General features: G+C 44.3%; 2 protein-coding genes and 1 pseudogene across 2 annotated transcripts; all 3 read left to right on the forward strand.

Annotated features, from left to right (window-relative positions):
• Positions 1–6,413: 6,413 nt before the first annotated feature.
• On the forward strand, positions 6,414–72,407 carry LOC142020377 (sodium/hydrogen exchanger 2-like). Its single transcript, XM_075008133.1, has 13 exons — positions 6,414–6,681; positions 8,790–9,253; positions 13,881–14,131; positions 19,481–19,698; positions 26,443–26,639; positions 40,337–40,426; positions 46,046–46,116; positions 49,489–49,653; positions 51,325–51,436; positions 52,990–53,124; positions 57,738–57,804; positions 65,098–65,230; positions 66,682–72,407. Exons 1-13 carry the CDS (start codon positions 6,414–6,416, stop codon positions 66,704–66,706), a joined length of 2,196 nt encoding a protein of 731 aa, XP_074864234.1. The 3' UTR covers positions 66,707–72,407.
• LOC142020241 (large ribosomal subunit protein eL31-like) lies at positions 37,609–37,987 on the forward strand (annotated as a pseudogene).
• A 10,603-nt stretch (positions 72,408–83,010) lies between the features above and the next one.
• On the forward strand, positions 83,011–117,817 carry LOC142020325 (transmembrane protein 182-like). Its single transcript, XM_075008065.1, has 5 exons — positions 83,011–83,241; positions 85,049–85,166; positions 91,804–91,902; positions 98,493–98,630; positions 114,620–117,817. Exons 1-5 carry the CDS (start codon positions 83,089–83,091, stop codon positions 114,847–114,849), a joined length of 738 nt encoding a protein of 245 aa, XP_074864166.1. The 5' UTR covers positions 83,011–83,088; the 3' UTR covers positions 114,850–117,817.
• The last annotated feature ends 26,362 nt before the right edge of the window (positions 117,818–144,179 follow it).

A 144,179-nucleotide genomic window follows, 5' to 3' on the forward strand; every position in this document is an offset into this window, starting at 1 on the left:
CTCCCTGAAGCTTTAAGACTGACTGGAGACAGGGAGCATAGAGCTGTGATTGCAGTGGGGAGAGTGTCTCCTGGGCCAGTTGGTCAGTGCCTGCCTCTGGGGGAGGGGCACAAGGCTGTCGACAACAGTGCCACGTTCTGTTGATTTACTGTGGACAGAACGCATTTGTAGTGTGGACACTCCATGAGTTTTGTCAACAAAACTCTCTAGTATAGATGTAGCTTATGCGTATAGGGAAAGAATATGACATCAGAAAAAGTGACAGCATCCAATAAATGTATGACCAAATGATACCCTCATTAACAAGTGGTTCAATATGTCAATACCCATGAAAACAAGAGGAATAAATATCTACACACTGCAGGTTTTAGAAAAACACAGTCTTCAACTTTACAGAGAAATGAATCCACAACAAAAGGTGATGAGTGAAAAGTTAAATTCTTGTGGGAATTGGTAGACTGATGTGCGTTGCACTTCAAAATAGAACAGTTCAAAAATAAGGATTCATCCTCTTAATGAAATGCTAAAGCAAATTCTAAGGCTCATGGGGGGGGCACTAAGAACATAGGCAAAATTAGGCCTTATGAGGAGCCTTTCATTATGTTTCCAGGTATGCTGGAAAAGTAAATCAGTGATTAGGGAGAGGACAGCAATGTAAAAAGTTAAGTGCATGTGTCAGTCTTCATGGGATCAGGGCCTAATTGCACACAGGAGCCCCATGGCTGTAGTTATTGGAGTGGGGCTTCATGTGGGCACAGAGCTCTGCTTGCTTGGAGTTCCCTGCAGGATCAGGGCCATGATCACAGAAAAGTAGAGGCAGCTGAGAATACAAGTGAAGCAAATTCATTCAATGTTCCAATGGCTATTGGCAAAAATGTTTCACATTCTTTCCTCAGATGTGATTATTTCCCACAGTACATTTTGTTTTATTCAGACAGGCAATTTTTTAGTGTTCAGTTTTGGTAATTCTTCATGTATAAGTTGTTCTGCAATCACATTTTCAATTTGTTCACACTCCTCCAGATTCTGGCGTTAAGATTTGCCCTGCTACAATCTTTTACTTTTAAGTAGCCATGACAAGCACATTTTAACATTATTTCCCTCTGATATTCCCTCCTCACCTTTCCTGTACCAAGAGCTATTTTTGTTTGTTGCAATTGATTTAATGGACATTGATTTGGCTGCTAAAACATTTTGCAGAAAGCAATATTGAGCTGTGCTCTGCAGCTTTCCCCTCTGCTGTGATGCAAAATTTTCTGTTTGCTTAGGATGAGCATGAGTGCAAGTGAACTTATAAAAATGATTCTTATATATTCTAGAAGTAGCAAAAATCAAAACTGATCCTTTTGTTTCAATTTCAATTACCCGAGTCACCAGAAACAGACCAAAGTCTTTCAAATTCACATTTTATAACCAAAAGCTTCTGCTTTATTACCCCTGAGGTCGAGTTTGCTTGTTCTTGGGAAATGCTCCCAGTTCTGCCACTGACTTAATGGGTGGCTTTTAGTGTCTCCTGCTGTTGTTTGTGTCTCAGTTTACTTCTGTGTAACAAGGGCAGAATGAAGAATTACCGAGGCTTGCTATGACAGTTAATGTTTGTGAACATAGAGATGGCACCATGGTAAAAAAAAAATGGTAAAAATGGCACCGTGGTGACTGCACTTTGCTACCGTTATGGTTGTCATAGACAAACCCTCAAATCAAGTGTGGCCCAGAGGAGATGAAAACTGTGGTGTTTCCCTCCAGGGTTTGTCCTCATATTGATCTGTCAGAGGGAGAAGGTGTTGTCCTGTCATAAGTGGCCAAATTTTGTCTTCCCCTCCCCCCATGCCTGGCTCAGTTGAGATCTATTTTGTGCTCGGTGGATGTGCCAAACTTGTGCCTCTCAAAGTGAAGTCCTGTGTCTGCCCTGACTCTCAGTTTCCTTGGGACCTTGGCTGTACTGCAGGATCTCCTGAGTCCTGTCCTAGGAAGATATTTACCCTGGATCCTGGGCTGCGTTAGGGGAGCTCTTAGCACATCTCAGCAGGAGGTGATGGAGAGGTGCAAAGGGGGCTTTTGACAACCTTTGTCTTGCCTTGATCCTAGGACTGATGAGTGGTAGGCTAGTCCCCTGGTGCAACTTAGACCAGTCTGAAGACTATGTTGCACTTACTGTCAATGGCCTGTAGCAATCTCCTTACTGGCTCTATCCTCTTACTCCCACCAACACTTACAGCCAGGATGAAGGTTGAGGCATAAGAACATAAGAAAGGCCATACTGGTCACACCAAAGGTCCATCTATCCCAGTATCCTGTCTTCTGACAGTGGCCAATGCCGGATGCCTCAGAGGGAGAGAACAGAACAGGGAATCATGAAGCAATTTCTCTCCTGACATCCATTTCCAGCCTCTGACAAGCAGAGGCTAGCGACACCATTCCTACCCATCTGAGCAAATATCCATTGGTGGACCTAACCTCCATGAATGTATCTAGTTCTTTTTGAACCCTGTTGAAGTCTTGGTCTTCACAACATTCTCTGGCAAGGAGTTCCACATGTTGGCTGTTTCTACACAGGCCACTTTCTCTGAAAGTGGCATGGTAATACACGGCCCGAGATATGCTAATGAGGCAAGGATGTAAATTCCCCGCGCCTCATTAGCATACGGTCACATGATTTGGAGTCCGGAAGACTGTTCTTCCGGACTCCAAAACGCCGTTTAGAAGCGCAGCCCCTGGGCGTCTTCCGGAAACAAGCCCTTCTTCCGGAGGCCCCTTCTCCCAAAAATTTTTGGGAAGAAGGGGCGTCTGGAAGAAGGACTTCCTTCCGGAAACTTCCCCGGGGCCGCGCTTCTACATGGCGTTTTGGAGTCTGGTAGAACAGTCTTCCGGACTCCAAATCACGTGACTGTATGCTAATGAGGTGCGGGGAATTTGCATCCATGCCTCATTAGCATATCTCGGGCCGTGTATTACTATGCCACTTTCGGAGAAAGTGGCATATGTAGAAACGGCCGTTGACTGTCCACTGAGTGAAGAAAAACTTCCTTTTGTTAGTTTTAAACCAGCTACTCATTAATTTCATTAGGTGACCCTTAGTTCTCATGTTAGGGGAACAAGTACATAACTTTTCCTTATTCACTTTTTCCACACCAATCATGATTTTACAGACCTCTATCACATCCCCTGTTAGTGTCCTCTTTTCTAAGGTGAAAAGTCCCAGTCTTTTTAATCTTTCTTCATAATGCACCAGTTCCAAACTCCTAATAATTTTTGTTGCCCTTTCCGAAAGACCAATAATGAGTGTGGTGTCACTGAGCCACCCAAGGATTCCCTATGCAGAACAAAACCTCTACGGGCTAGCTTAGGAATGTTTTACACTTGTACCATTGTGATGTCAAGTTCCAGTAAGGCTTTAAAGCCCTTTAGGTTAATGTGGGCTCTTAGCACCAAAGTTTTTAATGGCATGTGTTGTATTTGGGAAGGAACCCCAATCAAAAGAGACTGCAGACACCCCCAGCTGAGTTAGTGGGGTAATTAAGGGGGAACAAAGGGAGCCTCTGTTATTTTCTGAGCACAGAAATCAAAAGATGCAGATTTCTGGAGACATTTTTGGTTGGATTATTTTTGTTGTTGTTGTTGAAAACAACAAAGGTTCTGTCATCTAACAGGATTCCCATTCAGACAGGCACCCATCCCTTCCCAAAGAGGAGTGGCTGAAGGGGCAATCATCTGTCTAGGCATCACCATTTCCTTTTCCTGAGCCCTTACAGAGGGGTTTGGTAGATCTTGCTTCATACCTGGGAAGAAGGTGGGCAACGCATGAGAGAGTTGGCACTTACCCTTCCCAGATCTACAGGGAATCTGCTCAGAACTTCATGCATTCTGGGACATTAACTTTCCATGGCCTCTTCCCTGTGGAAGAACCTAACTTTGTTAGAAGGGGTCCAGGTGGCACTAGAGAGAGGGTTCATAGCTGATGCAGGTGGTCCTAGCCTTCTAGATATGGCAATCATCATATGTCCTGTTTTGGCAGGAACAGTACATTTTTTAAACTCTGTCCTGGATGTCTGGACTTTTTTTGGCTAAAATGAGCATTTGTCCATTTGGTTTTGACAACTGATGATCATCTGGCATGAGCCAATGCCACAAATGCCCAGTTTTCCAAAAAAAGGTGGGATGCACACCCACAGTGGGCATGGAGGAACATTCAGGGTGAGAGCGGTCAGGCGAGGCACTGGAGGACAAGGTGAGGCTTGGGACCTGAGTGGTCAGCCCCAGCTCCAGCCTGTGGGTTGTGCAGAGCGTGGGTGGTCAGCCCCAGGTGCAGGCAGTGTAAGGCTAGGTGGTCAGCCATAAGCCTAAGAGGTGCAGGGCTCAGGCGAGTTGCAACAGCAGATGACTAAGCCTGCTCTACATGGGTCAGTGTCCCATATTTACTATCCCCTCCTTCTAGAGTTATCCCAGAACCTGTGGATGCTTCAGGCAGAGCACCCTGTAATCAGAGTTGCTTTTTTCCAACACTGAACAAGGAAATTTATTAGTATGTTCTCGACTCTTCTGCCTCTTTGTTAGTTTTCACTGTAAAATTTCCACCTAAATCACTTCAGCCCCCTGCCACCAAACTTCCTGTTTAATATTTAAGGCAACAGTGCACAGATGCTTAATTCATGTTTGTTTCAAATGGTGAGAAGGTTTGTTCCTCACTCCAAGGAATGATTTTGGGGAAATGCATAACAGGAACCTAGTAGAATCCCCCACCCCCCACCCCCCGGATTCTCTCCTGTCATTTTTTTTCCCACACAAAGAGGAATATTTTGCCAAAACTCTTGAAATCTTAGTTTGCCCCGAAGTCAAGACGGTGTGTTCTTTAGCCAAGGTGAATAGTAACAGAGAGATAACCATGTTAGTGTATATTCTATCAAAACAAAAAGGCAGTCCAATAGCACTTTAAAGACTAACCAAAAATAAATAAATTATTTGGTTAATTTTTAAAGTGCTACTGGACTGCCTTTTTGTTTAGCCAAGGTGGAAATTCTTGTTAAGGGCACAGAATAAAAGCAGATAAACAATGTTCATTAGGGGAGGGGAAGGCTTTCAGAAGGAATCACTGCTTCCCAAGATTCCTGTTTACTATTCTGCCTTATGAACTAATGTCAGAAATTGGGATAGGGTCTGCTATTGACAGCCAAAGGGTACATACATATGGGATTTTGGTCTCCTGCCCAGTTCTCCATTACAGAAAGCATGGATCACCAATGTGTCATTAGCAGCTCAGGTTTGGTGTCCTTGGGGCATTGGAAGAAAAAGACGGGGCATCGATTAGTCCAGCAGCAGCCTGGGGACCCCCGATTTTAATTGGTTGCACTGTATGGGCTATATTGATCCCTGGTGAAGCATGCTGGCCTTTAGCGAAGTTAAACCATGGCAGAATTTGGCCTTCTGTGTTTCACCCTCCATATTATTAATGTGTCCGATACTGTGTCAAACAAATACACTGCTTCCCAAACTGGATGTGAGAGCAGCCCTTGAAGTCAGTGGATTCCAATCCCTGGTCCTTCCCAACTGTCTCACCATCGCTGCCGCAGAAGGAACTGTTCTGAAAAGAGATGGCCAAGTAATCATAATCCACTGAAGTTCAGGGATGGTAATTAATGACCTCTCTCTCTCCATTTTCTGTGTCCTCTGCCTCCCAGTGTCTTGCCTGAAGTATGAACACAGAAATAGCTCTCTCTCTTTTCTGCTCCAGACAGCAGGAGAAGGCAAAATAGTTATTGCTAAAATTTCTTACTGAGATGCCCTCCAGCTGCCTGCTTTGGTAAGTGATTGTATTGGCTGGTTGTAACTTTTTTTGGTAGATGCTCTGATTTGCATTTGGCTTACCAAAGGGAAGATGCACTGGGCAGTGATATGATCTAGTTCTCTTTGGAGGCTCTAGAACTGGGGGAGCTGGACCAGAAACCGGCTGCATGTGGCTGGTTTTTAACCCCCCTCCTCCTCTTCTGATGCCTTCACAGAAGGTGCTGGAGGATCCAGTTTTGTTGTTGCCTTAGGATCTGCGGTTTAGGGATGCAGAAGGAGCAGCTGGACTTGTTCTCCAGTTAAGCAGTGAAATGTAGGTGGTTAAGGCCACGAATATTAAGCATCCAGCTTTTATCCCCCCTGCTCCCATCCCTCTTAGAGTTTGTAAGGCATTCCTGGAAGCAAACACTACACCATGTAGCTGGGTGCGAGACTTTGCATTCGTGTGAACCCTGGCATTGGCTGTGCTGCTGCGTGACTCCTGCCTGTCCACCCACCCACTCCGGGAGCGCAGGCTGCACTCTGCTGGGTGCATTACGCAGGAACCACTTAGGCTCAGAGCAGCAGCAGCAGCAACCAGGAGCTGGGCAGTAGCCAGCTCCCACTTGCCAGGGCAGATGGCTCCAGGGCCAATGGAGCAGCAGAGGCTGGGATCAGTGTTTGCAGCAGGATGGATGCTGGAGCCCTGCCTGTCCTTGCTGCTGGGTGCTCCTGTGGTGTGTGCACTTCAGAGACTCCCACTTTTGCCCCCTGAGGACACTGGCCCAGTGAATGCCAGCCGGGAGTCTCAGGAAAATGGATCCTCCATGCGCACAGTGTTCTTCTCCCTGGATTATCAGCATGTGCAGCTCCCATTTGAAATAACGCTCTGGATCATGCTAGCTTCTCTCGCCAAAATAGGTAAGGAGCCAGGATTCTTCTGGGCAGCAGCAGCAGTATGGGGAGAGGGAAAGGGGCTTGGACAGGGGAGGGATACTCAGAAAATTAATTCGCTGCATTGGGCATGTGTTTTGCCAAACCCCAGCTAGGTTGGAGAGCCCTAACCTAAAACCCTCACCACTCCTAATTCTGTAAATTTTCCTTTGGGCAAAGTCTCTCTGGAGTGTCCCATCCTGCCCAGTGCCCGTATGCTGGGAAGGACTATCAACACATGCTCTTCCCAGTGGTTTCTTATAGGTTATCAATACTATTTTTCAAATCTTGGGCTAGATAAAAGAGAACTACTTCTTCCCTTTCTGGTACTGAGCTGCTCCAACTGAATACATATTGCCTTTCCAGCACCAGGCAGAGTTATGAATGGTGAGCAGATGCTGGATCAGGCCCATCATGAAGAATAATTTGGGTCTAAGGGTAATATAGTATCACAAGGGAAATGATAGATATAGACTATGAACTCCTCTCACCTTCCGATTGTTAGTACTGCAGAAGCCCCTTAACTTGAGGTAATGATGCAGAAATATGAAATAGCTGATGCTTATTTACACGATAGGGTCTTTGGAGTAGAAACAGTCTTGAAAGTTTGTACTGCGCCCAGTGCTAGTTGCCCAGTTCTGGTAATACCAACAAACAATACCAATAATGACAGATTGAGATTTTTTTTCTTGTTTTTACATTTCAGCTTGGTCTGTTTCAGTTTGTGTCTTGTCATAGCTTGGGTCGTAGGAATGTCTCTCTGAAGGGTAGGTCTTCACAGAGGAGCTGGATGAACTGCTTGGGTGGAGCTGGTAACCTTTCCACAAAGTTGTAGCTAACCATTTGGCAAGCTAATGATGAGCCAATATTCCAATGGCCTCCTTTGTAACCCATCAGAAGGCTTTCTCTGAGAAGAACATTCCTTAGAAACATGGAACATGATTTTTAAAACAAATGTTACCTGTTGCTCTCCACTTGTGTAGTGCTGAAGAAAGTGTGCTGTTCCATAGAATCACAGAAGATTAAGGTTGGAAGAATCCTCAGGAGGTCATCTAATTCAACCCCCTGCTCAGAGCAGACCAATCCCAATTTAATCATCCCAGCCAGGCCTTTGTCAAACCAGGACTTAAAAATCTGTCAGGATGGAGATTCCACTATGTCCCTGGGCAACCCCCTCCAGTGCTTCACCACTCTCCCAGGGAAATAGTTTTTTCTAATATCCAACCTAGATTTCCCCCAATGCACTTTGTGACCATTGCTTCTTGTTCTGTCATCTGCCACCACTGAGAACGCCATCCTTTTTGGAACGCCTCTTCAAGTAGTTGAAGGCTGTTGTCAAATTCCACCTTGTTCTGATCTTCTGCAGACTAAATAAGACCAGCTCCCTCAGCATCTCCTCACAAGTCTCCTAACCATTTTTGTATTTTGACTCTCTGTTGCCCTGAATTCCTTCAGATATGCTTATTTTAGGTAGATTATTTTCAGTGCCTTCTGTACTGTTGTCAAAAAACCTTTTGTTATGATGTATTGAGAAATATACCAATTGCAGTTATTAAAAATTTCCCGGCCCTTTTGGCAAAACTAGGGGCATGTCTGCCAAATTTCTGCTTGGATAAATGTGCTTCTCCTATCTGAATCTCCCCCCATATTTTGAATCCTAAAACTGTTCTTCAGCTTCCCTTTAAAAATGTTGTTTAGTGATGTGATGTGGTGAGTTTGGTGGGTATCACCTGAGGTGTTCCTGTGTTTCAATAGAGTCTGTACATCTTTAAAGCATTTTGGGATCCTCCTGGAGGAAAGATGTGATAGGGTGCTATTTATTGATTAACTTTGCATTTTATCAACATTTAAACTACTTAAATTCATTTGATGCTCACCTAAAGAATTCTCCTGATGTTAATTTTATGTCTGTTCAGCTGGAAACTTATTATTTCTGATAACCAGCATCAGTTCACGCCCCCCCCCCAATAACAGCTGCTAAAAATCACAATGTGGAGTGATTTCTCTTTTGTATAATAAAGAAGTCTGATGAAATCATGTTGTCAACATGTTGTGCTGATTCTGGATAATGATGTCATCTCTTTACCTTTCACCAGCATTTCATCTGTATAACAAGCTGCCGTCTGTTGTGCCTGAAAGCTGCTTATTGATATTTGTGGGGCTCATCATGGGAGGAATCATCTATGGCTTAAATGACAAGTCCCCACCAGTCATGGACAGTGACATCTTTTTCCTCTATTTACTGCCACCTATAGTCCTTGATGCAGGGTACTTCATGCCCAGCCGTCCCTTTTTTGAGAATATCGGGACTATTCTTCTATATGCGGTAGTGGGAACTATATGGAATGTGTTTGGGATTGGCTTCTCACTGTATGGGATATGCCAAGTGAAATCCTTTCACCTGCAGGATATATCGCTGCTCCATAATCTCTTGTTTAGCAGTCTGATTGCTGCTGTGGATCCCGTAGCAGTATTATCGGTGTTTGAAGAGATACATGTCAATGAAAAGCTTCACATTTTGGTTTTTGGAGAATCGCTCCTAAATGATGCTGTTACTGTTGTAAGTACTATCCCTTTTTTTTGGATTTAGCATACTGAGGAAGAATGGTCCAGTGAGTATTGCTAGCCTGGGACTCAACAGACTCGTGTTCAATTCTCTGTCCTGCCAAAGATTTCCTTTATGAATTTAGCAAGTCCCTTAGTCTATCTCTGTTCTTTAGTCGCCCAGCTGTATAATGGGGACAGTTAGCACTTCTGTACCTTATAGGGATATTGTGAAGCTGCAAGCAAGTGGTATAAATTTTTGTTTGTTTGTTTGTTTTTTAGTGTAGAAAGGGCCAGTGGAATGTGGCTCACTGATTTTTATAGAGAGCTCTCATGAATGGCTGTGCAAAACACCTACTGGATATGATCAGTTCTAAACTCATGTATAACTCTCATATCTACTGTCTTTTCTCTGCAATCTTCCATTTGAGCAAATATGTGCATGTGATGACACCAAGATATGAATACAAAAAGTGAATTTGCAGAGAAACCTAACAGATTTTGTTCAGAAATATCGTGATGTGGGAATTAGATTGGCAAAATGAGTGGGGTGAGGAATGGGAGGGGAGAGACAGAGAGAGGGAGGGAAGTGAAGCTTTCCAGCCAACAAACTCTATATTAAAATTTAAAACAAAAGTATCTTGTTCCTGCAATTATTAGCTACAAGAAAGTATGATACTGGTGCTGAGCTGCCTCAGCTCCCATGGAGCTCAGCAAGTCTCAGGGATCATTTATGCAGAATATCAGAATACATTATCGTAATAGTCACTCTAGCCTGAAAGCCTGGGGACCCATGAAGTGTTCTTTGGAGTCAGCTCAGCACTTTGCAGGGTCAGGGCCTGGAATTATTTAAAATGTTTTTATTGACACTTGCTGCATAGTCATAATAGAAACAGGCATGTTTTGAAAGGAAAATCTGTTAATATTGTATCTTCTTCGTCTTTCTACTGTGAACTAAACCCCAATCCTCTTACTAGTTGCTTTATTTTAAAATAACAAGAGTGACTTTTCTTTGTGTCCAGTCTCCTGAGCAGCAAAATTCAAGCATCAACTTATTTTATACAACAGTAAATTATTTTCCTTTCACTCTCACTGCAGAATCCTATTCTGCACTCATTTAGGGCCTGACCCAGAGCCCACTGACCTGATTGCAGAGGACTTTAGATAGCATTACTGTTAATGATAAGAATTTTAACTGGGATACGACTAGAAGGAAGGTAGGGAGCAGTAATGTGTGTTCAGATGCTTTGGTTTCAGATAAACACTATCAATGAGTCTGTATTTATAGCTCTTCATGAAGCAGCTAAGGTAGGAATTGACCTCTTCCTTGGTCATTTACATTAAAGAGAAGCGAGCTTCATAGCCTGACTGGAGCCATTAAATTCAGACATTGCGTCCCACAGGCGAATTCTCATTGCTCATTTGTTTCATAAACTTGATTGGCAAAACAGCTGTTTGTGGTGTTCTAGCTCTGCGGGTGGAGGAGGAGAGGTTTGGACGGAATGTGAATCAGGTGATTCACATGCTCCAAATGTGCTGGGAGGGGGTGGGGGGCTCAGATAAATGCAGGGCTTGGGTGTCCTGGAGTTCCAGAGGCATGTGGGGGTGGGGGGCAGGCAGAGGGGCCCTTGGGCTGCAGGTGGAACCCCAGTGGAACCTGCCCATGAAGATGTCCTTACAGAACATCCCCTCTGTACCATTCCATGGGGAGGGGCTTGTCTCTCTTGATGGGTCATGGGGAAAACCCGCTGTTCCCAGAGATCTGCAGCAGGTCTAGGGCAGCCCATGAGGAAACTGCTTGCCTTCCCACTTGGCCATGCTCCTGGCAGGCCCCCCATATCCTTTGAAGCCCCAAGAACCAAGCTTAGGCTTTGGCCACATTAGAGCATAAAGTCAATTTCAAGGTACTTCGCTAGATTTTATAACGTGACTGTCTTTGCTGCAAATATCACCAGGTTGATTGTAAGGGGCAAGAAGGTTGACTTTCTTGCCCTGCCCCTCCCTGGCAGTGTAATGCCAAGTTCAAATTTAAAAGGATGAACTAATGCTAGCGTGGAAACACTGTTATTTTAAATTGATTTTATTGGCCTCCGGAGGTATGCCACAATGCCCCAAATGTGTCCGTCGTGGCTGCTTTCACTTCCACTGCTCTCCAGGTGTGCAGGAAGTAGGTAACAGAAAGCCTGGGAATCTGAATTCATTTTCTTTCTGGCCAGCATGGCTAGCAAACGTCAGGAGCAATTGCATCTCACCATGAGTTCTCAGGGTCACAAAAAAGCCCCAGCGTGGAGCCATCAGGAGAGCCAGGATCTCATTTCTGTGTGGGTGGATGATTCTGTGCTGAGTAAACACCACGGACACTCAGTAATGCGGTGTGAAAATGAAGCTCCCCCCACACCACGTGGCTGCTAGGATGTGCAGGCCATGCTTCCAGACAGTGGTATGTCCTGTCCTGCATGGGGTTTCAGTGTTTGAGAGGGCTTCTCACCTGCACGGGATTTATCAGGGGAGGCTAAGAATCTTGTTTTCTGTGGTTCGCATTTTACAGGGCTGCCCCTCCCAAATCACCATGTGGCTGGCAGGGTAACCACCTCCACCCCACCATGTGACTGGTTGTGTAACCCCCTCCGCCCCACCATGTGGTTAGCCCCCACCCCCCTCGCCCACAAGGCTGCCTGGTTATGCGGACCATGCTTCCAGACAGCTCCATGACCTTGTCCTGTGTGGGGCTTCAGCGCTTCAGAGGGCTCATCCTTGTGGTTCCCTTGCAGGGCTAGCGCGAAATGCTAGTCACCAGGCTAAGCTGAAAAAGAGGAGATTCCTTACAGCATTTAACAATGGACTTTTACAGGACTGCCCCTCCCAAGCTGCCATGCAGCTGGAGGGTTAGTTCCAACCCCACCATACCATATGGTTGCTGGGCTGTGCAGACCATGCTTGCAGACAGCATCATGCCCTGTCCTGCACAGTGTTTCAGTGCTTGAGAGGGCTTTTTCCCTGCAGAGGATTTAGCAGGAGAGACGGAGAAACTTGTTTTGTGCGCTGTGCGTTTTATGGTGCAGCCCCCCTGCCCACACTATGCTGCCATGAAGTTATTACAGTTGTTAGCAGGCCCTGCTGGAACTGTGTTTCAGGACATCTGCCTCTGCCCTGTTCTGCAATGGGTATTTTCTAAAGAGCGCTGTCTTCTGTCTCTTTTTAAAAAGTAACCTCAACCCAGCAGGTTCTTTGGCTAAAGACAGTTCCTTATGCTCTCCCTGCAGGGCCATACTTTCTTCCCAAAGCATGTGGCTCAGGGAGTGATTTCCTGTGAAGGAATGGAGCTTATAGGCTCTCTCTCTTCCTTCCCTCTCCCACACAGGCAGTTGAGCTAGGGCCTCTTTACCAGAAATGTTAAGGGAATCCCTTAACTCTTTAGTGAGGCCAACCGGCAACAGTCTCAAGGGTTCATCTTTCCTCAACTTTTCTATCATCTAAAACTTCCTTAACTTTTCCTTCTCTTCTCTTTAGTCTTGGTTTCCTAATGAGTCTTGGTGCTTGAGCCACCACTACTTCTGGCGAGGTAATGGCGCCTTCTAGTACTCTAACCACTAGACATCAATATCCTTCTAACCGCTAGACACCAATGTCCTCTCAGATTCCATAATGAGTCTTGAAGTAACAGTGCTTGAACCATTACTACTTCTGATGGGCTCCTCGTCTCATGTTGGAGACATCAGTGTAATTGCTCCTTCCAGCACTTTAATCACTAGGCACCAATGCCCTCCCAGCACTGGGGAGAGAAGCCAGGAGTCCTGCTTACCAGACATCCCACCCTCTAACCTCCTAGACCCCACTCCCAGGGCAGGAAGAGAACACGTCATTGTATCTTCTTTCTTTGTGAAGATAGTGGTCCATGTGGTCACAACAGATGATTCTGTTGGTATCTACACTAGTCGCAAATGGCACTTGGGTATCATGGGCTTCACTAGAGAAGAGACTCTTGGTCCAGAAGTAGTGCGCTCTGAATTTATTTGAAGTAATGACAGTACTTGAGCCACTACTATGCTCTGAGCAGATTGGCACATCAGTAGCCAGCTCTGACAATGACAATCATCCAAGCATCCTGATGCAGGGGTAGGCTTTGGAAAAATGTCCGTTTGCTTTCAGTGCAGGAGGGATTGAGAGCAGCGCACTCTGGGATGATGACATCACACACCCAGAACCACTTGCAGAAACTTTTGGCACAGAAACCCAAAATGCAATGGGGCTACAGGAACTGTGTGATAGGTACCCACAATGCACTGCTGCTACAGTCGACCTCAGGCAATTTAGTGGGGATACACTAAGTCAACTTTGTGAGCAGGTGTGGACACTCAACTTAAACTTTATAAAATCGAGTTACAAAGTCGACTTTAACAAATTCATCTTTATTCCCAAATGTAAACATAGCACTAGGCCACTTAATCTTTTCTTGGAAATCTCTGGGGCCATATTCATAAGGAAAAACCCATTCGTAAAAGAATAGAGTGTCATTATCACAACACGAGGGAAGTATTTCATTGCCCTGGCAGAAGTGCCACAAATATTTAATAATCTCACCATTGCCTGCAGTCATCTCCAGCTAATGGTTTTTTTTGTCTTTCCTTTTATTTTTCTTCTAGGTGCTGTACAAGCTGCTTAGATCCTTTTGTGAAATGTCAACAATCAAAACTGTGGACGTATTCATAGGAATTGGGAAATTTTTTGTGGTTGGAATAGGAGGGGTATTGGTAGGCCTTTTATTCGGGATGACTGCGGCCTTTACCACACGCTTTACCAAGAATATCCGTGTAATTGAACCCCTCTTTGTCTTCCTGTACAGTTATCTCTCCTATCTCACTGCAGAAATGTTTCATCTCTCTGGTATTGTAGCGTAAGTACACACATGGGTATCCTTTTTCAAGTGATGCTTTTGGCTATATTCAGAAAAGAACCAGTCATGAATACATCAGCATTGCTTCATCTGAGATGTATGATACACATCTGTGTAAAGAGAAGAAAATAGAAAAGGCTTTGTCATAGTTTTGGGACATAACTATACTGCATGCGCTATACAGTTATGCATAAATGGTGATACACGTTCTTCCAGTGCGCACACATTTTCTGAGGATTTGAAAGACAGAACATGACCTTAACAGAGTTCCACAGAGCAGATGACGTCGGACTTTACGTGATTTAAAACATTAGAGGACTTAAGTTGAAACAATAAATTTCAGGGAGTAGAGATCAGAGCAACTTGTGTAATTTAAAAACTGGAAATCATAAATAGGCCTGATTGTTAGTGTTGGTCTAAATTCAGAAGTTTCATCAGTTCAGTGAGGCCTCCAAACATATGGATGTTTATTCAAGTTTGGGGTAATGTCTTTGGTCTGGAAAACTTGCCTGGCCAGTATGTGTGAGCCATCCAGTGCTTTGCCGTTTTGGTTGGGCCAGATCAGGCTTTCTACCAGCATTTTGTTGAATGTTTGAAAATTTGGATCCCAGTCAATACCAGGATGTGAAGAGGTACGCTGACTGGTTCACTGGATTCTTTGAACATTAGAAAAGTTTGGTTGTGACCCACATTTTGGGCAAGATTTGAATATATTCTGACTATCTCCAATGATTTGCTCATCCCTACTGATTAGCTTATCCAGGTCTATACCCTGCTTTTGCTTTCTGATGGTATGATTAGGAGGGTAGGATCACACATGGTGATTAGGGCAACTATGTGGTAGGTTGCACATTGCTTCTTTTAAAAAAAAAGCAGACGACTGCTCATCTTCCACCCTGTTGCGTACACTCCAGCATATGTAGTAACTGGCCAAGACCTAGGTGCACCGTTAGCCAGCAGCCCTTTGAATGATAGCAGTTGAATGCAAAATAGCCAGTCCCATAGCGCTCACTTGAGTGTTTGGTATCATGCTCTACTCTTGCTCCTGTGATCAGCTCAGTTCTCACCATCATCTTCTCCTAGCATGGCTCTGGTCTATCCAGGACAAGATTTAGCTTCTTGCATTTGAGCTTAATTTTCCTGTAGCAACTCAATCTGCAGGCATACTTTCACATATTATGCCACAAAACAGCATTCATCAGCAGCTGCCACACAATGGCATCATGATCGCTGGTTTCCCTTACGCTTATATTATGAAGTGGCAATGTGCGTGATGACACACACACACTGATCTTGAGGCAATCAAGAGCCAGATTTGTCTTTCTGTTAAATGGACGTAATTGCAGAATAACTCCACAAACCTCAGTGGAATTATACCTGATTTCAACGGCACAACTGAGAGTAAAATTTGGCTTGAGCTAGTGTGGTGCATATGAAGTCGGATGAGTGTGTCTCTAAGGGTGTTTCTCCATGGTGGGTGTTGTGCTACAAGGGTTTGATTTCTTAAGGGCACGCCCATGCTGTGCCCTAAGTGGTTTGTGTAGAGGAGTGGTGCTGAGCCTTTTTGGACTACTGGGCCCCTTTTTCAAGAGTGTGACTTGTGTTGTGTACCCCCAAGTTTCACTTCACTTAAAAAACTTACAAAGTCAGACATAAGAATTCCAAAGCGTCTCAGCGTGCTATTACTGAACAATTACTTGCTTTCTCATTTTTACCATAAGGTTATAAAATAAATGAGTTGGAATATAAATCTTGTACCTACATGTTGGTGTATAGTATACAGAGCGGTGTAAACAAATCACTATCTGTATGAAATTTTGGTGGGTATTGACTTTGCTAGGATTATTTATATAGCCTGTTATGAAACTAGGCATCTAGATGAGTTGAAATACCCTCCTATAAGACACCTGAGTACCCTCAGGGAACAAATACCCCAGGTGAAGTTCCACTGGCATAGATCCTGCTGGTTCCCTAGCCTGTCAAACAGCAGTACATTAAATCACACATAGGAGCCTGTAGGGGGCCTCGTCACTGATGCTTCTGTTGCTTTCCTTGACTGTCATCCTATTTTGCACTCATGAGTGTGACCCTGATCCCTCAGTGACCACCCTATGAAAAGCCCATTGTGCCAATGTGAAATCCTGCAGTAACTGGAATTCCCTTCATGGGTCAACCCAGGCAGGAGGTTTGGAGAGTACTTGAGTCGCAGTGCTGCCAGCGCTTGTCATCCTCACCAGTCTCTTAGTATTCAGTATTGGGGGTTTTTTTTAAGATGCAGCACCTGGAGCCTTAGGAGTACATGAAAATCTTAGTTACTATTGAAAAAAAAAATTGTTTCTGGCCCTCATGATTGCAGGCAGACCTTGAAAACGTGAACCCTAAAAGCATAAAAACCAGAAATCAAATAAAAGAACTCCAGGGTCCTTGTAGTAAAAAATCTCATGGTTTTTAAGACCATTTCTAGCAGCTTGAGTGCTTGGGCTGGCAGCACTGAGACTATCAGTGAGATAAATGTATCCAAGGGAGAAACATGTACATGTTGTTCAATTTCCAGCTGATCAGCCCAATGCAGGGGGCAATGAGGATGTCTTCTCTGGAAGCGGGGAAGGCATATGACCATACAGAAAGAGATGATCTTTTTCATAACTGAAAGTGAATGGGGAAGTGGTAACACTGAAAGGTCACAAGGCTGTTCAAGTGGAACATGGCATTTGTTGAACTATGCGTAGCTGCACTATGTTTCTGGAAATAGTAAAGGTTGATAGCCAAGAGTAATGCAAAATACTGATGTCTGAGCTATAGTTAAAATATATGTCTTCTTTAACAAAGACTTTTAAAAATCAGAAATTATTTTTGTTTAAATGTTGCAAAATCATTGCTGTACATTAGTTTTAGTATCAGTCCAACAAAGGATTCAAGAGACTAATTCCGATCAGGAAGGGAGACACCTTTCCTATACAAAAATCCTCTACAAGTTTCCAGAGGCAGCTAACTAGAGCCATCAAGGTTGCATAAGTACAGCCTTATCTAATAATTGAGAGATACTCATTTTTAATCGAAGAAGTTGACTTTAGCCTTTAAGAACATGATTAACTAAGGCCTCAATACTTCAATCTTGAATCAGACACCAAAATGCCCCCCGACATCAATGAAAATTGTGCCTGAGGAAGAAATGATTTAGTCTACAAAACTGAACCTAGAATTTCTAATGGACAAAGGGATCTTACCTTAGAACAAAAGAAGTTACAGATGGAAAAGACTGCATGAGGTCTCCAATCCATTGCCTTGGCAGGGGTGGCAATCTGTTCTCTTTGATCCTAACTTCGGAAACAGTCATCCAGTGCTGCCAGTCACAAAAGTAAAGCTAATACTTTCCTAAGGACTGTAAAGTGCCCCTCACTGTCAGGGATATTTGTGTTTTAGATGACTTCAGTAATGATAAGAGAAAAAAATAAAACATTAAACATCCACCGACTAGTTAAATATAGCGATATCTGGATGATCTGTTTTGAAACCAACAATTCATTAGTATAGGTTGAATCTCTCTAATCTGGAATCATCCTGTCCAGCCAACTCCACAATCTGGCATAAATTTAGTTAGCCAGACAACCACTTTTCATGGGTGTGGCAAAGTTTCTTGTGGTCCCATAAATTTTGTTTCCAGTCACTAGTCCTGGCTTTCAGTGGTCTGTGCTGTTATTTAGCTGTAATTTACCCCCTAAATGTCTTCTAAGAGCTCAGTAAGCAGTGGAAGTGTTGGTAACGTGCTGGAAAATACTGATGTCCTGTAGGCTGGAAAATTCTCTCACATGGCACCAGTCAGGTCCCGAGGGTGCCAGACGAGAGAGGTTCAACCTGTGTTGTGTATAAATAGGAATCTTCTATACTTTGCAGACTTTTGTTCTCTAGAATGGCCAATACAAAGCAATATTTCAGTATTGTTCAAAAAGTTATAGCTCCTGGGAAAGGGTAAGCTAAGGCTTTCTCTAGTATTGTGTGACGGAACAGTGAAATAAATATGCTGCATCATCACCGTGGAAGGAGCAGATGTTCAGTCTCAATGGTGTTTCTTTCTGTGGCAGTGTACTATGCCCATTCTGATGCCCATTTGCTGGTTTAAGGGGCCAGCTCCTCAGCTGTGGCCAAAGAATGTACAGCATAGTTCAGGAACACAATCTCACACTCCCATTGGCCGGAAGCTGGCCAATGGGAACTGCCTGGGCTGTGCTTGTGGCATAGGCAGTGTGCAAAAAACCCTTGCCCCCAGGGGCGTGCAGCCTTCAGAGAAGCACATGCCCCACACAGCCAGCCACTCTGATTAGCATGCAGGGGATGGGGGGGGCAGAGGGGATTTGGAAAGCAGGGAACCTAACTGTGGGTCCCACTGGGCTGCTGGTGAGGAACCACACAGGTCAGTGTCTCCCAGCCAGAGAGGCACCCCAACCCTCCCTCCCCAGAACTACTGCATCTCTGCATCCCAGATCACAACCCAAGCCCTCTGCACCCCCACTCCTGCATCCATACCCCCTCCCAGACCCAGCATCCCAATCCCCTGCCCCAGGTCACCACTCAAACTCCTCTCCTTCTCCTGCACCCCACCCCAGTACAGAATCCTCTCCAGCACCCTTCCTGGACCCTGACCCTAACCCCTGCTCCAGGTCACACCCTCCTTCACCCAAACTTCATCCAAGACCTCAAACCCCCTCCTGCACCCCAGTCCCCTACCCTAAATTCCTTCCTGTACCCAACCTTCACCCCTGACCACACACCTCCTTCATTAACAAGATGGAAAAGCACAGCTCTTAGCTGTTTATCAAATTCTTGGAGTGGCCACGCCCTCAAAATTATTGCCCACCCCTGTGCTAGCTCTTCTCAATGAAATATTTATAAGAATGTGTTAACACGGGCAAACCAATGCATTTTCCCCCAACCTCATTCTCAGACATAGGTGAAAACAACAGCCTGAGGCAACATCCAAAATGGAAAATTTCAGCCCAAATAGTTAAAATTTGGCAACATTATAAGGAGTGGAAAATAGGGTTGCATGATGAAAAGCACTGGATAACATTAACTATAGGTGTTCCCACCTGCCCACAGTAAAGGGAGTATCTTAGCATTTATTCATTAAGGGCTACATTTAAATACCCTTCTTCATACAGCATAGTCTCTTTCTGAACAAGTAGTCTCCCTGATTTTTAATGGAATTACTTGTGTGTCTCAGTGTACCCAGAATCTGATCGTAAACTAAGTCTCACATTGTCTTGGAAAGGCTGTGGTACAATTTTTACCTATCTAGCATATTCCTCCAGTCTATGTACTGTATCTAACTGGTTTATTTTCTTTCCTCAGAATTATTGCTTGTGCTATGGGCATGAAACGTTATGTGGAGGCGAATATCTCTCTAAAGTCTCACACTACAGTCAAATACTTTATGAAGATGTGGAGCAGTGTTAGCGATACCCTTATCTTCATCTTTCTTGGAGTCTCTACCATTGGAGACAACCATGAGTGGAGTTGGTCGTATATCTGCTTTACCGTCATTTTCTGTCTTATTTGGAGAGCACTAGGTAAGGTGAAAAAAATGCTGTTTCTTTGTGGGAATGAAGTGTACAGTCTCTGAATTTATTATGGATCTTGTTTAAGTGAAGGAGGAGTGACTTTTTGAAAAGAACTTGTTGCTTTACATTCAGAACATAACCTTTAATTCTAGTTGCTGGTTCTTCTAGCACTTCCACCATTTCTACCATGTTTCCAGCTCACTTTATCACATCCTTCAGTTGAAAATATGATTGACTTTCTGTGTTGGATGAGAGAAACTGGTTCCTGAGAAACTGTGGGGAGTTTGTTGGTTTTGGAGCTTATCATCCTAAGCATGAGTCCTATTGTCTCTTCTTAATGTGGTTGTTGGTCTCTGGGTGCAGATTGATTCAGATGAGTGCTTCAGGGTAGGCTTTGACTCCTGAGTACTTAGCTCCCCTAGAGTGTATTCAAAGGCAAATGCTGTCTCAGTGGAAAGCAGTAAGTTATGCATTGGCTTGCTTGCGTATGAATCATTGCACTGTAGCTGGGAAGGTGATGGACCAGATGTTATGTGTAAGCAGTTCTCTCTGCTGGCTGAGCTAATGAGCTGGATTATTAGCTGGAGGCGCAGAGGTCTGGGCTTGGTAGTGAAGTGTGAATCCCAGTGCACACCTATGTTGTTCACCACCAAATAAATTATTTTGTTAGTCTTTAAAGTGCTACATGACTGCTTTTGTGTTTTGATAGAACACAGACTGACATGGCTCTCTCTGTCACTGTGCAGCTGGGTGATCATTCGAGAGTCTTTAGACTCAACAGGTAGCCATCTCTTACATTAGATGTGGACTGGCAGTATATTAAAACCACAGCAATAACTGTGCCGAAAATCAGAGCAGATTCCTCCTGGCTGTTGTTCTTGCACTCACAGTGCTCAGGAACTGCTCCTTCCTCCTCCTCTGTGTCCCAAGGGTGGGGAAGATGGATGTACATTTTTCCATTCATTGGTGCACTGTGCAGCAGAGCTGGCCACCTATGCAGGAGGAGCAAGCTGTATCACAGCTGGCACACAGGGGCTCTGCGGGGAGCTCCTGGATCCCGTTCTGGTTCCCTGTGGAAGAATGTCTTTCACTGAGCTGGAAAAAAAAAACAAAAAACAAAAAACAAAACCAGCAGTCATGTAGCACTTTAAAGACTGACAAAATAATTTATTAGGTGATGAGCTTCTGTGGGACAGATCCACTTCTTCAGATTAACAACTTTACCAGAACAGACTCAATGTATAAAGCACAGAGGTCCAAAAATTGTTATCAAGGTTGGCAAATAGGGAGAGCAGAGGGACAGCGAGGAGGTGTGGGTTGGGGAAGTTAAGAGTTAGAGAACACATCAAAGTATGTAAAAGAGTCCTGATAATGGGTCAGGTAATTGCTGTCCCTGTTCAAACCACATGTTAATGTGTCAAATTTGAATATGAATGTTAGTTCTGAGCAATCCCTCTGTAAATGGTTGTTAAAATCCCTTTTCAATAGAACGGCAAACTTTCAGATCTGTCACAGACTGGCCCACTCCATTAAAGTGCTGGCTAATAGGTTTGTGTGTTTGACAGACCTGTTTTTTCCCATAGACAACCTTCCAACCTTCTGAGGATTCTCATTAGCAACCACAGGCTATACCACAAAAACACTAATCCTGGAACTTTTCCTTGCAACAAACCCCATTGCCACATATGTATTCTGGAGATACCATCACTGGACTTAGCCATGTTAATTACAGAATCATGGGGATGTTCTTCTTTTCCTCAACTAACATCATGTGCCATCATGTGCCAACAATGCCCACACACCATGTATATAGAAAACAAAGCAGCAGAAATGTAGCGCTTTAAAGACTAACAAAATGATTTATTCGGTGATGAGCTTTCGTGGGGCACACGCCCTTTATCAGATCAGTTTCATTTCCAGTACAGACTGACATTTATAAGTACAGAGGTTCAAAAAATAATTGCAATAAAAACTGACAAATCAAATAGGATTGAAGGGTGGGGGTTGGGAGGATGTTAATAGTCCTGTCTGAGATAATTAGGAGCACCAATGGAAGGGAAGCAGTCTTTGTAATGCATGAGGTAACTGAGGTCTCTGTTCATACCGCATGTTAATGTGTCGAATTTGAATATGTACTGTAACTCACACATCTCTCGCTCTCATTTGTTGTTAAAATCTTTTCGTTCCAGGACACAAATTCTCAGCTCTTTAATAGAATGGCCCACTCCACTGAAGTGTTCACTGACTGGCTTATGTGTATTGAGTTTCATGATGTCTGCTCTGTGTCCATATATTCCACGTATATACGACCGACTGCAAACACTCTTTGACAAAGAATGAATGGACATAGAACCGACATCAAAAGACTCCAAATACGCAAACCTGGCAGCCAGCACTTTAATGGAGTGGGCCGTTCTGTTAAAGATCTGAAAGTTTGTGTTCTACTGAAAAGGGACTTTAACAACTGTCTACAGAGGGAATGCTCAGAACTAACATTTATATTCAAATTTGACACATTAACATGTGGTTTGAACAGGGACAGCAATTACCTGACCCATTATAAGGACTCCTTTATATACTTTGACGTTTTATCTGACTCTTAACTTCCTTACCCCACACCTCCCCGCTGTCCCTCTGCTCTTCTGATTTGCCAACCTTGATAACGATTTTGGGACCTCTGTGCTTTATATTTGAGTCCGTTCTGGTAAGACTATGATCTGAAGAAGTGGGTCTGTCCCATGAAAGCTCATCACCTAATAAATTATTTTGTTAGTCCTTAAAGTGCTGCATGACTGCTTTTTTGTTTTAATAGAATACAGACTAACATGGCTATCACTCTGACACTATTGCAATGAGCTGGTATAGCTATGCACTACCCTTTTCTATGAGCTGTGCTCTCAGTTATGCCTAGAAATAGGAATCAGTGAATGGATCTGAACTTCACCACAGAACAACAGTAGAAGGCCAGTAGCATTGATAGGAGAAGTGAAAACTGGCAGGAAGCATCATTTCCAAAGTCATTTCCTCCATGTCACCAACGCCACAAAACACATGACTTGTGGGGTATGAGCCAGATATATTATAGGCCAGATTTCAGTGCCCGCTCACAGCACTGGCTTTGCATTTTGCTACTTTTGTTTTAGTCAGTAAAATCTCTGTCAAGCATGGTTTGGAATCACTCTTCTGTGGAGACAAATCTTGTTGTCCAGAAATACAGAGAAACACATTTCCGTTCAGTCCCCTGATCTAACTAAACTCTGTCAGCTTTATATTCCTACACTGGATTCCAGGGGCTGCCACATATCATCAGGGCTGCTCGTTTCTGGCCTCTCCCTGGAGCCTAGAGTGTCACACAAGAAGGGTTGATCTGGGCTTGTTCCTGGCCCAGAGTTTGGAAACTTTCTCAAAGACAAGATATAAACAAAAAATATGCAACTGTAGGGACGTACTATATAGGCTGGTATTGTGTTCCATTGTTCTATTATCTTTGCTTTTGTTTCTTTACCTACCTGGGCACAATGTTTTGAGTCTCTTACACAGGAGGGATTTTCCCTCTTGCTATTGGCTACTCTTTGCTCCAAAAAGCCCCTTGGCCTGCAATGGGAGAATTTCCACAGTGCAGTTATGGGAAACAGGGGTCTCCCCAGCCAGGTCTACACTAGGGGGCAATGTTGAACTGAGATATGCAACTTCAGCTACACGACTAGTGAGAGAAGCTCTCCTGTCGTCTCTCCTTATGCTTCTCATTCCGTTGGGGTACCGTAGTTGACGAGTTGATCAACGGTCAGTTTACCATGTCTTTACTCGACCTGCTAAATCAGTCCCCAGGGGACCGATTCCAGTGACGCCAGTCTTCCTGTCAGTGTCTATCAGGCCTTAGTGCCAGCATGTTGGAGTGCACACGACCGCAATTTTGAGCAGCTCTCTCTGACTGTAGCTCAGAGCAGCACCTAAGTAGTGCTGGGGTCTGTGGAAACCATCTTGTATAAGAAGCCATGCACGTACACAAGAGCCTGTACTTTCCCTGACCTGTTTGGGAACGGCAGGGAGGATGACCTCTATGGAATGCGTTAATGGGCTGTTTGGAGTTAAGGCTCCAGCCCCCCAGTACCTGTTTCTCTTTGCTGATAACGGTTTCTCTTGGAGAAGTGATTTACGATTCTCTAACTAATTGCCTCTGACACTGGGCTTGTTTGTGTAAGGGTATAAAATACTAGACTGAGCTGCATCAAACAGCCTTGCTGGACCTGGTTGTACTAGTGTCCAGTTTGGCTCATCTGTTGCCTTATTGAATTCAATAAAGCTGAATGTTCACCGCCTAAACAGAGAAGTCTTTTGCTTCAACAGGTCTGACCAGCTAAGAATGCTAATGATGTAAATGTGGTATAAAGCCTTAATGCAAAGATGTTTACAATGCTGCTGCCCCCCGGGCATTGCCTACACTACTTCCATGTGTGGGGCGGTCAGCCAGGCACTTTCACAACCACTTCAATTCATGCAGACACTTGTAAGAGAAATAACAGAGTAGAGTTCTGACAGCTAGAAAACAGCTGTGCAATGGAGAGGTTAGTTATTTAAATGCTCATGTTAAACAAGACCCTAGGGTAACTTGCTCACCCTGTCACTAGCTTATAAACCCACACCTGAGTCCTGGGTATGGGACCAAGGCCAAGTTCTGAGTGGGAGGGTAGAGGTAGGCAGAAAAATCCTTTCTTAACAACCTTGAAATTGAAAAATTATCTTAAATCCTGAAAAAGCTATGTCCTGGATATTTTCTGACTTTTACAGTACAGTACAAGGCAAAAACCAGACCATATTTAAGCAGGTGCAACATTCAAAGATATTTTCCAGTGTTGAAAATGGTCAGGAAAATGGGTGAAAGTAGTACAGTGTGTAAAAGGCATTGATTCAGCATTCAGGGAGCGTGACTCCCTCCTTCCCTGCCTCACAAGGAGTCTCTCACGTCTGTACAAAGGCGATGGGACAGGGTATTTGACCACTGTTTTGCACAGGTAGAAAGAAGCGCACAGTGGAGTGGGGAATCAGACCGTTTGATACTGAAATTTGATCCTGTAGCTTATAGCTACCATACAGTCTTTTTTCTCTTCTAAGAATGCTTTTATAACTCAGTTTTAAATTAAGGTACAGCGTTGTCAAAAGTACAGTACGTTTTGCTAAGAAAGGAGGCACCTAGATAAAATTTGTGAAAGTTGCTTCATAGGCTGTCTGTTTACAAACCACTGAAGCAACCAGAAATGCCTTTGTGGTTAAACTTGACCTGAAGTTTAATAGGCTCATCAAACAAAGTACTTACAAGGGATTAACAATACATGATGGCAGGATGTCCTTTATTGGCTATTAACATGACTAGATTTTCTGTTAATGACTGAAAGCCACAAATGCACCTAGAAGCACATTTATTGGTCAATTATATGCACCCTTGAGAGGTTTACCATGAGAAAATGGCTTTCTTTGTTTAAAATGTTTGTTTTCAGTGAAATGTGGGAAAAAACGTTCTGAATTATTTGGACTCCCTGTGTTTGAAAATCACTCCCAGCTGGAATGGCATTAACATAGCAATAACAATCATTTAAGCACCTAAGGAACTACTCTGGTATTCCAAAAAGAGGCAGCAAACCCCAGATTCTCTATTTGCTAATCACATCACTGTAGACGGTTTAATATTTTAAACAGAAAGAGCAAAGAAGAGAGGAAACAGAAAATCAGTCCTGCTATAATTAGATGCAATTCACATTGACATCAAAGAGCACTAACTGAGGAGCACCACAGTGGGGTTGTACCCCTCCCTCCAAATTCTGTGCTGGGGTCTGCTCACCAGAGCCCCAGATAGAACTCTTAACTGCAACACAGCCTGGGTGTGACAGAGAGAGAGCCATGTTAGTCTGTATTCTATCAAAACCTAAAAGCAGTCAAGTAGCACTTTAAAGATAAACAAAGGTGTGTGACACAGAATGAATTCAGAAGCTGGGACCAGCACAGGCTTTGCATCACTGAGTTTGTTTATAAATAAAGGCAGGATGATTAAGATAACGGAAAACTTGTCATTAAAGGTCGTTAGATGATTCCAAATCATTGTCAGGTACCCCAGTCAAAAGACAGGGAAAGAAAAGGTAGGAAAAATGGTAAGAATGGAGAGTGGTAAATAGGAAAGAGTGACTTTTAAAATATTTTAAGCTGTTATAAAATAAATATGTTAATACATTGTATTTTATTGTAATAATCTGTTATTAAATACTCAATGAACACTTATCACTTATTAACCTAATTTGTGTATTTGAGGAATAAATTGATGTTGGCTGTATACATAAACTAAAAGTCTGGGTTAACCTAATTCTCATACTGAAAAAAAACCTAATTTCAAGAATAGGTCTCAGTAACACACAAGGTTGATAGTATCCAACAAGGAAAATTATCAAACGACCAGGGTAATGTCTTTGTATATACAAGACCTACCAAAGTGTGACCATTCAACAGTATTTCCTGTCTCCTCCAAGTCAGATATAACTTGGATTTTTGGCTATTCTGGGACTGGTACCAGCCAGATAGAAACCTACTTTATCTGGCCAGTGGAGGAGTGTATATTACCAAATTCTTCCCAACCCTGTTACTACTGATGCATATTTTGTTCACCATGTAATAACCACTTCCTTGAAGCTGCTTCACACCATTGTGAATGCTGTGTAAGTTCTCTTCTTGCTTGATAATTTTCCATCTTCTTTCCCGCTTTACTAGGGGTTCTTGTATTGACTTTCTTCGTGAATAGATTACATGTGAACACTGTTACCGGCAAGGATCAATTTATTATAGCCTATGGGGGTCTTAGAGGTGCCATCTGTTTCTCTCTGGTTTTCTTGCTCCCTGACTTTCCGAGGAAGAAGCTCTTCATTGCAGCTACAACTGTAGTTATTCTCTTCACTGTGTTTGTACAGGTAAGAACCCTATCAGTACAGTAGTGTATGATTTTTCTTACTTCTATAACAAACCACACACCCCGTTCCTTTTTAGAATGCTTATGTCAGTCCAATTATTACACAGTGCATGGCAATACTTTTGTTTCAGATACATGGCTGATGCTGATCCTGGTCTCGAATTGGACATGAAGTTTTCAGGCCTTTTCTTGTATCAAACATACAGTTTGGGCTTAATGAAAGTCTCACATCCCTCTTGGGCTTTTCCCAGTTCTCTGCTTGTTGTACGGGACAAAGGCTCTCAGGACATTCTCCAGGGCTCCCTCTTGCTCCAGAGGCTCCTTCTCCCATTCCCCCGGCCTGCCGAGCTTCCTGCTTCTCTGTGCCAGAGAAAGTCCCAATCTGCCCTTTCTTAATCCTTCTGAGTATCACTGACCCATCACAGGTGCACTGGCCTCTTCCCCCTTCAAAGGCTAGTGCTGTCCTATGACTGGCATATTTGGATTTTCATTCTGTTATAAGATGGAAGTTTAGTTAAACCCTCGTGCTCGTGAGTTCTGTTCTCAGTACACCAGGAGGGTGAGGGCGAAAGGAAGCATTCTAAACCCACTTAGGACAAGATTTTAAAAAGTCACTATTGATTTTGAACATTTCAGTTTTTTGGCATGAGACAGCTTAAAAGGGCCTGATTTTGAGTGGCTGGTGCTAATTTTGAGAGGCTTGGTCCCTCCTGAAAACCAGGCCTCTTTATAATGAACGCAGCAACCGAGGCAATCAAAATCACGTCGCTGGAAAATCTTGGCTTTAATATGCAGATGTTAGCATTTTATGATGTTTCATTAAAAGAAGCCTCTGCACCTGTGATAGCTGTAAATTGCTGCATTGTTTTGCATTGAGAAAAGGATTGGGATGTGTAGCTAGTTATATAAGTAAGAAAAACCGTAAGCCAACAAAATAATGGTTCCTTACATCCCAGTTCGTGGAAAGAGTGGCTTTTAAGGAGTTTATTATTCCTCAAGAACAATACGACTGATTCTAGCTAAGGCAGGAACATTTTTGTGTATGCTAATACTGAAGGTGATTTGATTGTGGGGTGAGTTTATGACTTGTGTGCTTCCCTTTAAGCAACCGTGCACATTGAGCACATCTCCTGGCATTGAAGTGCCATCTAGTGGTTAAAATATTCCTGGTTCACCAAAGATGTTGGCCCTGATTCTTTGCAGTCCTGTGCCCTGTGCTGTCACTGTACTGCAACAGTACTGGCTCTTTGGCTGCAGCAAGGTTCCCATTGAAAGCCCAGATTTCATGCCTCCCTAAAATGCACTTGCCTAGTTAGTTCAGCTTGGAAATTGGTATGTCAGGTCAGGGCCCAAGGTGAGCGTGTAGTGCAAACAGAGCCATCCCATCCATGGGATGAACTGGGGGGGCCACCCACGGTCCCGCGCTTTTGGGGCCCCACGGCTTCTGCCCCAACCATCCTATGGATGGGAGGGATATGGGGGTTACCTGGGGCTGAGAGTTGGATGAGGGGGCAGCAGAGGTTTCCTCCTCTCCCCTCCAGGCAGGGGGCCTGCTCTGCGCCTCTTCTCCACAGTGGTGGGAAGCAGCGTGTCCCTCTGGCTCCCTCTGTCTGTAGAGAAGTGAGGTGCAGTGGGCTGGGAGGGCAGCCTGGTGCAGCAGGGCAGGGCAGGATGTTGCTGCTGCCCCTGCCACCCACATGGTGAATGGGGAGGGGGAAGAGGAGGTGATCCCTGCCTAACCCTTGTTCCCAAGAAAACCCTGGGCCCCGTTGCCTGGGGTAGGGGGTAGGGGTCGGAGAGGGGCGGAGCTGGGGAGGTGCAGGGTCTGTGGCCAGGGCGGCGGTGCCCTCTCTCGCCCCCCGATGGCCCTGTGTGCAAATTTGGGCTGTCTGGGTCAGGTGCTCCCAAGACAGAGGCGTCCCAAAGCGGCCCTGTTTTTAACGTACACGGTTAGGTTCTGTGTCACTGCATTCGGGAAGCACATGCTGCTTCCTGGAATGAATACAGCCTTGTCTGCCCACCGCCCCTTTTCTGTTGGCGCAGCTGCATGCGCAGAGCCACCCAGCAGATCCCAGGGCAGTTCTGCGGCCTGTCTCTGTAAGGCCAGCGTAAGGGGTGGCACCACTTAGCACAGATCCCCAGGGGCTTCTTGCATCCATGTGCACAAGATCCATACAGAGTCTCCAGCCTCGTGCCTGCCTTCCTTCCCCCACCCGTGACCCATCCTGTAGAGGTGTGAAGTCCTGTAGATGCAGGCCCTGACGCAGGAACTGCTGGGGGGTGTGTGTGCGTTTTAGTAAATGTGGACACCCCCGCCCCCCGGCCCTTCTTCTTCCACCCTCAGCTTCCCATCTGCACCCCCCTCCCCGCCAAGTTGGTCTGAAGATCGCTTACTCCCACTTCAGGCTAAGGACTTCGACTTCCCCCCCCGGCTCAGACTGATCCCAACCACCCTCCCCCTGCCTGAACACAGTACCCTGCTCAAACCGAACATACACCCCCTCAAGCCCAAAATCCCAAACACCCCACTCCCGCTTAGCCTGAAACCCCCCACCCTGCTCAACCTGAACATGCCCCCACCTTGCTTGGTCCAAGTTCCCCCCTCAACCCCAGTCAGCCCAAATGTTCTACCCCTCCCACTCAGCCCAGGTGGGGGAGGATTACCTGTGGCAGGGGACAGGCAGCTGTGGCAGGAGCAGCTGCAGGGGATCATCTCCCCTCAGACCTCCCACCCCACTGCACTCACCAAGTGGCGCTCCACTTAGGCTCCTGGCACGCCAAGTGCCCTTCTCCATGGGCAGCTGGGAGGTCTCCAGCCGCCCAGTAGGACCAGCAGGCCTGGAGGATGTGGCAGAGTGGCCCATGGTGAATGCAGGTGGGGAGGGGGGGTTGGGAGAGGCCCTGGGGAGGTGATTTTCTGTGGCTACTGGTGCCTCCTGCCCACCCTCTGCCCCAGGTGAACCCCAGCCAGGCTGGCTGAGGAAGGGGCAGGGGGCAGAGCGGGGAAGGGGGGCGGCCCATCGGGGTGTGTGTGAACGCACGCCTTGCATACAGGCCTGAGGTGCTCTGAAGCTACATACAGGTACAAAGTGGCTTCGTTGCTGATCCATGCCCAGTGGGAGTGAATTTCTGCTCATGCCCAGGCTGCATGCGAGCTGAAGATTCAGACTGGGATGTAGGGTTGCATTAATCTTTGGTGGGCCTAGTGGGGCAAACATATTTGTAGACTACCCTGGTGTAATATTTAGGGGGGTTCTGGGCACAGCTGAGAGAACCAACCTGGGCAAATTGCTTAGAACCAGACCACTCAGAGCCCAGGCTAGAGTCCCCTTCTCAATAAGGCGAACTCAGGTAGACACAGAAGTACCTCTGCTGCCCGTCTGGCTAGCCAGAAGCTACACAAGCAACCCACAGATTCTTCAGCTGCTCCTAATCCTAAACCACTAACTCTCCTTACTCTGGTGAGAGGTAATGACACCTATTTTACCAAATCCACACACATCTTCCCGGCCCCAAAAGGTTCAACCACATTCCCAGGTCACTAGCCAGGGCTAGCTGGAGCTGAGGAGCTGGCATTAAGGGCTGGGGCAGAGAGAAGTCAGCAGACAGGGCCCTGTCACTGCTCTGCTGTGTAGGAAACTGTGGGATCTAGCTGGCAGCATCCCAGCTCACGCATGGCCACCATAGAGAGCAGGGATCTCCTCCCCCACTGTCCTGCTCCCTAACAATGTGCCGGGGGGGCAACAGCCACATGCATAGTCTGGCTACTGGGGTGACATATAGCAGATGAGGAGAGATGCTGTGGGGTCTCCACTCTTGCTTGGCTCTGGTTGCTTGCTTGCTCTGGGGCTGTCAGCAGAGCATGGGCAGCCCTGCCCACCTGGGAACTACCACCTCCTGGCACGTTGTTTGTGCAGGCCGGTCTTCCATGCCATTTCGGCAGCAGCCTCTGGCCTGAAATTGGTGCCCCCGACACCTGCCAGTGAACCCAGCAGCGTCAATGCTCCTCTCCCACAGGTGAGCAGGAAGCTTGGGAGCACAACATGTCCAGCCAGTGCCAGTGCCTGCTGTGGAGAGGAAATATTTCCTTGCTGGGAGGTGGCAACTGCCAATTCTTCCTCGAGTGTCCCTCGAGTGGCAGTGCAGCAGCGCATGTGGCAGAGGTTGAGCCTCCGATTACTAAACAGACGGCCCGTGCATTCAGAGTGGCGGCCAGGCAAGCGCCGGAACCGGCGGCACCGCTGCAAGCGGCACAGACCCCCGCGGCACCAACGGTGCAGGGCCACCAGGCACGTAGCCTGCAGGCACCGGAGGAGACCACCCGCGCGACACCGCAGATGAGTGTGCCGAGCGTGGCGCTGACAGCGGGGCCGAGATCCCCGGCACAGGGAGGGGCGGAGCCAGCCCCGCAGGGGAGGGGAAAGGCAGCAGCGAAAACCCAGCACCGCAGCCCTTCTCTGGACAGGGCTGCAGGGCTGCTGTCAACAAGTCCTCCCCTTATGCTGCATACACCAACTAGGAGACATGGGTCTCCCCCAGCCTACCCAGAGCCTCCTTCCCCGTTCCTCCAACCAGCCTCACCATGGCTCGGGCCACCCTCGCCTTTTCTGGGATTTGACCCTCTGGTGTACTACCATGAACCAGTTTCACCATTGTCTCAATCGTCCAGACGATCTCGCTCCCCCAGACATCGGGGGTATACACCTTGAGAGTGGTCCAGGTCTCCATCCCAGGAACCGTGCCCGTGCTGCCACAGTCGTCCTTATCACGCCGGGCATAGACACCACAGGCATACGCCCAGGGGCAGGTCCCCCTCGACTGCCCAGTACCCCCGTGGACACTCACGGACAGGGACGGAAACACAGCTGTCTCAAGGGGAGCTGATTCTGGAACCCCGAGATTTTCCCTCGCAAGCCTCTAGTGAGAGGGTGTACCACCGGCAGCAGGACCCTGAGAGTTCAAGGGAGGTCTACCCTAGTGGTTCCTCCTTGCCCTCCCCTGACGAGGCTATGGCCCCCGGGGATGTTGCCCCCCCCGGACGACCTCAAACAGTTTCAGGAGCTGTTTAAAAGGGTGGCTTTCACGCAAGGCATCCAAACAGCAGAGGTGCAGGAGAAGCACCACAAGCTCTTCAAAAACCTGAGGCCTCCGGCCTCGTCCAAAATCGCTATCCCGCTCGACGAAGCAATCATGGAGTCTGCTACCACCATATGGCAGACCCTGGCTTCCGCTCCACCTATAAACAAGAGGGTGGATAAGAAATACTTTGTCCCGGTGAAGGGCATGGAGTTTCTGTTTAGTCACCCACAACCAAATTCTCTGGTGGTAGAATCGTCTCAGCAGAGACCAAAGACTTCCCAGTACAAAGCGGGGGGAACGGACAGAGATGCCAAGAAGCTAGAGCTGTTTGGCAGAAAGGTATACTCCTCCTCCACCCTGCTGCTGAGAATGGCTAATTATGAAGCACATCTAGCGAACCACAATTTCGACAATTACTCCAGGCTTACTTCTCTCATGGATTAGCTTCCAGAAGATAAGAAGCCGGTGCTGAAGGCCATCGTGCAAGAGGGCTATGCAGCCTCAAGGACGGGAGTCCAGATCGCCCTGGACGTAGCGGACACGGAGGCACGCTCAACGGCTACGGCAGTGGTCATGCACAGGGAATCCTGGCTCCAGACATCGGGTATCCCGAGGGATCTGCAGGCAAAAATTGTCGATCTCCCTTTCGACACGCAGAAGTTGTTTGCAGAGTCAACTGATTCAGTCCTTCATTCCAGTAAAGACTCAAGAGCTACACTCAGAACTCTGGGTATTTATACCCCTCCATACAGAAAGAAAAAGTATTACCCTCAACAACAGTGATACCCGTACCAGCCTCAGCGTGCTCAGTACAAACGGGGCAATGACCAAGGGCGGCATCAACAGCAACAACAGTATAGAACTCCCAGGCGACGTTCCCAACAAGGCTGTGCATCCTTGGGGCAGGCCCAAAGGCAACAAGTTTGACAGACAGATCAAGGGCTGCACTATTACTACCATCGCGCAATGTCATCCACAATTAATGTTCCATCATCGCCTCCGACCGTTCCACTCACAATGGCAAAAGATCACCACAGACAAGTGGGTACTAGAGATCATAGCCACGGGTTACATGATCCCCTTTCAGTCGCTCCCACCGCCAAGACCTCCTCCCAGGCCTCATCTCAGGGATGCCTCCCACGAGGCGAAACTCAAGCACGAGGTGGACCATCTGATGCTTATAGGGGCGGTCGAAAGAGTGCCGGAGCGACTTCAAGGGAAAGGGTTTTATTCACGATACTTCGTCACAGAGAAGAAAACAGGAGCTGGAGGCCCATCTTAGATCTTCGAGGCCTCAACCGGTACTTGCGCAAACAACGCTTTCGGATGATCACAGTCGCCTCTATACTCACGGCACTGGACGATGGAGATTGGTTTGCAGCCCTCGACTCACAAGATGCGTATTTTCATATAACGATCCACCCGGCTCACAGACGTTTTCTCCGGTTTATGGTCGGCAAAGAACATTTCCAATACAAGGTTCTGCCGTTCGGCCTCTCCTCGGCCCCCAGAGTCTTTACCAAGACCCTGGCAGTGGTGTCAGCCTACCTGCACAGACAGGGGGTATTTATATTCCCATATCTGGACGACTGCCTACTGAAAGGGGCCTCGAAAGAGGAGGTACTATGCATGATACGTGTAACAGCAAACACGTTTTCTTTGCTGGGCCTGGTCATCAACCTTGCGAAATCAAAGATCGACCCCACACAGGACATAGAGTTCATAGGGGCACGCATAAATTCTATCACAGCAAGAGTTTATCTACCCGATGCTTGCTTTCGCGCTATCGGTTCCCTGGTACAAGTCATTACATACAGCCCCATGGTGCCGGTTTTAATGTGCTTGCAGCTGCTCGGCCACATGGCAGCGGCAACGTTTGTGGTACAGAACGCCAGATTGCATATGCGCAACCTACAACATTGGTTGGCGAGTGTTTACAAGCCGGTATCCCATACCGTCCTCAGGGTGGTGTCGCCCATGACAGAGGTGCGCAGATCCCTGCAATGGTGGGTAAACCCCAAGAACATGCTAACAGGGGTACCCTTTCACCAACCACAAATCTCTATTTTTCTCACCACCGATGCCTCCTGCATAGGGTGGGGAGCACATATTGGCGAAAAGGTGACGCAAGGACTGTTCCCCTATGGAACAGTCACTGCATATAAATATTCTGGAGCTCAGAGCAGTGTTCAACGCCTGCAAACACTTTCAAGACCACATACAAGGCAAGGTAGTTGGGATCAATACAGACAATATCTCCACCATGTTTTATATAAACCGACAAGGCGGAGCTCGATCCCGTGCCTTATGTGCGGAAGCAGTCCGGCTGTGGAACTGGTGCATCGCCAACAATATAACGTTGAAAGCCTCGTACTTACCAGGCGCTCACAACGTGAAGGCAGACCAGCTGAGCAGGCACTTCGCACTCACACACGAGTGGCAGATCCGCTCCAATCTGCTACGACCGATTTTTCAGGCATGGGGGTTTCTCCAGATAGACCTGTTTGCCACTCAGCACAACAAGAACTGCCCCCAATACTGCTCAAGGGCAGGACTGGGGTGGGGGTCCCTGGGGGACGCGTTCGTGATTTCGTGGAAGGGCCCACTGCTTTACGCGTTCCCCCCCACAGTGCTCATCCACAAGGTCCTGCAGAAAGCCAGGAGGGAGGGAGCCCGCATGATCCTAGTGGTCCCCACATGGGATCGACAGCAATGGTTCCCCTTGCTTCTCCGCATGTCGGATTGTCCACCGCTTCCCCTTCCGGTAGCGCCGGACCTGCTCACGCAGGCCCACGGGTCCATAGTTCATCCTTACCCCCGAGGCCTGCGCCTACAAGCATGGTTAATCCATGGCTCAGCTCCCTAGAAAGTACATGTACGGAGGGAGTGCAACAAGTCCTGGAAAGTAGCTGAAGGATCTCCACCAGGAAGACCTACAAACAGAAATGGACTCGATTCACTGCATGGTGTTCCACCAAGCAGTTAGATCCCCTTGAAGTGCCTATACCTGTCATACTAGAATACTTACTGGACCTCAAGAGAGGCAGGCTCTCCCTATCCTCGTTGAAGGTCCATCTCGCCGCTATGTCGGCTTTTTGGCATGAAGAAGAAGGGCCCATGGTGTTTGCCCATCCTATTGTTACCAGGTTCGTGAAGGGGCTGGTAAACCTGTACCCCCCTTGGAAACCGCTTCCACCATCGTGGAGCTTGGACCTGGTGCTCAGCATGCTAATGGGACCACCCTTTGAACCCTTAGCCACGGTTTCCCTCCGTCTCCTTATGATAAAGACAACCTTCCTTCTTGCAATCACGTCAGCTCGCACGGTCAGTGAGCTCGCAGCAGTTATGGCAATGCCGCCCTGCACGGTATTCTCAAAGGAGGCGGTAACATTACAGCTACACCCAGCCTTTGTTCCGAAAGTTTCTTCAGAGTTCCATCTTAACGAACCTATAGTTTTACCCTCGTTTTACCCAAAGCCTCATAGCTCCAACAAGGAGGCATGCCTGCACCTCCTGGACGTGAGGAGGGCGTTGGCCTTCTACATAGACAGAACTAAGTCCTTCCGGAAAACGGACAGACTCTTAGTCTCTCTCGCTCCCAGATCAAAAGGAGAGGGTCTCTCTTCACAGAGAATCTCGAAGCACATTGTGTCCTGCATAAAGATGTGCTACGAACTTCGAAAGACTCCTTTACTGGCCCTGCCTAGGGCTCATTCCACCTGGGCAGTGGCAGCATCAACAGCCTTTTTCAAGGGCATTGCGCTAAAAGACATTTGCAGAGCGGCGACCTGGTCATCCTATGACACCTTTGCCAAGCATTATGCCCTACACCGGGTATTCCAAGAGGATACCCGCCTCTCGACAGCGGTCCTTTCGGGGGCAAGCTGCACATAACCCGATTACCCACCTCCTTTCTTGGGTTACTGCTGGGTAGTCACTTATCGTGGAGCACCCACGGGGACACTTGAGGAAGAAAGAGAAGTTACTCACCGTAGTAACGATGGTTCTTCGAGATGTGTCCCCGTGGGTGCTCCACCATCCGCCCATCCTCCCCGCTTCGGATCTCTGTTTGGTGTTTTTCAGGAGCATCCGAGGCGGGGAGCTTGGTCAAGGGACTGGCGGGGATCGGATCGCGCACGTGGCCGGGAGCGCACAGGGGAGCGGCACGCGCCAGCGCATGCACAGTCCGGCAGAAACTGCTGGAAAGATCTGATCTGCGGCGCCGGGGCGAGCCCGACACCTATCGTGGAGCACCCACGGGGACACATCTCGAAGAACCATCGTTACTACGGTGAGTAACTTCTCTTTTCCTCAGCTGCTGCGTATGCGGAGCGGCAGGAAGAGGCAGGCCCTGCCCCGGGTAGCCCAGAGTGGACAGTTACTGGAGCAGCAGCTTCTGAGGGGTCGTCTTCACCCCTGTCGCTGTGGGGAGGGGGAGGAGCCTTGGCCAACTGGCTGACAACCAAGAGGAGCTTGCAGTGGGTAGGGGGAAGAAGGCCTGGGCCAGCTGGCCAAGAGGAGTGAGCAGTGGAGGGGAATGGCCAGGGGGGTGTAGAGGAGCCAGTGGTTCAGGGTGCAGTGCACAGAGAGAGGGCCAGGCCAGGACCCATTTAGAGTGTGGGCTTGGTACCACTGCAAATCCAATACTGCTGGTATGTTTACAGTTGAGCCCATACAGCAAAAGCTCCCTTGTCTCCTCATATTAGATATGATCATCTGGGCAAAGCAGTAATGATCTTGATATACCAATGTGACCAGGCCTGGAGCTGAGTCTCACAGGCAGCTGGATTGGTATGTCAACCGTGGGCAGAATGTTCACTCCCGTCTGGCAGACTGAATGGAGCGCTCAGAGGCCAGGGGGTGGGAAAAGGGTAGCAGGGTTCAGGATGACAAGTTTTAAGATGCAAATGTGGGTCAGAAATTGAAAAGATCCGGTCACTTGGCAGGACCGCTCCTGCAGGGAGACTCGGAGTCCCTGACAAAGGTTGCTCTGAGGCTGCAGTTTCACTCTGCAGCAGCTTTGTAAAATAATTCTCAGGAGGATGGGAGGGCTTTTGTGTAACCTCCAGAGCTGAAATGGTGATGTCATCTCCATGCAAAAGGGAGGGACTCTCCTGTGGGTGTGTGTCAATAAAACGACCCTTTGACCTGGAGTCATTCAGAAGGAACTTAGTATTCATGCAGACAAGCTTGATTAAAATTCTGGTACCTGTGGCATCACTGAACAGAGACAGCCAAAAGAATCAGAAATATTTAAACTTGCTTAAAGAAACAACCACCTTGACATGCCCCAAGGAATAACAACCGATAAAAATGATTGATTGGATATTAAAGAACACGTCTTAAAATCACGGCGTGTCAATTGATCCCACATCCAGGGGCAGGGTGGGGAGTGGGGTGAACCAGAGTGTTACCATTTACATCAATGGATGCAGAATTGGGGCTGGCATGATTACTTCAGTGTCCCAGCATCCTCCGTCATGTATTTCACCTTGGCTGGGAGGGAGAAGAAATATTCACTGTGCTGTTGTTTCTAAAGCCTTTTCTATATCGATGTACATCAGCTTCTGGTAGCAGTCATGGTACAACCCCTGACCTCTGGGAGAGCTTGTGTGAGTAAATACTGAGTAAAACTGCAGGGCATAGGGTAGTGGGCCCTGATGCTGGAGCAGAGGGCTGAAGAGATGTGCAAGCAATACTGAGGGAGCACAAATTGCTCCTTTCTCTTGGAAACTGCTAGCTTGACTTGTCTCAGGAGCCGCCTGTCTATCCATCGGCATCTGTCCTGCCGAGTCCTGCTGAGGCCAGGGCTCTGCCCCGTGCGAATGGGGATGGGACCCCATACCCGGGACACCGGATATTGCCCGGCGCCGCTGAGCAGTGTTGTATAGATGTCTCCAGCAAAGAAAGATGGAGAAAAGAAGAAAGGGAGATCTGCCATCAGTGAAGTGGTGACCAGGGAATAGACCATCAACATTCACAAAGGGATCCATGGAGTGGGTTTCAAGAAACGTGTGCCCTGTGCTCTTAAGGAGATCTGGAAATTTGCAATGAAGGAGATGGGTACTCCTGATGTACACATTGACACCAGATTGAACAAAGCAGTGTGGGCCAAAGGGATAAGGAATGTTCCCTACCGCATCTGTGTAAGTTTATCCAGAAAAACTCAGTGAGGATGAAGATTCGTCCAACAAACTGTACACACTGGTTACCTACGTACCAGTCACCACTTTCAAAAGTCTACAGACAGTCAATGTGGATGAAAACTAAACTGATTTTTAGTGCAATAAAGTTATAAAGGTGAAAAAAAATTACCTGGCAATGCCTTTACTAGACACAAAACATTATCTGTGAGCAGTCAGGTTTGGCCGTGTATGGTTCTACTCATGTATATATAACCCAGTCAAAATGTCTGTTTTGGTCTTCCTAAAGCTGTGGCAAGAATAGCCTTGTCATTCCTAGAGGTAACAGCAGGAGTGATCAATAATTTAGTGAAACTGATGGATGCTCAGTGCACCCAGGCTGGCCCGTTGTATGCCACTTGCACCACAAAATCCTCAAAAGAGACTTTCATTTGTTTCTTGAATGCCACAAAGGTGCCTCATTGTTTTTTCTCTCACTGTCCTTTGAAAGCTAAATGCCAGGTTCTCCTTTTATGGTGCACTCTCTTCTGCTGTTCAGATTGTGACGTCCCTGGTGAAATTGCTGAGAAGGAACTCTGACATTGTGAAAGTTTTTGTTTTGGGTTTTTTTTGGTGTGATGTGGACACTTGTCCATAAGCAACTGCATTGACCCCAGTCATACATGTCACTAATGTTACATTGAGCCACATACTATCTTATCTCAAAGCCATGATCCAGCATGTGCGTTCATGTGGCTTCAGGAGTCTTCTCTGCTCTCCTCTCCAAAGTCTGTTGAAGTCAGTGGGGCTCTGCACAAGCACAGGGTCCTGCTCACATAGAATAATGTTCAGTATCAGAGCCGTAGAAATATCTGTGTATGCAAGAAGTTGGGAGTCATGGTCACAGAACTCTGTGCTGTCAGTTTAAAATGAAAACAAACCCAGCTGATTATCCAGCACAAGACAAGAGGCCAAATTACATAGGCGCCGCCTAATTGGCAATGTGGTATTTTTAAATTTGTGAGATTTATATTATTTACACTGAATGTTGATGAATTCTGTATTGGCATTAGTGGTTAAAATGACACATTAATTGTTCTTGAAATTAAAGCTGTCCTCTCTGCCAACTCTTGTGACAGTCAAGAGAGTCATGAGCATCAGCTACTGTAGCATTTCTGCTGCAGGCATAGGCACAGAAAAGGCAAGTCATTTCATAAAGAGGCAAATTTAAGAGATATAATGGATTATAAATCACAGCAGAGTTTCAGAATTCCTCATTCAGGAGGCCATGAAAAGATTTAAAAAAAAACACCTCTTTTCTCTTCCCCTCTTTCACTAGTTCGTCACAGATAAATCACAGCCACTGATGGCAAAGATTAATAAGAGATGAGATGCTAAATCAAAAAGTTAACAAACTCTGCTCTGACTTCACAGTGGGCACACACTTAGCATGGCTCTGCCAGATGCTGAATGCTTCTGCAAGGTGCTGTGAGCACAGTTCTCAGTTAACTTCTTTACATTTCAACTAGTGCTCTTTCAGTAAGACATGCTCCAGCTCAAACAGAAGTTATAGCCTTTAGAGCTGGGTGAAATTTGTCATTGGAATACTTTATTCACCAAAACATGAAGATTCACAGTGACCAAACTATTTAAAGAATTCTGGATGCATTTGGCAAAATAGTTTTAGCTGAATAAAGAATGACAGGTGTTATTTAAAAAAATCACAATGAACCATGCAGATATTTCTGAAAATTATGTTTTGACTTTTTGTTTCAAAATGACATTTTCTTCCTAAATTGAGTTAGATTAGTTTGAAGTTTTTGAAATGGGTTAAAAACAAAAACAAAACCCTGAAAATGTAACACCATAAAATGAAAAAAAAAAAAGAGATTGAACAAAATGTTTCATTTGCTTGAAAAGATTTTTAAAACATTCTTTAGCTGGGTGAAAATAAAAAATCAGTTTATTTTTGACTCCAAATGTTCTTTTCCTGAGTTTTCAGTTTGGCCAGCAGACTGACAAATCAATTATTTGTGCAGTTTTAATCGATGTGAGACAGAAATTCCTGGACATGGTTCTGTGACCTGTATAATTCAAGAGATAATGAAAGTATCTTTGGCCTTAACATTAATGAATGTGTGTGGCAAGTGGGATCATTAAACATAGCTGGTCTGTTGGTAAATAAAAGGTTTGGGTTATGAGCAGTTTTTCAAGTTGATGATGGTTTCACATATTGTTCCTTCCTCAGAGCTAAAGGAGCTCTTAAACGAGCTAAAAATCGCTGAAGAGAGAGATTGGCTCAAAGAATGCATTTCTCTGAAAATTCAGTGCAGCAAGAATTGGGTTGTTATGCTAATTTTGTGGTGACTCGGGGTTGCTCGTCAACAGCAGATTTTCAGCACAGACATAAAGATATGTAATTAGAAAATGCGCTGGTATTTTGAAAACACTGATGTGACGTGGAGACCGCCTGATATGTCTATGTGTTGTACTGCAGGGAATGACCATCCGTCCTCTTGTTGACTTACTAGATGTGAAAAGGAAAAGAGAAGGTGCGCCCACTGTGGGGGAACAGATTCACATCCGGGTAAGTGGCTCAGCTCTTTATGCCAAGCCAAAAGGCGGGTGCGACTATAGCATTTCAGTTTGTTTGGCAGGATCAGAGCGTATTAGCAAAGCAATTTGCCTGTGAGGACCCTTCAGCCATTGCAGGGTTCTGCTGAGTTCAGTGGGGCTTTGTTCACACAGTTTCCTTTTCAGGTGCAGCGTCATAGGCAGGTCGTAAGTCCTGCTGCTATGTCTTATTTGCATTGCAGTAGCACGCAGGGACCAGATCAGGGTGCCATTGTGCTAGGTGCTGTGCCTTTCCCCAAGAGTTTGCAATGTAACCTAACCTGTCCTTTCTGCCTGTCTGGAAGGGTATCCAGAAGGCAACGAGGGGCTCTTCCAGTTAGGGGAAAGACCCTGCATTAATGAGATAAGAATTGTTATTAGTTGATGGATCTCCATTCCAAAGGGCTAAATGTGGTGCCTTGCATGTTGAATAGTAACAAAGAGAACTATTTTTGGTTCTCGGTGCCTTAAATATTGAGTCTGTTCTGGTATGGCTATGATCTGAAGAAATGGGTCTGTCCAACGAAAGCTCACCTAATAAATTGTTGTGTTAGTCTTTCAAGTACTACTGGACTGCTTTTCAGAATTATTATTATTATTTATGAAAATATAACAAAGCACACATATCATTCATATTATAAACTATAAATTATAAATATTATAAACAATATTACAATTACTATTAGTATTATTAAAGAATTAATAATTATAAAGGCCCTGCACCAGCACTAGCCTGACTCTAGACCTCATGGTAAAAAGTTAGCATATAGGTTTAGCTGTCCTACTGTGTTGTCTAAACTTTCAGATTTCATTGGGGCTGTTCTGGCTGGCCGCTAATCCCCAATAAATGCTAGCAGGATAACTGACACCAATGGAAAAGGGCCCCAAACATGGGCAGAGCTCTGAGATGCAGGGGCTGGCTGGGACCTTGTAGCAGGTCTAATGGTAATATATGTTGCATATAATATTTCATATACATGGCAATGACATCTCTCAGCTTTAGTCACTCAGAAGTCATTGAAAGACTATCATTTGATTCAAGCCACAGAAATAAGAACAATTAATCTTATTCTTGGGCTGAAGATACTCCTGACACAAAGAAGGGCTGCTGTGTAGTGGTTTTCTATGTCCAGCATTTGCTGTTAAGTGGACTTCAACCCACCTGAGCACAGATATCCTCCTGGCTACACACACACTGAAAACATCCACTTTCCAGACTTTGCAAACAGAGGGGTGGGCAGGGCTTCCTCACCTGGTTTGCACAGAACAGCCCACATGCCACTACACTGTTTGCGTTCACAAGTGCTGTGCAGATAGCCTGCAAAGAGTTGTCATATGAGCCCCAGCACAAGACTGGGACCCGAAAAAGTAATACATTTAATTGGATGTTAATGTGTAGCTTCAAATTGCAAGGGATTACCACACTCAAGAGTACGTTATTTCCCTAACACAGTGGTTATGCAGTTCTAAACTAATTGAATTTGGTGGACTGGGGTCATTTCCTATTTGAGGTTAGATATCAGCCTTTTCTATGGCTAGCAATAGAGCCCTTACGTAATTGAAAAAAAAATTTAGTGTGTTTCAGCGAAGTTAGATCTGACATGGTGTAATTTTAACAGTCTGTAAAAAGTGAGAGGTGAATACATATGCAAGCCTCCCTGAGGTCACTTTTAGACAGCTCCTGGAACAGGAGAGAAACAGGCTCAGGGAAGCTAACTGACTTGCCCATAGTCACACAGCAGGGTTAGTATCAAAACATATAAGCAGTCAAGTAGCACTTTAAAGACTAACAAAATAATTTATTAGGTGAGCTTTCGTGGGACAGACCCACTTCTTCAGACTTCTTCTTGGTCTGAGGAAGTGGGTCTGTCCCATGAAAGCTCACCTAATAAATTATTTTGTTAGTATTTAAAGTGCTACTTGACTGCTTTTTTGTTTTGATAGTATATAGACTATCACGGCTCCCTCTCTGATACTATTGAGCAGGGTTAGCGGCAGAGTCATCAGTAGACCTCCATATGCTTAAACTTCCAGGCCAGTTCCTTTGTTTTCTGCCTCTTGGACAAAATGAGCTACATCCTCAGTTGCAACAAATTTTTGCTCAGAGCAGAGAATATGTTGGCTTTACACTTGGCCCAGTCTCAGGCCAGTCTAAATTCCCCAAGTGGTATTTTGCCTGCTCGGAACTGCAGGACTTCAGTGTGCTCTGGACAAGCTCCCTTGCAGCTCTGATATGCCCTTAGTCTAGGGGTCCAGGTGTGGATAATGGTAGAGCTGGTGTTACCAGCTGTGCAGACAGAGAATTCCAGCTTGCTGGAGGGATGCTCAGCTACCTCATTAGCATAGTGTCAGAGCACTTGCTTGTAACTGTAGTTGATATCATGGCAGTAGGATTTTTTTTTTAGTAGGCAGTATACCTTGAAGCATTTTTTCAAAGGCAAAGTACTAATTATGAATAGAATTCTTTTGTGGCAAATCATTTTTACCTGAGTCCTAAGGAATACATTTTTCTCTTTTTGATGGCAACCAAAACAAAAAATAAAATGAAAACACAGGTGTTTGCTTTGAAAGTACTTGTAGGAAACAAGCTTGGTAGTCTCCCAATTAGTATGTGTTGTGGGACTTTGTGTAAGGTTAATGGAACAGTTCAGTAGGCTGAAGAGACTTTTCCTGTGGCAGACAGGAAACACTCCCTTCTTTTGTCAGAGCATGAATAGCAAATTATCTTTAAGATGTGTTTATTGGGTAATGTGAGCTGAAAAGTGCTAAGTACTAATTAAGTAGACAAGGTAACAATACAGGTAGAGAGAGCAAGTGCCCAGGAACCCAGAGGAAGCTTTCTTCCTTTAATTCATTTCTTCAGAGGGGATAATTGCAGTTCTCCGTCTGGATCCCATTTCACCATTTGGATGGAGAGATCTAATTTAGCATTTTTTAAATTACACATTTGTGGTGTTAGTTACTTGAGTGGGCCTAATTCTGCAGTCCTTAGGGAGCCGCAGCTTTGGCCTATGCCAGACTGGAAATGGAGACCCATGAATGTGAATAGGTGTGCGAGCAGCTGCCTCTCTATGACAGTGGCTGAGAATGAACATTATTGCACCAGCAGTGGCGATGCACAGTCCCAAACAGCAAGCTTCCAGCTCCTGCTTGCTGGGTTGGCCTGGCTGCTTTGGCATCTTCCCATTTCTCACCTTTTTCACTAAAAGCTTCCCCTGTGGGTGATTCACCCTTCATGCCACAGCATGCTCTCCCCTACCCCCACCAATCCCTATATTTCCTAGGAGCCAGCACCTCCCACTAGTTCTAACTCCTCACAGATGTCTAGGCAAGCATTCTCTGAGAAAGAGCTGCCAGTTCCTGGCCAGCCCCTCCTGGCTCCTTTCCAGGCAATGGACAGAATGTCTGGTCACCTCCCTACACTGGGGGTCAGTTACCTGTCAGCAACACACTTGCTGGTGCTGTACAGTAATAATAATCAGAATAATTAATACTACCTGTCAGTGGTTCTGGCTGCTGATCCTTGCTGATTTAAAAGCAGAAAGTGTAAGTATGGGCCAGATATGTAGTATCTACCAACATCCTCTAAGTTTTAATGGCTACATGGTTTACCTAATTCACTTATTTATCCTAAAAGGAGGGATTGTGTGTTTGTTACTCAAACTAACCTCAGCCTGGGAGAACAAGTACTGTCTTACTAGCATTTATTGCCACTAGCTAATGGGAGAAGTAAAGCCCAATAAATGTAACAGAATTGAAATAAGAAGGAAAACTTCTGTGGCATTAAATGTCATGGACAAAAAGAGTGTTCTCTTTAGTTGTATTAGCTCAGTTGAGTTAGTTTACTGTGAGGCTAGGGTTATACTGTGGCCCTAGCACAAAATAAGTTATGTGAACTTATTTCAAAGCATCTTATTTCAAACTTCCCACTAACCCTCTGGGAATAAAACATCTGGCTCAAAACGGTCCTGCTGTTTCAAGTGTAGTGTTTTGCTGCGTGGTTTCTATTTTGGGATATAAATGTATCCCGAAATAGAAACAATGCTGTAGCCTTGGTCTGACTGAGTGAGAAATCCCAGGAAGGTGCAGTCTAACACATCTGAAGCCATGTGAGGTTGCTGTGCTATAGCATCAGGAGAAGTCAAAGGGTGGAGGAGGCTGGTTCAGAGAGCACTCTCACATGACTAACACCTGCCTGCTGCAAGCTTAGTATATTTCTAGCTGCAAAAGGAGATTTCTCTAATTAGGCTGGCTGAAGCTGAACAGGAGCTATTGCATGATGGGAGTAATGAGCAGAGGGTATGTCTACACAGCAAAGTTATTTGAAATAACAGCCATTATTTCAAAATAATTTTGTTAGCCTCTACACAACTCAACTGCTATTCCAAAATAACTTCAACGCAGTGGTTGGCTTATTTTGAACAGGTAAACCTCACTCCACAAGGAATAGTGCCTATCTCAAAATAGCTCTTTCGAAATAGGGGCTGCATAGACAAGAAATAGAGCCTATTTCAAAATAAGCCATATTGCGTCCAATGGCTCTGTTTCAAAATAGGGCCTGTTGTTTGTAGACACCGTGTTTCGAAATAGCTCAGTGCTATTTCCAAATACACCTTGTGTGTAGTGGCGTTGTTTTAAATAAACTATTCTGGAATAACTCTTCCGGAATAGCTTATTTCAGAGTAAGGCTGCTATGTAGACATAACCAGAGTCTGCTGTTTGTTGTACTGATGACAATAGTTGGGTAGGCAATTTGGGAAATTTAGACTTGTTAAGGTTGAATATTTCCCTGTTCACAAATCTCACCATAGACATAAGCTGCTTGTAGTTATTGATTTTTATTTAGTAGTATTGGGGTATTTATTACTCTAGCAGAACCTACTCCGGTGTAGTCAGCACCTATGCATCAAATACGTCTCCTGAAATACATTATTCTCCAAGCACTGAGAATGAGCTTCCAGAGTTTCTCAAGTCGCACTATGCAGGGTATGCAAAGTGTGGGCTAACCTGCGTGTACCATAAAGAACAGAAACATGTCCCTCAGTGATTGTTCTATGCTTGAACAACTCTGAGGCTGTGGCCACACTTGGCCAAAACTTCGAAATGGCCATGCAAATGGCCATTTTGAAGATTACTAATGAGGTGCTGAATTGAATATTCAGCACCTCATTAGCATTAGGACGCTACCGGCCACGGTGCTTCGAAAGCCCCGGTTTCGAAAGTGCACGGGATGGCACGGCTACACGGGGGTCCTTTTCGAAAGCACCCACCCCTTTCGAAATCACCTTATTCCAATCTGTGATCGGGATAAGGAGATTTCGAAAGGGGTGGTCCTTTCGAAAAGGACCCCCATGTAGCCGTGCCGAGCCGCACGCTTTTGAAAGCGGGGCTTTCGAAGTGCCGCGGCTGGAAGCGTCCTAATGCTAATGAGGGGCTGAATATTCAGTTCAGTACCTCATTAGTAATCTTCAAAATGGCCATGGCTATTTCGAAGATTTGTGCCCATGTAAACACACCCTTGATGTTATCTAACAGAGTTCATCATATATACAATAATACACCAGTTTATAGCAAAATCCTCTTTTCTGTTTAGTTCTTGGATCATTTGCTGGCTGGCATAGAAGATATATCGGGCCACTGGGGACAGTATTACTGGAAAGACAAGTAAGGATTTGCTAAATATACAACCACTTACATGTTTGAAAAAATGAGTCTGGTTTCTGTAACCTATCCACTAGGGATAGCTGGGCTTCATTCATCCATGTGTCATAAAGCACATCACACCCACAGGCAAAGAGGGACAGCTTTGTTTTGCTTTGCTTAAACTCAGAAGCGGAAACCAGGTTTTCTGGGCACCAAATCAGAACACATTGTCCTTGTTTCTCTTCCTCCAACCCCTATTTGGAAGTTATGCCTGATGGTACTTCACTGGCAGAGGACTGGGACTCCTTTCTTCTTGTCTCTTTGCAAAATCTTTCCCGTCTGTCAAAACAAAACACAGTTGTAATGAAGGGCTTCTACTAGGTGTCATGCCAACATCTACGTAACATTTGTTATTTCAAAGATTGATCTATTGGCATCTTCCTGTGTTGGGCTGATTAGAGCCCTGGCACTGCACACAACTTAACTCTCCACATTAGGTACCCCATGGAGACTGAAGGGTTACTAACATACATAACGTTAAGCACCTGCGTCAACGTTTGCAGGACAAGAGCTATCGTCCTTCCTTTCTGGGGAACCAACCCTTCTGAATAGGGTGTACTGGTTTGATAGAGCAGGGACACTACCAAAGGGCTGCCACCCTATGAGCTCTTTCATATCCAGGTGGGACAAGCCACAACAACGCGAATTGCTCATTTACTTTGGTTTTAGATGATCCAAATAGCAAAGAAGAACTACTGTGCACCAACAGTAAAGACTAACATGATGCCCTGAACCACATTTTACAACACTAGAAGTAGCTAAACTTTAGAACAGTGATGTCTTTCTGGTGTGTTCAGTAGTTCTGAGTTTGGTTATTTGAATTATTTTTGTTTCTGCTTTTAATGTTTGAGTGTTTCATGGCCATTTTTTGCTATTGCGTGGATTACTCGGAATATGCGGACATAGACTGTAACTAATTTTTCATCCTTTTAAGAGTTTTAACTTTGACCCTGCTCAGATTTGGTTTAATGGAACATGCATGTCTTAAAATTAAAAATTAAAGGCACAGACAGAAAAAGTGGGAGGCCCATCCAGGGCTGCATATCTAGTATTTGAAATATTCAAGTGCAATATGAAAGAAAGAATTAACCATATCAGAGTCACTATTTTACTCTTCTATCACTGGTAGTGATAATGATAAATATATGTATTTTAAAGAGGAAGATAAATACAGTGATATTAGTTTTATTGTTTATTTTTTATCACTTCATGCTAGGAATCTCTACAACTGAATTTGTTTAACCTACAGCTGCTTTTTTACATTTAAGGTTTAACTATATTTACTGCTTCTTCCTTTTGCTTGTCCAGCCTCCTCTTTCCTTCAGTGCTCCTGCTGTAAGTCAGCCTGGTGTTTGAGATCAGAAAATGTAGCTTTTCCTTGTTCTTCTTGTAAATAATGTAAGATCAGTACTGGCTGCAAGAGGGTTTGAAGCCTGTTGTATTACTTTGAAGTATTAATATTGCTGTGGATTGAAAAATCATAGACCATCTGCTGAGATTTGCATAATAAAATACCAAATTTTCATAAAATAAGATGTAAATTGTCTATACTGTGAATTTTGTTTTTGTAAAGAAAGGCCTTTAAAGTAATAAAAAAGCAGTCCAGTAGCACTTTAGAAATTAGCGAAATCATTTATTAGGTGATGAGCTTTCGGGGGGCTGACCCACTTCTTCAGATCATAGCCGCACCGGAACAGACTGAATATTTAAAGCGGGTCTGTCCCACGAAATCTCATCACCTAATAAATGATTGTTAGTCTTTAAAGTGCTACTGGGCTGCTTTTTTGTTTTGATAGTATACAGACTAGCATGGCTGTCTCTCTGTTACTTTAAAGTAACCATCAACCATCTTTTTACTATTTGCCCTACAAATATATTAGGAATGTTGGGTGTTACCTGATTTCATGGTAAGAATTCTTACCTGTGTAATCTGACAGATATTTTTGTTAAGAATGACTGTTTTTAGAATGACCACTAGAGAAGATTATGAAAACACTGTCTATGAAGCATAGCACCTCAGCTAAATTAGTGGCTAGAGCAGGGGTGGGGAATGTTTTTCAGGTTGGGGGCCACAGAAGTGAATAAAAAAACACTCCTTACTGATGTGGTACCTGACTGTGTGGAATCTGGGCAGGAGGGAGGATGTGGGAGCAGACTGGGAGCTGGGGTGGGGGTCGGGCGGTTGGGCATTACACAGGGTTCAGGCATGGGCTGGGAATGGGTGATCTGGGCCAGAGTGGGGTGCAGGAGCAGACTGTGGGTGGGGGATCTGGTTGGGAAGGGGATGCAGGAAGGTGGTCTGGGGTCTGGGTGGGAGGGGTGTGAGGAGTCAGGGTGGAAGTGGAAATCTGGATGGGAGGGGGTGCAGGAGCTGTCTGGGGCACGGGGTGTGGGTGACGGGGTGCACTTACCTTTGCACTGCTCCCAGACTCCCATGGCTCTGTGCCACCTCCCCATTGCTCCCAGGCACTACCCTCCACTGCTCTGATTGGCTGGAATTCTGGCCAGTCAGAGCAGTGGTAGGAAGCCTCTCAGGCTGCCTCGGCCTCTGCTGCTCCTCCTGGTTGGGAGAACAGCAGTGACCAGCACCGGTACCAAAGATGCTTCCTGTTCCCCCCACAGCGTCTGGCAGAGCCCATGGTCTAGGTCCAGACTGAGGCTTTTCTGTTCCGCCCACGAGGCTTGGGGCTCTGCACCTTCCACCCTGCTGCAGGCTGGATGCTGGGGAGCGGAGCCCTGAGCCTCAGGGTCTAGATCCAGATGATCTGCAGTCTGGATCTAGACAACGGCCTGGTGTTTCCCACCCCTAGGCTGGAGATGGGCCAAACAATTGCCAAACTTGAGTATCTGTATATTACAGGAAATGGACTAGATTTCCACTTCCAGCACTCGGCAGGGAGCTGCTTCATGAGGGGACTCCAGAAGCTGCTGATTTGATCGCTATCACTTCTGTTTGCAATAAGCAAAGGAAATGGAGTTCAGGATCATTTGGCCCTTTGGAGGCATTTTATCGATTACAGATTGCATTCCGAGAAGATCTACTAGAGCGTTAATAGAGGCACAACTCTGTTCTTTTCACACTCACAAAGCAAGGCAGGCAGGCTGCGGCTCCTGACCCAGGGGTTGCTAGAAATCAGATGCCTAAAGGAACAGCAGCCAGTCTGCTAGCACCAGTTCTGGGTCATGGGAAGGAAAGAATCAGCCAATGCAATTTTTGTTCAAACAAAGAGTATTACGGGTTCAGCACACCAGTGTTTTGTTTGTTTTTTTCAAGTCATGAGAATTACCATATCAGTACAGCAATGGTTTTTATTTTATTTTATTCCTAAACAGACTGGAATATTTCAACAGCAAATATCTTCAGAAGTTCCTACTCCGAGAGTGTGACCAGCCCAAATCAAGTATTGTGCTGCTTTATGAAAAGCTAGAGCGGAAACATGCCATTGAACTAGTAGAAGCAGGGCAGTTAATTCACGAGCCATCCCACACATCTCTGCTGTGAGTGTTTTTCTGACCTGGTGTAATGACACACACAAACAACACTTCTGAAGGGCTGATGGTCTGTGTTCCCCGGAAGCTGTGAGCTTTGGTGACCACCCAGGAGAGATTCAGGTGCCGTCTAGCTGGTTCACAGAGCACCCACAGCCGCCAGCATGTGTCTCTCCTGCTGTGCTGTGGCACTCATAAAAATTATTCTGCCCCCGGATGGAAAAAATTAGGAAGAATATTGCTGATGGGTGGTTGATTCCCTGTTTGGGAATCTTGACAGCAGGTACAATGTGTCCCTGTTTGTACCATAGACATTAGTATGTTTATAGCATTAAGTAAAATATAAATGACTAAAATAAATAGTTTTTAAAATTGTAATTTTTTTGAAGTTTTAGTGTTAACCATTTGAACCAGATTCAGTCAATCCTGTCTGGGTTATCCACACTGTGTCCTTAAAGATTGAAGTGCTAGTCAGTCCCCTGAAGCATAATAGTTGTGCAGTAACTTTATATCAGAACCCTTTAAAATCCTAATGGAAATTGAATTTATTGTATGATTCAGGGTACCTGGGTCACCACGTCTTCTTTGTTGTCTGCTTATGGTGTAACATAGATGGTTAATTTCACCTATGGTGTGGAGGAGGAAAGAGGTTTGGGAGCAGGGAATGGAGGGATCCTCACACATCAAACCTGAAACTCAAGCGTTTGCAGCTGTAGCAGCTGCCCAATGACCAAGCAGCACAGATTATGGGCATGTGACAAGGGGATAGGTTGACCATATTTACATGCAGATGCCTCTGCAAACACTGGATGAGGAGCAGCCTTCTCTTCCCAGGGGGGTATTCAGGATCTGGGGGGGCTGGGAATCTGCACCCCATACAGCCAAGCCCTTGGAGGGAAGCTACTTGGAAACCTGGTCGAGTTTCCTGGCTTCTTTGCTGCTGGCTGCTCCATGAACAATCCCAATGCAGCACCAGAGGAGCTAAGATCTCAGTCTTTGCTCCTGGTAAGTATATGTGTGTAACTCCCAGTGAGCTGTGTTGAGGTTGTACCTCCACTGTGAATGCTTACACACACTTAGCAGAAAACTTTAAAATCATTTAAAAATGATGGAGAAAATAATGGCAAGCCCGAGCAATTGTGTCAGAAATTAAAGTGACAGATCTCTGATCCCATCTGTCCCTGACATTTCTTCTCTTCCATGGTTATTGCTTTTCACCAATCCAGTTTCCTTGTACAGGTTGAACCTCTCTTGTCCAGTACCCTCAGGATCTGACTGGTGCTGAATAAGAGAATTTGCGAGACCACAGGAGGTCAGTATTGTCTAGCAGCATTACCAACACTTCCACTGCTTCCTGGATTCTTAGAAGATGCTAGGGGTAAATGACAGCTAAACAACAGCACAGAACACAGAGAACCAGGACTTTTGGTTGTAAATAAACTTTATGGGACCACGGGAAACGTCACCACACTCATGATAAAGTGGTCATCTGGCTAACTAAATCATGCCAGATTATAGATGTTGCCAGATGAGAGCGTGCTAGACTAGAGATGTTCAACCTGTAGAAGTCTATCAACTCAGCAAATAGGCTGCTGATTGTAACTTCAGCTTCATTAAGTGCCATTGGAATTTACCTCATTCAATACGCATTGATGAAAAACCCAAGTGTTTTCTTCACAGTGACAACCACAGGTCTGCTGTAATGGCCAAAGAATCGGACTCGCTGAATCCGGATGTGCTGGAAAATTTGCAGAAAATATTGGCAAAGAACCTATACAGAATAAGAAGAACTGTAAGGTTTTTCCATTCAAGCTATGGAACGGTGGTTAAATGAACTGTAAAATACTACTATTTTGATTCTCACCAGCATACACAGATATTGGCATTATTTAGGTGTGCTATGAAGGGTCTCCCGCTAGAGCAGCAGTTTCCAACCTTTTTGAGATAGTGACCCATTCTTACAATTCAGTAAGACTTTGTGATCCAAGGCAATTTGAAACTGGAGCAGAGGGAGGTGGTTCCTCCCCTGGGAATTTTTTTTTTTTTTTTAAATAAACCTTGATTCTGTTTTACCTCCTCTCAGCTCCAAACCACGCACCTCTACCCCCAGGCTTAAACCACTCACAGTCCCAAACCTCCCCCTCCACTTACCTCACATGAGCTCCATTGCTGCTCCCCTACTGCTCCTTCACTGGGCTGCTGATGCTGCCTCTGTGCAGCTGCCCCCAGCCCTATTACTCCCTTCTCCCATCTGCAGCACAGGTAATTTCCTGTCCTGACACACTGAAATGGGATTTAGTTTAATTGGTTGAATGGCTGGGTCCCTCCTGCTGGCTGTTAAACCCATTACATTGAGTTCCATTTCAGCAAAACAGGGCAGGGACTGGGAGCCAGAGGGAGGAGTCAGGCAGCAGTGTCCAGAGCTGCAAATGGCTCCTTAAAGAGCCACATGTGGCTTGGAACTGCCCAGCTGGTGAGCCTTACCAGAGCTAATGGCAACCCATTTTTGGGTTGAGATCCTTAAGTTGTGAATCTCTGCTCTGGAGAGAGAGAACAGTTGGCTAAGCCAAGTGAATATAAACACTCACCTTGTTGATATTCCTCTGTTTGAGTCTGTAAGAAGCAAGAGATGTGTGACCCTATAGTAATAAGTAAATGAAAAAATGTTTTAAAGCTATTCAACAGTTTTACTATGAAGTATTCACCTTTGGGTGCATAAGAAATCCTTCTGCTTGCAGAACAATTGTACTATACTAAGCACTGTTTATATGGTGGTATATGGAGCCTTGTCACAAAAGCAACTAAAGCCTTTGCTTTCTTGGCTTAGGCATAAAATGCCAAATCATTAAGAATGTGGCTAAAGTGGACATCTTGCCACAGTGCTACACTCCCTTTTGACTTGCTGCTGTGCTGCAAGAGATAACCAGATAATATTCTGGGGGGAACTATGTTTTGTGCCTGTACTTGTGGGTTCTGAGTACCAGCACCTCAGCAGCCCCAGCCATGGGGGAAACTGGCTGAATACTGGCACCTTTTTTTTTTTAAATAAAAAAAGGCATGGTTTAAAATAATGGGTGCAAAAGAATCAAGGTCTGGTTTTTTTGTTTTTGTTTTTGTTTTTTTTTTTTTTTGCTACTAGTTTGTAGCTGGAGTATTTCCACTGTAGCCAATGCAGATTCTCAAGGTCTACACCTGGGGAAGTGAGAGCAGAATTCAGCATAAAGATTGCCACCTGGAAAATTTATTAATTTATTTTTGTGATGACTCAAAGCCTGTTCAGTGGAAAAAACTCCCCCTGACTTCAGTGGGTGCTGTATCCATATGATTTCTGATTTATGTGAACAGGTGCCAGCATATAACAGGCACAACCTTCCTGGAGAAAGTGGGACAGCAGAGCAGGCAAAGGAGATCCTGATTCTCAGACAGAGGAGCCTTCGAATCCATATGAACAGAAGTGACTCTGATCACTCGAGAAAACAGGTACCAAGGGCTGGGAAATCTTTTAATTGTAAAGAGGCACGATGCATGGTTCCTTTTCATTCTGTTGTATGCTCAGTGGTGACTGGTGAGGAGTGTCATGTAACAGACAGAAATGTTATCACCAAACTCCAGAAAGTTGTTAGTTTAAAGAAAAGAGATTCTGGTATCTTTTAATAAAAGTGTCTGTTAACCTTGATCTGAATATTAGTGAGTATGACACTTAGATCCTTGGCAATTAAATGAGCAGTAATCCTCTATATAGCACAATTCAGCTCACAGTTATATATTTTCAGTGTCATGACAAGTATTTACTTGGGAGTTTTAATTAACTGACACATGGCTTTTCTGTTATAAGGGCTTGTTTTTCATGGGGCAGGAGAGGGGTTATGATAGAATTTCATAAAAGGCTGAAAATTTGGGATACAAGTTGTTGTGATACAGGTTGCCAGATGTACTCCAAATATTTTTTTACAACTGTTTCAGAAAACCAGAGTCATTTTTGTAAGGCTTTTATGTCAGAGCTTAGACATTATTTTTTAACTATTTACAGTTTTGAGAAGCCCTCAAAAATAAAAGCAAATATAATTACCTGAATTAAGAAAGAAACCAACAAACTATTTCACTTTGTTGGTTACTGTGCATATTTCAAACACCTGTGACTACCTGACAGCGTCCATTACTTCAGCTGACTTTAGTGCAATCAAGATCAGGCCCAAAATATTTCGCTTACAAAGCCTGGCTATCTAATGAAAGCAGCTGTTTAGCACATGCTCAGTGGGATTAAAGCACATGCTCAAATGCTATGCAAAATTGCTGTTAAATGTCCAAGGGCAAACTGTGACTCTTAATATGTATATTAATACAATTATGTAACAAAGGAGTAAAGTATGGTGTTTAAATGATTAACATTTATTTAGCTAGTGATTTCCTGCACAGCATAGGAAGCTCTAAACCGCCATAAACTTTATTCCAGTCAGATTTCTTTGTTGAAAAGCCAGTCGTTTGAAGAGCAAATGAAGATATCAAGTAATGTACCAAATGCTTCCACTTCTAGTCCTTCATTCAGAAAGGTGTTTCAGTTGCAGAAGCAAACAATCAAAAAGATTTAGTTTGATCATTTACATGCTGATTGATACTTATGATTCAAAATAGGTAGAAGACGGCATGGCATGTTCTTGTAGAACATGTGGTATAATTAAATTTAAAAAGAACTAGTTAAACTGATGCAAATGCCATGAGCAAGATTACATATTTTAAGTAAGGACGTTCAGGGATTAACCCTTTCACACCCTCATAGATATCCTCTGTCGTGCCTGTTAGATATTGCAGTGCACAACATATTAAACTTGGGAAGATTCTTCCCCAAATAATCGTATTGGGCCTGTACGATGACAAACTCTGCTAGGTACTTTAGTAGAGTAAACAAAAGCCAGAACACTCGTGTCCTATCTGGTGAGTAAGTGGTGGGCTGAGTCAGGAAAATGGCTTCTACTGTATTCAAACTTGTGAGGGGAAGTAGTTCCCCCAACATGCATACAAGGCATAAATCCTGCAATGGGATTGATGTAAACAGATCTCATGACTGGAATGGGGACAGAACAAGAATGGTTCCCTGGAGCCCATAGCACTGGAACACATATCTTTACATTATGCTAATTGTAACATGAAACTGCCTGAAGGTTGACAGTGGTGTTTAACAAAGTTAAAATTAACAACATGTTACTTTTACACTTCAAGTGACTGTCATATAGCCATGTTTTGGTGCTAACTGCACCATGTTTAGATTCTGTAGTTAGAACAAATGTTAATAATTAGGCCCTGATCCAGAAACACACACATGACTAGCTTTATACGCTAGAGAAATAACTGTGTAGCCAGTGGGACTACTCACCTATGGAAGTTTGCACAATTAGGGCTTTTTCTTGGTAGTTTTCTTATGGCTTTTCTATAGTAAACAGATATGAAAGAAATGTGGGTAATATCTGAAAATTCTAAGATGTCTCATGTTCTAGAAGAGTCTTGGTGTATTAACTCAATGATATGGAGTGATGATTTGACTGCATATGATCAAGATTTTTTTGCTGGGTTAAATTTAAAATGCATTGATAAATATAGATTAACAAAGCCAAATATTTTCAGATTATGTCAGTTAGGTTTAGAGTTTCATTGCAAGTTGAGATACACAGTCCATGTTCCTGCAGAAAAGAATCATTACTGAAAGCCCTGTGTAAAAATCTATCTGGAACTTTAGAGCTCTAAAGTGTAAGTAAGGGTCACACACTCCATTTTATGTGGATTTAAGGGAAGAATTTGAGCCTCAGGATTTCATGTGAGACAGATATAGATCATTATACCAGAGAGAAATATGTTCTCTTGTTCCATGCAGCCTTCTGTTCTGCATTTTACCACAAGATGGAACTATTACAATTATGTTCACAGACCAAGCCTGAAATCAAAGACATCAAACAAACTTGAGTTTTATGTATACACTCTCACTGATAGCAAGAATGTGAAGAAGTGGGAAGCAGGAGCAGGGTAAAAGAAATCACTCTAATGTACCCAGAGCTGGTGCAATAGGTAGATTGTCTTCCATTTACAGTCTTGTAGAAAAATGCAGCCTTACGTAGCAAAGGGAAAAGTATTTTGGGAAGAGTAACTTTGAGTTATACCTCAAGTCTTTTAACAATGTAGATGCCTGACTCTTCAACTATGTGGCACCTTTTTCAGGAAAAAAAATAAAAGAAAATCCATTTAAAAGTTATTACTTATTAGAGCTATTTAAAAATAGGTGAATGATGTCATGAAAATTTTCATAAACATGTATTTGACAGGTTTTGAAACTGAACCATTTTCTGTTGGTTCTTCCTGAATTTATTGCAATATTTTTATTACAATTGAGATAATTTTCAAAAAAAGTCATTGACCAAAAGCCCAGTCCTTAATAATAAAAAATGGATTTTAGTAAGCAAAAATTTCTATATCGATTTCATTAAACATTTCTGGAAACATTTTGTTTAAAATATAAAGGACATTTTTGTGAAACATGTATAGGCCATTTTTTTTCTGTAAAGCACTTTCCATGCAAAAAGTTTGTACCAACAATTTTTTTAAAATTTGAGTATTTCTACAGTAACAGCTAATTAGTCAGGCCCCATTGTGCTGGTCCCTCTTCATTTACGCCATACTATACCCAGGTGCATAAGACCCCTGCTCTGAAGAGTTTATAGTCTAAATAGTCCAGTCTGATGAAGAAATGAAGTATAATTATTGCATTTCACAGGTGAGAAACAGAGGCACAGGGAGATTAACAGATTTACCTGAGGTTACATAGGGCATTTGTGGCACAGTTAAGAATTTACCCCAGATTTCCTGAGGGCTAGTTCGGAAGCTTAACTCCCAATCTGTTCGTCTTCTCAAACAAGTTTGGTTTCAGGTCTAAGTTACCCCCTCTCTCGGGAAAGGATCATTCAAGAAGGCTGACAATTGAGGGATAAGGTTTCCTGTTACTGTTTGCGGTAGATATGCATCACGCTGCATACTTGATATTACTGTGCATGTTTTAGGTTTCTTTGTAATGCACGTGTGGGATATGATCCAACTCAAAAGCTCTTGTGTGTTGTGATTTCGGAGCCTAATTATTATTCAGCACCCAGCAAACACTTGCACCTGTAGCCCTGGAAACTTGCACTAGTTGTTCCCTTTGTTTCTTGCCAACACATAGATAGTCCTCTGTCCTCTTTAAGTGGCTCATTTGGAGCTGCCTGTGAGGCATGGCCATAAATTACACATTGCCTTTAGTAACTGTGTCAGCGGGGCTGCATGGAGCATGCTCTGAGCATGCTTGGATGCCCTTGGGGATTCCTTTCCAGGGAGCCAGGCCCCTGCTGTTCAACCCTGAAAGCCATTGTTACTAAAATAGTCAACAAAACTGCAAACAATGGATTGAGGGCATGAGGTCCCTGATTAAATGGAAAAAAAGAAACAAATCAGCCTCTGTTCCCTCCAGAAAACTGGGCTGGGAGGTGGCCAGAAGTGATTTGGCAGCATGGGCTTCTGGACCTACAGGCCAAATCATGGCTGTGTAAAGGACTTACTTCCTGTTAAAACAATACCCAAGGATTCTGGCTACACTGTGCTAATAGAAATTCCTGAGGAGTGCTGATTAGTGCTGAGGCAAAAGGAGAGAGCACTCATTAGCATGAGCTCACTACCGAGCAAGCTTTCCACTGGCTCCTTGGCATCCTCCCAGGGAATAAATGTACGTGGCCTTGCCAAGTTTCTGCTCAGTCACTTGGCTGGGTCCTCATCACTCCAGATCCACTGCTTTCAGATGTTATCTGCTAAATTGCTCCCTGAGAGTTCAGGCCTCTTTCATCAACATGAAACAAATACATGTCTGTAAACATTTCCTCCCAGAAATCTATGCCAGGTATTTAGTCTATATTTAGAAGCATTTCTTTCTTTTTTTCTTATTTTCGCCTGGCAAAATTAGAATAGGTGGAAACAAAGTGCCTGGGGATTGTGAAGAGCTTATATGGGAAGCAGAAAAGTCCTTTTATAGATTTACAGGTTATCTCTATAAAAGTCCTAACTGACTTTTTTCATGATCACAGAAGGATGACTCATATTTTGTGCATCGTGGATCTGACATAAAGCCTAAACTGTGCCGGTCCTTAACTGGTAAGTGGGGAGTCGTACGCATGAGCATCTTGGTTTTCCCTATAGACGTTCAAGAAGAATAAATTGTGTTATATCAGAGGGATAGCCGTGTTAGTCTGTATCTTCACAAAACAAAGCAAGCAGTGTTGTAGCATCTTAAAGAGTAACAGTGTTATGTATTAAGTAGTGAGCTTTCATGGGAAAGACACTTCTTCTGGAGCAGAACTGAGACTCTGGAGAAGTGGGTCTGTCCCATGGAAGCTCATTACCTAATAAATAAAATGGTTAGTCTTTAAGATGCTACAGCAGGTGAGTGCAAAGTGGGGGCATGACATTTTGTATGGGGGGTGCAGTGCAATAGGCTCCCCCCTCGCGGCTTCCACTGCCTCCCCAGCCTCTGCTTCCTCCCCTGCATCCTCCACTGCTGCTGTTGCCAAGGGGATGTCCCCCTCCCCTGCTGCTGGACCAATCAGAATGTACACAGGCCCTGAGCCAAGCAGCGGGAGCAGCCGGCGAATTCCTCATTTGGTAAGGTGTCTGCATTGGTCCCCACACCCCGTATTGCTCAGGTCCCCTGGGAGCCCCCTGAGATGCTGTTGTGGAGTAAGTGCTGCTGCCTGTGGGGGTGCAGGGGTACCTTCAGCCTGATGCCACCACTGGTCTTCAACCCAGTGCAGCTTGTGGTCACCGCCTCCCTGCTCTACAGCAGTGCCAAATTCCGTGGCCAGCAGTGAAACAAGGGCAATGCCTACAAGGTGGAGGTGGTGATGCAGCTGAGCCTCCAGGGTCCTCCCTTTGAGACATCCCCCTGAGCACTGCTCTCCCTTCAGGGCACCCCTTGGATCCCCCACATAACCTCCTTGGGTCTTCCCACTGAGCACCCCTCCCCTCTAGGAGCACTCCCTGGAGCCCCGCAGCCACCCCTTCCTGAGTATCTCACCCCTGCCTGAGTTTCCCCCACCCCCCCACTTTCCTGTAGGACAGGATGTAAATGAGTTGTCAGGACTCATTATTAATAATAATAACACAATAACTTCCCTTTCAAGCTTCATTAGATACTTAGTTTCTCAGAGATACCTCCTTTGAGAACTTCAGAAAATCCAGTTGCAGACATCTGATTTAACTACATATTAAACTGAAATATTTACGTAAAAACAAAAAAATTCCATAAATGAGAGGAAACTAAGAATGATGCAGCCATCACCCTCCCAATCCCCAATGAAAGACATAGGCACGCCTACAGGAAGTGATTTCCTTTCAAAATACCCCATGGACTGTGAGAATGATGACCCGCTGCACAGCAATTTCAAAGCCTCAGCTCTAGTAGCTATTCAAGCCAAAGTTTTTCCCATGTATAGTAAGAAAAGCCTACCTCATGGCAAACAAGCAGCTCCTCTGCTAGGGATACAATGTCTCGGGTGCTGTCTTGGTCAAAGCCATGACAGGATTTGCGATGAGCAATGGATTCAAAGTTGGTGGCTACAAGGAAGCCATGTTACATGCATCAATAGCCTTTGATTATTCTAAACAGATTTGTTGTGCTCTCAAACGTACAGGAGAGGAGCTATCGGGGGGAATATAGAGTTTAGTAACTGATGCTGCATAGAGGTCTCAAACTTCATTATCAAAGCTAACAAATCAGGTCACTGATAGATGCTAACACTAGGGGTATTCAGGAAGGTACTATCACCTGGCAGAGCAGAAAAATCTGGAGCAGAACCTTCCAGGGAAACCTAGATAAACTTTCCACAAAAGTGAACCAATGATCTTCAGCATGACAAAGACCAATGGAGCATGTGTGTGACAGACCTCACAATTCTTCTACAAGACTCTAATGTCTGATCTGACCTCTGCACTACTAGTGGCTGGTAGCTAGCCCAAGTCACATGCTACACATCTATACCATGCAAATGCAACAAGTGGCTAAGTACTTGGCCCAGAGAAACAGACCTTTTCATAGGACAGTTGCAGGGAAGGAGTCATATTTACCAGTTCATCAAAATCAAGAAAAATATTTGATGTCTGCAGGGAATAGCTAACCCAGAGGTAAAAACAGATGTGGCTCTGGCCATAAATTGACCATAATGGCAAAATTTTGCACAGATCCATCATTGCATCAGTTATTTTCTAAATGGTCATCATCAGTAGCTAATTATCCTCAGTGGCTAGGATTGCTGGTCTTAGTGCTAATAATCGGTTGCAGCAATGTTCCTACAGTTGTTGAAATACTCTTCTAGTGGCCAGAGCTTAGTCCTGGGCCCTACAGCTACAACATTAGATCACTTCCAAATTCCTGGTGGGCCGTTGACCCACTAGTAATGAGCTCAGAGAGCTACTGCTAATAGAAAGAGAGAAAATATTCAGGTACAAAATTCATCATTCTGATGACCTTGAATATTCTTGCATATAGCTGGCTAGCTAGCTCAGTTGGTTGATTGTGGTGCTGATAACACCAAGGTCATGGGTTCAAGCCATGCAAACTGGCTAGTTCACAAGTCTTCCATTGCTCTGTATTTGGATATGACTAAACAGTATGCCCTTGTAGCCAAGAAGACTAATGGCATATTAGGAGGGAAAATTTTGAGCAGATCCGGAGAAGTGGTTGATCCCCTCTACTCAGCACTGGTGAGGCCATATCTGGAATATGCTGTCCAGCTTTGGACCCCAAGTATAAAAAGCATGTGGATGTGCTGGAGCGGGTTCAGTAGAGGGCAACAAAAATTATTAAGGGACACATGACCTGTGAGGAGTGACTGAGGGTTTTGGGCTTGTTTAGCTTACCGAAGAGAAGACTGAGGTGATTTGATAGCAGCCTTCAACTTACTGAAGGGGAGCTCTAAAGAGGATGATGAGAAACTGTTCTCAGTGGTGTCAGATAGCAGAACAAGGAGCAATGGTCTGAAGTTACAGAGAGTGAGGAGTAGGTTGGATATTAGGAAAAACTACTTCACCAGGAGGGTGGTGAAGCACTGGAATGCATTGCCTAGAGGTGGTGGATTCTCCATCCCTAGAGGTTTTTAAGTCCTGGCTTGACAAGGTCCCGGCTGGGATGACTTAGTTGGGGTTGATCCTGCTTGAAGCAGGGGCCGGACTAGTTGACCTTCTGAGGTCCCTTCCAGTCCTCGGTTTCTATGATCCTTCTGTCTCCATGGGCAGTGAGTTCTATGGGCTGGTGATGCCCAGGCACCAGAAATATTTCTAGCCCAGGACATGGCTCCACCAAAGTTTGGGGCTGGGTGTCTTCCCAGCCCTGCCTGCCACCTCAGGTGATATAAATGGCCTGAGGACCCCTGGCACCACCATCAGCAGTGCCGTAGGGCTAGAGCAGCTGCCTGACGCTAGCCTCACATGGCTGCTAGTATGTACCTGCGGCCGTGGTGGTGGTGGTGGGAAAGGTCTCTGCACACTGCCCCCGCCCTTCCCCAGAGAGCACCAGCAGCCAATGACAGGATGGTGCCTGCAGGCAGAAGCACATGGAGATCTTTGTCTCCTCATCTAGGAGCTGCTGTCAGAGGGGGATGCCCCGTGTAAGTGCCCCTGACCTCTTCCCCCCAAAGTCCCTCCTGTAACCCCCTTGCCCTGAATTTCCCAACTTGCTCCCCCTGCTACACCCCTCACCCCTTCTTGCATCTTGCAGCCCAGAACCTACACCCAGCATCCTAAGTCCCTCTTAGAGCCTATACCCTTTCCTACCCAAACTCCCTCCCAGAGCCGTAGGCAGGCAGGGAAAGGGTGGAGCGCAGATGCTGGACATTCTGGGCACCACCAAAATTTCTGCAAACCTGCTGGCCCTGTCTGTGTGACCTTCTTCGCCAGGAAGTCTATAAAATTGGGGTCTGTGGAAGGCCTCTTCCCCTTCCTCTGTGCTGTAATGTGTCACCTCCATGACCTAATCTGACACCTGTATGATGTTAATAAAGCATGTATAATGAATATAGGAAATGTTCAGTCTCAAAGGTAGCATTCTCAGAGCCATCCAACTTAATCAGTTCAAATGAAAAAGCAAACTATATGGTAACTAAATTACATCTTCATTGGGAACACTTTTAGTAACACAAAAGCCTGAGGTAGCACTTCCTGGCACTGGTACAGCTAACTGTGTCATTACTACAGCTTTCTCCCATCACATGTCTTTCTTTTTCAAATCCTTATTAGTTATGGTCTTGAATGAGGAGACCTTTGCTCTTCAGCAAAGCATCTATGTTTCACTTCAAGGACATGCTTAAAGTCCTACTGAAATCAATGGGACTTAAATATATGCTTAAAGTAAATCAGTTGCTTAAGTGCTTTCCTGTATTGTTGTTTATTTTTGCTAGTTTCAGCAATGGGGTCTTTACAAGTTACCAATACCATGACAGTCTCTGTCATGTTGAGCTTGCAATCTACAATGCAAACATAGACCAGAGGTCTTTGTGAGTTCCCACAATCACGCCTGTAGCTGTCAGGGACCAGAAACCTCATTTTTTTTTCTCTTACAAAATGTTTTAATATTAATGAAGAATCAAAGAAATCTACATTGCTATATGAAGAAGCTCAGGTTTTTTTTTTTTAATCAGAGAAAGTCCAAGAGAAATCCTTACGGATGCAGAGAAACAGTATCCTTTCATGCTTTGAACCACAATGTAATGTTCATGTCCTAGGCCTACTACAGATACTGTGCCTTGCATGTTGAATAGTAACACAGAGGAAGCTGTGCTAGTCTATATGTTATCAAAACAAAAAAGCAGTCCAGAAGCACTTTAAAGACTAACAGAATAATTTATTAGGTGATGAGCTTTCGTGGGACAGACCCACTTCTTCAGATAATAGCCTTACCAGAACAGACTCAATATTTAAGGCAAAGAGAACCAAAAATAGTAATCAAGGTTGACAAATCAGAAAAATGTTATCAAGGTGAGCAAATCAGAGAGTAGAAGGGCAGAAGTGGGTGCGGGGAGTCAAGAATTAGATTAAGCCAAGTATGCAAAAGACCCCCTAGAACATAAAAACACTCCTAATCCACAAACCGGTCAGCCAGCATTTTAATGGCGTGGGCCATTCTGTTAATGACCTGAAGGTTTGTGTCTTACTGAAGAGGAATTTTCACAACACTTTGGAAAGAGAGGCTGCTGAACTCTCTTTTATATTCAAATTTGACATATTAACGTGGTTTGAACCAGGATGGGATTTTTTTTAGGTCATTATAGGGCTTTTTTGTACAGATACTGTATGTGAGATATTGAACTCTGAGTTTTCACAGTGCTTAGCCCAAAATTATTTAGCACAAATGTTTCTGTATATGACATACAGGGGAAAATTCTGTATTTATTTATTTCTTCTTCCAGACTGAGTGTGTGCTGCTGGCAGGGAATGGATCTAGTTTTAATATACAGAGTATTTCTCGTACAAAATATATGGAGGTCGAACCTCTCTAGTCTCGAACTCTCTCATCCGGCAACATCCATAGTCCAGAATTATTTTAGTTATCTGGACGACCACTTATCACGGGTGTGGCCAAATTTCCTATGGTCCCATAAAGGTTGTTTCCAGACACCGGTCCTGGCTTTCAGTGTTTTGTGCTGTTATTTACTTCTAAATGTCTTCTAAGAGCTTGGTAAGCTGTAGACATGTTGGTAATACTGCTAGACAAAATTGACTTTCCGTGGTCCAGCAAATTTTCTTGTTTGACACCCATCAAGTTCTGAGGGTGCCACACCAGAGAGGTCCAACCTGTACTAAAGGAATATGAACAAAATAAGGATATTGCCATATACTCTTTGCTTCTCTCCATGTCCTACTGTTATATCCACATCCTCCATTTAAATTTTTGAAGCAACTTAGCTTACTACAGCAAGCTGATGATATGGTAGTCATCCATGTTGTATTAGCACAGTGTTCTAGGATGTTGCGAGAGGGGGTGAAAGGAATGCAGTCTGAGTCAGTTGTGACATTTGTGGGTCCATGCTGTACTCATCACACTGTGCACTCACTATGTCCTGTAGGCCTTTTAACTTGTTTATTTTAGTTATGCAAGCAGCATTGTTCCCCTCCAAAATGTGGAGGTTGTCTAGTGATCAGAGCAGAGAGGTAGAAGCTAGAATTCCTCAGTTCTGTTCACAGATGCATTACTGAATCTGTGTGAACTGCAGTAAATAAATGCACAATAGAGCTAGCTTGGGTTCTGGGGACAAATTTTGGATGGTCTCAGAATGCAGCCATTAGCTGTAGGCACAAAGAAATACATATGCAGTTATACACACCCATGATGTAATTTAATTTATTGGTAGCTAGTAAGTCTGTTGTGAAAAGTGATATTAATAAGCATGTAAGTGTCACTGTTTCCAGCAGACTGACTCAGTTCTGGGGATAAATTAAGCCCCAGATGGGAAGTCGAGGAAGGCAGTGAGGGACTGGAGCCAGAGCTTGGGGAATGGGGCCCAGGAGCAGTGTGCCTGTAAGCTGTATGCTCGTGCAGCCACTTAGGAGAAATTCCGGTGCTGGCCAGCTGATTAGCAGTGCACCCACAGCTAGGTTCTGTGTTGTATTGGTGATGCACATTTGCACATGCCTTGGTGTACATACAAATGTATTCTGCACACGGGTGGAAAAGTTTAGAGGGAACATTGTCTAGGGACAGAGCCCATAGTCATGTGGCTGGTGCCTGCCACTCCAACACTCCAAGGCTGAACTCAAAAGCCTAAACCCCACTGCTCCTGGGGGCAGGGCCCAAACCCTGGTGACTGCCACAGCAACCAACACTATGGCAATGCATCCAGAAGCAGCAGGAAGGGTGAGGGGCTACTACTTTGTCCTTCCCCATTGCAAGAAAAGCCCGTGGAGGCTGTATGCAGCCACAGTGGCCACATCTGAGAGACCGTAATCCATCCCGTCCATGTCCATTAGTTGTACATCTAAAGTCCCATATGAACACGGCTTGTTTTGGTGCATACCCCAAATGAAGTGTTCTTCTGCCATAAGATTAGTACAGATGATCTATTTCTTGAAAATGTTATTAAATATTGCTCCTTGGTATGAATGACGGGTCTTACAACACTCTAAGTACTCAGTGGTTACCAGTGACAAAAGAATTACTGTATTTGATTCCCAGTTAAATAACATTTCAAAATTGAAAGCAGCTTTAAGGTTGTATTTTTCCTTCTATCAAAACAGTGCTGCTTGCCTACTAATTGTTTTCGTAACTAAAGATAATCATTGTAACTGGATAGTTCAGCCCAGCGTACAGGTAATAATTTAAAGTAGCTTTAAATATGCCTTCATTACTATTGACTGACAAATGGAACATTCTGAGCAGAGTCTGTTTTCCTCCTCTCACAGTAAGGGAGCCAGAAAAAGTACCAGGCGTGAAATGCAACCGATCAAAGTCTATGACCTTCCACTCACCTGGACAGCCCGGCAGCACTGAAATGGTCAATGAGGAAGAAGCAGAAAGAGGATCACTTGCAGAAATGTAAGAGTACAGCTAGGCCTCTGGCCTCCAATCAGTGGGTCTGACTCTGTTCCCTGCATGTGGAGAAGAAAATCTTAGCTTAGAAAGGAATCAGCAATGAGATGCTGTTTTAAATAAGACTAGGAAATATAATGGCCTGTAACAATAGGTATATTACCTATAGAGGTGTATTATCTGTATGGGAAACAGCCTGGTCTGTTGCAGTCAGATCTCTGTTAGAGCGGGTGACCGTGTTGGTCAGGACAGTCCCGTGATTCAGGTGCCAGGAAGGCATCCCAATTTATTTTTAAAAAGGGACTAATTGTCCCATATTTGCAACTGCCTCCTGGGTCCTGGCTCCCCACACCTTGAGGAAGCTGGGAGAAGCACCAGCACCTGGTTCCTTACTGCTTGCAGGAGCTGTAAGCCCCACCAGCACAGCTGACCCAGATCCAGCTCCCCATGGCTCTGGGAAGCTGGACACAGACTAGTGCGGCTGCTACTGGGCTCCCAGCTCCCTGTGGCTTGAGGGAGCTGGGAGCCGGATTGGTTTGACTGCCACCCAGCTCCCAGCAGCTCAGGGGAGCAGAAGCTGGACCAGCGCAGCTGCCACCTGGCTACCAGCTCCCCACCTTGGGAGAACTGAGAGCTGGACTAGCATGGCTGTTGCCCCACTCCTGGTTCCCCGCAGTTTGTGGAACCTGGGAGCCACAGCTGCTCCCTGCTCAGAGCTGGGGATCCCACCGCCCCAGCAGGGTGGCAGCCCCCACAGGGCAGTCCCCATCTGATTCATCAGATGACCATCCATCCCCTTTTGGCTGGGACACCTAGCATCATTCCCCCGTCCTGTACTTGGCCTGGGGAGGTATGGTCTCCCTTCTGTTAGAATATTGATTTTCATGGCTGGACACAGCATTTTTAAAGGAACATAAAGAAACTAGAAAAAATTCAGAGAACAACAGTAATGAAAGGTGAATGTCAGAGGGAAACTTAAGAGAAATTAACAGGTTTAGTCTGTGACAAAGGCAGAAGGAAAAATGCTGAACCTCAAGTACAAAAATGGGTATTTGAAAAAGATTAGGGATCAATTATTCTCTTGAGTCAGTGGGGATGGAATGAGCAGCAGGGAAGATTAGCTTAAATGTTAAGAAACACTTTATGTAGAGTTTCGTCAGGCAGTGGAAGAAGCTGGCAAGGCAGGCAGGGAAGAGATGGGAGACTACACTTCCCATCATCGGTGATAAGGAGCTCCAGTCCTGCAACATTTGAAGACTAGCTGTGACCTGGCAAGTCTTGCAAACACAAAACTATTAAGGGGAATCTAATGCAACCAAGTTGAAATTGAACAAGGTTATTTTTACTGTTGTGTTTGGGGACTAGGACAGAGGGGCTTCATTGTGTCAGATGTAATATTTCCAGCAGAAAAGACTGGTTATATTTATTACTGTTTTTTAATACAAAATTTGTTGCAGAGAAATATATACGAAGGACAGCTAGAGCAAGAAGGATGTTTGCTGGGCTGAGGTTCTTTTTCCTGTAGCACATCTGCTGAGACTAGCCCCCAAAACCTGCTCGAGGTGAAATAAGAACTAATCTACACATTTGTCCATGCAAGAAGCAAACGTGGACCATCCCTCTGAGGCTGTGTCAACACTACACGATAGTCGATTTTAAGGCAGTTGCCTCAATTTTACAATGTCACTATCTTCATTGTAAATACCATTAGGTTGATTTTTAGGGTGTGCTAAGGTCAGTGTTATAATGCTGTGGAAAGTGATTCGACGTAGTGTCAAGTTCAAATGTAAAAGTTCAAATTAAGGCTAGTGTGGAAACTCCAAGTCATTAAATTAACTTTATTAGCCTCCAGAGGTGTCCCGTATGTATCCCACAACACCCCACAGTTGTCCACTCTGGCTGCTTCCATCTCCGCTGCTCTCCAGGTGCAGAGGAATTAGGTAATAGAAAGCCCATGAATTTGAATTCAGCACCAGGAAGCCCATGGCCTCTAGGCTGTGGGGTCATGCTTGTACAAGAGGCTGAGAAATTTCCTTCTGTATTATCAACACAATGGTCACATCTACCCATGAAAAAATAGCTCCAGCACAGGGCGGTGGTTTCTTCCCTACACAGGATATAGCAGGAAAGGGCAAGATTTCTTTTTCGGTGCTGATGCCTGCCCCAGCCACACCGCACCATGTGGTGGCTAGGCTGTGGAGGTCGTGCTTGTCTGAGAGGCTGAGGAACTTCTGCAGTTCATATCTGTACAACGGCAGCCCTCTCCCTCCCCTACAGGTGCTTCCCTCACGAGGCTAGCTCCCATCCAATAAAAGCATGTGCCTGGTCCTGGCTTGCATGTGATGAGGGCTCCAAAGGCAGGAAAGATTTTTTGTGGTCTGGCTATGACCGAGGGAAGTCTCCCCCCTGTGACAAAGGTATCAGGGGCTGGCTGTTGCTGGAGGAGGGGTAGTCTCTGAAGGGACCATTGCAATTGGTCCCTCAACTACACCCCTGACTGGTCAATGCATGTGTGGGAGCTGGCCCAGGGCACAGTTGCAAAAGCAAGAGATTTCAGTTAATTTGGTGATCTTTGTTGACGCTTTTTTTCCAATCTTTGTTTTTTCAGAAAATTCCTTATCAAATGGCTTCCTTAAGATGGGTCATATCATACAGTGGTTTCAAGGGGGCAAAGTAGTTGAGGGACCAGTTGAGATGACACAGTTACATGGGTCATCCCAGAGCACACAATCATTCTGGCATGTGGGTATGACAGTCCCCTGCCTGGTACACTGTTTGGCTTATTACATAAAAGTCATACCATTCTGGCCAAGCGAAGTTGGTTTCAAGGTGAGGCAAAGTAGCTGAGATGACACAGTCACCTGGGTGATCCTAGGGTATACAGTCATTCTGGCATGTGTATATGACAGTCCCCTGCCTGGTGCACTAGTTGGCTGATCAGGTAAACGTTATACCTTATGGTGTTCTTTCAATGGGGGAAAAGCAGCTGAGCAACCAGTTATGTGGTTCAGTCACCTTCTGAAGCCAGCCTTTGTGGCTTTTTTTCACCTGGGTTTCCCTATTTTTGCTTCTGAAAAAAAAATGGCCATTTGCTTTCTACAGGAGGAGCATGAGGCAATGTAATGTGGGAAGATGGCATCACATACCCACAACCACTTGCAGGACATTTTTTCCCCATATTGCACCAGCAAAATAACCCAGAACGCTATGGAGCTGAGGGACCTGTGGGATAGGTTCTCACAAGGCACTGCTGAAACAGTCAATGCTTGGCAATTCAGTGTGGCAGCACTAATTCGACTTGGTGATCACTTTGTGGGGAGGTGAGGATATTCAAATTCGAATTTATAAAACCCAGCACTATAAAATTGAATTTAATAAAATCAAATTTATATCATAGTATTGACATAGCCTGAGAGAAGTCTCCCTCCTCTTCCTTTTGGTCATGGTGCTGTTATAGTCTGGGGGTTTCCAGCAATGATTCACAGCAACGGGGAACCTCCAGATCTTGCACAGAGGAGAATACAGAGCACAGTCACTTACGCAGGCAGGGCTAGGCTTTCACTATTTCTTCCTGTAGGCTGGGTGGCAGAGCCTCCCTCAGAAGATTTCTTCTCCTATGCTGCTACTGAGGCCAAGGAACACATAGAAAGCCTGGGCAAGGAGGCTCTTCTCGAAAGCTGTTTGGAAGAGAGGTAGCCATGTTAGTCTGTATCTTCTAAGACAAGAAGTCTTGGAGAACACTTCAATCCCCCGGACACCCACTAACAGATTTAAAAGTAGCAGTCCTACAACCAAAAAGTTTCAAAAATAAAAAGAAAAGAGAAATTTCCGAGTTGCAATTCATTTGCAAATCTGACTCCATCAACCAAGGATTGAACGGAGACTGGGAGCGGTTGACCCATTACAAAAACTGTTTCTCTGCTTTTGATGTTCACACCTCCACATTAGCATCTGACAATGGGCCACATCCCCCCGATGAACTGACTTGTTTTCTCCTCTCTTGGTGTTCACAGCTCCACATTAACTGCCAATAATGGGCCATTTCTATCCTGACTGAATAGACCTTGTCACCTCTGGCCCTCCCCTTTACTGAGTCCCCCTTCTCTTTAAATCCTCCTCTGAAACCCCGCGCTCATGCATCTGATGAAGTGGGTCTTTGCCCACGAAAGCTTATGCTCTAAAATATCTGTTAGTCTATAAGGTGCCACAGGACTTCTTGTTGGGTTTGGAAGAGAGAAGCCCTCAGAGGCTCTGCTGGAAAGTGCTGCTGTCAGGGAGGGAGGAATGTCCTGCTCATAGCACAGGTGGAGAGTAAGAGGCAGGTGAAGGTAGAGCAAGTAGGAAAGCTCAATGCATTTAGGTGATTCTTAGGAACTCCAGAAATGCCTCCCAGCCTCAGAGTTTTGATTTGTCAAATCAAACCAAATCTCCAAATATTAGGTTCACCCCTCACTAATCTCAACCCTTTTTCTTCTCTGCTTGTTAATGTGCATAATAGAAGGTATTGGGAATTTAACTAAACACAGATAAATAGATCCTTTATGAAAAAAATATAAAGAATGTACCAAAGACCTTGTTCCTCTTCTGCATGATACAGTTGAATTTTCACAGCCTTTATCCATGTACAGTAATATTCCACGGGGACACACTGAACCACTAAAGCAGATACATAATTCATTTTTAGTTAATCACACCTTACTGATTATAATTATTGTACAAAGATCTGGGGCCTGTTTCTCTACACACTAAGGCCCTTTCACAGTGATCAGGCAGTTGAAAAGGCTTAAAAGCAGACATCACTAGACATTAATTAACTTCCTTTTAAAAGCATCCCTTGGGGGAGGGATAGGTCAGTGGTTTGAGCATTGGCCTCCTGAGTTCAGCCTTTGAGGGGACCATTTAGGGATGTAGGACAAATAGATTTAAAAAAACCCATCTGTCAGGGAGGGTGATTGGTTCTGCTGTGAGGGCAGGAAACTGGACTTCATGACCTCTGAAGGTCCCTTCCAGTTCTATGAGATAAGTATATCTCCATACTTTTTAGACTGTCAGATCATTATAAAATGGCCTTAATACAAATGAGAATCTGATACTTTAATTTGATTGGGATCTGCTTTTTATTTTCTATATATGGTATATATAGCTGGACTCGGCAATCATAGGATAAAAAGAAGGAGTCGGTGAATTATAAATTGTTGTATACAGTGTTAACGGGCCGCTCTACGTGAAATGGTTCCTTATAATATGAGCTAACTACTTATCCTGAACAAATTGTTCTGCCTTGCACTCTGCTGTGACCGTTCTCAGACCTGAAGTGGAGCTCTGTACAAGCTTGAAAGCTGCTTTCTCTCACCAGCAGAAACTGGTCCAATAAAAGATAGTATGTCACACCCACCTTGTCTCTCTGATATCCTAGGGCTGACACAGTTACAACTACACTACTTTATTTATTGACACTAGTAATTGCGTACATATGAGCAGAGAAGAATCAGAAAGCTGAAATGTTGAAGGACACGTGTTCATTCATGACTCTTTGATTAATTAGTGACTGAATTTGAATAAAAAGTGAGTTCCACCTTATTATTTACCTATAGTTTAATCTTTTTACATTGTTTCAATTACTGATTAGAATTTACCTGATACAATGTCTATAAGGCTTACCAAGGTGGACATTTTATGTTCTTTATCTGGAGAGCAGAACTGCAGAGAACTCAATACTTGAGCTAATGGTATTTGGAACTGAAGAATGGAAACTTTTTGAACCCCTGGGTTGATTATTTTGTGAACTTGGCTCATCTCCTTCTTGTCCATGGTTCTACAGTGTAGACAGTACTATCTTCATGTAATGAGAGGTACCTAGCACACTTTGGCGGTATGGGATTAAAATTTTTTTTGTTCAAATTATGTGTTCCATATTTTATCAAATAACCTGTCTGTGGCAATATTATTGGACAAGTAGCCTATTAAATGGGCAATTTTCCACCAGCTTGTATTTCTTTGCAAAGCTGCACTATATGGTTAATAGAGTTACTCAGGAATCTTACTTTAGAATGATTTTCTGACAGAAGACAATCAATTTTGCCCCTGAAATTTAATTTACCATCAGGAATAGTAAAATAAAATATATTATTTTGGGTTGGTTAAGAACATCCCTGTGGCTGTACTGATGAAGACCAATAGCCTGTCTTCCAACAGTGTCCAGTGCTAGATCTGTCATAAGTTATTCTGTATTCACACCTAAATCAGTGGTGTGCAATAAGCAGGAGACAGTTTGCCAGGGTAAACCTTGGTGGGTCCTTTGTTTACCTGCACCCTACAGGTACGGCTGCTTGTAGCTCCAGGTGAATGTGGATCATTGTTCCCAGCCAAATGGAGATGCAGGAAGTAGTGCGAACTAAGACGCTGCTTCCTGCAGCTCCCCTTGGCTGGGAATGGTAATCTGTGCTGAACAGGCACTGCCTGTTGCTGTACTTGTGGAGGAGCAGGTAAATAAAGTGCTGACAGCCTTCCAGAGGCTAACCCTGGTGAACCGCCTGTGGGCCAGTTATGGCTCACCCCTGTCCTACAGACAACTGTAATCCTATATGTTGAACGTATACCTTGTAAAGTATCATTTGAAAGCTAGCAGTCTGCTGGTCATTAATGTAATGTAAAATGCACATTAATCTAATATGTGAAGTTATGGATTCTCCCTCTCTAATGTTGCTAGACCCTTTGTAAGAAGACAGCCTGCCTTAGGAAAGGGTAATAAACAGACAGAGGGATGTGGGTTTACCTCAGTGAACTTTTTAGCTGTAAACAAAGCTGTCAAAAACCCGCTCAGGGTGGCTTGCACCTGAGCTGGAGGGACAAAGAATTAACAAGGCTCCTGTATACCAGAGAGACACAGGCACTGGAATCCCCACAGGACCTTCCTAACTTTGAGAACAAAGACAATTCTTTGGGAATACAAGGTCCAGACAGAGATTCCATCTTTATCGTTCACCTAAGGTGAGAAGGAAACCCAGTACCTTGTAGTTCTGGGGAAGGTACTGACTGAGAGATGGTCAGCCATGCTGGACAACGAATAATTGGTAAGACAAAAAAAAACTTAAACAAAGATGGCACCTTCTAAGATTAAGTATTAGACATTTAGATGTGTGTTTTCTCTTTTATTTGCCTTTAACAATCTCTGCTTTTATTCCTTTAATTTGCCATCAATGTCCTTCTGTTAATAAACATGTTTTATTTTCCTCTGAACCAAACCGATGCGTGTTTTGAATTGAAGAAATTATTAACTCCATTTAATATAGGCAGCTCTGGCATTGTCTCTTTAAAGAGCAAATGGAGGTCATTATTTCTCCAGTATTGCCAATCTCAGCTTTTCAAACATCATGAGTCAGGCTCCCACAGATCAGAAGACTGGCTTTTAAAATCATCAGATTATGTTCTTTTTATTTGGCTTTTACTTTTGCGGCCTTTAGAGCAGGGTGGGAAACCTCCAGCCTGCATACTGGATTCAGCCTGTTGCTTCATTTCATACATCCTGCAACAAGTGTCCGTGCTACAGGCTGGAAGCCCCAACCTTGTCATTGTGGCCCTTCAGTACAGGGGCAATCAGGGCTCTGCATGCTGCCACCATGCCCATTGCCAGCTCCTCAGCTCCCATTGGCCAGGCACTGCACAGAGTCACTTCACCTCTCTGCCTTAGGGCTGGACATGCCAGCTTCTTCATAAAGCAGCATAGAGCCAGGGCACGCTGGGAGCCTTTGTTAGTCCTGCCAACCAGAGGTCCCTTCAGGTAAGTGCCACCCAGCCAGAGCCTGAACCCTGTCCTGTACCCAACCCCCTGCCACATCTGGGAACCTGCCTACCACCCCTAACTCCCACCCAGACCCCGCACCACAATCCTCTGCTGCAGCCTTGAGCCTGCTCCTGTTTTGCCCACCTGCACACACTGCAGACTGTTTGGCCCACCTGCTCCTGAAACCTCATCCTCAATCCCAGCTTGCACCCTCAGCTGGAGGTCGCCCTCCCTCCCTTACTCTGAACCCCTCATTTCTGGCTCCACTCCAGCGCCTAGAAGAACACCCCAGCCTCCATGCCCCCACGCTGTGGGTTGTATGTGGCTTGTGACTTTTTCTGTGGATCAATGACCGTTGATAGAAAAAAAAATGCCCCGCCCTTGCTTTAGAGAGGTGTGTGTGTGGTGAGGGGGAGGTTTAGTGGTCACATAGTGAAGCTTTCTCTGCCGCCACAAGGGCTAGAAACTTTTTCAGGATTGGGATTGTAAAATAGATCTCTGGTATGTTAACATTTTGCGTGATCTGCAGAAAAGGCAATATTATATACAGTGCATATTTTCCCAGTGATTCACTCTGCCCCCAGTTTAACCTTCTAAAGAGTATGGAATATTTTTAAGCTTCTTTAAGCAGAGTATAAGAGCTCAGCCAAAACTTTCATGAAGCATTTTCCAGTTGCTCAGTGGCCCTAGCCTCATGACCAATATAAATTCCAGCCTAGAGTACATTTGGCAATCAAGCCTGTATCCAGTGTTGGTGGTCTTGAAATCCTACAACTGAGTGAAAAACAGTTAAATCTTGGGCTTCAGTGCATGGCTAATTAATTATTTGCAGTGTTTTAGTCCTTTAAAAAGTGTTTAAAACACTGATTCACTGTATCATTCAATATTTCATGGTTTTGTGGAAATAAATTGTAACAGTTTGATTCCTAAAGCAGTTCATAGAGTTATTTCTCTTTGGCTTATCCAGAAAGTGTAGAGCAGTCTCCTAAACGCTCAGATAAAGAGTGGCCACTGATATTTGGCGTCTCCCTTCTTGAGTGCCCAAATCCCTGAGGCACACGATGGCAGTGGGTGCTTTTGAAAAGTGTGGCTGTACAGCTTTTTTACACTGATTCCTCTGAGAATCAGGTACAGATTTGACAATTCATAAAGATGGGTCTCTGAAAGGGAGCTTCTTTTTTTTTTTATTGCTCTCTCTTTTTTGGAGACAGCATTATTATTACCAGGATGTAAACTATTATAATTCTAACTTCTTCTAGCAACACCATGCAACACTTATCACTTATCAGTCCCTGTAAGGAAGAAAAATGAATTCAAACACCAAAATTATCATAGCTAATTATGTGCAAATTTATATCTATGGATGGGATTTTCAGCCATGCCTAAGTAAGTTAGGAACACAAGTTATTCACAAGTCCCACTGATAATCAATGAGATTTATTCTCTTAACTCATTTTCACATTTGAAAATGTTACTCTGTATGTATATGCATGTTAGATGTTCTGGTTCCATATTTCTAATTATCCCATGGTTACTTCAGAACAAAGAGAGTCCTAAGCATGAATGAAGGGGCATACTTTGAAAATACAAGTCTTTCTTTTCTATTAAATAAATACTAGCTGTAAACAAGGGACCGAGGCCTAGCACACAGTTTTGATGTCTATCAGATGCAGAATTTTTTCCTGATCCTAATGCTGAAGAATGAATGTACAGAGCGTGCTGAGGAGAAAGGGAACCGAATTAAACAGAGACATTTTGACATTCTAAATGTAATTCCTATTCTGCACATAAAGAATTTGGGAAACGCTTGTGTGCATAAAAATCTAGACAGAGTCAGGACCAGGGGCTCGCAGTACTTTATCTCAGATACATGCAACTTCTCTGCTAAAGGGATTAAGTTTCAATAAGGAAACTTTCCAAATGGAAGTAAGAACTAGGTTGCAACTATATATTAACATTAATATAAAAAATTCAAAGCCACACGCAACTGGCTAGAAAGCATATAAGGAACTACGGAAGAATGCATTAGCCCTCCTTTTAAAAAAGGAACAAGTGCCCATATTGTGCTTTAAATTAAGGATCTGAGATAATTATTTATTGAGCTCCAATACAATCTGGAAAAGGACCACATATCTGCAATGCAAATCCATGTCTTCTCTGAGCTTTTTAAAGTATCCCGCTAGTTCCCAACTCCAGTTAGGTTCAACTTCAAGATGTACATCAGTAGTATGTAGGAGGACTGATTTGCCTTGTCACTTAAGACAGGCTTAACCAGTATCACGTTAGTTAAATTGAAACTGATTTAATTTACATTTATTCAGGGTTAATTGAAAGATACTTACCATTTTGCATTTATTTAACCATATTCTATTCAATCTAAAGAGGTAATCTAGATGCAATAATTGTTGCCTATACACTAATTAGGTGATTCTATGATGGGTCTATTTTGCTGCTGTTTAGAAGGATGCACATGTGTGATAGATGAATAGAATTGGCAGGAACAGGGTGAATGGAAAGGAAAGTCTACCATTTTGTGTGGTTTAGGAGCAGAATTGCAAGAGTGGCCGGGCAAACCCAGCTGTTGTGAATTAAGGGAACCTGCCCAGCTCTTTATAAGGAGAGAGGGCAGAGTGGTGTTGGTTTGGTGGGAGTGGGAAGAGGTTTACTTTAGGGTGGAGGAGAAAGAAATGCTGAGGGCAAGTGCTTTGGAGACTAGGATTATAAATCCAAACGATGTAGACAAACTGGAGTAGTAGTTTGAGGTAAATAGGGTGGAATTCAGTGAGGACACACACATGCAAAGTACTTTGCTCAGGAACAAACAATTTCAGACCTACAAAATGGGAACTGATGGTCTAGGATGGAGTCTGCAGAATGGGATCTAGGAGTCATGGTGGGACCAAAAGCTAAATGTGAATCAACAGTGTGAAACCTCACCCCCCTCAAATAACAGTGGGGGAGGGAATATCATTTTGGCAGATACAAATGGGAATCTTGTAAGCAACTCAAAAAGTCATTCCTCTGTGTTGATTAGGCCTCCACTGGAGGATTTAGTCTAGTTCTGGGTGCTACATTCCAGGGAAGATCTGGAAAACAGCAAAAAAAATGATTAAAGGTCTTGAAAAGGTGGCCTACACGGAGGATTGAAAGAACTGGGATTGTGAGGGAACATAACAGCTTTCAAGTATCCAAAAGGCTGTTACAAGGAGGAGGGAGAAATTATATTCTCCTTATCCTGTGATGATAGGGCAAGAAACAATGGACACAAACTTCAGCAAAGGGAGGTTTAGGTTTGACATAAGGAAAAACTTTCTATCAGGGTGGTTGAGCGCTGGAACAAACTACTTAGGAAATTTGGGGAAATCTCTCTAACTGGGGAATTTAGAAGAGCAGACACATATCTGTCAGAGATGGTCTAGATCAGTGTTTCTCAACTTTTTTTTTTTCAAGAACCCTTTTAAAAGACAAGTACCTACAATTTTCAGAATTTTTTTTCTACCTTTACAACACATTTGTTCCACTGTATCAGACCAAGTGGTACTGCAATGTAGTGTTAATGTTTAGTGTTCTAGAACTTCTGAAAACATTTTCTGAATAATTGCTGAGCAATTATAGGGCAGTGGTTCTCAACCTTTCATGATAAGTGTAGCCTTTCAGCAATCTGACGGGACTACACAAACCCAAAGTTTCCCTTCACTTTTAAGAACTACTTTCTTCCAAAATCAGACCTTAAAATACAAAAGTTTTGCAACACACTGTTGTTGACAAATTGCTTAACTTCTTATGTTTACCATAAAATAAGTTAATTAGAACATAAATATTGCATTTAAATCTGGGTGTGTAAAGCACAGCTGTACAAACAAGTCATCATATGAAATTTATTTGTACAAACTTTGATAATGCTTTTTATGTAGCTTTTTCTGAAACTAGGCAAATAGCTATATCAGTTGATGTACCCCTGAAAGACCTCTGAGTACTCTAATACAGATACCTCTGCTGGAGAATCACTGGTCAGATAGGTCCCACCATGAGTGCAGGGAATTGGACTTGATGATGTCTTAAGGTTCCTTCCAGTTCTGGTATTCAATTACTCATTTATCTGCATTTTTGTTTCTTCGAACCATGCTTTGGCTGTCCAGAGCCTTAGAGTTCTCAGTCGAACCAATAGGAATGTTGCCTGGTTTGATCAGAGATCTAATACGAGGCTTCAGCCCTGTGTTCAGATACATGCATTCACTTTCTTTTGAAATGAATGGAAATGTCCTAAATACATCTCCAGGCAGATCAGACACCTTGTTTAAAACTCTGTGGAGAACCTGTTAGGTTATTCTGAATTGCTCCAAAACACGATTATGCATGTTCCCGGGATTGAGAGCGTCTGCTTTATGGATCCCAATCCTGCTGGTATCTCACATGACTGGTCCTAGAGCTACATGAGATTAGTGATCTTTTTCAAATGAACGTGCTGTAACTGACGTACAAGCATTGCTATCCCTGGATGAGTGCACCGAGGGACAGAAATCAACTCTAAACAAATAAGACTTTTACGAATCCTTTGCTACCCACCCTCTTCCTGGCAGTGTGGACTTGGAAATAGGAGTTGGGGGTGAGCACAGGGCACACCAGGGACACCACCAAGTCTGCAAACAGAATCAGTGAGCAAAATGGGTGCCAAAATCAGACCGTATGAGAACGTCCTTTGTGCAGTTCCAGAGCCCTCCTCTCCAGCCCTCTCAGAACAGCTCCCTCTGCCTTGCAGCTATTGATTTCCCTCAGTGGCAATGGTTCATGTGATCTCACAGGGCATGCGAAGCACACAGCTGACTTCTAACTTTTGCAGTAGACGGCAATGTCGATTTTGTGAGTTTAAGTGGGGTTCATACAGGGGTGTGACTAGTTGCTTGGGTGGGGGGTGTGTACCTGCAAGGTATGTCTTTGGGTGGCCCTCTCCTCTCACTGCTCAGCTCTTGAGCATTACTGCTTAGCTAACCTTGATTATTTTACCCCATCTCCACAGTGTATCAAAGAGAGATTAAATAAGTTTGCATAGCTTTAATTGTTTCGAATGACAATCCTGAGTACTCTGGCTTCTGGTGTGCTTGAGTGATATCCCAAGTAAACTAGTAGATCTTGGTCTGATGCGCAATTCAGTAAGTATCAATGGTATTAATAGAAGCCTGTAGCTAAAGATACTGCTTATTTTTACTCATTACATCTCTCCGTTCCCCTACATCTCACTTCCGACAAGGGAGACTTTCATCTCTTATACCACAGCTGTGATTGTTTGCTAATGACACGTGTGTGCATGCACAGAGCTAATGCTATAATGAAACCTGTAAGCTGGGTCAGGGATTTCTAATTTCAATGGAGTCCCACAAATTTAGCACTCACTTTACAGGGTAGACGATATTTATCCCTCACTGTTCATTTCATACTGCTGGTTACATTCATAGAATCCTAGGGCTGGTAGGGACCGCGGGAGATCATCAACTCCAGCCACCTGCCTAAAGCAGGATCAACCTTCACTAAATCATCCCAGCCAGGACTTTGTCAAGCCAGGACTTCACCTCTAAAGATGGAGATTCCACCACCTCTCTAGGTAACTCATTCCAGTGCTTCACCACTTGCCGGGGCTATGGTTACATTACAGCACACTGTCAACAGAAGTCAGGTTGGAAGAAATTTCTTGACAAAACTTCTGTGGACAGTGTGGCTGCACACAAAAGCAAATCGGGACAGTGCTCTGTGCTCTGTTGACTGACAGAGCAGCCGGATTGCCCAGCTGCTGTCTCGCCTAAACAAGCACCCAGAAGAAGCACAGCAGACAGGGTTGCCCAGAGTTGTGGATGTCCTGTCTGTCCAGAGAGGCCCCCCCAGGGGCATTTACATGGCTATTTTGTCAATAGGAATCTGTCAAGGAAGAAGCTGTGCCTTGTAGAAGAGAGGCAGAGCCCTGTCTGAGAAAGCCCTGGGTTTTGTCGATGCGCTGTCGACAAAAGGCACATTGTGTGTAAACGCATGGCATTTTGTTGACAAAACCCCAAACTGCGGAAGAAACCAAGACGATCCTGCACATTTCCCCATCTGGGAGGCTGTCGCTGGTGGCATTTGCTGATGTAGGTCTCTTTTGAGCCTATGGTAGTTTACAGAAGAATGTGAGAGAGTTGGGGGTCTTCTTGGTTTTGTAGCAAAACTTGAGTGACTCTCCAGTGGCAAGCTGTGTAGAGTTGGCTACCCTTTCCCAGGGCAACTCGAGGAGGTGCCAACAGCGTGGAACTAATAGTGACTTTGTAGGGCCAAGGGGTAGCTTCCATTCACATAGAATCCATGCATGTGGAACAGCAATTTTACTTCCTGGGCTCTAGCTGACAGGCACCGTCACAGGTTCAGAGGTCAAGTGTAAAGCTTGGGTGGTATCAGACTCCAGATACTCATGAACAGCACAGTGCAGGGGCAATGGAGGGATTCCATGGCTTGTGTTCAGAATCTGTGAGGAGGCAGAAAAGAGAAAACAAGATCCCCTGCTCCGCCACATACATCTCAGGAGAATCTGGGATCAATACTATAGTGTGAACATGAAACAGTGACCTACATAGACATGGCCATAATAAGCCCAGGACATCTCTGACCTTTCCTTCCTTAACATCAAGGTGGACACTGACAAGCCCATCTGATGCATATTTTCCAATGATCCCACACTGGTCCTTCTTGCTAGGCAAGAGGAGTGGCTGGCAGGATGGAGAGGACAGTTATACTATTCCTTGGGGGTCAGGTGGTTTACCTTCCAGTCTCTAAGTAGGGAGGAATGAAATAGTTTTTTGACAGGTTTTCCCATTTTTTCCATTCAAGATTTCTACCTGATAAACCCTGGGTCTAGCCTGATTCACAATAAAGCAGGGGCCATCCCAGGGGTGTAAAAGAGTGCTCTTTTGCTGAAAACATTCTGTACATCACTGGCTGGCCTCTCATATTAGAAGAAGCTTTGTCCAACCTCATTCCTTGTCCAGGTTTTGCTGTACTAGGTCTAATTGGGTGGCCGCTTGCTTGTGTAATGCAGCTATTGTCTTCACTAACATTTGTACCCATTCTTCTGTCACCACCTTCCTTTCCCAGGCACTAGGCAGCTCCAGTCCCAACCACCAACTTTCAGGCATGCACATTTGTCTTCCAATCATAACTCCAAGGGGAGCATAGCCATGTATTGATTTAGTGCCTCTTCGAGCTGTTACGATGATTGATAGTCTTTCATCCCAATCCCTTCCTGAGCACTTCACTTGCTTTTTTTAAAGCTTCCTTCAGTGTGCAATTGGCTCTTTCAACTTGTCCAGAGGGTGCCCAGAAATGTGGAAACATTGTTCCGTGCCCAAAGACTTTCGCTCTTGCATGCCATCTCCCCAAAATCGAGTTCCAAACCTGAACCAATTCCTCTGGGAATTTCCATTCTAGAGAGTGCTACATTAAAGAACTGTTTAGCTGTGACTGAGGCAGAACTGGTTTTAGTAAGGATGGCTTCCCCCCTATCGGAAAAGGGGGTCTACTATTACCAGGCAGTATATATCTATTTCCTCTACTGGTGGTGCTTAAAGGGCTTAATGTAATCTATCTGAATCTCCCCAAAGTCACAGATTCCCTGGTCCTGGGAGATATGCTGTTACCATACAATTGCACAAACCCCATTGAGAATCCAGGAAGACACATTTGGGTGGTTTCCCTGTGAGATAGTCTCAAGGTCTTAACCCTCTCTTAGGAGAGAGCTTGAAAAAAAACTGCAATTTCATAGTAGTGGACCTTTTAGTCACAACCACGTGCACACACAACCTCCTGTTTTCTAGGACATAGGAATCCGATCATAGTCTTAAAGGTGATTTTCTTAACAAAACAAAGAGGAGGTACTCAGTAAGTATACTTAATTGCTAGGTGTTGCAGAGCAACCTGAGGGGGAAAAGGGTAGATTAAAGCACAGAGAATTATTTCCCTGGGATTCAATTTAAAAGGTACAGTGCATGGCAGGGTACACAAAACAGCATGAGAAGTCCCAGAAACCAACCCCAGAATTAAAAGTAATATAACCTGATCACATCTGACTAAACATTCTGTTTCTACTCATATATCTGTTGTTCCAAGATACTGATCTTGGAATGGATATTACAGAAAAATTCCATTCTTGGTTCCTGGCTTGATCCAAGACGGTAGCAGCAGATCACCATTTCCTTTCAAAAATCACTCTCTCCTCCCATTGGCTGTCCTAGCTCATTACCAACACTTCATGGAGATTTTCAGGGACCCACTATCTCTGGGTTTAACCCTTTACAGGCAATTTAGCAAACTAAATTCTGGGGTGTCTTGGAAAGGGTAGTAGCTCTCCCATCTATCAGGCTTGTCTAATTAGGGTATTTTCTCTCTTCTGTAAACCTGCCTTTCTTTCCTATTATGTTTGTAGGCTGCCATGTCTTAAGCTACAATGTAGGCCCTTCTGGGCAAAGACCCACCTCACTTCTGGTTTCTATAATGAGCTTATACATATATATATGAATAATGATAATGATCCACTTCTCTTGAAATTTTACATCCAGGAACAGGTATCCAATATGTGCTTTAAGAGCTACTTTGAATGAAATATTTAAGAAATAATAATGCAGATGACACAACATACCATTATCACTTAAAAATTATCATGTTCCGAAAACAAGCCAGAATAGATGGCATCACCTGTCCACAGACCTCATTGGATGGCAAAAAGAACTTACTAAGAAATCCTCAAATTCTTATGAGTTCAGATTCTCCTTTAGCACTGAATTTTTATGACTATATAAACAGAGCCACAAATTAATTTGGCAAAACAAATTACTTAAAGAAATTGCTTTCTTCTGCATGAAGAACAGTGCCTTTTTAGTACTGAGCATCAGGAAGACTGAACTAGTTTTGATGTACTCAGAAGATCTGATCACTTGTGTTTTCTCCATACGACAAATTTCTGTCTCTGTGCCAGCACTGCTGGCATGTCACAAGCATACAGAAATTGCCGTTCTGAAATTATTATTCTCCTACTCTGGCATCTTGTTGTTGGCAGTAACCTATAACAGATGCTTCAGAAGAAGACAAAAAATAATTAGCATCCAAATAAGAATGAAATCTCTACTCATTAAGGATTTCCTCATTTCTGTGGGGACATTTCCCTCAACGTATGGTTAGATGTTGGTGGCACAAATTAACACCATAGTTGTACTCCTGTATGGACGGAAAGTAGAGAAGAGGATGTCCTTTCAAGCCCAGCTAAGGGTGGCTCAGTTGCTATCTGTCCGCTCGCACCTCATGTAAACACTTCTTTACAGCTTGACTTACCATAACTGGATGACACATTTAGCTATACTTGCAAAGGTGGGGTGGTATGAGCAGCATTGCCTCTGAAACACGGATGATACTGGCTGAATTTTAAATACCACTTTGTGGAGCTCCACTTTTTTCATCTGAAATGAAGACTTGTGTTTTATTGTAATGGGAAGGTGGGAGGAGAGGAGCTGAGAGCAGAAGGAAGAGCTTGGAGAATTGAGGATGTGCCACCTCCCATATTATGGCTGTGGAAGTGTAGTGCTTTAGAAGTGGCTGTGGAACCTCTAGCTTTGACTGTGCTGTTCATGGCCTCTCTGCCCCGCCCCTCACACAAAGAGCACATATAAAAATAACCCATCCACGTGGTCAGCGTAACTTGCACAATTTTATGTAATTGATCCACAGAAGCTGCTTGACACTGGTCCAATCCCTGTTTTTCACCCTCCACGTTGCTTTTGTAAAATGAATGGCCATGTGTTTATTTGGGAATCTTCAGACATTATTGCTATAGATTTTTATAATGCTCCTTTAATACCACAGCTGTTTGGTTGTGCCAGCTCATCTGCTTTTATTAGTCCTTTTGCCACTGCAACTCAAACCAGTCATGAAACTCTAACCAATCATGAAACAATGTTAATCTATGTCCAGAAATAGCATCCTCTCTTCATACCCCTCCTTCCAGTCTCCTTTTAAAACCTTGAGCACTTATGTGCTTTTCTTCTTGTCCAAGTTCCACGTTTGTTGTTCCACCATGAAGGCTAGAATACCAGCCTTTTTAGCAGGAATTCTTGGTGGCATTGGTGTTCTACTGTTTCTCATAGCGTTTGGGACAGATTATTGGCTCCTAGCAACAGAGACATGTGGAAACGTTGAACCTGAAAATAAAACTCTTCACACCACAGAGGTAAAAACTAGAAATCTTGTAATATTCTGCAAGGAAAAAAATACACTTTAAAATAACTTGCTGTAGAAATGTTTTAAAACCAACACAAATGGTCTACCTGTTGCTGCTGGTAGTGTGAAGCCTATGGTAATATGTGCTTATTGTGTATACGTTCAGTGTGTAAGAGCTCAACTCAGCTTGAACTGAAAAATCACAACTTGCATTTCAAAAGAGTATCACTGAGAAAGATGTGAAGCAAAATATGCATAGAAAGTCATTACAACAAACACTACTGCATTCTGATAGCTATGGGGTAGAAATCTGAAATGTGAAAATGTAATAAATTTATTTGCTGATACCAACATCTGCCACTAAAGACAAATTGTATTATGCTGAGCTTAATATAATAAGATTTGGTGTTTTATTGCTAACTTCTAATATAACCCTTTAGAAATCCTGATTTTAGCTGAGTTTGCTCATTGTGAAACTGTTCAATAAAGGCTATGAAATAAAGGCTGGATCAGGTTCCTGATTTTTCAAATTCTGCTTAAAAATTTTGAGCTGGTCAATATGTATCGTATTAACATTTTTCGGAAATGTCCCTCCATTATGGAGACTTCTCTTTACTTTAAAGTCAAAATTAATGATGTTTGATTTTTCTGCTTCATGATTCATTTCAGGAAAACATTATGGTGTCACCAATAAATGTCCCTGGTTCCAGAGTTTCTTTCATAATAAAGTGTAGGATTTTGGCTGCATCAGCCATACTTCCAGACAACTCTTCATACAGAAAGCAGACGTCCCAGCAGAAGTCCTCTTTGTATCAGACAGTACAATAAGGCTGAAGAGGGCAGAGATCAAAAGTTTAGAATGCCTAAAAGTCCAGCTCCATTTTGTTGCTCTTAGAAATGAAATATCAACCCGGGTGGTTTCAGAATAGTTTTTAAGTTACTCTATTATCTCCAGTGTGAAAAAGGTTCCAGGCTGGAGGTGTTATGTTGCATTAAATAAAATAAACATCCAAAATAGTTGAGATATGTAGCTAAGCCAACTGTTTGGCACAGGATACGGGCAAAGGGGTTCTGAAAGTGCCCGTTGGAGCAGAATTTATTACTTTTGAGGTTGTGTTTATTTTAATCAATGATTTCATATTTTAGTTATTGCTGCATGCTAGTACACCCATAGGCACAATCTCTACCCATATTAAAATTGTTAGGCTCTACCTTGTCTATCCACTGGATGTTTTGATTATATCTTAGCTGTGAGCTGATGGTTAAAATGTAGATTTTGCAAGTCAGCAAAGGCACAGTGGCTACATCTACACTGTGAGATGAATTCCAGTTTAAGGCAGTTAGCTCGATTGTATCAAGTGACTCTTGTTACTGTAAATACCATTAGCTCGATTTAGGGAGCACTCATATCGATAGCATAATGTTGTCAGAACTGGGTGGGTGTAGCATCAAGTTTGAATTTAACAGTTCAAATGAAGGCAGGTGTGGAAGTGCCATGTCTTTGAATCGAATTCATTAGCCTCCAGAGGCTGACTGGTGCTGCTACACCTGGCTCCCAGGTCCCTGCCATTCGCAGGAGCTGAGAAACTGACCAGTGCCACAAAGAGGCCTGTGTTAATGGAGCACAATTTAAGATGCTACCGTGAATTTTTTCGTTTGTTTTTGCATTGTCAAAATTATAAACAAAAAACAATACAAAATGAGACCCTCCCCCTGCATCTGACTTGCAGCCTAGTAACTAAGCCCATAGTCAAGATAAATTCCATATTATTTGCAAGGAATACAGTTTTATAGGCTTGTTCCTTATTCTCTTGCAGGAGGAGGTTTCAAGAGCATTCAGAAAAGAAATCCTCACTTTTCACCATGAGGGTTTTTTCTGGAGATGCTGGTTCTTTGGGGAGGATTATAAGGAGACCATATGGAATTTCTGGTATGGTGAGTGTCACCAATACACTTTACAGTGCCATTTAGGAATATCTTAAGGGCGTGAATCTGACATCAATGACAGTTTATTGGAGTGTCCATGTTGCTGCAATTATGATTGTGTCAGCATTTCTACTATAAAGTTCTAATTTGACCGGATTATAATTGAGATCTAAAAATACAATCTGGACTGCAGGACAGCAAAGGAGACCCCTCACACCTGACAAGCCAGCCAGCTTTATATTTATTTTCCACTGGAGCAGCTTGGAAATTTTTAAATAGGACAAAGCCACAGCTATCCCCAAATTCCCCCTGGCCAGGATCTCTTTCTGTGCTCCAATTAACTCAGAAATATTTGGTCTCAGATGGTCTTTCGCACCCTTCTAGCACCATAGTGACTCAGTCATTTTTTCCCCTTTTAAAATATCACTTCCTCCAAGAGGGACAGACTCCCCCTTGTATTGTTATTGCTACTTCATGTTGTCAAAGGGGCCTGCTACATTACAGGTCTGTGGCTCTCTGCCCATTTATCTTTATTGGCTTATTAACATCTCCATACTAAGAGGTCTCCAGTACCCTCAGTTCTTATTGACTACAATGGGGAGGGGGGTAATCAGGGCAATGCAGGAGGTACGAAGTAGGATCAGACTTATTGTAAAGTTATGTGTAAATGCAACCTGGGCACTTATTTTACAGCATTGTCTATTTCCCATTTTTCATTGAGACTCGGCGCACCTCTATTAGTAAACACAGAAAATAACAAAATCCTCTTCTGGGGGAGTGTGCTGTGTGCAGACTAGTTGAAAAGCAATTTTAAGCAAAATGGGATGGTCTTATCTTGCAAATCTCTGTCATGAGTCAGCTCATCTGATAGTTGGGAGGAGATTCATGTGACGTGAACATGGTGGTCTCAGTCAGACAGGTATTCACAGTCACTTCACAAAAAATGAATAAAACAACTGCCATCTCATCTGACGCTAACTAGCCGCCTTCGTTGACAGAGATAGTAAGGACTGAATGGAACTGAATGAGCTGCCTTTTCTTTCCGGAGCTGACTGAGTTGTACAGGTGTGGCAAGGCCTGATAGTGCTGATGTCCCAGTTATATCTGCTCTGTAAACAGTTCTGGTGTGTCTACACTAGGAAATTAGGTCACATTTGTTAAGGTCAGTTCTGTAGCACCTGATTTTGGAAAGCTGAGGGTGCGTGTCCATATTGGTAGGTGAAGTTGATGGAGTGTCTCCCTAGTAGGGTGGGCAGCTTAGACTTTGTCAGCAATGCAGTGTGGGTATCTATCCCACAGTTCCTGCTGCCTCCAGGTATTGTGGGACAAACAAAACTGCTGTGGGTGCTTCTGGTGAGTGTTGTCAGCATCCGATAATGCAATTCTCTTTTTCTTCTCCTTTTGGAAAGCAACAGCAAAAAGTGTCTTTGTGCCCTTTTTTCATATTCATGCAGATGCTATTGCAAGGTGAGAATGGACCCTGTCCAGCTTCAAATGGTTGTGGCAAGTATTATGAGCACCTCATGCTTTGTGATGTGGTATATGCAAACCCCAAGCAGCCTTCAGAACAGTAAAGAGGACGCAGATGTGCACTAATGTGAATTGCTGGAGAGGAGGAATGGGGAAATGCTGGCTGCACTGGATGCTTTATACACAGTGGAATGCCAGTTTTGGTGTGGTGAAACAAGCTCAGACTGGTGTGACCACACTGTTCTGCAGGCATGGGATGATCAGTAGTGGCTACAAAACTTCATGTGTAAGGCCACTTTCACAGAACTTTGCAAATTGCTTTCCCCCACCCTGAAGTGCTGTGATACCAAAATAAGACCTGCTGTGACAGCTCAGTGTCAGTAGCTCTGTGGAAGCTTGCAACGCCAGACTGGTCAGCCAGCAATCAATTCAGAGTGGACAAATACACAGTGGGGACACTGGTGGATTGCAAGGTTAATTTCATAGACATCAACATGGGATGGTTGGGAAAGGTGCCTGCTGCATGTATCTTTAGGAACTATGGAGAGTCCTGTAAGCTGCAAAACGGTCCTTTCTTCTCAGACCAGAAAATCACCATTGGAGACATGGAGATGCAAATAGTGATCCTGGGAGATCCAGCTTACCCCTTGCTCCCTTGGCTCATGACACCATGCACAGGCAGCCTGGACCTCAGCAAGGAACTGTTTAACTACAGGCTGAGCAAGTGGAGACTAGGAGTAGAATGTGTATGTGGCTATTTAAAAGCTGGGCTCATGAGCCTCCTGACTTGGTTAGACCTCAGCAAAAGCAACAGTTCCCTTGTGGTGGTAGCCTGCTGTGTGCATCGTAATTTATGTGAGAGCAAGAGGGAAAATGTCATGACAGGCTGAAGGGCTGAGGCAGATCATCCGGCTACTAATTATGAGCAGCCAAACACCAGGGCAATAAGGCTTGCATAGTAAGAGACATTGCTAATCAGGGATGCTTTGGAAAACAGTTTTATGAACGACCAGACATCAACATGACAGTCATGTCTGTTGCTTTTAAGTAGGTGCCCACTGTATGATGTGTGCTGGCCTGTAATCCTGTAAACACCCACTCCTGTGCAACACAAGCAATAAAGATACTGTTTTTGTGAGCTTAATTGTTTTTATTCAGGGGACTGTAAAGGAGTTCATGGCATGGGTAAGCAAGGGCAAGAAGTGCGTTGCCATCACAGGGAAATGTCAGTCTTCTGCTCTCAGAAGCATCCTAAAGAGTGGAATTCAAGGCTGCCCTTGACCTCATCCCCGCCCTCATTCTCAGATGCCAATGTGGGGAGGGTATGGAACATGGTAAGGAGAGCATGTGGCTCATCATGGTGCAATGGGGCTTGGTGCTCTTGTACCAGGCAGTTCTGGAGCTCTGTTTGCTGCCTAATCAGCTGCAACATCTCCTGGGTGTGGACATCATGCCTGGCCTGTACTCCCTTTTCTCTTTCCCGTCCTGAAGCATGGTTCTCCTCCATGCATTTAACTGAGCCCTGTCCATGTGTGAAGCTTGCATGTGCTCTGCGTATTTGCAGAGCAGTGGAGCTGAAAGTGGTGGCCAGAGTGGTCTCGCTGGGGCACTCTGGGACACCTCCAGTAGGCCAAGAATGTCAAATTTCTCAATGCTCCATCTGTACTACCCTAAAGTCAACCATGCAAGGTTGATTTTATTGTTACTCCTCATGAGAAGCAGGAGTGCCAGAGTCAACTTTAGGAGCACTTCAAGTTGGTGGAACAGACCCTGTACTGTGGACTGATTGCTTTGGAAATCGACCTAAGTTAGCTAAGTTTGACCTAACCTCCTAGTATAGACCAGGCCTTAGAGGGCTTCAGCTTTCCAGTCTACCAAAGCCTTAGATGAGCACTAAAACAAATTCATTCAAAGAATCTCTGCAAAGCATCCAAGTACGATATAAAGCCAGGCTTCTTAAGGTCTCTCAGTCATCTACATAGTGATTCACATCTTCCCTGATGGGTAGTGACTGGCCTTATGGCTGTTCGAGTCCACCATTTTCTGTAACATTTCTGTTTGGATGGAAACCTTCAGGCAGTGATGTCAACAGACCTTAATTTGTGCGGTGGCTTGCTGCAGCTCAGTTCCGGGAAATGGCTGAGATGAGCAGTTATGGGCATTTGACTGCTGGATGGTCTGTTCTGTTGCTGAACTCCAGCCCTGATAGCTCTTCTCTCTGAGGTACCAGGCGCAACCTGGCGTTTACAGTGTGTGAGAGGACATGCAGGGTAGCGGACGCCATATTCTGTCGTGACATCTCTTTCTTCACAAATAAGCACTGAATATCACCAAGGTGTGCCTGTCTGTTTCTGAGTCACCATCGTAATTTTCAGGAGTACTGCCCTAGGGTGAGTTATGGAACTTTATGGAATAACTTCAGAAAAGAATGAAACTGGTACACAAGCAAAGGCTGAGAAGAGTCAACAAAACAACCAGCTATCAGACTGTAATAAAAGAAAAAAAAAGCTGAGATGATTTACTACCCATTTGCATTGTATGGAAATCCATTATATATTACATGAAGTAAAATGATGAAATAAATCACTGCTTGGAATCATTTTAATAACACTATTATTAGATAACTAACAAATCTGTGTGATTTCTTTAGGTTTTTATTGTAATAGGATTGATCATGGCAAATTAATTTGCTGCTATTGAGGATGTAATTAATTTATTAGGCATTGAATATTTAATTTAGCATGAAATAATGTCCACCTATTATAATTGTTCCTATGAATTGGGAAATATTTAAAAATAAGTGGCTGGTCATTAATTAACTTATTTAACATTAATTCTATCACCATTCATCATGATAAGCCTGAGTGATATTAATATTGATGGGACATTTCATTGAAATTGTGCTTTCCTTTCCCAAAAACTGGAGCTGCTATATGAAAGGTACTTCTACTATCCAAATATATTAATTACTTCTAGGAAAACAGAAAAAAAGCCCCCTCCCCCAGGCCTGGGAAGAATTATCTTAATTTGAATAAATCCCTATTCCTATGATTTTTGTCTGGCTCCAGTTAATTTTGGATGGAATTAAACTGTCTGATGTTGTCCAATCCTATTGCACCCTATCTCTCTAATTTTTTCCTTTATGAAATGTGGAAATCAGGAGAAATTACAAGGGTGAATATAAGCAAACAAAAACATGTATGCAGAGGCAAAATTAGAAAGGCAAAGGCACAAAACAAGCTCAAACTAGCTAGAGATAGACAGGGTAGCAAGAAGACATTCTATAAATATATTAAAAGCAAGAGAAAGACCAAGGAAAGAGTAGGTCCACTGCTCAGTGAGGAGGGAGAAACATTATCAGGAAGCTTGGAAATGGGAGAGAGGATTTATCTTTGTTTCGATCTTCGCCAAGAAGTCTGATGCAGAAATGCCTAACATGCTGGTGGGAACGGGGTAGGTTTAGAGGTTAAAATTAAAAAAAAAAAGTTAAAAATTACTTAGGAAAATTAGATGTCTGCAAGTCCCCAGGGCCTGATGAAATGCATTCTAGAGTACTCAGAGTTGATAGAGGCAGCATTTGAAATTTCAGCTATCATCTTTGAAAAGTCCTGGAAGTCAGGAGAGATTCCAAAAGACTGGAAAAAGGCAAATATAGTGCCCATCTATAAGAAGGGAAAAAAGAACAATCCAGGAAACTACAGACCAGTCTATTTAACTTCTGTGCTCTGTGCTGGGAAAGATAACAGAGCAAGTAATTCAGGAATTCATCTGGAAGCAAATAAGGTGAAAGGTAACAGTCAGCTTGGATTTGTAAAGAACAAATCATGCCAAACCAATCTGTTAGCTTTCTTTGACAGGATAACAATTCTCAGGGATAAAGCAGAAGGGGTGGATGTGGTATACCTAGACTTAAGTAAGGCATTTGATAGTCTCATATGACCATCTCATCAATAAACTGGCCAAATACAGCTTAGAAGGGGCTACTATAGTGTGGGTGCCTAGCCGTCGGATAACCATTCTCAGAGAGTAGTTATTAACTTTTCACAGTCATGCTGGAGGGGCACAACAAGTAGGGTTCTGCAGGGGTTTGTTTTGGTACCTGTTCTATTCAGTATCTTCACTGACAATTTAGATATTGGCATAGAGAGTATGCTTATTAAGTTTGAAAATTATACTAAGCTGGGAGGGGTTGTAACTGCTTTGGAGTATAGGGTAATTCATAACGATCTGGACAAACTGGAGAAATGGCCTGAAGTAAACAGGATGAAGTTTAATAAGGACAAATGCAAAGCACTCCACTTAGGAAGGAACGGTCAGCTTCATACAGCTAGAATGGGAAGCAACTGTTTAGGAAGGAGTACTGCAGAAAGGAATTTAGGAGTCATAATGGACCACAAGCCAAATATGAGTCAACAGTGTGATGTTGCCGGAAAAAAAAGCAAACATGATTCTGGGGTGTATTAACAGAAGTGTTGAGAACAATGCATGAGAATTCTTCTGCTCTACTCAGTGCTGTTTAGACCTCATTTAGTGTCCAATTGTGCTCACCACATTTCAAGAGAGATGTGGAGAAGGTCCAGAGAAGAGCAACAAGAATGATTAAAGGTCTAGAGAACATGAGCTGTGAGGGAAGACTGAAAGAACTGGGCTTGTTTAGTTTAGAAAAGAGAAGATTTAGATGGGACATAACTGTTTTCAAGTAAAACCCTAAAAGAGTGTTACAAGGAGGAAGGAAAAAGATTGTTCTCCTTGGCTGCTGAAGATAAGAAAAGGAGCAATGGGCTTAGACTGCAGCAAGCAGGGTTTATGTTGGACATCAGGAGAAACTTCCTAACTGTCAAGGTGGTTGAACACTGGAATAAATTGCTAGGGAGGTTGTGGAATCTCCAACCCTGGAGATATTTAAGAACAGGTTAGACAGGCATCTGCTGGGGATGGTCTAGACAGTGCTTGATCCTGCTGTGAAGGCAGGGGACTGGACTTGATGACCTCTTGAGGTCCCTTCCACTTCTAGTGTTCTATGATTCTGTTATTCTCTGATTCTAGGAGACGTTCATCTTAACACTTCATGTCCCTTTTAATGTCAATGAGTGTTTTGTGGGATTGGATGTTTTATCTATGTATACAGGTTGTCATTTTGCATCAAAGTGAAATCTTGTTCTCTATTTTTTTCCAGCTAGCCAAGCACACCCCAAGTATTGCATGCATGGCTACCTGTTTCCTGTGCCCATTGCTCTTGGACCTTTCCCACATCCTTCTTACGATGCAACTGCAGGTTAGTATTTAACTGGCTGTTCAGCTCCTCTTTTCATAGGGATCTTACAGAGTACTGAGATGTATGGATCAGTTCTGTAATTACCGTGGTAACTTTGACCTTGTTTCCTACCGTTACAAACTTTCATGGGAGAGCAAAAGAAAGGAGGGACACACTCCCTTTTGCAGGGGCTATATGAGTCCTGGCCACAGCTTCAGCTCCACAAGTTAAGGAAGCAAAGGAGGTTGTGCTCCAAGTGCTTCCCTCTGACAGCAACCCTGTGCAGGGTATGTAAGGAGTAAACAGCGCGAGGAATTCAGCCCCTCCGTGCATGCCAGCCAGCACAGCTATCCTACAACCTACTCTGCCTCCTGGGATCTGGGGCACGTGTACAGTGATTGGCATGAGGGGAGGCCACTAATGCAAAAGGCTCACTTGGCCTCCTTGACAAAATTGTGATCTAGTGTTCCTTTGTGAAGGGTGCGTTGTGCAGGCCCTTACTGCTCTTGCTGTTAATCCCTCAGCTCTACCAGGAACACACCATGGTATAAGCATGCCAGGAGCTCGGGCGTGGTTAAGTCACTGGAAACTATTGTATGTTTTTAAAAATGCATGAGGCAAGCGGTGCAAATGAATGCAGGTAACAAAAGAGCAGCTTATTGTTTAGTCTGCATGTTTTCATTGTGACTCCAGAAGCAAACTGCCCTCCAACAGGAACCTATTATAGGACTGGGCCATACTGATTTCTTTGGGAAGAAGGCTCTGAAGATGGACCGAGGGTGAGATCATCACTTTATGAACTGCTCTGAAGCTGCATCTACACTCTCCCCGCATCCCATTTCCAGAAGGGGCATGGTAATGAGCGGATCAAAAGATGCTAATGAGGCGTGGATTAAAATATGTCATGCCTCATTAGTATATCCCTAGGAGATCTTGCTTCTGGAAGATCCCCTTCTGGAAGCAAAGCTGCCATGTAGACGGGGCTTCTTTGGAAGGACGCGGGGGACTTTTGCGGAAGAAGGGTCTTCTGGAAGGGAGATTTCCTTCAGAAGGACCCATGTGCCCTGTGCCAAAGGAGCCCTGTTTACATGGGAGCTTTGCTTCTGGAAGGAGATCTTCCAGAAGGGATATCTCAGGGGGATATGCTAATGAGGTGTGAGATATTTTAATCTGTGCCTCGTTAACATCATCCGATCTGCTCATTACCATGCCCCTTCCAGAAGCGGGGAGGCGAGTGTAGATGCATCCTGAGAGAAGGGCAGCTGCCACTGACTTCTCTCAGAAGTAGGCCAGCAAATGCATTCTGACAGAATTATGACCTGATAGCTACTTGCAGCCCTCCCTGGGAGAAATTACTTCATCCCTTTCTGCTGAGCAGTTTACTTCTCCTTTGTGACAGATGGGGCAATTTCCTGCAATATTCTTGAAAAATCCATGTTAATTAAGCTTAGGGAGTTTTAGAGCCCATCATATTAAATGCAAGAGATATTCATTATAGCGCGGCTAAGTTTGTATGTGACTGTCTAGGAGGGACGTGGGATGTGAGTTCTGGGAAGTGGTATGAGCTTCCAAGGACTATGCTGAACAACAGACCAGACAAGAAGGGACTCTTGGACGAAGTGTCCAGTAGTTTGCGTGGGGCATCTGTAGCACCCCGAATGCAAATCCCCTGTGTCTACTTATGCAAAATAGCTGCATTTGAAAGCTCTACTTTACTTGTCCCCAGAGTCTGAAATTCAAAGACCCAACTGTATAAAGACAGCATTAACCTATGCATGGGTGATCTGCACTAATGCTGTTATGAATTTGTAACCGCAGAGAGTCCCTATGTGGGGTTAGACGGTCTGATTCCTACCAGAGCCTTTGGGGAGGTAGTGATTGGCCTGAGAGTAGGTTCTTCCTTGTTGTTTTTAACATGCTTTTATCTGTAATGCTTTTCACGTAGCAATAAATGTGCTCGCTTGGTAAGCTCCATGTAGTAATTCACAGCCATGGGAAATTCTGCTGTTCATGGCCTCAGAAGTGAGCAAAGCACAGCTGCTGGGCTGGTCAGGCAATTGGACTTGTTGTGGGTATCAAAGTGTAGGCAGGGAACTAAGCAGCTTGGCAAAATCCCAGCCAGGAGAGAGCATGCTATGGGGCTTTGCCAGGAGAGCTGACTGCTGTGGGGAGCCGCTAGCCTAACAGCGAGTGCCTTGCTGGCCTGTGGAGGTGTAGTTGCTCTGAACTGTGACCACCTCCCCCACCCCTGCTTTGTTCAGCAAACTATTCCAGCCAGCAATAAGCATGGTGGAGCCAAGGTGATTTCTGCTTCTCACTTCTAGTGCTCTCCACCTCTTCCTCGGGCATCTGCTCCCGGTAGGGAAGAGCAATGGGCAAGTAGCTTCTATTCTCCCCAGTGCAACCAGGTTTATCATCTTGGGGAAGGAGTAATGGCTGCCATTTTCACCCCTTTTTCCACTGTGTGGCTGTACTGGCTTGTGCCAGTCTAGCCCTGGGTGATTTCCACAATGTCTTGCTTTTACCACTGAGTGAAAGTCCGTCGTGTTGCTTAGCTGGTTTGTTAAAAGAAAAAGCTCAAAAAACTCCTCTTAAGGGGCCGACCACTGGCAAAGCAAAATGAGGTGGCTATTAAAGAAAAGAAAGTCAGTCAAACCAACAAATTCAAATCCCCCCGCAACAATTTTCTCCTTAAGATTCCCATTCCCACAGATTTTTGCATTTCTACAATGGATTAGCTGCCATTTGGAATTTTAATTTAATTGGCATCAGAGAATGGAATTAATCCACTGGTCTGTTTTTTTAAAATTAATTGATTCCTTTAAATAGTACACATCACTCTGCTGTGCCTCCTGGGAGCTGGGGCAGGTGTACCGCACAAACAAACATCTTGACCTTTTCCTTAGCCTTTAGCAATGTTTTTTTATGGAGAATTCATTAAAAAATTGTCTTTTTTTCTGTGCTCTGTATGATTTCTGCCCTAGGGAGTACACTGCAGTATAAAATGGATATAATGTGTGTGGTGACAGTAAAGTGAGTAGCATATTTCAAGCGCCAGTGTAGACTCTCTATATAAAAAACCTTGCAGAGCTAGTTCAGCAATCATAGGGACTTTTCCTTACAAGAATGGTCATGATTACCAGTTTCTGAATGATTTTGTTACTGGAGACTAACTTTTCTGAGGTAAATGAAGGGATCTCAAGCCATCTGTTCCTGTCTGTCAGTCTATGCTATGAAACAACCCCCTCAGCTGCCTCTTATGAATCTTTCCAGAGATTGACTTCTGAAAGGCTGTTAGATTACTTGAAGTGCCATGTGTGAGCAAAAAATTACACAAAGAAATACCCTCTCCTACAATCCTGCCCCTGAAGCTATCTGAAAGGAACGTGTTACCGTCTCCAGAGCCTTCAAGATCCTGTGCTGTAGGAGACACCATGATAACACTTGAGCAGTGCTATTGGGATTTTCTCTGCATGACTTGCTAGCCAGAACGTGTAGGTCTTAACCCCTGGAACTCAGCCAGTCAGTTACTGCTGTGTGCCTGTCTGTAGAGCTGTACATGACCACTCATGTCCAGGTTTACAACACTATTCCTCCCCTATAATATCAGGCTGTAATAAAGCTCATGTACCCAAAGGGTGCTGGGAAACCAAATTAATTCACTCTGAAGCATTTGAGAGCTGCATCCAGAAAGTGCTACCTAAGAGCACAGTGTTGTTTTATTTCAGATAAGAAAGTATTTATATGTAAACTATCTTAGAGCAGGAGAACACCCAAGAACAGAATTACTCACTATGAGCCATGTGATAGTCAGATGTAACTAAGGACAGCAATTGGCCCCTTAGGAGAACAGGGTGCTGTGGTGTTAGGCGAGGATTCATTTATATACCTTTTCTTTAAAGGCTCATTTTTTTTTCTAAATGGATTCCTTGTCAGATTGTTTGTTTTCTTTCTCCCTTAGTGTGTGTGATGGGAGGTATCACAGAAGACCCCCTGGGATGTTCCCCATCACGCTGATCATGCCACAACACCCTTCTTCTTGCTCTTTGGGGCTCTCCCAGCCAAGGCAAAGAGTTGGTATTTCTGCACCCCTGTAGAGCAATGAAGAAGACACTGTTTAACCACTGCTCTGGGTGGCTGCAGTTCTAGGGCATGACACCCAGGAAATCAACTCCCCAGGAAGGATCAAAACCCCAAATTAATCCATCTCTCTTTGTGTAACAGATTTGCACAGGGAGGACTCATTAGGTAAGTCCCCTTTATCAATGAAAGGGGAGTATGCAGTGGTAGCCCTCCACAGGTAATAACAATTTATACTGGGTTTGATTATAAACAAAAAAGTCTTATTAAGAAAAACAGTAGTGTTTACATGGTTATAAATAAGAACAGGCAGATCAAAGTGAGTTACCAGATTAGACACAAGAGAAAAGAAATAGCTAATTCTGTTCCCCTAAAAACCTAGTTACCTGTAAGTTCTTACCCTAAGCAGTTGCTTTATATCAGGTGAATCTTCAGATCAGAAATGATCTTATCCTGACAAATCTCTGGCGAAGCTCTCTGGCTTCCTTAGGGTGTTGAATAGTAACAATGTGGAAGCCATGTTATTCTATATCCTACGCAAACAAAAAAGCAGTCATGTAGTACTTTAAAGACTAACCAAATAATTTATTAGGTGATGAGCTTTTGTGTGTTTGCCCCACGAAAGCTCATCACCTAATAAATTATTTTGTTGGTCTTTAAAGTACTACATGACTGTTTTTTTCCTTAGGGTGTGACAGGCAATTTCCAAGGCAGGCTGAAAACAAAGGGGCTGAAAAATTCTTATTGCTTTAAATAGGCTTTCTCTCCCTTTCCTACCTCTGCCCTGGGGAAAACCCCCTGAATTTCCAAAATGGGTGCCTGTACCAGGTGGCATGGTCACATGTCTTTCTAGACCAACCACTGCCCAGCTCTACAGGATAAATAAAGCCATTAAAAGGCCACCAGTTTGAACATAACCCTGCCCTTTGGGCTGTTCCTCGAAATCCAGTAATGGCTGCTATTAGCACCTTTAAAAGTATAACAGGATTTCCAGATCCAGCAGGTTATAACATCAAAAATGGTAGGTTACAAGCCACATTTTGTCCAAAGCATTTTTATGTATTATACGTATTTATATTCATAACCCACTTTCCATAAAGCTTGGAGGAGGGGTGTCCATCACAGTGTGACATTACAGAAATGCTCATTTTTCTCATGCTTGAGTCAAGTCTTTGTAACAGCTGCTTCATAGTACACAGAGTGGAAGATGATAGCATGAGGGGGACAGATGGCTGAAGAGATTGGTGGTGGGCTGTGGAGCTTTTTCACCTGTTTGAATCTGGTCCAGGTTTGTGGTATTCACTGAAAGCCATTCCCATCAGAGGGAGCTCCATGAAATAAGTTGGTGATCTGGCCTGTTCTTAGTGGGAAAGTACTCACCCCATACCAATAACACAATGGTTACTAACAAGCACCATTACGTGAAGTTGTAGCAGAAAATCCAAGACGAAGAGCTTGTCTACACTACCTCCCTACTATGAAGGGAAGATGGTAAGTAGGGTGTTGGGAGTGAGTTAATGAATTGCTGCACTGCATATGCAGCACTTCATTAAGTAAATTCCTCCCCCCCACCATGGCAACTTTGAAGTTTTAAGTGAATCAAAATCCTGTAAGGTTGAATTCATTGGTTTGTGCCTTTATAAAGCAGATAAATATGAAGTTAACTTGATTTTTAATTACTATTTTCTTTAAACCAAAATTTTGAGGTGTAAAGGGACTTGGAAGTACCCCAGGCACTCTGAGGTACCGGCGGGTGAGCCGCAGCTACGTGCAAGCCGGCACTTCGAAGTTTAAAACTTCAAAGTTGATGCGGGGGGCAATTTGCTTAAAGAAGTGCTGCGTATACAGCATGAGCACTACATTAATAAACTCCCAACACCCTACTTACCATCCTCCCTTTGAAGTAGGGAGGCAGTGTAGACACGCCCTAAGTGAGCCAAAGAATCAGAGTCTCTTTTAATTCTGATCCTTCGCATTCAGGAGGGAAAGCAATCTGGAGCACTGAACAGCTTGTATGACTGACTCTGTTCTCCAGAATCAGGAACTTGGCATTATCACCAATTGCTAAGTATCTGGGAGGGGGAGCAAAAAGGAGAAGACTTTCTGTCTTTGAGTTTAGGAGCTTGGGCCATATTTTTCTCTTGCACTCAAAACCCTTTTGTGCCATGTGTTCCTGACACTCCCATCAGAGCTCTGCTATTAAACCTAGGATCCTTATTTATGTTATGATGTACATGACACATCAGCTAAACCCTTACAAGTGCTGGCCAGGCATTGTATATCTGAAGACACAACAGGGAGTTAGTAACATGCCCAATACAGCTCTTTTCAAAACGAACACCAACTCAAAAAGTCTAATAAAATACTTAAAAATGGTTCATAATCCTGGTATTCATTACAGCAGGGTTATTATTTTTATGGTGGTTGAAATTGGAGTTATTTGCATTAGTTTCACACAAGCTTCTGAAAACTGATCTGCTTATGTGGGTTTCTGTTCCTTTCCTATAACTTTATTCTTTCCCATTGTTCAGTGTACAGAGGTTTCTGGACTGCGTTCATTGTATTAGCTGTCGCTGCCAGTCTGGTGGGAGGATTCCTGTTGGTGTGTGGCGCGCCCTTTTTCAATGCTCGGTTCTATAAAGTAGGAGGTGGATTCCTCATCACATCTGGTAAGCTGCCAAGTCATGGTAATTGGATATACTAGTGCCTGAACTGCTGAGACCAAGTTTCTCTTTGTGTGTGTGTGTGTGAAAAGGATAGGAACTCTAATCACAAGGAACGACAGCAGAAAGATATGAACTCTGGTAAATCATGTATGAACATTTAAGCACTGGCTTCGAAAAACTATTTCCCCTCCCCTCTAAAAATGGATTTTGTTCAATGAAGGTTTAGGAAGATATTGCAAAGCCATACAAGACTCTATTTTTCAGAAATGCATCTTTTTTTCTTCCCATGTAATGTTCCGATTTTGTTATGCAATTCTCCGGGAGAGACATCTGAGACTTGACCGGGTCTATGGCTATCCTATTTTTGCAAAGTACTTAGCTAGGCCTCAGTCCTGCAATGCAGTTGGCTAATCTGGACCGCTGTTGCATATTGCCCTCAACAGTGGACAGAAATAAACATTTAGAATCATAGAATCATAGAACTCTAGGACCGGAAGGGGCCTCGAGAGGCCATCGAGTCCAGTCCCCTGCCCCGACGGCAGGACCGACCACTATCTACACCATCCCGGATAGACATCTATCTAATCTGTTCTTAAATATCTCCAGCGAGGGAGATTCCACAACCTCCCTTGGCAACTTATTCCAGTACTTGACCACCCTGACAGTGAGGAACTTTTTCCTAATGTCCAACCTAAACTTCCCTTGCTGCAGCTTAAGTCCATTGCCTCTTGTTCTCTCCTCAGAGGCCAAGAAGAACAAGTTTTCTCCCTCCTCCTTATGACACCCTTTAAGATATCTGAAAACCGCTATCATGTCCCCCCTCAATCTTCTTTTTTCCAAGCTAAACAAGCCCAATTCTTTCAGCCTTTCTTCATAAGTCATGTTCTCCAGACCTTTTATCATTCTTGTTGCTCTTCTCTGGACCTTCTCTAATTTCTCCACATCTTTCTTGAATTGGGGTGCCCAGAAATGGACACAATATTCCAGCTGAGGTCTAACCAGCGCAGAGTAGAGCGGTAGAATGATTTCTCGTGTCTTGTTCACAACACACCTGCTAATGCATCCCAGAATCATGTTTGCTTTTTTTGCAACAGCATCACACTGTTGATTCATATTTAGCTTGTGATCTACTAGAACCCCTAGATCCCTTTCTGCTGTACTCCTTCCTAGACAGTCTTTTCCCACTCTGTATGTGTGAAACAGATTATTCCTTCCTAAGTGCAGCACCTTACATTTATCTTTATTAAACTTCATCCTGTTTACTTCAGACCATTTCTCTAATTTATCTAGATCATTCTGAATTATGACCCTATCCTCCAAGGTAGTTGCAACCCCTCCCAGCTTGGTATCATCTGCAAACTTAATAAGCGTACTTTCTATGCCAATATCCAAATCATTAATGAAGATATTGAACAGAACTGGTCCCAAAACAGACCCCTGCGGAACCCCACTTGTTATGCTTTTCCAGCTGGATTGAGCACCATTAACAACTACTCTCTGGGTGCGATTTGCCAGCCAGTTATGCACCCACCTTATTGCAGCGCGATTTAAGTTGGACTTGCCTAGTTTGTCGATAAGAATATTATGCGAGACCGTATCAAATGCTTTACTAAAGTCTAGGTATACCACATCCACTGCTTCTCCCTTATCTACGAATCTCGTTATCGTGTCAAAAAAAGCTATCAGGTTCGTTTGACATGATATGTTTTTTACAAAACCATGCTGGCTGTTCCCTATCACTTTACTACCTTCCAAGTGCTTGCAGATGACTTCCTTAACTACCTGCTCCATTATCTTTCCTGGCACAGAAGTTAAACTTACTGGCCTGTAATTTCCTGGGTTGTTCTTATTCCCCTTTTTGTAGATGGGCACTATATTTGCCCTCTTCGAGTCTTCTGGAATCTCTCCTGTCTCCCATGACTTTCCAAAAATGAGAGCTAATGGCTCAGCTACCTCTTCTATCAGCTCCTTGAGGATTCTAGGATGCATTTAATCAGGCCCTGGTGACTTGCAGACATCTAATTTTTCCAAATGGTTTTTAACTTGTTCTTTTTTTATTTCAAAAACTAACTCTACCCCTTTTCCACCAGCATTCACTGGTGGTTTATATACTGGTTTATATACTCTATATATCTATATACCCTGGTTTATATACTCTATACTCACTGGTTTATATACTCTTAATAAAAAATTCAAGGTGAAATAAAATTTGAGGCACATTAAAATAAACTCTTTAAATTATATAAAGGAACTTCAGGTCAGGGAAATGAACTTGAAACATTCCTTTATTCACCCCTCATGCTAATCTTATTAATTACTCCACTGTGTAGTTATTAGCATCTAGAATTACAAGACTTTTTTTTCTTTTTCTTTTTGGAATAGGTGTGATTATTTTCAGGGGAATCATTTGGGGTTGTGAATTTTTGTTTAACTAAAATAAATAAATCATTGTTTTAAACCTTTCACCAAAAATAAAAAAAAATCTTGTAACTAAACATGAATCTGACAAACATTTGGTTAACTCTGTGTGTGTGTGTGTGTGTGTGTGTGTGTGTGTGTGTGTGTGTGTGAGACAGAGAGAGAGAGAGAGAGACTTTATAGGATTGGGCAAAAACAATAGAGTTGTCTTACTTGATACACCCTACTTCAATAAAACACAAGCACATGAATAACTTGTAGCATGTCAAGTAACCCTATGAAGAAAGTTGAATAGGTTTAAAGGAAGTAAACTGCTGTACTTTTAGTGAATCAGTGTGTCCTTTTTTTATGTTTCACTATTGGTGTTTTATTTTAATTTTTATTTGACAATCTTTTCATTAAAAACCTAGAATTTCAGACTTCTTAAAATACTTGTTTGTGTACTACATAACTTCTTGGCCTTAGCTAAAGATGCTCCTATTAAATAAAATTTGTACTTATGCTGTTTTGATTTTTAAGCAGCAATCATTATTTTTAGCTATTATTAGGCTAAATCAGCTTCTTGGAGCTGTCTTAGGTTAGTCGATATCTTGCTAAGTGATTTATCACTATATTTTTAATTTTAGTGAGGTATATCTCTGTATTATCTCATAGAGCTGGAAGGGACCTCAAAGGGTCATCAAGTCCAGTCTGCTGCATTCACAGCAGGACCTATTACCATCCCTGTCAAATTTTTTTTAAAATTTATTTGCCCCAGCTGCCTAAATTGCCTCCTCAAGGATTGAGCTCACAGCCCTGGGTTGTGAGCACAAACCACTGAGCTATCCCTCTCCCCCAGCCCCCATTTAATGCAAATAAAGTTGCAAAAGAGACCATGCTTGTCATATTTTCAACAAACTTTACTCAGCAATTCATCAGAAGATTTTGGATAATCATCCAAGTTTCTGGATTCCTATTGAAATTGAGCTTCTAAAATATTTGGAATGTGTTGATCAGTAATTTTTTTCTTTGTTTCCATAAAATATAATCTTTTCTGAAAATATCTTGTTTTTTGACTCTCTCTCCCTTAGATGGCAGGTTTTGGTCTGATGGTACAAGAGAAAGCTAGCATGGCTTTCTTTTCGTGGTCTGAAGTTCAGTTTTAGTTAACCGTCTTTGCAAAATGCTCCCTCTTCTGAGAAGTGTGAAAACTTCTGTAATTTAGAGAGAGGAGTTCAGCCAAGAGATTAGATCTGAGATTAGAAATCAGGACTCCTTGGTTTTACTCTTGCCTCTGCCAGGGATGCGTTGTGTCCTAAGGAAAGTCATTATTTTAATCCTTAACCTCGGTACTTCAGTTTACTCTGATAAGAATTTCCTCCCTCAAAGCTACATTGCAAAGCTGTTTATGCTTATTGTAAAGCAATGTTTGAGTCTTTCCTGGAATACTCTTAACTTACTATTGGTGGAAATATGCTGCAAGCCACACTTTTTTGTAAATTAGATATTCCTAAATTTCTCTGGGAAAGCAGAGAATTTACAATTTATTATTTATTTAGGTTAACAAGATCATAGGAAGTGACAGTCTCACATTCTCGATTCCCCTAACAACTAACTGAAAAAGGCAATCTGTACCGTTAGTATCACCTGCCGAAGAGCAAACCGAACTTTTAAAACACACTTCCTGGCGAGAGGACCTGAAGGATAACTTAGCTGTTTCCTGAATGCTAACACTGGCACTGAAGGTGACACTCTCTTTCTAAATTATTCTATTGGCACTGCCAGACTGTGTTCCCTCCTCTGCAGGGGAAATTCAGGTCTTCAGAGTGAGGTTTTCATCATCTCTTTGGATTCCTCGGGTTTGCTTTCCAAGAATGGCCTCTCATTATTTACAGTACTTTCAGAGGAAAGTCTGATAGCCTGCCAGCTACCATAACAAATCCTGTCCTCTCTGGGTGGTATTCATGAGAGCTCTTTCAGAAGAACCAGCTCATTTTGCTTGATTTATTCTGAAGGATAACTCAGTAGATGAAACCGGAAACGACTTGACATTTATTGCTAGTTTCATTTGTAGAGCTTGCCCTCCTCCTACCCCAAGTAAACAGTTGTCCTTGCCAACCTGATTCCAAACATGACTAAACCACATGAGCAGCTAAACCAGGCTATCGGCTTTCTTTCTAGAATTTGACATGCTGTTGGTAGCTTACAGGCATCCTATGGGAAGAGAAACACTAACCAATGGCTGATGGTCACTTGTTTCAGTGAATGTCAGACAATGACATGATTAATTATAATTACTGTGTCACCAGTGGGGTTGGGTGAACACCGCAAAATATTTTGTGACTATATTGTTTGAATTTTGAAATGAAGTGACTTTGAATGCATTTGTGCCCCCTTCTGTTTCCGTTCCCATGGATAATTTAGCAAGCAAGTTTAATGGCAAGACTGTATCCAAAGCCACTGTCAAGGGGAGGTTTTCCATTGATTCTAGAGCCTGATCCAAAGCCCACTAGAAGAGTAGGGTTAAGAGAATATGTGACCTGGCTGTTGACCATGTGTTGAGTTGAGGAGGGGCAAAGAAGGGATTATTGGAGGAAAAGCGAAGGCCTTCTGCAAACAATAGAACTGATACCTTCTAAAAGGCTATGTCTACACTACAGCAATCTGTTGACAGAAATTACAGTTAGATGATATCTTTTGACAAAACTTCTGTTGACAGGTTGAGGTCACACACAAAAGTGGATGAAAAAGTTTTCTGCTTTGTCAACAGAGTGGCTGGACTGCTTGGCCATGCTCTCAACAGAATGGCCAACTGGAAGCACAGCAGACGGGGTGGCTTGGTGACACAGTAGCCCAATCTGTTGACAGAGGTTTCCCCAGAGCATCCATACAGCTTTTTTGTCGATATATTATGTGGGGAGAGGCAGAAGTCTGTTGACAAAAATGCCATTTTCTGTCAATTTACTGTCGACAGAACTCATTTTTAGTTTGGATGCTCTGCGAGTTTTGTCGACAAGACCGGGGTTTTGTTAACAAAACTCTGTAATGTAGACGTAGCTTAAGAACAACTCAAGAATTCTTTTATAAAAGATAGCATCAGGCAACTTAAATGCAGGGGTTGTTACCAGCTCCCCAACAACAGAACACACAAACAATCCAGTACATCTGTATTTTTCTCTCTGCCGTTCAGATCATAATGTTGTTATATGGGGTTCCAAACGTTGTATGATACCAGCCTGGTACATTTTTACATAAATGCCATTTCAGATTTGAATATTTTAACAGTGGCACATTTCCTCTAACCACTCTACAATGAAGAGGAGCCATTCCAGTGTTACAAGGTAATTCCACGGTGAGCAGGATGTCTGAGGATTTTATTTTGTGTGTTTGTATTAATCTGTTCTGTAATACTAGCATATTGTGAAATTAAGGATGACCTCTATGCTAATCTTATGGCTACAATTCTTTGTATTTTATACTCCAGTTTCTTTTTACAAATGAGCACTCCACATTCAGTAATCACCATGTATTTTGTATATTCTATAAGACAGGTGAAAGTCAGCACTTCGTTTTCTTACTGTAAGATTCTTTAAGAAGCTAGTAGTCTAAAATGTGAATGAGACACTGATAGTCTTCAGGTCAGTTTTCTTACCACTAGAACAGCGTTTCCCAAAGTGTGGTACGTGTAACACTGGTGGTACGTGAAAGGATTTCAAGGGGTACACGGCAGAAAATAAATTACTAAAAATCAGGAGATGAGCACTGAGATGACCCTGGGAGAGGGGATATGTCCGTAAGGCTGAAGTCCCGAAAGGGGTACGCGAACGTTCTAAGTTTGGATAACACCGCATCAGAAGATTGTGTGAAAACTCTATAGCTTCCAAGGAATAAGAGTTAGAGATTTTCATTCATCTGTACCTGCAGTTAGGTGCCACAAGCATATAAAACAAGAGAAAGATAGATGTAGACTTCAATATACTGACAGTTAAGGTGCTACTATCCTTTAGAGTGGGAAGATACTGAGTCAGGGGTTAGTTGGCTTGCTGTTAGCCTCTGGCTAGTGTCATCAGGGTATGAGGGAGAAAGAGATTGAATGCCACAAGTTCAATTTTCTTGCAATTAGCCACACCCCAGAAGAAGCCGTTGACCTCATCAACACTGCCAGTGAGTCTCACAGTCAATTTTTTCCATACCAGCCTAATGAGTAGAGGCAGATAGATACAGGGTGAAAGAGATTGTGCAGGTAATTTTCGAGGCAACAGAAACCACAGGGTTTTTAGGAGAAATATATGGATTGTCTTATTTGACAGACCTGTTGCTTGTGCTTCCCCAAACCTAACATGCAACAGCACAGACAACACAACTACATGTGTGAGCCGGAAGATTCTCATCTAGTAATCTCTCACCCCTGGGCTCTGCCAGCTTGTCCCCAAATTTCTAATACTGTATTAACAATCAGCCTCACTGCAGCTTTAACTTGACGCCCAAAATGGCTTTTTTGCTCACTACAGTACCTATCTGTTTTCCTCGTTTCATTTACTGCTATGCAAGCGGCAGAGAGGGTTTTATGTGCACTGGCCTAAATGTCAAGGGTCTATGGTTTGATCAATTTTTATTCATCCGTATTTGATTTTGGCAGTTAAAGTCTTAAGACTTCAATGTCCTGGTGACCTTTCTGCTCATTCTGATGTCATCTTCAGACAGTGCTGTTAACTCCAGTTTCAGTTCTCTGCACTTGCCTTTCTATTTGTCCTCTTCATTTTGTATTTTCATTATTATGATGGTGTAAATTCATGGGAGTCATCTCTATGTCGGTTGTAATTATTCTGGTGGAGAAACTGCTTATTTTATTCACCTTTTTTGTCACATTCAATGAGTGTGAAATTTGTTTTAAATTTAGATTCCATCGTTACTCTGGTGCCTCCATCTCTAATATTCTGTTTAATAACAAATCCTAAAGCAGGTGTTTGTTCTGGTAGGACTAAGGAGACATTTTCCTTTTCAGCATTCTGTGAACATGAATGTTAGGTGTCATTCCTCTTCATTGGCCTCTCGTGCCTTCTTGTGTTTATCCAGCAATCCTCTCATGATAGTTCTTTTTTTTTCACAGCTTTATAGTGCACATGACATTTTCTTCTGAAAATGGGAGATGGTACATTTTTAAAAAGAAAGCAGATATATGCCAGCTCTAAATATATATGATATCATATCGCTATTCCATGCCCCTCAAGAATATTTTTTCTATTTAGGACTATTAAAGTAGATATTGTATGTTAATGAGGTATGAACTGATTTTAAGAAGGATGCTTACTGAAGTTTAGTTGCTATCCAATTAATTTAATTTTAAATTACATTAGCAATAAAGACTTAATTACATTCTTATCAATATATTATATTTTGTGAAGAATGTGTGACTATTAATTTATATATACAGCAATTTCCTTATAGCAAGATAATTGGTATTTTTAGCATAAACTGTCACAGTACATGTAAATTACTTATTTGTGACACTTAATTTAGCGTACTACCAAAAATTATAATGAACATAAGAGTATTAGAACAGATAGCGTTTAACTCTTTGACATCCAGTCCCAGGAGACATAGGCACTTTGTTTCATAAGTCTTAAACATAAGTCTAAGGGAAAAAGTATAACAATGTGACATACAATATGTTCATGCAGCCTAATTCTAAAGTACTGGGGATATGGCCTGAACTTTTAATAAAAGCAAGACAGTTCTAGCTACTTAGGTTTCCTACACACACACATTTTGCATAAAACACAGTGGTTGGATCTATATGTGCAAGAAACTTCCAAACTTCTGGCCCTCTTTTAAAAGAATGCAAAGAGCATCTGCATGTGAAACACGTCCTTTTGAAAGGAAATCGAAGGAGTGTGGTGCAGATTTTGAAATCCCAACCCCGATCCCGTATCAGGAAGAGTTCCACTTTCAAAATATTTGTTTGAAAGAAGACACGTGTAGACGATCCACAGACTGCTCTTTTGAGGGAGGAGTCTGCCATGGTGCTGCCCAGCTGGAGTGCGGGTCTGCTCTGGCCTACAGCAGCAGGGCCCTATGATCCCCACATGCAGCTGCCCTTAAAGCAATATGGACCCAGAAACCCTGTGGCAGGAAACTGAGAGTGTGCTAGCAGCACAGCCATGAGCTCGCTGCAGCACACCCTCTCACCCACCCTCCAAAACTGAAATGAGCAACAGCAAGCAGCTGCCCACCACAGGAGCCCCAGGCCCCCACCCCCCTCAGCACCCTCACAGGGCTCACAGAAGCCTAGAACGAGAAAAAAAGAGGGCACCCTCCTGGATGGAGCGGAAACTGAGAGACCTCCTTGGCCTCTGGAAGGAGGAGGCGATCTTCAGGGAAATGGGGGCGCTAAGTAGTGCAATGCTGAAGCTCCTGCCTGCCTGGCCCAGCCCCTTTTCACCTGGAGGCACCCAGACTTTACTGTGGACCAAGTTTGCAGTAAGGTTAAGGAGCTCCGGCAGGGCTATGGGCGGGCCCAGGATGAGGCTGGCTGCTCTGGGGCAGGTCTGTCCACCTGTCCCTACTACGGGCTATGGGCCATCCTGGGGCCTTGGGACAGTTCCCCACCTCCTGCTGTCCTTGTCACATCTGCGGACAAGCCTCAGATGAAGGTGGAGGAACAGCCAGGACCAGGGAGCCAGGAGCCAGACTGCACTGCAGAGTGGTCAAGTGAGGCGGGAGACCTCACATTAGACAAGCCCTCCTGGTCATCCAGCTGGGCAACTGGGAGCCAGGCATCTCTGGATCTCATCAAGGGACCCCCTGGTAGGTACACGGTGGGGTGTGCACCCTGGACTGAGGGGGTGGGGATGATGCACCTGCCAGCTCACATGCACATGACCTGTGGTCCTGGGCTGGACACTTCCTGGCCTTGTGTGGCACCCAGAACCCTGTGACAGCTGCCAGTGGTGGCCAGCACCCATACCCATGGACAGCGCCATAAGCCATGTGCATGGTGAGAGGGAGTCGGGACTGGCCAGCACCTGGGAACAGTTCCACATGGGCTGGGAACCCTTACCTGCCTGAGATGCCTCATGTCTTCAGTGCTTTGGATGGGACATGTTGCGTCCTGGTGGGGGGATGGTGCCCTGAGGGGGAGGGATGTGGACCCATGGTCGTGGCCTCAAGGTCATGTCCCCAAGGGCCATAATGTGGTATGGACACACTGTCCTTCTCTCCATACAGCTGCACCATCCAAGGGCCAGGAGAGCCCCGTGCCCTCTATCATTCCAGAAAGCCCTACTGGTGGTGGTGGAGAGTGCCCAGGCACCCCGTCACATGCAGCACAACATCAGGCCTGCAGCTGTAGACCCCCTCAGTAGATGGAGGATGATGTGGCCAGCCACCGCCAGGCTGAGGTGGCCCAGCAGCACCGACATGGCATGTCCCAGGCCACCCTCTGCCAGGCTCATGGACAACTTGCAGGACATTAATGGTGTCCTGCGGGAGAACACAGCCAATGTGGCCCACTTCCTTGCCCCCCCTGCAGCCCCTCCTGCCAAGTCCCTCCCATGGCCATACCTCCCAGTGTTCCCTATCCCATCCCAGCTCCACCGAAGACCCTGGGCCTGGAGAGGGAGGGGATCTCAGGTCTGATGGGGCTCAAGGCCTTTCACCCTAGCCCTGGACTGATCCCTCCCATCACACTTCCAGGTTGAGGTCCCTTCCATCCCCCCCAAGGTACACAGTTTGACCTCCATTGTACTTGTCGTGCTTAAAACATCTCTGTGGACATAATCGCCCCCCTGAGTCAGGGACAGCATACTTTTGGCGGGAACGATCACTGTGAGGAAAAATCTCCTCAGACACATGGAGTTTCCCAGCTAGCAGCGTTCCAATGGTCACTTTTTGACCATTAGCTCCCCCGGCAACTTGAAATCATACATATTCATGAATCATGATTTGCATGCGGTGCCCTGATTGGCTGGCTTTGGAGACTTTCCAGAACCTTCTGTGAAAGTGAGGACCTAATAGAGAACTGTGCCCGCATGCTAATTCCTTCATAAATATTCATAAGGACGCTGTATAAAAGCCGGGCTCACAGCTCATTTGGCGGCCCTTGACGGGGAGGCGTGGCTCGGACGAGCGTCCGCCAGTCCTCCAGGCTAGCCTGAAAAGGCGAAGAGTGAAGAAAGAGCTGAATGCCTCACAGAAGTGCAAGATTGCCCATCACCTGTGCTCCTGGCAAGCGGCAAGCGGTGTCTCTGAGGGGAAGCTGCTGCCAGCTGTCGAACTGGCCTGCACTTGTGCAGGTACTGTGCGGCTGGTACGGTGAAACCCAGGGCCCGCCAACATACATACCGGACCTGACCAGCTTATCGGACTTGACCAGTCTACCGGACGTGACGCACCATACAGGACAAATATCCTCATTGCTAGGCCCACGCTTTGCGTGGACCCACACCCGTACACTACATCTTCGTTCCAGCTAGTGGCACCGGGACCCCCAGTAGGGGAGCAAGGTTGATCCCCTTGCTGTGTCCCTGCTCGGCAGGGTAGGGGCAGTGCCCGGGGGCCTGACCCTAGGGCCGGGCCTTTCTGGCCTCAGGCTGGACTCTAATTTTAAAAAGGAACTCTTAATAAGCCTATTTACTTTACTATTGTTATTGTTATGGTTTGATAATTATAGATATATACATAGATAGGATTTCTTAATGTTATTTAGTTAAGTTTATAGAATTGTTATTATCATTAGAATTTCTTGTTCAAATATTAATATTTATTCATAAAGGAATTAGTGGTCACCTGACAGCCACGTACATACACTAAGGTGAAGGCGTGACCTTCCTTCTTCCTTGTTTTATTTTCTGGTCCAATAGAGAGGAAAATCCTCCATTGGCCATAATTAATATACAGGTTGGACTAGCAACCCGATCCCGGTAGGGGTGAGAGGGGTAGCATCTTCCCCCCGCTCCTTTGGATAAGAAAAGGTACACATATATTTATATATTTAATATTTATCTATTTATTATATTCCTTCAAACTCATATTCCCTTTTGAAACCACGCCACTTTAGTGTTGTCATGAACACCTGGGCTTTAGTTCAAGTAAGTGTCTACTGCTGTTAACATAAGACCACAATACTATTTAATTTTCTTCTTAATAATTAATAAATTAATTGTGAGTGTTTTTGGAAAAATCCGGTTGTCTGTCTCGTCGTTCTTCCTAGCTCCTGCCTGTCCAGGGGGGGTCAGTGGGATCCGGGTCAACCGAGTGCACACCCCGTCATAAGTCTGCAGAGGTGGGTCCTGGGACCTGAAAGGTGGTAAAGGGTTGCTTTGTTGCGTCCTCTTGCCGCCCGAAGAAGGCCTAGCATTGCTGTTATTTTGTGGTACTGCTAGAGAGACTCCCTCCGCACTACTGTACATAGGCTTTTGTTCATTCAGGTAACAATTTTGTTAGTGGGTAGTTAAATGTTTTATTTGACAAACATCCATGTGCCATGCTCTTTGGGGAGCAATGGTGAGGGGTGGATGTGTGGCTGTGGTGGTGGGCATGGTGAGAGGTAGATGTATGTGTGGGGGATGGCTGCGACTGGGGGGAGGTTACTGGAGCCAATCAGTGTAGCTCCATCAGAGGGCCTCCCTGATGTGGAGCCCATCCTGGTGGGCCTGATGAATTGGGGCAGCACCCTGCTGTTCATACCTGGGGCCAGACTCGGCTGCCCACCCCAGATGATGGCGACCTCCTTGCCCTCCATGATGTTGGGGAAGGTGCAGCAGGTGGCCATCACATGGGGCACACTCAGTGCCCTGACCTCCAGCTGCAAGAGGAGGCACCACCACCACCCCTTAAGGCGCCTGAAGGCCCACTCAACCACGTTGTGGTCCTGGTTAAGGTGGATGTTGAATGCCTCCTGCGTGGGGTTGAGGTGGCCCATATAGGGCTGCATTAGCCACGGCTGCCAGGGGTAGGTGGTGTCTGCCACCATGCAGAGTGGCATGGTGACATCCCCGACCAGAATCTCCTGCTGCAGGACAAAGGTGCTGGGCTCCATGCGCTGGCAGAGCCCTACTTTCCAGAACACACAACATCATTTATCCAGCCAGCCCAGCCCACACAGACACCCGTGAACCAGCCTCTGGACTCCACCAGGGCATGGAGCACCACCAAATGTTAGCCCTTGCTGTGTGCAGGGTACAGATGAGGATGTGTGTCCCACCCAGGATGCTGAAACAGTTCGGGAAGCCAACTGCTGTAAATCCTATGACGGCAGCATTTGGACCCCCCCAGGCAGATGACCCTGTGGAGCAACATGGCATTTATGGCCTGGATGACCTACACAGGAGGGAGGACATGGGCTCTTGTGAGGGCGTGGCGGGACATCCTGGCCCCCCTCCTCACTCCCTGCCACTGAGGGTCTCCCTTGCCATGGATCCCCCCCTCCCTGTGGAGGGTATGTGACCCAGGCACAGCTTACCTCCATGAGTATGGCCCCAATGTTGGTCTTGCCCACCCAAAACTGATGTCTCATGGAGTGGTGGTGGTCTGGGCTGGCCAGCTTCCATATGGCTATGGCAACCCGTTTCTTGAGGGAGAAAGTGGGCCACATGCAGGTGTCCTGGTGCCTGAGTGTGGGGGCGAATCAGTGGCAGAGCTCATGAAAGGTCTGCATGCTCATGAAGAAGTTGCAGATCCATTGGGCAACATCCCACTCCCCCAGCACCAGGAGCTCCCACCAGTCAGTGCTGCTGGGCTGGCTCCAGAGGCATCAGGACCTCCGGGATGGGGGGACCAGCGGTGTCCTGGGTGGGAGGACTCCACAGCCCCAGGAGGGCTGTGTAGCCACCCAAGTAGCTGGATGACGGGTACGATGACTGCACACAGTAGTGCCAGCACAGTCTCCATGACACAGTCTCCATGACCAATGTGTCCTCTGCCAGGAGCAGCATCTGGGACTCATGCCGGTGCACTCTGAGCTCTGTTTGGCTGGGGGCAGCTGGGCAGCACTTAGCTTGTGCAGGCTGGGAGTGTTGGGGAGGAGCCCTCCAAGGGAGTGGCTGGCTGCAGCCCCAGAAGGGTTTGTCGACCATGTGACCCTGGCCACGGTGTTTCCAGCTCCCTTCTTTTGAAAGAGTGCCTGGAGCCATACGGACACTTCTTTTCAAAAGAACACAGCAGCCTTTTGAAAGGGTGGCTTGACAGTTTGATCTGATTTTTATGTGTCGTCATTATCTTTCAATTTCGAATGCCCTCTTTCGATTTTCAGCCTTTCACAAGTGTGCTACGTGTAGACACAGCTAGTATGACCTGGCTGAAGATTATTTTTGACCTGACATACTTTCATATAGGCCTTCTCTGAGGCTTTCATACAGGAAAGACCTGAAGCTTCATCTGACTCATTCATTCATTTGTGCCATGCTGATTAGTGTAGGCGATCATGGTGCTCCACCCTTGTTTATTATGGGTACTCTGGAGCATCTCCACATTACTGTGGCAATGCAACCATGAAGTGATACTATCCAATATTTGACAGTGGTTTTGGTTCATGATGTGCTTGGGAATGATACGATGGTGGTTTCCCCTTGCCTTCCATCAGTTATCTTTGGTTGTCTTGTTAGCCTTTGGTACTCTCATACCTTCCTGCAAGGCAGCAGGTTGAGTAGAGCTTTGTCTGGCCCCTACCATCAGACCTGTCGGGCATGGGTGTCCCTGCCAGGAGTTAAACTCCTGCTGGCATAGCTCATTGGGTCATTGGGACTCACAAGCCCTCACACCATGCCAAGGTAGCAACTCATGAGAGAGTTCATCTGACATTTCTTTATTTAATTCTGTCATTGGCATTTCCATAGAAAAGGCACCACTTACCTGCAGTGAGCATACAGCAGCATTTTGAGGTGGTGTTTATACAGATAAGAATCACTGTGCTAATTATAACATAATCAGTAATATGTTTTCTAAGAAAATTTGAAGGATGACATACCCGTGAGGTAACGTAGAGGTTTTTGACAGAGGAAGGGGTTTTGTTCTTTTTCAAATAATTTGCCTACATGACAAAGATGGGCCATACCTTTGAATCTTATGTCTCCATATTTTGAATTTTGAGGGAGGAAGTTTCTGATTAAGATATCTATATGTGAGCCTGTTCTGGGCTGAATCCAGATTTGGTAGGCAAAGATTTTCCAGTTCTGTTTCAGATTAAGCTGGAATCTCTCAAAAAAACCTGACCTTACGAATGTGGGACAAAATGTTAGATGATACCTAAAGATTTCAAAGTATCTCAAAAATAATAATAAAAAAAAACTTTCAAGATTTTTGTGGCAACAAATATGAGCACAACTCCAAAATTTTCTCCTGATTTAACACTTAAACTGAACATTAGTTTAACCCAATATCCAGATTGGACTGTGGTCCCAGTCCATTTCTTGTCTTGATGTAGAGGCGGCATATGAAGGTATTGCTTGAGGATATGGCTAACACTCACACAAAATTACCATCCCCCAAGAATTTCTACCTTCAGACATTTCTAGCTGTGGAGTAAGTTATTATTATTAAACAAGCTGAGATTAGAGTGGGTTTACTTGACTTTTCTACATTCTTATGTTGTACCTATCAGTGAAATACTATCTTCTAGACTCAGTATCAGGTCCTACGAGATAAAAAAGCAATTTGCCTGAGCTTCAGAAGACACTGCACTTGGTCTGTCATGGATTCTGTTTGCTCTGTGGAGCCACAGAAGTAACTACAGAGCTATGTTATGCAAAATGAATCTTTGAATCATCAAATTCACATCCCCACATTTTTGCCCTTCTTGTGGAAAACAAAGCCAGTTCTGCCTGGAATGTCTGATTTGGTTTTGCCTCTCAGCAGATAAAAAACAGTTCTTTGTTTTCATTGTGGCTCATGTTTCGTTCTACTCTTGCCAGGCCAAAAAAAACCAAAAAAACCTCTGATGAAAAATGGAAATGATACATATTTTTCCAAATGTAGATCAAATATTGCAAAATGCATCAATTTTTTAAAATTAACATGGCTCCAGATCCTGTTCCCACTGAAATCAATAGGCACTTGCAATGTCAATGAGTGAACCCATATGAGAAGACCACGTTAAGCATCACTAGTAAAGATGCTCTGCACAAAGGCGAATTTCACACAGTGAGTAGGCCAGACCCCTTATCCTAGGGGTAATTTTCTAAATAACATTCAGCAGCAGACTCTAATGTAAGGGAGTCAAAAAAAGTGTCCTGAATGACCTAAACTCAGTGGTGAGTGTGGTTTTATGTAAATGTTCCTTTGATTCAGTGTAAGAACATTTCTGGGAATTTATGTTTATTATGAAATATAATCCGATCCTATAAGGCTAAATATAATCTTATATAAAATGATGCGTTGTTTTAAAGAAAAGAAATTCTTCACAAAGTTTGTTGTATTTTTCTGAAAAGCTCAAATTCCAGTTCCTCATATTCAATTTATTTTAGTGACTGCCAAACAACTTTTAAAACAAACACTGACATAAAGCCAGTGCAGATTCATAGATAGCATTCCGTCAGTTTCATTTATCTTTTCACAAGCTAATCACACTTTGATAACAATTGATCTTTGTCTCTTTTCAGGAGGCTTATTTTTCTTGCTCATATTTCTCTTTGTGATGTGGAAGGAGTTTGCAGCTGATCTCCAGAGGTACATCCTTCTGGAAAGAAGTGAAACATGCATGGATGATGTCCCTGTAAATGTCTACTATGGATGGTCATTTATGTTTGCTGCAGCTGGGGTTCCTTTGGTTTTACTTTCTGGACTTCTTTTTTATCTTGTTGGCAGAAGCATTCTGCCGGCATTGGAGTAAACTAGATGTGTGGCTGATAATCCGTCTGAGAAGATCTTTGAAACCACCTGAAAACGAGGGCATAACTTGTTGTAGTTTTAGGTGCTTGATCGAGGGTCATTGTTAAACAATGATAAGGAACAATGGAAATATAAACCCAGTGATTTCAAATAGAGATGGTTCTGACTCAAAATCCCACTGACAAAATATCCACACTTTGGAGTTCAGACATGCATACGGACTTATTAGCTTTTCCATCATTATCACAGGAAAGACCAAATGTCCAGATACAAACATGCAGATCTGTAAAAACCTAAATGTTCAGATTCAGATCCAAATTATGGGGTCCAAAATCCACTTGGAGGTCAAATCTCATTTAAAAGTCAATATAATACCCTTCATTTTGTAATAGACTGGGCACATCTAATCTGGCTGTGGGCTTCAATGTTTATAAATATCCAGAGGGACAGGGATGTTGTGTTGACATTTCTAGCCCCCTCATTTCTTGCTAAATGTAATCAAATCTGACTGCAAGGATATACCCTGTAACGCCTATTTGAAAACCAATTAGGAAGGTTTTTTGAGCGCACAAGCTTTCATTGTCATTAAAAGACAGCTATTATAAAGCTTTTATATACAACAGGAAAACAATTTGTCAGGAGATTTTTTTGGCTTTTTTCGGGTGTGTCTACACTAGGAACTAACTTTGAAGTTAGGCACTACTTCAAAGTAGCCAGCAGAGAGTCTACGCACATTTTTCCCTTACTTCAAAGTTAACTTTGAAGTAGGGAGCCCAACTCTGAAATCCTTACTCCATTCCTGGGAATGGAGTAGTCCCCTACTTCGAAGTTTAACTTCCAAGTAGGGTGTGTGTAGATGCTCAACTTTGAAGTTGCTTACTTTGAAGTTGTACTTTGAAGTAAGCAACTTTGAAGTTATTTGTATAGTGTAGACACAGCCTTCAGGTCTCAAATTTGCAAATGTACATACTGAACTTTAATCACGTGAACAGCACCTCCCACCTGTTAAATGCATAATAAGACATATAATTACGATCATTTATCGGTTATTTACAGTATTACCCATGATGTGCTAGGTTATTTTTCCAAACAAAGACTCAAGAAAAGATGGTTGCTGTGAAGAGTTCAGTGTCCAAGGACAAAGAAGTAGACAGAACCAGCACAATGTGGTTATTAGAGAGTGTTTGTTGCAGTAGTGTCTTGAGTCCAACTGAGAACAGGTCCCATTGTGGCAGGCACTTGTAACAACACTGAATAACAAGAAGTCCCACATAAGAAGATAAAATAGTTAAGTGTCTGGAAACACAATGAGAAGTCCTGTGGCATCTTCTAGACTAACAGATTTATTGGATCATAGGCTTTCGTGGGCAAAGACCCACTTTGTCAGGTGCATGGTGCCCATGAAAGCTTATGCTCCAATAAATCTGTTAGTCTATAAGGTGCCGCAGGACTTCTCACTGTTTTTGTGGATGCAGCCTGACACAGCTACCCCTCTGATACTTAAGTGTCTGGAATTACTCAAGTGTGAAAAATTTGCAGGTTAGTTACAATAACACATGCTAATTTAAATGTAATATATATGAGAGTGTTGAGATCCAAAAGGCAAACTAATAGTACTGTATGTGAGGATTTGTAAAAATAGGGGCGTCATGATGAGATTTAGGGCTGTCACTATATTTGTGTTTTGGGTTTGATCTCAATGCTTTGAAGTAATTTTTGCTAGGCCCATGCTTGTTTCAATTATTTGCATAATGTTTGAATGAAACTTACAAAATCATGTGCTTAATTCATGAATGCTATTGTTTGTACTAAACATGTATTTTTAAGCTATATGCCATGCCATTGACTATACATAGTTTATTAATAATGTAATGTAAATCTGTTGTAGAATGCAGTGAAAATTGTTGGAGGTATAAATAATTTATTATTTCTCTTCCTAAAATCAAGTGAGAGTCAATGGCGCAAGATCTAATTACTCATTTACAAAATCCATGGTACGTATAGCACCATAATTTGTAATTTCCATGTAAAGAATACATCTGTCATTTGGCTAGCGGAGGTGGGCTATAGTTCCCACTTAGGTAAACATCTGTCATTGATCCCCATGACAGGAGCTTTGTTTGATATAAATACTATATCTTGTACTAGTCCAGTGATTAGATATTTTAGGAGGTTTAGAAATACACAGTTATTTAAATATTTTATTTGTCAATTTTTAAAGGTTTTTTTAAAATTATTTCAGTTAAAGTTATGGTTGTGCCCCATTGGTTCTTCAGGTGATAATTTCTCACTATAAATTGTCTCTTTGAATTTTTTTTGTCATTTAATTATCTAGTCAGTGAGAAACTAAACACTTACAGCCACAAAGAATAAAAGTGTGTAATCTGGGAGCAGGAGAGGTTGAGATTTACAGTCACTTGTCTTTTGCTGATCCCATAAAACAATCCAAGCATGCAAAAATGATGAACCCGTAAGAGACACCAGGGCAGAAGTACAAGAATATGGCAAGATATCCATCAGACTTATTGATATCTACGAAACTAAGGATCCCTGAAGTTGTGAATACAGAAGTGAATTTTATATTAGAGAATGAAATATTTATTAACTTTCTCCACCTGTTATTTATAAAATTTAGTTTAATGTCAAGGCATTTCTGGAATACATTTTGTTTAATCACACATTCATGCCTTTGGGAGTAACTGTCCCATGGAGACCTACTCATTTTGGATCTGGTCTAGAATAAGCAATAATTTAAAACTCAATCATTCTTTTAGAAAACACATGACTTAGACTTATGTCACAATGACTTAGGTTTTAAAACTTCTTGTATCATGATGCTGGGGTAATACATGCAAAATATACTACAGCAACACAATAAAACAATTCATTGACTCCTATGTTAAAATGCAACTTTTAAGGTTGGCTTATCTGTTGAGTAAACAGCTCATTCTTTTTGGGCTATGGAAAGGATTAGTTTATTAGTTCTTGTATTTCCTAAGCTCAGGCTAACTTGTCTGAACAAAGTTATTCTTTGAGATAATATTTGTTCAGTACATGGATTTTCAGAGCTAACCCGCTGGGTTCAGTGACCTGGTTTGGAAATGATGGATGCCTCGATCTCTTTTATCTGTTTGATTGGAAGGAGGTTGGCGAAGAGCTTAAGTGGGATTGTGACAAAGTTATGGGTCTGATTCTGATCTGACATGCACCAGTGCAAATTGGGAGCAATTCTAGTGAAAACCAGGGACTCACAAGTATACAAAACTGGTATAATTGGATCAGAATCAGGCCTAATAAATACATTTTCAAAAATGCATAATTCAGCTGGTGATTTCATATCACTCTAATGAATTTTAGTCAAGGTTCTCTTCAAGGATGCTTTTCTGCCATTAGCATTTGACATTAGTAAGCAATGAATAATTCCATTTTTTCTTTCTAACATCTGGGATGTTTCCTGCTTTATTTGCTAGTCACTCATCACTCTGCAGGAAATATGAATAAGTTCTGGTGTTAAAATACAGGCCATATCAGCATCAGGAGGCAAAATTATGTATGAGAGGTTGTAAGTTTTCAGTTTAAGAGGCCGGCTGGGGGGAAACGAAAGGACTAGTCTTAGGCTGTTTCTACACATGCCACTTTTTCTGAAAGTGGCGTGCTAATAAACGGCCAGAAAAATGCTAATGAGGCATGGATGCAAATTCCCAGCACCTCATTAGCGTACAGTCACATGATTTGGAGTCCAGAAGAAGCTCTTCAGGACTCCAAAACAGCATGTAGTGGTGTGGCTCCTGGAAGATCTCCCGAAAGGAAATCCTCCGTCTGGAAGCCCCTTCTTCCTGAAAATCGTGTCAGAGGTTGGTTGCACATATACTAGCCATTCTGCTTCAGGTATAGGTCTCTCCTGTGTTCACTCAGAACACTATTGTGCCCCATTGAATTTACTCCATGCGCTTTGTACCTATCTCATAGCCCTGTCCCAGTTCCCTGGAAGCACAAGCTTATGGGAGTTTGGAGGCCATCCAAGAGTCAAACATCCATAATGGGTTATCTCCACTATTTCTTCCAGATCAATTTCTTAAAGTGAAGGATGAATGGTAAAATTGGGCAGATAAATTTCTGTTGGTGTCCCTATAACAAGTAGTCTCCAAATGCCTCAGGTAGTCCACAGGGGTGACTAAATTGTGTGTCAGCATTTCCTACAGAGAGCCACACAAGGAGACCAGCAGCTAATATGGTGCTTCACAGCTCAGTCCTGCCTCCCCGCACCACCACAACCCTTCTAGTAACTGGCACTATCTTTTTCTTCTGGATGAAGCTCACAGAATAACGCATCATTCTGAATCAGAACCACAGTCCTACAGGGCCGAGTTGTTCTGGTGAGCTGTGTTCAGCAGCAGAGGCTAGGGCTTGAGAATGAGAGAGGAGAGTTCTCCTGATGTGTCTGGAGAGCTGACCCTAACTGAAGTACCAACCACCAGGATTAAAATACTGTTGCATGGTTGGCCTTTGTGTGAACTGGCTCTGCCACGGACAGTTACTCATCACAGAGTCACCAGCATGTAGCTGATTGGGAAGATCAGCGGGCATGCTTTGTGGAGAACGTTTGCATAGCAATATCTGCCATGTTGCAGTGACTGCTGAAGAACTCAGCTTCCTTAATTGTACTGGGCCTACAAAGGGAACTCGTATGCATCACACCCTGCATACATTAACAGAAAAACTAACCTCCCAGATGATGCAAGATTTAGTGGTCATCATGGCAGTTACCTGCCTGGACAAGCAAAATCTACAATATCAAACTTTTAAAAAACCGTGGGTTTTCCCCATACCACAACATCAACAGTAATGGCATCTCCATCTGTCCTGTGGTTTGCTGGGATCCACCATACTTGTTGCTGCTTGGCACATAAAGCCCTACTTCAGTTATATGAGCCCAGACACGACAGCAATCCAGCTACATGCTTCACTGCTGCAGGCTGATGGTTGAACATGCTTTCAGCAAGGACTTAATGAGGGGGGAATGTCTGTTGATACACAGGACAAGTGTGAATTGTTGAGTCTGGTCCCCTCTCAGACACTCTGAGTGCAGAAGGTCAGGGACACAAGAGACCTTAAAATATCTTGTTTCTATAGTCTTCAACTTACAAGCTTCCCTGCCACCACCCAAGTGAGAAAACCCCCCTTTAAAACTCACGAAGACACACTTGGGACATCTCCCTGGCTGCATCTACAATAGCTCCTTCCTTGTGGAAGAGGCACAGTAATGAGCAAGGTTGGAAGATGCTAATGGTGTCTGTGGGAATTTGAAAGTGCCACTTTTGAATCGCACAACACCCGTGTAGACAGAAGCCTTTTGAAAGCCCCCTATTCCTATTTGGTTTTAGGAATAAGGGGCTTTCAAAAGGTCCCCATTTACACAGGTGGTGTGCGATTCAAAAGCAGTACTTTGAATCACTGTGGCCACCATTATGCTAATGAGGCGCTGCATATTCATGGCAGTGTCTCATTAGCATCTTCCAACCTTGCTCATTATCATGCCCCTTCCAAAAGGAAGGGACCAGTGTAGATGCGGCTCCTGTGAGGTAACCCCAGCTTTTAGCCCTCCCTTAGGAAAGAGCTTGAAAACAAAAGAAAGAAATTAAGCTGCCTTTCTGTCTTAGACGTGGATATACACGGACACTCCTCTAGAACACAGGAATCAAATCATTGCCTTAAAAAGTAATGTAGCAACAAAACAGAAGATAAAGTACATGAAGAAGGTGATAAAACACAGAGGATTACTTCCCTGGGATTCAGTTTAGAAATTACATTGTACAGGGCATGGGGTGGAATACATCAGCCAGCCTGAGAAGTCCCACACCAAACCCAAAATAAAAAATAACTTGATCGCAGCTAACTAAACATTTCCTTTCTACTTCCCGATCTGTATGCCTGTGTTGTGGCCTCAATATTTACTGGATTCATTAGGCCTGCTCAGGATTAACCATCTTGGTCTCTCTGCTGTGTCCAGATAACAAAAGACCCTCTCAGCAGGTAATTGCTTCAGTTCAAACAATCCCTCTCTCTTCCCATTGACTCAATGGGCTGCTTGCCAGCAAAGAACCCACTGTCTCTGGATTTAACCCTTTACAGGCATTCATTCATGACAGGGTTATTTAATAATTACTAATACTGTTTCTGTGCTTTGTATGGGGGGATATCTGCTTCCCTTGACGTCTGCTTGGATGGCACATCCAAGGTCAAACTAGAGGGAAGACCCTTTCTAAGAGCTGTATACAAACTGACACTTCAGAATAATTGAGAAAGAGAGAATCCCAGGGTCAGCTATTTACTAGCTTTGCCATATTCTAATAAGCAGTACCTGTACCAGTTTGAACTGGGGAAAACAAGCCTGTGAGACCCAAAGATACATAGAAAGATCTTGTTAAAGAAAATGTGAGTTAGTTCAGTTCTATTCCTGTAACACACGCACACACAAAAGCCTATCTCACTTAGCTGGTAGGGTGAGGATGAGATGAGAGTAAATATGCATACAGGCTGGTTGCTGTTCTAAAATCTGCTAAATAAAACTGTTTACATAGGTCACTTGTTTTAAAAAGGATTTTGCTCAAGCTCACTCACTGGGCACATGTCTCAGAAGGAGGAAATGAAGGTGCCTTAACCCCACTCAGATCTACAGGACAATAAGCTGTCAGTATACTGGGCAACATGCTTAGATCCTGGCCTAAGTCTGCAACTGCTGAGAGATTCTGTCCCAAGACAGATAAGGGCACAAAGTCAGTGGGCATGTGTGCTCAGTGAGACTGGAAAAGGGACAGTGCTGTCACTAGCTCCATAATTGTGACAACACATGATGGTGTCATTACCAAAGTGGCTCTGTCAATCTGCTATTGTATTCTGCATAAAGTCTGTCAAAGCAAGGGGAAAAAAGGGTCCAATACCCTGTGGAGAGAGTAGACTGCAAGACTTATACCAATCATAAGCTTCTGGACATGTAGGCTTCAGCACCTGCTGTTGTGACTTGTGATAGCAGACCTTGTTGTGAGGCGGTGGGGGTACAAGATTGGGGTGTCTAGTTTGCAATTCAACGGTGGCTGCTTGAGATTGTGGATGAATGTTCAGGATGTAGATACTAAACTTTCTAGTAAACACATATCAGAACTTTACTTACGCCTTTTAATAACATGGGAATGAAGGAAGCATGAGCCAGTCTGTTTAGGAGTGCTCCTGGGTGCCTTGTTGACACCAAGGTCTCACAGAAAAATATGTGCAAGTGTCTCTTCTTCCATCTCTGGCTGGCTGGGAGACTCCACCTCATCCTGAAGGACGAGAACTTGTTCCGGAATTCATACTTTCACCATCTCTTGGCTGGGCTCCCACAATGCACTACGCTAAACCATCAACCCATAGGAAACTGCCACTGACATGGAACACTGTAGTGCATCTTTTCAGCAACACAGGCTACTTCTAGTACATCAGACCTTTTTACCATTGGCTGCTCAAAGAACAGACTCACCCAAAGCTGGAAAATGAGGACCAGAGTCAACAACTCCACTGAAGGCATAGTGGCACTTACTACTGCGTGGGCAAAGCTTATCTGTGCAGGTGACAGAGTCTTTAGAGCTAGCCGAAATCTGTGCAACCAGCTCCCACAGGAACTGAACGACACCACAAACCTTGCCAGCATCTGCTCCTTGTGGAAGCCATGCTTCGTCTTTGCCGCCCCTCAAATATAAGCCCAGAGCTATGCTCAAATTTAAAGAGAGAGAAGTCCTACCAAAAGACAACCTGCACCCTCCATCCTTTGAGGTTTTTTTTGTGTGGTCTTCCTCTGCTGCATGTGGATGCAGGTCGGTTGCCAGGGTTACCTGGGTGGACCTCAATCATTCATCTCCCTGCCTTTGTGGGGACCTTGGGCACTAGTGCACCTTGGTCCCTCCTAACCTCTGCTTGCAGCACATAATAGCCTAGTCTGCTGTGGGATGACGTCCTTTGGTCTCATTTTGATGGGTGTAGTGTGTGGGCGCTGGGTGGCAACAGTGGCCTGTGATATAGAGGAGGTCAAATGTGTTCATCTAGTGGTTGACTTTTTGCTTTAAACACTGTGGCTGTTTCTACACGTCACTTTCTTTGAAAGTGACAAGCTAATAAAAAGCTCAAAATATGCTAATGAGGCATGGATGCAAATTCCCTGTACCTCATTAGCATAAGGTCACATGATTTGGGGCCCAGAAGATGTTCTTCCAGACTCCAAAATGCCATATGGAAGTGCAGCCCCTGGGGGGGTCTTCTGGAAGGAAGTCCTTCTCCTGGAGGTCCCTTCTTCCCAAAAATTTTCAGGAAGAAGGAGCCTCTGGAAGAAGAGCTTCCTTCTGGAAGACCCCCCACCCAGGGGCTGCACTTCTAAACAGTGTTTTGGAGTCCAGAAGAATATCTTCTGGACTCCTAATCACGTGACCTTATGCTAATGAAGTACAGGGAATTTGCATCCGTGCCTCATTAGCATATTTCAGGCCATTTATTAGCCTGCCATTTTCGAAGAAAGTGGCATGTGTAGAAATGGCATGTGACATTCTGACACAGTTGTGGCCCTGGGAACAGAATGGGAGAACAAACTGCATGTGACAGATGTGGAGTCATGGGATTTAATATACTAGTGGAAGGTGTCCAGAGCCTACAAGTGATCAGGGCAGTAGAAGAATCCACATAGTATAGAACTTTGTAAGAAAGCATCAACTCCTCGATTATGACATCAGCAGGAAGAAATATGTGTCTTTTTGATAGAAAGAAACTTCCAGACTCTCAGGGTGGGTAAGCACTGGAATAAATTGCCTAGCGAGGTTGTGGAATCTCCATCACTGGAGATTTTTAAGAGCAGGTGAGACAAACATCTGTCAGGGATGGTCTAGATGGTGCTGGGTCCTGCCATGAGGGCAGGGAACTGGACTTGGTGACCTCGCCGGGTCACTTCCAGTTCTAATATTCTATAATTCTATGCCAATCCTTCCTCCTGCCGTTATCAAACTGAGAGGAAAATAGAGGTTTTCAGGCTTTATCTGCTATTGAGGCTAAGACAACTAGTTTAGACTGACCTGGCTCACATCCCACTTGTTCCCATATGGCAGCCTACCCCTTGTCTGGCTGAATCAACATCTTTTGAAGAATATCTTGTCACTCACAAAGCAAATGATGCCTCATGAAGGGCTGATGCAGCAATGGGGAGCAGCCACATAGCAGGGAGACAAGGGGACAAAGTTCAGAAAATTAAAGCACAAACAAAATTCAAGTCAGTAAATATAAGCTAGCGCCATGCATCCGTCACCAGGCAATATAGTATTCTTGGACTGAGACACATTGTGTAGAGTACATTTCAGAAGAGTGCACAGCACCATAATCCTATAATCAATAAGCAGTACATGCTGCAGCACAAAGAACTCTTATCTAGAAGCCTACTTTGAACTTGGTGAATTTATTTAATCCCCAGTGCCTGCGGATCATCAGTCCTGTCTTCTGGGTTAATTTATTATTCCAGCGATCTATTTTTAGTCTCTCAGGTTCTTGACATTTGAGAAGCAGATTTTTTTCCCCGTCTATTAAAAATATCCTGAGTTGATAAAAAATATTGTTTAGGGAAATTATTTGGTCCATTCTGTCCCTTTTCTCCTGAGCCACCAAGCCTTGTTATCCATAGTACGGGGTATGCTTCTGAAGTCTCTGCTTGTCAATGCATGTTTCTAAACCAGCAGTTGATAATTCGTGAATCATCATCATCTTCTTCTGTCTCTCTCCCAAATATTCTCTGTCCCTGTCCAAAGATTTACCTCCCTTTAAGATCCTGGAAAAAGTTTAATCTGAGAGTTGTAATGAATGTATGTGATGCTTTTGTCTTATGGAACTTGAAATATTGACATTTTTGAAACATGAACAATAGATTGAAATCCCAAAGGAAAACAGTGGTTTGAATTATGTGAATAGGCATGTTTGTTTTAAAGGAAAAACAATATGAAAAAATGCTTTTACCAATGCACTGATGGTGTAGTAGCAATTATTATCAGAGCAGTAAAGACTGGATGCTAATTAACCCAAAGGGTAGGCACTAAACAATTGATTACAGGAGAGTAGATTGAAGCTGTCTCAGCTTTAGGGAATGGCAAGAATGAAAAAAAATCTTGTCTGACCTTGATTAGATTAATGATGGCTGCATAAAAGACAGAGGAAATATGCCACGAAAGTAAAATTAAATAAAACCAATTGTGTGAAAAACACAAGGTTAAAGACATTTTCTCTTTTCATCTGTAAATATTTCTCTTCATGGATTTCATTGAAAATGCAACAAATGTTGACAGCATGAACCTTACATATGATTGGGCTATTCCCCAGATAGAAAGTGTTACTTGTCCTCAGAAATATTTTTAAAGGCAGGTTGTAATTGTTTTTCCATTTCTGATATTTTTTTAAAATATTTTATTCACTTCCTTCTTTGTTAAAATTATTCTGTATGAGGAGGCATTCACTGAAATGCTGTAGAAATATTCACAGAATGAAATGAGTGCTCTAAATTCTGAAACATTTATTCCTGGTGAAACCTCATCTGTTACACACTGAAATGACTCAGTGCAATGCACAGTGAATAAGATTCAGTTCATCCTGAAATAAAGACATCAACTGAAATTATCCTCACCAAAAAAGAGAATGAAAAACTTAACAAATCAGGCAAATCAACCACTGAATTACATTAATTTCTTACTGGGGTGGATACACTCACTGACTAGAATAAATCAGGTAATTTCTTATTTATCTAGACATGCTATCAAATCAAATCAGTCATTTTCAACACATATTAATACCCAGCGAATGAAATACTTATTTCTAAAATCCTATTAATAACGAATCAAATATATTGCACAATTTTCTGCAATATGTTCTGAAATAAATACACATGTATACACACACTGGCTGTTAAAACTGCTACAGCTCACGGCAGAGCTTGCTTTTCAAAAGTATACTCTGGGAAGGTGGTTAACTCTTGATCAGCTTCAGAGTTTTTTTGTTGTGTCATGTGACCTGACTGAAGCTACCTTTTGAAACGGATTGGTATAAACACTTCCGATTCATAATAATTTCCCTCACACAGTTCTGCTTTCAGACCAACATGATTTGCATAATGTTTTTACAGAAAAAAACTGATGATGACAAAGGGAAGTATTAAGGAAGCCTCGAGACCAAAGTAAATTAGCAGTTCTAAGCTTTCATTTCTCTGAGCAATAAATTAATCTACAAAATTAATACCACAAGACTCATTTTTGAAGTCTTCATGCTGTCCTCTCACTTTAAGAGCTACATCTCACCTCAGACAGACATTGGGTTAGAGTCACTGGTTTATCTCATCTTCTGCTAGGGTCTCCAGTGATGGAAAAATATACTGGGGGACTTCAAGGTGACACTACTCTAATCAAGGCACTACTCAGCCTTTACTTCCTGTTGTTACCTCTCTTGGGGTCTGTGCAGGCTGCAGGTACTTGTAACAAGGACACAGTCTGGCACCTGTGTAACAAAATTACTGGAAAGAAATTTTATCGACTTCTTACTGGCTGAAGTCACCTGATGTTTAATAACCCTGTCACTTGCTATGGGTCACTGCCTACTAACTACAGTGACCACTGTTGCAATGCTGATTGGAACAGGGCCGGGCCAGCACAGTGATTCAGCACATCCAGGCTGAGTCCTTCACTCTTGGGAGTCTTGCAGATTAACCATGCTCTTCCTATTGAATGCCTTCTTGGCCTCCCAGGGCAGGGAAGCGCAACCAGCACAGCTCTTTGCTTGGGAGGGTGATTACAGCCCACTAGCATTCATCACACCCTCCACTGTATAATGTCAGATACTAAACACCCTCCTCCGAAGAGTATTGCAAGCTGCAGTGACTTAACTCCCCCCTGTATCTAAAATTCTGGGAGCCCAGTATGCAATACAGTACCACCCACAGTACAGGGGAGCAAGGTGGACAAACACATTGGAGCATTCAGATAATATCTCTGAATATCTTGTCCAGCTGGGAGTTAGGATCAAGAGCACCTGCATCAGTCACTCATGTAGATAATGGTCTTAAAGCAGGATTGCCTACCTATTCTATGACAAGCAGTCCTTGGGGCTTATGGTCAGTAAGTGACATACTAAGAATTTGTAAGCAGCTTTTTCAGAGAGTTAATTTAAAGGAGAGTGGAAAGTCTATGCTCAGAAGTAGCTGCTGGTAAAAATATCTAGGTTTGAGAGAAGAGAGAACGAGAAAATAGAGAAGTGACACTGCAGCCCAGTGGAGTTTAAAAATCCCTCTAACAAAAATCTAGTCTGTTAGCTTTTAGTATTTAACAGGTTCTGAAGCACAGCTCCTAGGGCAGTTATGTAATATGTAGATTGCAGCTGCCTCTTAACACTTTATGCTATGGGAATTTACTTCTCCAAGGGAGGCATTATATAACTATTTCCAGTCTTTTTTTCTTTTTATACTAATTTCTCTAAAGGCTTACTTGGCAATTGGCCAGTCTGATGAGGTGAAGGAACAGGCAGTAAGCCTAGCTCTGTCTGTGTCAAAGAAGTTCTATGGCCTGGCTCCTCAACGCTCTCTCAGAGAGGCAACAAATATTGTCCATTTCCTCCACTGTCCAGGAGTCTGTCAGGACCAGCCCAACGCCTGAGTAATTGGAAGATATACTGCTGAAATACATGGCAACAGAGGAACAAAATCCTCCCCCTTACTTAGTTTTCCCAGTCTACAGGCCTCACCTCAGCTCACCCCAATCCATCACTGCTGCTGCAGGAGACAAGCCCTGTGGCTATTTTCAGTTGCTGATTCTTTCTAACTCTCTGGTCCCCAGCTTGCGGAGTATCTGTGACTCAGAGTGAAGCCAGTCTCAGAGCATGGAAGCTGGTGGCATTTTTGTAAGTAAGATTGTGTAGCTCAGGTGTATTTAAAGCCACTGGTTTTGCTCTGTAAAAGGTCCCTGGCTCTGCCACAAACACTTCAAAGGCAGAAGATGCCTACAAAGAGTGTTGAAGATGAAATTAGAAGTTCTGGTTTTAGGATCGTGAGACATGGAGCAATTTTTATTCACCATGAATGAGCAGAAATGGAAAGAGAGATGGGACTTGTCCACACTTGCGCTACTTCGAAGTCCCTTTACTCCTCACACGTATCCCAGCACTTAGAAGTTGCTGCAGGGGAAAATTAGCCTAATGAAGTGCTGCGTATTCACTGCAGCACTTCATTAGTAATCTCCTGTGGCCCTGGCCCTTTGAAGCTAGCGGGAAGCGTAGAGCCAGCCATGGAGAAATAGCTCATGATTCATTGTCTGACGTTCTCTTTTACTTAAACATGCCAATTTAAGATTCAACTACACTTTACACTGACTACAACTAGCCAGGGATTAAAAGTAGATGGAGAAATTCATCCACAGCAGCCGTGTTGGAGTGTGGATGCTTATCTCTCTCTTACAAGAATAATACAGTTGACAGCGTGGTGTCCATTTGAATACCAGACGATGAACTATCTTAATGTGCCAGCTTTAGTGTGTGCTACTGTGACTGGCCGAATGGGCTTGTACCCACTTCTATCAGGTTCTAACAGTGACCCTATGCCTTTGAGTGTGACAGTATAATATATTTGCAGGCAAACAGAGAGATGTTCTTGGACTGCATAAAGCTAGAGGGCTGGACTCTTTACACTAAAGCAGGGGTCAGCAACCTTTCTGAGGCAGAGTGCAGCAATCTGATCTTTTGACCTCTATGTACGGTCTGAGTGCCGGTGGTACTTTTTAAAGTTATTAATAGTCCTCCTTACAACAGCTTCATCAATAAATAAAAGAAGATGCAGAGCTTTACTGTTTAGGTGGTGGTTGGTGGCATTAGCTGGTCTTTTGTTAATTTACAGGTGGCATGGCTTTGAGCCAGCTTCCAGATGCATGGGAGGGGGCGGGGGGGCTGAGCGCCTGCCTTGCATGCTGATGAAAATCAGTTCACATGCCTCTCTTGGCACCTGTGCCAGGGGTTGCGGACCCCTCCACTAAGGCCTTCACATTGGTGTAGCAATGGAAAGGGAACATAGATGGACATAAATGAATCAAATTATGTCTCAGCAGGACTTCAACAGGTGTTAAGTATACACCTAGCAGCCCACCCTTGCAGAATAATGGGGTTGTTTTCCTGGATCAGGGCCTTTCTCTGGCCCTGCCCCTCCATTTGGGGCTCTTGGTCTATGTGTGTCTCCTCGTCCTGGCTTTGTTCTAAAACTCAGAGCTCCAGTGGGGTGATGAGCATGACTTGCTCGCAGGACTGTATTCCTTGCTCTGTTTCTTCCTCTGACTGGTACTCTCTTCCCTCCTCTGCGTACACAGGACTGGATTGACTGAGGGTGGTTGTCTGTATCTGAGTCCCAATGCCCCTCACAATGCAATCCTGTAGTTGTGTGCCAAGGGCCCACGCTCCTAGGTGGAGGGGCCAGGGTACATATTTGTTTTCTGGCTTGTCAGCCCCTAGACTGGCAGCCTGATGTCCCGGGGAAGTATTAGAATCAGAAATGACAAAGGCGGGGGCTGCTCAGAATGTCTTGCTTTTAATGAGAGCCCATCCTCTGCATTATACAGGGAGTTAATGTCTTCAAAAACCTACCTGGGTGCATCTTACTTTTATGGAAAGTATTTACAGTATTGGTGCTATTTCCTGTGCTTTTAATGGAATAATTGCTTTGACATTTTGGGGGGCGGGGGGAGGGGGATGTCTGTGTTTGAGCTGTTGGACACCCAGTACAACTTTGTGTTACTTAAGAACGTAATCATGAGACACCCTTGTCCAGCTGTCCATGACAAGCAAGAAGGTCACCTTGGCTGCACCAGGACCCTACTGATGGCTATCTCTATGCTGCCAGGAGACAAGAGGTACCACTTGCCTCTACTCCCTGTCTAGGAGATAAGCCACAGAAACGGAGTGGAAGGGCATGTAAAAGGGACAAGGACCATGAATTAGACCTCTCTTGCAGTCCTGCAGAGACCACACACACGGATGCAGTCTGCTGGGCTTGAAAGCCAACACTTTGCCCTTACTGTAGATATCAAAATCATCTCACTTCAATATCCAGCTGTAAAAACTGAATGAGAGCGAGCGAGCGGATTGGTCATTACCAGCAGTGTGCCACTTCTGTGTATCAGCATCCTTATACTCCATCTTGTGTTGGTTGATGTAGTCAGCCTGGAATGAAACCTGGTTCTGTCTCGTCCAGCCAAAGGCCAGGGAAAGTTAAAACTGGAGCATGCCATTAACACTTTCCCTCATTTTGAACATTAGATACATTACTTTCCAGGGGTATATTTCACACTGTATATCTGAGGCCAGAGCCTCAGCTGATGTAAACTGGCAAATTTCCATGCTTACACTGATGAATACCAACTGAGGATGTGGCTAAGCACCTGCAATATCAACTCTTCTCAGTTCTACTACTAAGGACAAAAGACATCAGTGAATTCTAACTGTAGAAAGACTGTTAGGGCTTTTACTGTAGGTTGCTAAAGGCAAGAAAATAAGAAAAGAAAAATTGTTACTGCTTATTTTTCTTTTCTAAGACTGTTTGCCAGCAGGTTCTAAACTGATCTTGCAAAGTTCCCTCTGGGATTCCTGAGCTTAGAAAACTATCAAGGAAAGTGGTAGAGTTCAGCTGGGCACAGCTGGCTTGCTTCTCATTGTCAGAACAGAATAGATTTTGTTTTTATATAGGTACTTTCATTTTCAAGGTATCTCAAAGTACTGTACAAAGAAAAGAGCAAAATATGGGTAGTTCAGTGACTGTGCAAGCAAATGGCGCAGCCATTATATGCTGAACAATAGCTTACACACAGACTTGGACATTAGAAGCTTTTCCATTACCAGGGGAAATGCTGGCCAGGACTCTGGGGTTATCCCTGCAGTTTTCAAACAGTGCCGTCTGAACTTTAGCTTCTCCTTAGACATATACCTTAACCTTTCCTGGCTCCCCACACGCTCCTCTCACATGCTTGTCAGTTATAACACAGCACAAACTCTCAAGTGCCTGATGGAGCTCAGGAGTCTATATACCACGAAAAGTCCAAAATCTACATCCTATGCAAATCACAAGAATGCTTCTCAGGACGTTCACTGAAAAGCAGTAATAAAGCAAAAACAGCACATTAGTTGAATATAAAACATTTCCTTTGTTTTCTAACCTGTGACGTTCCTGTCTGGTGTTCTATATTCCAGCTTATTTGAAGTAAAATATCTGATTAAGAGGGTGTTATTGGTGCAAAGGACGTTATTAAATATCAGGGTCAGTTATATGATCATGGGATAATAGAACTGGAAGGAACCTTGAGCAATCATCAAGTCCAGTCCCCTGCACTCATGGCAGGACCAAGCACCATCTAGACCATCCCTGACAGGTTTTTGCCTAACCTGTTCTTAAAAATCACCTGAGATTCCACAGTATTCATTGGCAATTTATTCCAGTGTTAACCACTCTGACAGTGAGCAAGTTTCTCTTAATGTCCAGCCTAATCTTCCCTTGCTATAATATAAGCACACTGCGGTTGTCTTATTAGGAGTTAAGGAGAGTATTTTCCCCTCCACATTTGTAACACTCTTTTAGATACTTGAAAGCTGTTACCATGTCCCCTCTCAGTCTTCTTTTTATCAGACTAAACAAACCCATTTCTTTTAATTTTCCACCTGAGGTGATCTTTTCTGACCTTTCATCATTTTTGTTGCTCTTCTCTGGACCTTCTCCAATTTTCCCACATTGTTTCTAAAGTGGAGAGACTACTCCAGATGAGGCCTAATCAGTGTAGAGTAAAGTGGAAGAATTTCTTCCTGTGTCTGTCTTACCACGCTCCTCTTAATACATCCCTGAATGAAGATTTTTTGTAAGCATATCATACTGCTGACATATTTAAGTTGTGGTCCACTCTGATCCCAAGATCCCACTATGCGGGACTCCTTCATAGGCTGTCATATCCCATTTTTTATGTGTGAAACTGATTGTTCCCTCCTAAGGGGAGGGTTTTGCATTTGTTGCTTAATGAATTTCATCCTATTTCATCTTCAGATCATTTTTCCAGTTTGTCTAGATAGTTTTAAATTATTACCCCATCCTTCTAAGCCCTGACCACTCCTTCCAGCTCCGTGTCATCTGCAAACTTTTAAGTGTGCTCTCTATGCTACCCCACTGCCTTGTGGGTTATCCTGGGAAGGAGCAAGCCTAAGGGAGTAAACCCTGACAGAAAATCCGGAGGGGAGTCCTAAGGCAGTTCTGTGCCAACTTCTGGCATTGACCCGGCAACTCCTGCAGCGGAGCTGGTACCAGACGTAGAGGTTATCCTCTCCTTTGGACTATATCAGTAAAGCTGAGAGGGGAACACTGGCATCTGGGCAGCCCAGGGTCCCAAAATATTGCCCAGGCTCACGCCTGGAGAGGTATTTCAGCATCGCTTTACAGCGTTGAACCAACACGGGAGGTAACAGATACCGGTTATAAGCTCTTGCCTGATTGGTGTAGAGAATGAGCGCCAGGGGTTGCCTTCGATGGCGGGAGAGATCATCGCATCTCACTGGACAGCCACCGCCTGCCGCAAGCTGGGCAGCCCCCAGCCAGAAGGGTACTGTGCTGCCACAGTTCACCTGCCTCACTGGGTGCATGAGGCTTAAGGTTCCCAAACCTGACAAGTGGCTGAAATTTGAGCACGAGGCAAACCAATAAGAAAATCAACGAGAAAAGGAAACCATCAAAGTTTTAAGCTTGCTTGCTGGAATGTGTGGACCATGCTGACCGGTTTGACTGAACATCTTCAGGACAACAGCGACACCCAAAAGACCGCTGTCATCAATGAGGAACTGAAGAGGCTCTGAGTTGACATTGCTGCTCTGCAAGAGACGCGACTTGCAGATTCAGGATCTCTAAAGGAACAGGACTACACCTTTTTTGTGGCAGGGTAAAGCCCAAGAAGAACCCAGGGAGCATGGTGTTGGCTTTGTCATCAGAAACATCCTTCTACAAATGGTGGAATTAGTCATGGGCGGATCAGAAAGACTCCTTCAGGTCATACTTCAAACTTGCACTGGGCCTGTCCACCTGATCAGTGCTTACGCTCCAACCCTGTACGCCACACTGGAAGTAAAAGACAAGTTCTATGACAGTGCTGCCATAGTGCAAATACCTGCTCATGAACAACTGTACATTTTTGGTGACTTCAATGCAAGAGTTGGAGCTGATCGTGACTCATGGCCTTCCTGCTTAGGCCACTTCAGTGTGGGAAAAATGAATGAAAACGGACAGCGTCTTCTCGAACTTTGCATGTACCACAATCTGTGCATCACAAACACATTTCTTCCAAACCAAGCCAGAGCACAGAGTGTCATGGAGACACCCACGCTCAAAACACTGGCATCAACTAGACGTGGCCATCGCTAGACGTGATAACCTCAAAAACGTCCTTCTGACACGCAGCTATCATAGTGCCGACTGCGATACAGATCACTCGCTAGTTTGCTCCAAACTCAAGGTGATTCCGAAGAAGCTGCACCACTCTAAACCAACTGGAAGGCTCCGCATTGATGCCAGAAAGACAGCAAACTTAGAGAGAGCCAAAAAGTTCAGAGAGACCCTCGAGAAGAATATGCGCAGCAGCCCTGGGGGTGTCATTGTGACATCCAAATGGCAGCATCTGAGGGATACATTTTACAACATGGCCTTGTCGGTGTTTGGAAGAAAAGCTAGAAACACAAATGACTGGTTTGAAGCTAACTCTGATGAGATGATTCCAGCCATCAAAAAAAAGTGCGCTGCACTCCTGGAGTACAAATGCTCACCAAGCCAGAGTACCCTGCAAGCACTCAGAGCTGCCAGAAAAACAGTACAGCAGACAGCCAGGCGCTGTGCCAACAACTACTGGCTCAAGCTATACAGCAGCATGCAGACCAGTGCTGACTTTGGTAATCTCAGGGGAATGTACGAGGGCATCAAGCAGGCATTAGGACCCACCCAGAACAAGATGACACCTCTGAAATCCAAATCTGGTGAAGTCATCGCTGACAAAGCCAAACAGATGGAGCACTGGGTCGAGCACTACTCCGAGCTGTACTCACGCAAGAATGTTGTGGTTGATAACTGCCCTCAATGCTGTCCAGCTCCTACCAGTAATGGACGAACTGGATCAGGAACCAACTGTGGATGAACTGAAGAAAGCCATCGACAGCATTGCAGTAGGAAAGGCCCCAGGCCAGGATGGTATACCACCAGCCACCCTCCTGGAACCCCTACATGAGCTACTGTGCCTGTGCTGGAGAGAGGGAGCAGTTCCACAGGATATGCGCGACGCTAACATCATAACCTTGTATAAGAACAAAGGAGACAGAAGCGAGTGCAACAATTACCGTGGAATCTCCCTCCAAAGCATCACTGGTAAACTGTTCACTCGAGTCATCCTCGGCAGACTCCAGAAGATTGCTGAGAGGGTGTATCCTGAATCGCAGTGAGGATTCCGTGCAGAGAGATCTACCGTTGACATGGTATTCTCTGAGGTAGATGCAGGAGAAATGCAGGGAGGAGAGGAAGCCACTCTATATTGCCCTCATCGACCTGACCAAGGCCTTCGACTTGGTCAGCAGGGATGGACTGTTCAAACTGCTCCACAAGATAGGCTGTCCACCACGGTTACTCAGGATGATCCAGTCTTTCCATGAAGACATGAGAGGAACCATCCAATATGATGGCACATTATCGGATGTTTTCAGCATCAGGAGCGGTGTCAAACAAGGATGCGTCCTTGCTCCGACATTGTTCGGGATCTTCTTCACTTTCCTCCCGAAGCACGCCTTTGGATCTTCAACAGCGGGCATCTTTTTGCACACAAGATCTGATGGGAAACTGTTTAATCTTGCAAGGCTGAACGCTAAATCTAAGGTGCGGGAAGTCCTCATCAGAGATATGCTGTTCGCAGATGACACTGCTGTAGTGTCACACACAGAAGACCAGCTTCAGAAACTGCTGGATCAGTTCTCCAAAGCGTGCAAGGACTTCGGGCTTTCCATCAGCCTAAAGAAGACAAATGTACTTGCTCAGGACGTTGTTGAACCTCCATCAATCAGCATTGACAACTATACGTTAGAGGTCGTCCACGAGTTTGTTTACCTCGGGTCCACCATCACTGACACCCTGTCAGTGGAGACTGAGCTAAATAGGAGGATCGGAAAAGCAGCCACAACTCTGTCCAGACTCAGAAAGAGAGTGTGGAATAACATCAAGTTGTACACCCACACCAAAATGCAAGTCTACAGAGCCTGTAACCTCAGCACCCTCCTTTATGGCAGCAAGTCTTGGACCCTGTACGCCCGCCAGGAAAAGAGGCTGAACGTCTTCCACTTGCGCTGCCTCAGGCACATCCTTGGAATATCACGGAAGGACAGAGCATCCAACACTACCGTCCTTGAGCAAACTGTAATCCCAACCATGCACACCCTCCTCAGGCAGTGGCGGCTCCGCTGGCTTGGCCACGTCCACAGGATGAATGATGGAAGGATCCCAAAAGACATCCTGTATGGTGAGCTAGCCTCTGGCAAAAGACCTCCCGGACGCCCCCAGTTGCACTACAAAGATGTTTGCAAGAGGGACCTCAGGGAGGCAGACATCGAGCCGGACAGCTGGGAGGAGCTGGTAGACGATCGCAGCAGATGGAGGCAGGAACTACACAAGGGCCTTCAGGAGGGTGAGATGAGGATCAGATAGCTAGCAGAGGAGAAGCAAGCCCACAGAAAGCACAGTAAGGACCTGCCAGACACCTATTACACATGCAACAGATGCAGCAAGGACTGTCACTCTCGTATGGGCCTTCACAGTCACAGTCAATGCTGCAAATGATGATCCCAAATGGAACTACGAAGGGCGCGATCCATAGTCTACGTAGACTGAAGGATGCTACTTCTACTACTACTACTATTACTACTACTACTACTCCTCTCTATGCCGTTATCAAAATTGTTGATGAAACTGTTGAACAGAACTGTCCCCAGAACTAATCTCTGTGGAACCCCACTTGTTATGACCTTCTAGCATGACTGTGAACCATTGATAATTACTCTCTTAGAATGAAAGCAAAACAGCAGTCATGTAGCACTTTATAGACTAACAAAATTATTAGGTAAGGAGTTTTCATGGGACAGACCCACTTCTTCAGATCTATAGCCATACCAGAACAGACTCAATATATAAAGGACAGAGATCCAAAAATTGTTATCAGGGATGACAAATCAGAAAATTGTTATCAAGGTTGGCAAATCAGACAGAAAGGCAGAAAGGGGTTTGGGTGTGTGGGGGGGGTGGGAAGTTGTGTTTGGTCAAACATCAAAGTGTGTGAAAGGGTCTTTATAATGGGTCAGGTAATTGCTGTCCCTGTTCAGACCAAGTGTATTCAATATATAAAGCACAGAAGTCCAAAAATTCTGGTAAGGCTATAGACCTGAAAAGGTGGGTCTATCCCAGAAAGCTCATCACCTAATAAATTATTTTGTTAGTCTTAAAAGTGCTACATGACTGCTTGTTTGTTTTGACAGAATACAGACTAACACAGCTGTCTCTCTGTTACAGTTCTTTCGGAATGGTTATCCAACCAATGATGCACTCACCATCTCTGTTGTATTTTCCCAGTTTGTTACTGAGAAGGTCATTAAAGACTCTATAAAATGCCTTACTAAAGTCACAGTATACCACATCTACGACATCTCCCTTATGCACGCCGCTTGTTATCCTCTCAAAGAATGTTATCAGGTTGGGTTGACGTGATTTGTTTTTTTACAAATCTGTGCTGATAGCTGTCATTATGCAACAGATTGTGATCATAGGGCCAGCCCTGAGCAAAGCATGGTGCATAAACTGCCCCAGCCCAGGAGAAGCAGTGAAACACGCTTGAGATACACTTGAGTTTAGATTCTGCCCCTGCTTCCTCCTTACCCCTGGGCTTGGGATGTGTGTGGGGAGCAATTTGCATTGAGTTTATAACAACAGTACATTACTCTTGAATGCCTAGCACTCACTGGTTTAACGACTGTGACAAGAGAGGGAGGGAGCCGCAGCCAAGGCTCCATTTATTTCTTGCCCACCTCTCACTCCTTCCCACCTACTTCTGCTGGAGACAAATAATCAAGGAGGCCACTTACTCCTGTGTCCTAGACCCATGGTTTTGGTAGCCTGCATGGCTGTATAAAAGAGGAGTTCCTCTTATGCAGTTCAAGTCACAGCTTAGCCCAGGAAGAAGCTACTTGAGCATTGTTGGCCTATAAACATTTACGGCTGCTGTCTGACTTGTGCCCTGCTTTTCTGAATCTGGCTGTGGATAAATGAAATGCAGAAGTACAACACAGTGCAAAACCTGAGTCATTCATTTAAATTAGCATGGAAATCATAAGCTGAGCATTACAGTACCTGGTGAAGGAGGCAGTGATTTCTAATTATGGATAATACAACTAATCAGCACCAATCAACATTTTATGATCTTGACTTAATATTAAATATAATGTTAATTATAATTACTTTTGCCATAAATTGTGAATACTCTGGATCATTTCTGTTCCTACTGTGTCTCATGTAACACGTAAAATCTCATAGGCTGTGTTTACACTACACACAAATCTCGAAAGGGGGGAACGTCGAAAATCTAAATCGAAAAAAGGGATTTTGAAAGAACATGGCCACACACACAAAGTGGATTGCTGTACCGGTCAACTATTTTGAAAGATCCCCCCCTCATCTTTTGAAAGGGAGCATCCACACAGCAACGCAAGCCCTTTTGTCATCCTGGCCATGGTGGAAGACCTCCGGCCTATGAACTCCCCCTCCCCTACCCCACTGGGGTCCTGCAACCACCGCACCCTCTTCCCTGTCCTCTACGGCATCTCTGGAGCCACCCCAGCAGTGGGGACTGGTGGGAGAGTCTGCTACTGGGCCAGTGAGATGACGAAAGGTGGCTCCAGAATTTCCGAATGTCAAGGCAGACATTCATGGAGCTGTGCCAATGGCTCACACCTGGTTGGGAAATGCCTGGGGATTGCACTGTGGAACCTGGCCTCCCTGGATAGCCATGGTTCAATGGGACACCAGTTCAGGGTTGGCAAGGCCACTGTTGGAGCCCTCCTCCTAGCGGTAAGCCAGGCCAGGCCGGGGCCCCACACCCACCCCAGGAAGAGGGGAGCAGGCCCTTGGCAGGGGGGGTCCCTGCAGGGGAGGGGACAGGGGACTCCACAGGGGAGGGGCATGGAGGGCCACGGGGCTAACTGGTGTGCAGGCCCCCATGTCAATGTCCCCAACAGCACAGGCGGTCCAGCTGACAAACTGCATGATCCTGCGGAGGGCCATCTGCCTCAGGGACCTGGATGATGCCAGGGCAGGATGTGCAGACGTTTGGTTTCCCAACCGCTTTGGCACTCTCAGTGGCATCCATATAGCTATCCATGCCCCGGACCACAGCACGGGCCGCTACATAAACCGCAAGGGGTACTACTTGGTGGTGCTGCAAGCCCTCATTGATGTCTGGGGCAGGTTCAGCGACATCTGCGTGGGCTGGTCCGGGTGAGACTACAACCCCCAGGTATTGTGGAACTCCTGGCTGGGGCGCCACATAGAGGAGGGCACATATATCCCTGCCCAAGAACTCTCTGTGGGGGACACAATGATACCACTATACATAGTGGCTGATGGGGAGTACTCATTGCAGCCAAGGCTGATGCATCCCTACACAGGGTACACCACTGCCAGCCAGAATGCTTTTAATCACTGCCTCAACCATGCCCACAATACTGTGGAGCGGGCCTTCGGACGCCTAAAGGGCCGCTTCTGATGCCTCAACATGTGTCTGGACATCAGCCTGCCCAGCGTCCCTGGGGTGGTCACGGCAAGTTGTGCTCTGTACAACGTAGTGGAGGGCAAGCACAAGCGTTTCATGCAGGGTTGGGCTGTGGACGGTGGCCCTGGGTATGAACAACCACCCGTGACTCCACGCTGCCAGGCACACAGGGATGGGGTTGAGGTCCGGGAGGCCTTCAACCAGGAGCCTCACTGACCCTCCCCCTGCCACCCTCAGCCCACACCCACCCCGCATCACGGCCTGTGCATGCACAGGGGACGCCGGGGTGCACAACACAACAGTTTACTGAACATCACTTAATCAACACACATGTAAATAAACTGCACATGAACAAAAAGTGGTGTGGGGTTGTCATAACTGGGAGATAGATACGGGGGCAACTATGTACATATGGGCGGGAGAACTTTGTACATATGGGTGGGGCTATGGGTGGGCCTAGTCCTCCATGGAGATGGAGGGACGGGACCCTTGGTGAATGCAGGGGCCCCACCGGGGCTGGGACGATGGGGAGGTAGGCTCAGGCAGGGTATGGGGACACCTCCCCAGCAGGGGGGTCTGTGGGGCTGGGAGGGGCAGGCTTCCCCCTGGCCCACACTGGCAATGAGCCAGCAGCCCAGTGAGACCTGGGCAGTGGGGAGAGGGTGGCCAGCAAAAGTGTGGTGAATTTGGGGGCAGTAGGGGTGGGGATGGGGTTGGAAGGAGGGAAGGGAGGTGAGGCAGAGGGTGGGGTGGCAGGGGAGGTGGGCAGGGGGCAAGACACTGGAGGGCCATGGCTGCCTTGCCCCAGATCTCCCTCCGCCAGGCCCTGTCCTCCCGCTCCATCTGAAGCCACTCCTGGAGGGTAGCCATGTGCTTCCGGATGGCACCAGTGTGGGCCGCAGTGTCTTCCTCTGCGTCAAAGAGAAGATGACAGCAGGCCTGGGCAGGCAGCTTTGGGGGTGGTGGGGATGAGGGTTCCCTGACCCCATTGGATGATAGGGCTGGTGTGCTGGTGGCTGGAACAGGACTGGTCCGGCCCTTGGAGGATGAAGCTGTGGAGACACAAGGGGGGAGGGGCCACCTGTCAGTGCTGCTGCCGGGCCCCAGGGGCCCTGCCTGGATCCCCCATGCCCGACTGTCTCCCAGTGCAGCATCCACTCACCCTGACCCTCTGGGGGGGTCCCGTGGGGCCACAACTGTGGAGTGCCCGCTGACTGCAGTCTGGTCCCCACATCCCTTCCCACTTGGGAGGGTTGGGCAGCTGTCCATGGGCACAGGTGCTGGATGCCACCACGCCTGGGTCTGGGACACAGCTAGGGGATGCAGGATGGGGCACCCCCCCAGGGCCGCACTATCCAGCAGTTACCTGCCTGGGGCTCCAGAGAATAGATCTGGGGACACTGGTCTCAAGGGTGCCTGTCTGGAGGTGCTGGAGCTGACCCTGATGCCGAGGGGGCCTTGGTCCTCTGAGCTGCTCCCTGGCTCCACTGCCCCGGTCCAGCCTGATGGCCCTGGCTAGTTGTCCAGGTCTGTGCTGGGGTCCGAGTCAGGGCCGGCTGTGTTGACCACCGCTGCTTGCTCGGGGGTGTCCTTTGGGCCGAGGAGCTGGTCCAGCGTGTGGTAGTGTGTGCACCTCGGGGCAGCCCCTGCCCCCGATTGCATGCAGGCAGCCCCGGCCCGGCTGTAGGCCTGCCTCACCTCCTTTACGTTCGAGCACACTAGATCAGCTGTGCACTGGGGGGTGGTTCCGCTTCTGCAGCTCCAGTGACAGCTGTTCGAAGGCTGCTGCATTGTGGGGCTGCCTGGTGCTGTGCAACAGCATGTCCTCCTCTGCCCAGAGGCTGAGAAGATCTTTAATCTTGGCCTCTGTCCAGGAGCAGCCCCTCCTCTTTTGGCCCTGGCTTGCCTCTGGCAACACCTCCGGCTGGGAGGAGGGGGCCTTCTGGGGATCCCTGGGTATGGGGAGCTTGCCATCCACCTGGTGGGCTTCGTGGAAGTGGTGTCTGTGCCAAGGAGAGCTCATGCTCCTGAGGATCTGGGCATGCTCTCAGCTTCCTGCACAGGCTTTCCAGGGCCATTCAGCTTTAAGAGATTGGCCCCAGAGACCATAGAGCCCCACTGGGGTTTGCTAGAGCATATCTGCACTCCCTGCAGCTGCTGCCATGGAGGACCCCCTATTTCGAAATAGCGGCCCCGGAGTGTCTACACATGCCCTACTTTGAAATAAATTTCAAAAGGGGCCACGCTTCATGAAATTGGATGGGAAGAGCAATTTCAAAATGTGCACCCCTTTTAGCTGAAAACTATTTCGAAAGAGGCCATTATGCATGTGGACGCTCCGCAGACTCTTTCAAAATTGGGTCCCCTTTTGAAATTACTTTTGAAACACAGGGTTAGTGTAGATGCACCCATAGTGTATAAATTATGTGTGTCATTTTGGGCTGCACATAATTGATAGCCGATAAGATACATTACAAAAGGTTTTTTTATGGTACACGTGTTGTGCCACCAGGGGGTGCTTTTGTCTCTAAATTTCTTTGTATTCTCCCAGCTTAAATCTTCATTTTGAATGGTGATGGTAATTAAGTAAGGGTGAGTCTGAACACTATTAGAATGAAGTTTTGATCACGTCTAAGTACCTTCCAGCTACAAACAAGGAAAGTTCATTTAATTAAAGGCAATTTTAGTGTAAGTTAATATGAATGCAGTTCAGTGACCCTGAAAGCGTGGCAAGTAGCTGCAGGAAAAATCAAAATCATCGGGATGAAATGTACAAACCATTTCTGCATATGCAGTTCTTCAGATTTGCTAGTTCTGTTTTTTTTTTTTTGGAGCGGGGAGAGTAATTTGTGGGGGTCAGTAAACACAGAATCCGGAAGGTTTTTACTACCTCACCAAAACTGTGACATTTCAGAATATTTTAGCTGCTCTGCTCTCTTCTCCTATCCCCCTTCACCAAAGTTCTTTTAACCAGCTATATTTGGATCTCTTTCCACTAGCATCCACCACCTTTAAGATTTTCAGGGTCCTAGGATTCTTCTAGTAGAAGGTTAGGTAGGGATCCTCCCAAGATGTTTAATGCAGTATTCGGGCAAATCACAAAATGAATAGTCTGCTAGATCATAAGATGCCGTGCAACCTTGTTCCCTAAGATTTTAAATTCCACTTAGGAATTCCAGGTAATTCACAAGCTATTCTGAATTTCTGACTCTCTGAGCAGTGTCAAATAGAATCATAGAACACTAGAACTGGAAAAGGACCTCAAGAGGTCATTGAGTCCAGTTCCTTGCCCTCTTGGCAGGACAAAGCACTGCCTAGAGAACAACCGTGTAGGTGGCTATCTAACCTGTTCCTAAACATTTCCAGCAATGGAGATTCCACAACCTCCCTAGGTAATTTATTCCAGTATTTAACCACCCTTACAGTTAGGAACTTTTTCCTAATGTGCAACTTAAACCTCCCTTCCTCTCCTCAGAGGCCAAGGTGAACAATTTTTCTCCCTCCTCCTTGTAACCCTCTTTGAGGTACTTGAAAACTGTTATGATGTCCCCTCTAAGTCGTCCCTTTTCTAAACTAAACAAGCCCAGTTCCGTCAGCCTTTCCTCTTAGTTCATGTTCTCTAGACCTTTAATCATTCTTGTTGCTCTTCTCTGGACCTTCTCCAATTTCTCCACTGCTTTTTTGAAATGTGGTGCCAACAATTGGATGCAATACTCCAACTGAGGCCAAATGAATGCTGAGTAGAGCGGAAGAATGACTTCTCGTGTCTTGCTCACAACAGTCCTGTTAATGCATCCCAGAATCATGTTTGCTTTTTTTGCAACAGCATCACAATGTTGACTCATATTTAGCATGTGGTCCACTATGACTCTTAAATCCCTTTCCGCAGTACTCCTTCCTAGACAGTTGCTTCCCATTTTGTATGCATGAAACTGATTATACCTTCTGAAGTGGAGTATTTTGCATTTGTCCTTATAAACTTCTCCCTCTTTACCTCAGACCATTTTTCCAGTTTGTCCAGATCATTTTGAATTATGACCCTATCCTCCAAAGCAGTTGCAACTCCTCCCAGCTTGGCATCATCTGCAAACTTAATAAGTGTACTCTCTATGCCAATATCTAAATCAATGATGAAGATATTGAATAGAGCTGGTCCCAAAACAGACCCCTGTGGAACCCCACTTGTTATGCCCTTCCAGCATGACTATGAACCATTAATAACTACTCTCTGAGAATGGTTATCCAGCCACTTATACACCCACCTTTTAGTGGCCCCATCTTAATTGCATTTGCTTATTTTATTGATAAGATAGTCATGCGAGACCATGTCAAATGCCTTACTAAAGTCTTGGTATACCACATCCACCACTTCTCCCCTATCCACAAGACTTGTTATCCTGTCAAAAAAAGCTGTCAGATTGGTCTGGTATGATTTGTTCTTCACAAATCCATGCTGGCTTTTACCTATCACCTTATTTTCTTTCAAATGTTTGCAGCTGGATTCCTTAATTATTTGCTCCATTATCATTCCCAGCACAGAAGTTAAACTGACTGGGGTCTGCAGTTTCCTGGGTTGTTCTTTTCTCCCCTTTTTATAGATGGGCACTAAGTTTGCCTTTTTCCAGTGTTCTGGAATCTCACCTGACTTCCAGGCCTTTTGAAAGATGAGAGCTAAAGGCTCAGGAACTCTCCTCTATCAGCTCCTTAAGTATTCTACGACACATTTCATCAAGCCCTGGTGACTTGCAGAGATCTAATTTTTCTCACTAATTTTTAACTTGTTCGTTTTTAACTTTATCCTCTAAAGCTACCCCCTTCCCACTAGCATACGCTATGTTTCGCATTTCTGCATCAGGTTCTTGGTAAAGACCAAAACAGAGAAGTCATTAAGCACCTCTGCCATTTCCAAGTTTCCTGATATTGTTTCTCCCTCCTCACTGAGCAGTGGGCCTACCCCATCCTCAGTCTTCCTCTTGCTTCTAATATTTTTACAGAATGACTTCTTGTTACCCTTTATGTCTCTAGCTAGTTTGAGCTTGTTTTGTGCCTTGGCCTTTCTAATCTTGCCCCTGCAAACGTGTATTGTTTGCTTATATTAATCTTTTGTAATTTCTCCTAATTTCCACTTTTTATATGACTCCTTTTTGATTTTGAGATCCTACAAGATCTCCTGGCTAAGCCAAGGTGGTCTTTTATCATACTTTCTATGTTTCCTATGCAGCAGTATACCTTGCTTTTGGACCCTTAATAATGTCCCTTTGGAAAAACTACCAATTCTTTCCAGTTGTTTTTTATCTTAGTCTTGCTTCCTATGGGATCTTACGTACCAGCTCTCTGAGTTTATCGAAATTGGCTTTCCTGAAATCCATTGTCTCTATTTTGCTGTTCTTCCTTTCACTTTTTCTTAGAATCATGAGCTCTATGATTTCATGGTCACTTTCTC

Source organism: Carettochelys insculpta, chromosome 13, assembly GCF_033958435.1.
Source record: "Carettochelys insculpta isolate YL-2023 chromosome 13, ASM3395843v1, whole genome shotgun sequence".
Taxonomy (NCBI): domain Eukaryota; kingdom Metazoa; phylum Chordata; order Testudines; family Carettochelyidae; genus Carettochelys; species Carettochelys insculpta.

Coding starts and splice junctions, on each gene's coding strand:
- LOC142020377 (XM_075008133.1), top strand. CDS start 6,414: ATGGAGCAGCAGAGGCTGGGATCAGTGTTTGCAGCAGGATGGATGCTG. Junction 14,132..19,480: donor CATCTCTCTGGTATTGTAGC/GTAAGTACACAC, acceptor TTCTTTCCTCAG/AATTATTGCTTGTGCTATGG. Junction 65,231..66,681: donor AGAGGATCACTTGCAGAAAT/GTAAGAGTACAG, acceptor AATTTGTTGCAG/AGAAATATATACGAAGGACA.
- LOC142020325 (XM_075008065.1), top strand. CDS start 83,089: ATGAAGGCTAGAATACCAGCCTTTTTAGCAGGAATTCTTGGTGGCATT. Junction 85,167..91,803: donor CATATGGAATTTCTGGTATG/GTGAGTGTCACC, acceptor ATTTTTTTCCAG/CTAGCCAAGCACACCCCAAG. Junction 91,903..98,492: donor TTCTTACGATGCAACTGCAG/GTTAGTATTTAA, acceptor CCCATTGTTCAG/TGTACAGAGGTTTCTGGACT.